At 33.8% G+C, this 144,179-nt stretch overlaps 12 protein-coding genes across 24 annotated transcripts in view; 6 read left to right on the top strand and 6 right to left on the bottom strand.

Moving 5' to 3' along the window:
* Positions 1 to 2,064, top strand: part of LOC106123319 (Bardet-Biedl syndrome 7 protein) — a 4,071-nt gene extending 2,007 nt beyond the window's left edge. Inside the window, exons 8-15 of the mRNA XM_013319572.1 lie at positions 31 to 148; positions 224 to 364; positions 498 to 727; positions 858 to 1,016; positions 1,084 to 1,229; positions 1,319 to 1,421; positions 1,591 to 1,715; positions 1,862 to 2,064. Of these exons, the coding sequence (XP_013175026.1) occupies positions 31 to 148; positions 224 to 364; positions 498 to 727; positions 858 to 1,016; positions 1,084 to 1,229; positions 1,319 to 1,421; positions 1,591 to 1,715; positions 1,862 to 2,025 (1,186 nt within the window). The 3' untranslated portion in view covers positions 2,026 to 2,064. The remainder of the gene's footprint in view (positions 1 to 30; positions 149 to 223; positions 365 to 497; positions 728 to 857; positions 1,017 to 1,083; positions 1,230 to 1,318; positions 1,422 to 1,590; positions 1,716 to 1,861) is intronic.
* Positions 2,056 to 3,061, bottom strand: LOC106123320 (soma ferritin). The gene is made up of 2 exons (XM_013319573.1): positions 2,561 to 3,061; positions 2,056 to 2,397 (listed from the first exon to the last, which is right to left on the bottom strand). Exons 1-2 carry the CDS (start codon positions 2,948 to 2,950, stop codon positions 2,170 to 2,172), a joined length of 618 nt encoding a protein of 205 aa, XP_013175027.1. The 5' UTR covers positions 2,951 to 3,061; the 3' UTR covers positions 2,056 to 2,169.
* Positions 3,062 to 4,733: 1,672 nt separating this feature from the next.
* tho2 (THO complex subunit 2-like protein) lies at positions 4,734 to 16,885 on the top strand. Of its 2 annotated transcripts, none has more exons than XM_013319780.1 (30): positions 4,734 to 5,128; positions 6,024 to 6,189; positions 6,481 to 6,722; positions 6,797 to 6,930; positions 7,000 to 7,256; positions 7,339 to 7,488; positions 7,646 to 7,815; positions 8,019 to 8,184; positions 8,262 to 8,431; positions 8,513 to 8,711; positions 9,002 to 9,252; positions 9,550 to 9,667; positions 9,819 to 9,951; positions 10,095 to 10,258; positions 10,473 to 10,729; positions 10,898 to 11,057; positions 11,345 to 11,593; positions 11,804 to 12,024; positions 12,314 to 12,482; positions 12,653 to 12,766; positions 12,997 to 13,111; positions 13,326 to 13,410; positions 13,534 to 13,603; positions 13,900 to 13,969; positions 14,122 to 14,162; positions 15,645 to 15,743; positions 16,059 to 16,116; positions 16,259 to 16,329; positions 16,400 to 16,449; positions 16,748 to 16,885. In XM_013319780.1, the coding sequence occupies exons 1-30, from the start codon at positions 5,061 to 5,063 to the stop codon at positions 16,779 to 16,781; spliced, it is 4,251 nt and encodes a 1,416-aa protein (XP_013175234.1). In that variant the 5' UTR covers positions 4,734 to 5,060; the 3' UTR covers positions 16,782 to 16,885. The 2 variants fall into 2 exon arrangements, with proteins under 2 accessions (XP_013175234.1, XP_013175235.1); XM_013319781.1 differs by having other exon boundaries at positions 16,751 to 16,885.
* Positions 16,886 to 17,575: 690 nt separating this feature from the next.
* Positions 17,576 to 26,691, top strand: ocm (over compensating males). Of its 3 annotated transcripts, none has more exons than XM_013319804.1 (5): positions 17,576 to 17,658; positions 19,651 to 24,242; positions 24,564 to 24,684; positions 24,806 to 25,162; positions 25,363 to 26,691. In XM_013319804.1, the coding sequence occupies exons 2-5, from the start codon at positions 19,657 to 19,659 to the stop codon at positions 25,390 to 25,392; spliced, it is 5,094 nt and encodes a 1,697-aa protein (XP_013175258.1). In that variant the 5' UTR covers positions 17,576 to 17,658; positions 19,651 to 19,656; the 3' UTR covers positions 25,393 to 26,691. The 3 variants fall into 3 exon arrangements, with proteins under 3 accessions (XP_013175258.1, XP_013175259.1, XP_013175260.1); XM_013319805.1 differs by lacking the exon at positions 17,576 to 17,658 and adding an exon at positions 17,680 to 18,518; XM_013319806.1 differs by lacking the exon at positions 17,576 to 17,658 and adding an exon at positions 18,844 to 19,077.
* Positions 26,692 to 28,294: 1,603 nt separating this feature from the next.
* Rab3-GEF (Rab3 GDP-GTP exchange factor) lies at positions 28,295 to 51,840 on the bottom strand. The gene is made up of 39 exons (XM_013319454.1): positions 51,754 to 51,840; positions 46,769 to 46,975; positions 46,411 to 46,591; positions 45,056 to 45,197; positions 44,776 to 44,923; positions 44,393 to 44,550; positions 44,045 to 44,295; positions 43,456 to 43,708; positions 42,942 to 43,068; positions 42,412 to 42,444; positions 41,459 to 41,550; positions 40,991 to 41,213; positions 40,705 to 40,863; positions 40,393 to 40,603; positions 40,209 to 40,310; positions 40,028 to 40,122; positions 39,706 to 39,888; positions 39,329 to 39,502; positions 38,859 to 38,993; positions 38,537 to 38,590; positions 37,900 to 38,103; positions 37,598 to 37,772; positions 37,243 to 37,481; positions 36,962 to 37,120; positions 36,618 to 36,876; positions 36,363 to 36,487; positions 35,687 to 35,821; positions 35,107 to 35,266; positions 34,686 to 35,023; positions 34,340 to 34,481; positions 34,014 to 34,141; positions 33,811 to 33,936; positions 33,443 to 33,484; positions 31,495 to 31,567; positions 31,302 to 31,348; positions 29,881 to 30,144; positions 29,348 to 29,749; positions 29,149 to 29,246; positions 28,295 to 28,976 (listed from the first exon to the last, which is right to left on the bottom strand). Exons 2-39 carry the CDS (start codon positions 46,868 to 46,870, stop codon positions 28,823 to 28,825), a joined length of 6,093 nt encoding a protein of 2,030 aa, XP_013174908.1. The 5' UTR covers positions 46,871 to 46,975; positions 51,754 to 51,840; the 3' UTR covers positions 28,295 to 28,822.
* Positions 51,841 to 53,034: 1,194 nt separating this feature from the next.
* Positions 53,035 to 58,193, bottom strand: GlnRS (Glutaminyl-tRNA synthetase). Its single transcript, XM_013319939.1, has 12 exons — positions 57,953 to 58,193; positions 57,460 to 57,858; positions 57,257 to 57,371; positions 56,632 to 57,000; positions 56,304 to 56,491; positions 55,815 to 56,041; positions 55,483 to 55,619; positions 54,804 to 54,975; positions 54,342 to 54,579; positions 53,961 to 54,106; positions 53,393 to 53,582; positions 53,035 to 53,123 (listed from the first exon to the last, which is right to left on the bottom strand). Exons 1-12 carry the CDS (start codon positions 58,067 to 58,069, stop codon positions 53,076 to 53,078), a joined length of 2,346 nt encoding a protein of 781 aa, XP_013175393.1. The 5' UTR covers positions 58,070 to 58,193; the 3' UTR covers positions 53,035 to 53,075.
* A 4,734-nt stretch (positions 58,194 to 62,927) lies between these two features.
* On the top strand, positions 62,928 to 77,639 carry LOC106123358 (ras-related and estrogen-regulated growth inhibitor). The gene is made up of 7 exons (XM_013319617.1): positions 62,928 to 63,154; positions 65,819 to 65,987; positions 67,909 to 68,045; positions 68,422 to 68,577; positions 70,958 to 71,110; positions 76,054 to 76,207; positions 77,079 to 77,639. The coding sequence occupies exons 2-7, from the start codon at positions 65,861 to 65,863 to the stop codon at positions 77,318 to 77,320; spliced, it is 969 nt and encodes a 322-aa protein (XP_013175071.1). The 5' UTR covers positions 62,928 to 63,154; positions 65,819 to 65,860; the 3' UTR covers positions 77,321 to 77,639.
* Positions 77,640 to 81,186: 3,547 nt separating this feature from the next.
* Positions 81,187 to 106,942, top strand: LOC106123334 (bombyxin B-9). Of its 6 annotated transcripts, none has more exons than XM_013319584.1 (5): positions 81,187 to 81,373; positions 99,023 to 99,202; positions 103,863 to 103,986; positions 105,130 to 105,283; positions 106,254 to 106,942. In XM_013319584.1, the coding sequence occupies exons 2-5, from the start codon at positions 99,031 to 99,033 to the stop codon at positions 106,389 to 106,391; spliced, it is 588 nt and encodes a 195-aa protein (XP_013175038.1). In that variant the 5' UTR covers positions 81,187 to 81,373; positions 99,023 to 99,030; the 3' UTR covers positions 106,392 to 106,942. The 6 variants fall into 6 exon arrangements, with proteins under 6 accessions (XP_013175038.1, XP_013175040.1, XP_013175041.1 ...); XM_013319586.1 differs by having other exon boundaries at positions 105,130 to 105,250; XM_013319587.1 differs by having other exon boundaries at positions 105,130 to 105,250; positions 106,257 to 106,942.
* Positions 106,943 to 108,279: 1,337 nt separating this feature from the next.
* Positions 108,280 to 109,618, bottom strand: LOC106123318 (mitochondrial translation initiation factor 3). The gene is made up of 3 exons (XM_013319571.1): positions 109,215 to 109,618; positions 108,876 to 109,104; positions 108,280 to 108,600 (listed from the first exon to the last, which is right to left on the bottom strand). Exons 1-3 carry the CDS (start codon positions 109,466 to 109,468, stop codon positions 108,418 to 108,420), a joined length of 666 nt encoding a protein of 221 aa, XP_013175025.1. The 5' UTR covers positions 109,469 to 109,618; the 3' UTR covers positions 108,280 to 108,417.
* A 2,611-nt stretch (positions 109,619 to 112,229) lies between these two features.
* Positions 112,230 to 132,879, bottom strand: LOC106123535 (bestrophin family protein). 3 transcript variants are annotated; one of them, XM_013319929.1, is made up of 13 exons: positions 132,424 to 132,879; positions 122,357 to 122,467; positions 121,763 to 121,934; positions 119,733 to 119,935; positions 119,397 to 119,565; positions 118,079 to 118,327; positions 116,463 to 116,696; positions 114,862 to 115,093; positions 114,111 to 114,267; positions 113,849 to 113,937; positions 112,893 to 113,081; positions 112,637 to 112,770; positions 112,230 to 112,512 (listed from the first exon to the last, which is right to left on the bottom strand). In XM_013319929.1, the coding sequence occupies exons 1-13, from the start codon at positions 132,492 to 132,494 to the stop codon at positions 112,396 to 112,398; spliced, it is 2,127 nt and encodes a 708-aa protein (XP_013175383.1). In that variant the 5' UTR covers positions 132,495 to 132,879; the 3' UTR covers positions 112,230 to 112,395. The 3 variants fall into 3 exon arrangements, with proteins under 3 accessions (XP_013175383.1, XP_013175382.1, XP_013175384.1); XM_013319928.1 differs by having other exon boundaries at positions 116,436 to 116,696; XM_013319930.1 differs by lacking the exon at positions 132,424 to 132,879 and adding an exon at positions 129,548 to 129,670 and having other exon boundaries at positions 116,436 to 116,696.
* A 517-nt stretch (positions 132,880 to 133,396) lies between these two features.
* Positions 133,397 to 138,871, top strand: ADD1 (ADD domain-containing protein 1). The gene is made up of 11 exons (XM_013319879.1): positions 133,397 to 133,503; positions 133,579 to 133,674; positions 134,176 to 134,247; positions 134,827 to 135,077; positions 135,153 to 135,301; positions 135,382 to 135,559; positions 135,646 to 135,810; positions 136,076 to 136,267; positions 136,705 to 136,803; positions 136,876 to 138,251; positions 138,604 to 138,871. Exons 2-11 carry the CDS (start codon positions 133,590 to 133,592, stop codon positions 138,653 to 138,655), a joined length of 2,619 nt encoding a protein of 872 aa, XP_013175333.1. The 5' UTR covers positions 133,397 to 133,503; positions 133,579 to 133,589; the 3' UTR covers positions 138,656 to 138,871.
* Positions 138,872 to 141,263: 2,392 nt separating this feature from the next.
* Positions 141,264 to 144,179, bottom strand: part of LOC106123469 (major facilitator superfamily domain-containing protein SP1173) — a 20,107-nt gene continuing 17,191 nt past the window's right edge. Inside the window, exons 10-14 of one of the 3 annotated variants that reach the window (XM_013319820.1) lie at positions 143,277 to 143,441; positions 143,025 to 143,191; positions 142,544 to 142,711; positions 141,975 to 142,166; positions 141,264 to 141,554 (exon numbers count right to left, since the gene is read on the bottom strand). In XM_013319820.1, coding sequence (XP_013175274.1) covers positions 141,463 to 141,554; positions 141,975 to 142,166; positions 142,544 to 142,711; positions 143,025 to 143,191; positions 143,277 to 143,441 — 784 coding nt within the window. In that variant the 3' untranslated portion in view covers positions 141,264 to 141,462. Of the gene's footprint in view, positions 141,555 to 141,811; positions 141,901 to 141,974; positions 142,167 to 142,543; positions 142,712 to 143,024; positions 143,192 to 143,276; positions 143,442 to 144,179 lie in introns of those variants that run through there. The other 2 variants (XM_013319819.1, XM_013319821.1) reach the window with 2 other exon arrangements.

Here is a 144,179-nt window from a genome sequence, read left to right on the forward strand (position 1 = left end):
TGTATTATGAGTTTCGCTGACTAATTACAGGTTGGAAGTGGCGCGGTTGGAAAAACAAACAGCTGCTGAGCGTGAAAAATACCAACGAAATACGCGTTCTTTGAACGCCGGTATGTCAACACCACCACTCTTGGAAATTCAATATGAGGTAATTAAGATTGAACGACATTGATAGAAGAATTGGGACTGTTACTATTTTTACAATGTATCTTTTTTATTAAAGTTAACAGGTGCGATGCTTAATGGTTGGCAAGAAGTAATAATCACTGCTGGCGTTCCTTTGGACATGCTTTTTATTTACTGCAATAAAAAGGTTGAAGTACAAACTGACAGTGCTGCCGTTTTAAGCGTTTGTCCTCCGCAGGTAATCTAAACCTACACTATTAAAAAAGCGTACGTTATCATAAGTGTCATCAAGGGTAGCGGTGGTATACTATGTTAAAATAGTCATATTCGTCATATAGCCTGTATTCGTATACCAGTACATTTATGTCCAGGGCAAGGCATCAGAAATCCTCGCAACAGTGAGATGTCAAGCAGGTACGAGACGTATCTGGCTACAAATGAGGGCAGTCGTTGATTGTGGGCCTGAGATGACTGAGTGTACACAAGTACTGGTGTACGTGCTGCCCGCCGGCGCTCCAAGGATCGCTAGGCTCATCAAACTGTCATTGCCCGCCTTACCGCAATACTCACAGCACGGTGACCCAGACCGTGATGATGATAGGTAAATGAACAAAATAACGATGCTTACTTCTACTAATTTCTAGAGAAACAACAATCAACGATATCAATAAATGATGCCTATAATACAGGTAAAGATTTAGCGAACAATATGTTCTTGTATGTATGTTTAGAGTCTGGTGTGAATTGCGTTTGTCGGGCGGGTTTTCCGTGGCTGAAATGACTTCATGGCTCAGCGATGCGCTGCCCGGTGAACTGCCAAGGCCTGCCGTCAGCATTTCCTTCGCCAGGGTGCATTGTCTTTTAAAGACAGTTATTATTTGCCGATATCAGTAAGGATAATAAAATTATTTTTATTGAAGTACACGAATAAATGTCGTGCTGGCTTTATTTTATTAGGAGTTTTGATTGGCTAATAAGAAAGAAATCTTTCAGACGAGGTTCAGCTGTATTTAAATCTGACAATGTATCAACTATCGCCACATTAAAAGACCTTTTGTCTATTTGTTCTTTGAAGAGAGCGATTCGAGTCGATATATCGTGCGGTGAGATTTTCTCAAAGTTAATAAAATGAGTTTTACTAAAAGCTTAATTATTACTTACATTCATATCATGTAATATTTTTACTATGCAGATATTCCAGAAATGTGTTGTTTAATGTTATTTAAAAGTATCAAGGATCAGTTTCTATCAGAATATCAGAGAAAGAAAGAATTTATATTGAAAGAAGCTATTGGGTATGTAATTATTTTTTGTCTTGTAGTATATGTATTAATAATTATATCAAATGTTGCCTCAGTATTATAAATTTGATTGCATTTAGGTAAATTAATTATTTTCATCATAACGTAAACTTTACGGCAATTCCGCAGTCTATCTATTAATTCATTTAAGTTATAATTTCAGTGCCCTTGATTTAGACGTAAATATCATTAACAGCGAATCTGAACCAATTCTCTGTGAGGAATACGTACGAGTGTGGAAATCCGTGGATACTACAAAAAATACATTATTCTTCAATGAATTAGCCGGTAAGAAATGTTTATCATGTTTTTTTTCCTTTCTTAGGGTTTTAATGAAACGAATGCATAGATGGCGCTGAACGCTCCCGGTAAACTTGTTTAAATAAGACTTATGTTTGTTTCTAAATGAGTATCTTTCGAGTTTATCTTTACAGCTACAGTGGAACAATGGTATTCTGACTGGTGCAAATTATCTTTATACGGTCGTGATAACAGCAGCCAGAAGACACAACTGAAATTAGCACTGCAAGAATGTCAAGTCAATGATATTGAAGGTATTTTGTCGCTTAAAGATTTACAAATTAATTCTAATATGTAATTACAATTTGTTGTTTATTATTATCGTTTAATTTTAAAATATGTGGAATATGGTGACCACTAATAAAAATTTACAATTCAAGTTTTGTTTCAATTTTATTGCAATATTCGTTACGTCCTTTGAAACTATTCCGAAGCTTTATCTTTATCGCTCTGGCATTTTAAATTTAAAAGGATTCGGATAAGATTTCAATAATTGCAAATCGTATTGATAAACTGCGTGCTCGTCGCCACACAATCTGTCCATATTCGTAACGTGATGTGACAGTTCATTTATAGATGCCATCTGTTCTGCTAAGTAAACCGATGTGATAAAATCCGCGCATTGGTAATCGTCTACCTTTTCAGCCACCGCAACAACGTTTTCCAATAGCTGTAAAATATAACAATTGATATAAAAACATTAAAAACTTCAACTACAAAATCGAGTCTTCAAGGTGTTTTACAATGACTACATGTATTCCCAAAAGGTTCATAATTTGGATATAACATAAATGGGTACATAATGAATACATAGGTATTAAAACTATCTGTACCTCTGTAACAGTTTTCTCCATACTCAGACCTTTTTTGAATGCACTTTGCAGAGTTAATTTATTATCCATTGTTGGTGCTTTAAGTCCACTAATAATGATAGCACCTCCTCTTATCAGCTGGTATTCAATGAGTTTCTGCATATGTTCAAGTTCTTCGTTATACATTTTCATAAAGTACCCACCGGCCCCAGGTCGTGACATGCACGGATGCAAAAACATAGTCGCCATCGCTAAATAATCTTGTGCGGCTTGTTGCTCTGCTTGAATTTGTTTGTTTATAACGTCTTCAACTTTCGGATCGTATTTGTGTTGATAATATACTTTCCATCTGATGTTACACTTAAAAACTGGCCTTCTTAATACAAGAGATTTTAATAAAACTTTGTGCATGTTATGTTTGCATATAAACTATAATTTCACGTCTTAAATATAAATAATATGTTATTCAAAATATTAAAAGTAAATTAAACAAATTACAAAATCACATTATGTTTACTTATGTCAAACACTTTTGACACGTGTTAAAATTTATTTTTAAATTTACAATAAATTTGTGAAGATACAAAAATATTTTTAAATAAAAGTTTACTTTCAAAATGTAAACTTAAGTAAGTCTTCAAAAGTATTAAGCAACAAATGTACATTTAAATTACATTAAACTAGTGGTCATCCTAGACTTCTTTAGTGCAGAATTAAAAAAAAATAGTCCATAATTTGCACCAGCTACCTTAGCATCAACATCAGTCCAGCCATTCTGGAGATTAACCAGTAAAAACACAGCCTTCCAGATGGATACAGAGCAAATTTTTAAAAAAGGGCTTCCCACTGTCAGCAAAGCAATACACCACATACAAAATATGATTTTTTTTTGATATTACATATAAATATTCCAACCTTTTTAGAGAAATTTTATCATTTATCACTTAGGTATTGTGGTTATGCACTACTTTATTTGTTTTTAAAAAAAGTGGGGAAATGGGGTTTTAAATAAAAGATAATTAAATATATTTGTATAAACTATTGTTCTATATTTATAAATCTAAAATAACACTTACATACAGATAAATTTATTTCTGGAAAGGATAATAATCTAAACCAGAATTGTATTTGAATTTATATTTAAAGCGATCTACTTGCGTTTTTCCAATTTCTATCATCTTTTGTACTTCTTCACGGTATGCTGGAGGTAACATCTCCTCTTCTAAAGTGCATGAATGCTCACTATCAGTTTGGGCTTTAAATATTCGTTGACGTACAATATCGACATCTCTACTATATTCTTCTTTCAAATCTGCGACAGCTTTAATTGCTGTGTCTATTTTAAAAACAAAAAAATTAGCTTCTCGGTGCACTAAACCATGGGCACTAGTTTTATATGGCAAAGGCCGAAACCCAAAATTTTCAATGTTTCTAATAATACCACCACGGTTGAATATAGCGTGAGACACCCGCGTAAGAGTCGTTTTTAGATCTTGTTTAGGCATTGCCCGTAGCATTAGTGCTAATTCATAAGTTGGCATTATTTTTTACTTGTAAAATCACGATTGTAAAACGTTAAATCGCCAAAATCAACAAAAAAATATTTTCTTTGCAGGTTATATTATATGTCAATGTCAAGTTATCAGTGGCAAATACAAATGTCAACGGGCTGTCGTTTAATAACTATTTTCTATGATAAATAATTTTTTATTAGATTTTATGACCTGGTAATATAGACCTTTAAGTCATATCATTATAAATAACTTTTTTATTAAAGAGTAAAAGAAGTATTTTGACACGCAAAAAGAAAGGCTTTTTCCTTTAAGTTAAAGTTTCATTCAAAGATAGGCACATTTATTTAATGGGCAATAAACTAATAAACAAAAGCTTTTTTGTAATAAAAATTAGATTTGTGTGTGATTTACTATTGACTTGAGGTAGCCATTTGAAAGTTGAAGCTCAAAACAAAACAACAATTTTAGCTGTTACTACTTTTTGAACTATGGATTTAGTAAACTGACTTTGTCCACAAGTTAATCATGAATTCAAAAAAGGAAGGCCTGAAGACTGGTTGGTGAAAAAAAATGAGTTTAATAACTAATTAAACATACGTTAAATTCAACTAGTTGAATAAAAACACAGAGTTCATTTAATTAGTTGAATGACCTATATTCTTGGACAATAGTTGTTTTATTTACTCTTTGGCTAATAAACTGTCAGAAGTCAATAAAACTGGAATGTATTCATGTATTCTTTAATTATACTGATATATTTGATAATTTATTGATATTGTTAAGGCTAATTGTTCCTCTTTCTCTAAGTTTTGATTAAACAAATATTCTGATACTAGGTAACTTACATCTTAGTTATTTGTAACGGGCACTTTAGCGTTGATATGGCGTTGACATGAGATATGACAGACAAAGTATTATAAAATGATGGTGAACTGCCATGGCTGTAGCGTATGTGTGTATATTATAAACTTGTTATGAAAATAATATAATTGACAATTTTTAAGAATATGACTACCTACCAGAAATTTGTGTCTGACTATTGCAAGACATGGGAGAAATCAGGGAAAGAACTGTTGTAAGTAATTTTATGAAAAATTTTATCATTCCATACCACATGTGTGCATAGTTTATGAATGGGTACTCGTAGTACTCAAATATTTAACGAATCTTTGAGAACTCTACCCCTACGAATCAAAAAACTGTATAAATTGACCTTCACATCTATTTAGAATATAACGATAGGAAACTTTTGATAATAATGTTGTTTGTAATAATTTACGATATTGATTCGATGTATCCTTGTTATAAAAAATAATTATTCACTCAATACAAATTTGTATACTAAAGAATCTTAAAAAAATATACTTTTTTATCAAACAGTTGCACGTCTGAAGTTAATTCTGGTACTGATATGTATCCATAACATCTACAATATTTTACCAGTACATTTATAGAAAAACGGATCGCCGTTTATAAAGAAAAGATAAATTATAAAATGTTAATTAGGAGAAGTCATCTAAGTGATCATTTTGCCTTTTTCTTAAAATAGTATTGACCATGACAAGACAACATTTCCTATTTGATTTATAATAAATGTGTAAATATTAGTGAAAATATGTGCATAGGTGGATTGCACACAAAAAAATGTTTTTAATAAACATAAGAAGGGTGACAATATTTTGTACAGATGTTTTCAACAGCAACTTACAGTAATAAAGCACCTAATCTGTATAAAAAGTCCAAGGCCAACTGAATTGTAATGGTATAGAACCAGCCATGGTTGTCCAGCAGTAGGCTGACAATGATTATGAATTCTTAACCTACTACCTACCTACTAAAATAATCTTTATTTGTAGCAATAAAATAATACAATAACTTACTGAAATGAATTAAAAAACGGATTATTATTGTGTTTTTGTACCGATCACATAGCATACACAACAACTACAATGAATAAATTTTGTTTTCAGCATTAAAACGGTGACACAGTATGTTAAAGATGAAGGAAAAACACCATTGTTTAGTAAATCAGGAAAGCTGTCAGGGTTGTCACAAATCATATATGATTTGTTGCTTTGTGGTCTCCGTGGTAATTTGAAAAAGGATGCCGTTGTATCCATACTTCACGATATCACTGTAAGATTTTTTATATATATTATTTCTTAGTTTTATGGTGTTTATTTAATTGTATCCTGCAAAGGGCACAATGTTTATTGTTTTTTGATGTATAAGTGTGTAAAAGTGTTCATTTTAAAGTAAAATAAAACAATATAAATTTTGTTTCTTAAAATTATATTGATTTTTCATGCTGCGTTATTAAGAACAATAAGTATTTAAAGGTCTGTAAAATTTTGTTATACACTTACATATATTTATATGGGAACTTTTTTAATTTTAGTAAATATTAATCTCATAATATTTTTCTAGACATTTCATGCCGACATACCCTCGATAATCTTAGACGTTACATGCATACTTGATGCAGAAACTTGCACAGATGTGCAGAGTGAAGACAGAACAAACTTTTGTTACATAGTCAGAGAATTAGAATCTTTTATATCTGATAAATTACTTAAGGAGCGACTTGAAATTGACACTTTGCAAGATGTTGGGACATTGAAAAATAAAAACTTTTATACGAAATTCATTAAAATAAAAACCAAGTTATAGTAAGTATTTCAAAATAAATTTTTAAGCTAAGAAATGGTACTTTTAAATTTAATGTTTATGTTTCATTTTCTAGTTATAAACAACGTAAGTTCAATTTGTTTAGAGAAGAAAGTGAAGGATATGCAAAGTTAATTGTAGAATTAAATCAGGAAATCACAGAAGACACAGAATGGAAAACACTACTAGAAATCATACAATCTTTAATAGGTATGTAATTAGTATAATAATAAAAATTATGTTTTGTCTATAGTTATGTTAACACTTTTATTATTGCAGGTTGTTTTAACTTGGATCCAAACAGGGTTCTAGACATAATATTAGAATCTTTTGAGGCTAGACCACATCTAGATGAATTGTTTATATCTCTTATTAAAAATTACATGGTTGATGCACAAGTCATATCAGAAGTTTTGGGTTTTAAACTCGGAAATATGGAGGTACTAGAAAATTATAAGGATCCACCTTCTTTAATGACTATAATAGCTTTACTGTTGCAACATGAGGTCATCTCTTTAGATGATATTTATCCTTGGGTAAGTTACATTTTTTTAATCATAATTTGGTACCAGTCTACTTATAAATAATTTTTAATGTAAACCTTTTTGGTATTTTCAGTTGCGTCCTGATGATACAATAATGGCAAAAGAAGCTGAAAAGGAGATTAAATCGGTACAAGACTACATTCGTAAATTAAGTATTGTTTCAACAAAAGGACCCCAAGCTAATGGACCTACTGATTTCATTGAAGAGAAGGCAGATCCTCAGGTAAACAGTAATATTTAAAACAAAGTAAAATGAAATGATAAAGAATTTATAAGTTTTATTTATTCTATTCATATGTACGCAGTATGGTAGTAAGCACAAGATGTATGTAACTTAAAAACAAAATTACAATACTTCCTCAATTAATATTTGTTATCAGGAATACTGGAGTAATCAGAAGTTAGTGTTATGCGAGGCGTTGCTCAAGGTGACCGCGTGGCGCGAGTTCGCTGCACTATCGGCCCGGCTGCCCACCACGAGCATGGCCCCACGTCCTGCATTAGCTCTATGTGCTATGTTACATGCACTTGTAGAGCCATTATATAGAACGTAAGTCATTACCATAATACCTTCAATATGTTATAACTATCAGATTTATTCAACAGGAACACTCTTAAAGGAAGGAATTAGGGAATAAAAAGCTTTGTAAGAGAAAATTAGTTGTTCAAGCTTACATTTTATTAATAAACTCGGAAATGTTGAATTTTACATTTAATTCTTGTGTTTCTACGTATTTAACTTATTGTTTACAGACATTGTCGTGTAGCCCCGAAAATAATAGGAATACCAGTCCCTCCTTTGAAGTCAAACCTGGCTCCTAGAGCGTGCAAAACTTTTCAAGATATGAAGGAAACTGTCATTCCAGCTCTAATAATATTAGGGCCGTCTTTACATCATGATCCAGTTTTAATGTACAAAGTATGTTAAAAATATTATACATTAATTTGTAATATCTTTTTTCTGATTCAGAAGTTTTATAATCTTTTTAATTTTAGATAATTCGTATATTAAGAACATCTCGTTCGTTAGCGGAAGACCCATTGCATTATGAAGCTATCACAGTACTGGATACGGCAATTCTTCCAGCGCTCACACTTATGGAAGGAAATTGTTGTATGGCTGAAGAAGTATACACTTTATTGAAGCTATATCCATACCAATGCAGGTACATACATACAAACTACATATTTGTTAATTTAAATCTGTTAAAGTATGCAATCCTAATGAAAATTATATAAATTTCAAGGTATTGTTTATACTCTCGTTGGAAAAATGAGTCTGGTGAGAAAATACCAGCACTGATGCGTGTTAGAGGTAACTCCTTGCAGAGAATAAAACATATTATGAAGCGTGTGTCCAAGGAGAATATAAAGCCACAGGGTCGCTTGATCGGCAAACTGTCTCATGCTGCACCGGCTTTCCTCTTTGATTACATGCTTTTGCAGGTAATAATATTTTATTCGAGTTATTATTTAGAAATGAGAAAATTGACTGCGCAATTATATGTGTTAGTTGTGATAATGAAATTTCGGATATTTATAAAAAGTTTGTTTCTCCATCTTGTTTATGTGCGGTTTGGAGATTTTTTTTATTTCATAATATTAAGTAAACAAGGTATTTTTGAATAGCTTATTGTTAGTAGTATGGACTATCTTGCAATCGTGGGTTCAAATTCCGATGTACAATAATTGCTGCGTAAGCATTCTAAATAATCAATGAACTTATATTATTTCAGATTCAAACATACGATAATCTGATTGGTCCAGTAGTGGAATCATTAAAGTACTTGACGTCATTATCGTTGGATGTGTTGGGTTACTGTTTGCTGGAGGCGCTGTGTGCGGGCAAGGGCAACATTGGAGGCGCCGCGCACCCGCCCTGGCTACAAGCATTAGCTGCATTTGCTGGAGCCGCTTTCAAGAAACATAACATTGAACTAACGGCTCTTTTGCAGTTTGTTGCTAACAGGTTAAAAGCTCAACAAAGGTATGACTATGAGTTCTAATTATAATACCTTAAAATCTGTATATATAACATTGTCATCCCTCTCCTCTCCTTGTGTTTAATGGAAGAAATTGGTCTCAGAAACTAACAATAAGTCAAAAAAAAACAAGTTGGGTTAAAAGAAATTGCTATCTCATCCAAATATGTCACAAATAACGATTAAATCCTCTTTGGCTCTTGTTTTGCATAAAATTTATATTTTTAACTTTTTCTTATTTAATGTGATTAATGACTAATTGTAAAATATGTTGTCTATGATTTATATTTCTTTATTCACAGTCAAGACTTATTGATTTTGAAAGAAATTGTACAAAAGATGGCTGGCATTGAAGCAGCTGAAGAGATGACACCTGACCAACTTGACGCCATGGCCGGAGGTGAACTCTTGAAAGGCGAGGTAAGAAAAATGTATAAAACATAATGTAAAAAAAGTATTTTAACTTACCATCGTGCTTCTGTATATAGTTATAGATAATTGATTTTATTACTTTTTTATTTAATCTTTATTTTAAAATGAGAAAAAGTACAAAATTTAGTTTTTTCCTTAGGCTGGCTACTTCTCACAAGTTCGCAACACAAGGAGGTCGTCAGCACGACTCAAGGACGCTGTCGTAGGCAACAATTTGGACATCGCTCTGTGCATACTGTCAGCTCAACAACGCCATTGCTGTGTGTGGAAAGGTTTGTGATTTATGCTTACTAAGTTAACTAACAGTATAACTCATGCCTGAGACCTAGGGATGTAGTCCACAGACTTCTGTTTAGCCCAGACTCACTTTTTAAGTAGTTATAAAAGTATTAAATGTTGTCTACACTGTACACAGAATGCGAGGAAGAGGTATCAAGTGGGGGCGAGCCGGCGGGGTCTCAGCTGAAGGTGGTGGGGCGGCTGGCCGACCAGTGCCAGGACGCGCTGGTGCAGCTGGGCACCTTCCTCGCATCCTCGCACGCGCCCGACGAGTACGCTGCTCGACTACCGCCTTTGCAGGTATTTGTTAATTTGTTTTTTTTACTCCAAAGTTTTACTTATTTAGACTTAAGTATTACTTAATTATAGACACTTAATCATAATGTAAAAATATGTGTCTACTCAAATAGTAATAATAATAGATTTTTTCTGATTCATTTTATAACGTTATTATATTATAGTGGCGATTACTTTTTTTTTAATTTCTTTTAGTAAATGGTTTCTTTGTCCTTAGGAACTTCTTCAAGACTATCACGTGGACGCGGACGTAGCTTTTTTCCTACACCGACCAGTTTTAGCGCAGAAAATAACCGCGAAGACAGAAGCACTGCGTAAAGAATCTGACAGCAAAACGGAGTCACAGGAACAGAGCATAGAAAGATATTGTTCAGCCTCCAAAGAAATTTTAGAACCAGTAATCATATCTATAACTCCTCTTCTACCTTCTAGAGTTTGGGAAGATATATCACCAGAGTTCTATGTATCGTTTTGGTATGTTCTTTTTTGTCTTCTTTAAATAATTCTGGAGCAGTAAGCCTTAATTATATACTAGCATTTTGAAGACCAACATACATATATATATATATATATATATATATATATATATATATATATATGTGCTCTTAGGTCCTATTTATTCCATTCATTTTATTTTTGTAGGTCTCTATCTATGTACGACCTTAAAGTTCCTGAAGAAAGTTACGACCGTGAAATTGAACGTTTAAAATCAGCGGCAGCGACCGCCGCTAAAGATATCTCTCAAGGGGCCAAGGGCAAGAAGGAACAAGAGCGTTTTAAGACATTGATAGAAAAACTGCAGGTGAGTTATATTTCTACGTAATTCCTGCATTAGCTTTATACGGTGGACAAATTACAAGCAAGCGAAAGCGAAAGTAGATGCGTTACCTACATTTAGTTGACGAATCGAGGATATTTTCTATTCCAATGCGACGCCTCCTCCGTTAAATACACTTCCCATCATTTTTTTTAATAAAAAAGGTGGGAAAGGACAGGAATTGCTTCCCCTTGGCGCCAGTGTTCTGTATGTCCGTGTAACAGATTGTTGTCTACCAATGAAATTTTTTTTTAACTGTGTTATGTGTGCAGGAGGAGCGTCGCCGTCAGCGCGAGCACACTGGGCGCGTGTCGGCGCGGCTGCAGCGCGAGTGCGCGGGCTGGTTCCCTGCGCGCGCCGCCAAGTCCGCCAAGAACGAGACGGTGACGCGCCTCATGCAGCTCTGCCTCTTCCCGCGCTGCGTCTTCACCGCCGCTGACGCGCTCTACTGCGCCCAGTTCGTCCACACCGTACATGCCCTCAAGACGCCCAACTTCTCCACCCTGCTCTGCTACGATAGGGTGAGCCTGGCACTAACCGCATTTACTACTGTTAACCAAAAATCCCAACCCAATAATTATTTTTATCTTTAAAAGAATCTCGGAAACTTCATGCCTAGTTGTTGCTCTAAATGTTGTTAGTACCAATTGTTTTGCCGAATTAATGTTTTTTCCTTTGTCAAATAAAATGTGGTAATTTTGATATATATCTTTGAGAATTGTATGTTGCAGCTGTTCTGCGACATAGCGTACTCGGTGATGTCGTGCACGGAGGGCGAGGCGGCGCGCTACGGCACCTTCCTGTGCCAGGTGCTGGCGACGGCCATGCGCTGGCACGCGGACCGCGCCGCCTTCCACCGCGAGTGTGCGCACTATCCCGGCTTCGTCACCAAGTACCGCGTCTCCAACCAGTTCACAGAAGCCAATGATCACGTCGGATACGAAAACTATAGGTGCAAACCTAACCTTTTAAGTTATTTTGCTAGTATCAAGTGTAAAAAGAATGGATTTAAACATAGGAACTTGAAACTCTATACATGGCTATACAAAAGAAGCCTATGTGTTCTTCTACATCTATGCCAAATTTCAGCAAGATCTGTTGAGGGGTTCTGGAGATAACTTCAAACAAACAAACATCAATCCACCCATCCGTCTCATCATTCGCATTTTTATAATATTAGTACTATTTATAAGTTTCTTTGTATTTGATATTAGGAGTAGTTATAATGTTTTTATTTCCAGACATGTTTGTCACAAATGGCACTACAAGATAACAAAGGCGATGGTGGTATGCCTGGACTCAGGGGACTATGTTCAGATACGCAATGCGCTCATCGTACTCATAAGAGTGCTGCCGCACTTCCCCGTTTTGGGGAAACTGGCCCAGATCATTGAGAGAAAAGTTGAAAAGGTAAAGAAAATATAATTGATTGTTTGTCCCACAAAGACTAAAAAATATTAATTAAAAAAAAATTACACTAATAAAGAACTATTCAAATCGCATGTAACATAAGGTTTAAATATCTATCAGAGTGGGTTGTTAGCATAACTTTAATTCTACCAAAAAATATCTTAAAACAGGTAAAAGAAGAAGAAAAGACTCAACGTCAAGATCTGTACGTACTCGCGACAGGCTACAGTGGTCAGCTGCGTAACAAAGTGCCCAACATGATGAGAGAGTGCGATTTCCATCAAGTAAGTAATTCTTTATTATTTTGATGATGAACTGTCCAAGAAGGCGTGTGACAGAGACAACACTATGGAGCCGAAACATGGTCCTTGTCTCTTTCTAAAGACCAACATACAGATATTTACCATCGAGAATTGAATACAATAAATAAACGTAAAACGTAAATTTTTTTTGGGTAAAACATGATACATTAAATATGTTAGTCATTTAGTTGGTAACATCAAAAATATTATAGATCGGAGATCAGCAAAAGGTGTTGGCTGCAGCAGCAGCGCCCGCCGCAGCGGTGAAGGAGGAGACCGCGCCCGTCAAACAAGACGCCGAAGCAAGCACCTCCCCGCAACCCGCCGGTAAGAAATTTCTAGAAGTCTGTTAGATATTCATTCGATTTGTACTGTATTGATTTCGAAATTATTTTAGAAAGGATGTTACAAAAAATTTTCTTTTTGCAAAATATTTTTATTTAGTATGTGAGTTGATTTCTATGACTTTCATTAAAATACAAGATTTCTATAAAATAGTCCAAAAAAACTAGAAAACATTCACCTCAATGTTTTGTTTTAGATTCAGATAAAAGAGAGTCAAGGAACAGCGACAAAAAGCGAGAGGAGTCCGATCGCGATAAAGAAACGAAACGCGAGTCCAGATCGTAAGTTTAATAATTTTATATTATTTTACTTAACCATGGTAATAAAATAAACGTAATTTTTATCAAATAATTTTCTTGGTCTTTATACGTCACTTCATTTAATCCTAAATGTTTTTATTTTAGATCCCTCAAAGAGCGAAGTAAAGAAGAAGCAAGAAGCAAAGATAGATCGCCCAGAGACCGATCACATAGAGTAAGTATACGATTTTATTTTAATATAATTAATAAACAAAAAATTCTCGATAATGTTAAGAAGAAAATCCGACACTGTGCCGATGTACTCGGGCAACACTACCCTTACTAAAATGTCGACGTTTATGTCCCCTCACTAATCATTCTGACACTTGACTTTGTAATAAAAGCGCGCCATTAGCGCCAAATGTGTCTAAAAATAGTAAAAAGTTTGATTTTCACCAAAGATATTTCAAACATTCTTCACATAAAATGACCTAGAATCATAGAGATTTAATATTTAAGATTTTTTTCTAGGAGGAGCGTTATTTGGAAGCCGTGTCACCTCCACATGACCACCGTCATCCACCTGACGATATAGATCGTGGTATGTTGTCATCTCAATCTACTATTTTTACAACGAAAAATCGCGCTTGTTTTATATTATTGCTTAACTCCTATTTTATAATTTCAGTAACCTTTCCTAGGCTGTGTCCTACGACTATGATATATATTTATATATTTTTTTCTATTCAACAGACGTGAAGCGTCGCAAAGTAGAAAGCAGCGGCTCTGGCAAGGTGAGTATTGTTGTGATAAACCGAGGTCGCATCCCGCTCGCGCCGGACTGACGATTGGGCTGGACAACATCCGACTTCGCTAAACTAACACAAAACTAAATGTGCTCCCTCCTCTTCTACAAGTGTGGACTATAGACTGTTCAGTGTGAAAACAATAAGACTTTCAACCAATAGTGTTTAAATTAAAAAAAAAAAATAAAAAAACAAAAAAAATCAACAAATAAATGAAAAATGGTGAGACATCAAAAGAAGAATGGATATCGTTCAATGATTGAAGATTTCTTCACATCATTTATATAAAAAAAAATATCAACTAACAAGTTATATAACACAGAAATAGAAGTTGCTTTACCAAGACAAGACCAACAAGAGCGTAGATCTTGCAGAAGAAAACTGATATGGACCACTTATAATGGAAGTCAAAGTACAAGTATTACCACTTGATTACCAATCAATTATCCAAGAAACATTCAATATATATATTTACTTGACAAATAATTAAAAATTAACAAACAATACATCGTGTCGAAGTTTAAATCATCATATTAAAAATGTACATAAACTAAATTAAATTATTATTGAATGCACATTATAAGAAGCCAACGGAAATCATTTAAAAAGTACAAAATTATGTTATCTCTATGATTATAATAGTTAAAAATCATCAACAATAATTACGAAATAAGTAAAATAATAGAAAATCAATGAAGAATAATTTGGGGCCATAGACATAAAGAAGAAATGCAGAGGAAACTAGTTTGAATATATCATTTCAGAAGAATAAATGAAGATCATTTTCATCATGAATCGTTGAAGAAATTAAAACTATTTAAATCATTAGGACTTTTAATCATAAAAAATCAAAATGTGTGTCGTACGTCTAATCAGCCCAGTCCGTCATGTCGCAAATCGGTAAGGTTGGATAGTTTATTTTGTAATAATAAGTTAAAAGGGACAATGCTTTAAGACAATGTTTTCAAATATAAAGACTCGAAACAAAGTAACAGAATTATGAAGGAAATAAAACTGAAAGAAGTAAATCAATATCTTCTACTACTAAGAAGACCAAAGGAATATCCACCAACACTTTGAATAATGTGGTATATGAAGAAAGTTACATTAAGAAGAAAAACCAAAAAAGAAGAGCCTTGACTTTTAAAATATTGAGTGAACGAAATGAAACACAAAATGGAGCAGAGTATTTGAACTGAATACATGCAGTCTTCTGAGAAAATGTTCTTAACACATTGTGTCTTTTAACTAATTTATTTATTTTTATATATGTTATGAAGCATGATATTTTTTGTAAAAATGCTGCAGGAAACTTTTAAACTACTTTTCTTTCATGTTAAACCGAAAGTCGTAGGTGATAGTGTTTGTTTTACAAAAAATGTCACGCTATCGCGACAGTCTTTGTAGTGGCATTAATGAAATTATTTAGTCCACAATTCACGAAATAATGTAATATTTCTGCATGAGCAGGGTAGCAAAGATATCGAGGAACGTTCGCCAGAAAAGGAAAAGAGAAAGTCTAAAGTAAGAGGAGATGAACGTAAAGAGCGTAAGATGAGTCGCAAGAGGGTAAGCATTGTCTAAATTAATGACATTACATAAATACTATCACTTCACTATAATTATTCTTGGTTATATAAGTTTTATATGTTTTATTTGATCGAAACATTGATAACTATTTTTGTTTATCAGTAAGATTGCTAGTTCGTTGTGGGATTCAAGACAATTTTCTCTCAACTGTCGTACCGACATTGACGACGACTGAACATTATTTAAAAAAAAAAAGTTTCTTAGCAACTTTATTAAAAAAGTACATTATTATTTTCTATTGCTTCAATGAAATGTTCATATTTTCGAATGTAAATTACATGATTTTATGTTTAGGATAGAGCAGAAGAGACAGCTATTTTAGAACAAAAGAGGCGTCGGGACGAACAAAAAGGTTTGAAATACTTGCATATTTATTTGAAACATAGCCAATAGTCTATTGTATTTTTCAAATGGGGTATTTGCACTTTATCAATTGTTCATAACATTGGTATTTTTATATTGACCAAATTAATTCATATTTCTATATCACACAGCTGTGGTGAAAATGGGCAACCATCAAAATGGTTCGCAGGAGGATCACCACTACGAAAAGTATCATAAAAGGGTAAGAACATTTCTATAGTTGTAAACTTGTTGATTTCACTTGGTGTGCTTTATTGTTATTTTTTTTTCAGGATAAATCGCCTTTCCGAGACCGTTCCCACGAAGAACCTAGAGATAAACAATATCCTTTTAAATAACTATTATGATTAGTATAAGTGTAATATCTTTTATATTAACAACACGTTATATTCTAGCCAAGACTTCGTCTTCGGTAATTCATGCTTTAGAATCTATTACTCTAGTTTCGGATTGCACTGCATCAGTATCGTAAACCGACCGTGGATTTTGAAACCCTGCCAAACAGCTGTACTTAAAAAATAAAGTTATCCTCTCGTTTTCTCTAGTTTAAGTATGTCAGCAGTAACTTTCCATTTGATATATTCATGAATCTATTAGTCTAATTCCTTAATAAAAAATACCAGGCGAACAACTGAATCGAAGATAAGAAGATAGAAACAAACAAAGAAACAATGAAGATTGAAGATACAATAACAATCGCATGTTTATGCGAGCATCTGGAATATGACTATTTGTAAGAAATAAATTTGGTGTCTAAACATTGTGTTTATTTGAACCTTTTTAAAGTAAGATAAGATTAAATGATGTCAATCAGATCAAATGTATTCATAATTCAAAAGTGTTTATGTACTAAACGAAGATGCGGTGGTAGTAGTCTGAAGCCGGCGACGTATTGTTCGCTTGTGCTCAAGTATAATTAGCAACAGCGCGAACATATTCCTAAAACTAAGTTTTAGTTCATGTTTGCAGTCATAATCATACGATAAATTCACCGCACGCTAGTTTTACGTGAACAAGACCTTGAAAATATATCATTTTACCAATAACGGCAATGGAATGTAAAACTAATAAAAAGTACGGATAAACTAAAAATTCATCGCTACTACTATTTTGCAGACTTGTAATATCTATCCATCTCTTGTCATCCCTTTCTTTTTTACAAAACAGTGACTACAATATTATGTATTTAATACAAGTAACAACGCCTTTCACGACTTCAATTTTACCAAATTGCCATTATATTTTCGAATGTTTCCATAAACTTGTCACATTTTAATTTTTAAACATTTTCATAGAAACTACAAATAACTCACTAAATTACTACTTCAAAGGTGAATTAGACATTTCTACGTGGATAAGTTTTATCTTTAATTCAGTACAGTTTCAACGAAATAAGCTTAAGTTTTTTATCTTAGTAAAATAGCAGGTTTCGTTTTTTATCTGTGCTGTTACGTCAAACATGTCTTTTTAACGTGTATTGTTTTAAAATATTGTTATTTACTATAAACCTAAAATAACCGGCCGTACCTATGTAAGTAACTCAAAATTTCTTATATTGTTTGATATTTAATTGAATTGTATAACGTTTGAAAAGTTAAACTATGATTTAAAATTTTCTTCCACGACATCTAAAGTCCGCCATTTTGCGCACCTATGATCGTAATCTCTATGGCGCTATAGAAAATGTTTCATCATTTTAACATAAGCTCTTTGGCATTTTTTTAATTATACATTAAATAATTATTAAGACGTTCGGGCTATTGTTATCTTAAAATGTATCGTATTGGAATGGATGAATGACACATGGTAAAAATGTCTTCCTTCAGAAGGTAGTGTATCCTTTGAACATTTCCCGCCGATACAAAGCCGATAGCGAAAAAATTGTAAAGGTTTAGACCTGCTTATACCAAAATTTCGTTCTAATGGAATGGTTCCAAAATGTTATTTCTTAATACTAAAAATAATTTTGTCGTCAAAAAAACAACTTACGCTTTAATTAAGTAAACAGAGGAACGTCAATTGCCATTCAAGGCGGCCATTGCGTCGTTCACCTTTTCGATTATTCTGTGAAAACTGTGATAAAGGAATTGATTTTACAACTGAAGCGCAGTTTTTGTTACATATTTATGTGAAAAAAGTGTATCAGGTACATCTATTTTAGAATTTACGAATTTTAAATAAATGTGTAGTTTGTCTATGGTAAAGGGTTTGGATTGTAACACTGATTAGTTGCGACACGGAAAATAAAAAAAATTACAGCATGCGTGTTTTTTATACATTATCTGTACTGAAAAATGACATTGGATTGTTTTGTCTTTTAACATGTTTGTTAAGGAGTGCGATTTAAAAAAGATTTATTAAAAAGTGTGCAAAATATTCTGCATTTTGCATGTAAGTTTTCTTAAAATTACGATAATTTCAATCAAAACCATTGAATGATGCAGTGTTTGATAGGATGAACAACGATTTCAAATATCTACCCGTCGTACCAAATATCCGCCATTTTGAATATGTCCATAGTGTGGTGTCCATGTTTTTTTTATGTAACAAGTAGAAAAATTTTCCCTTCCAAGATTTTAATCAATCTTTTATATTTATGCCCAGACGGAATAAACTGTCTGAGTAATGATTATTATAATTATCTTTTTTATTTTCGAAAATTCGCGTCACGATTAAGTCTGGGATAACATCTGCAAGTACTAAAATGATCTTTATGTAATCTGAAATCATAATTATGTTCCGATTTCTTGAACGTCAAATACCGTAATGGCGTAATGGCCGCCATGTTGTATACATGTCATTTTACTATTTAATATTTTTTTTTGTTATTTTGTGTATTTAAATTAAGTGAAATAAATAAATATGATACAAAATTATATGTGAGAAACTGTTATATCAAAAAATTATCTAAATTTACGCGGTTTAGCGTAGAATCTGAACTTTTTCTAAGGTGAAATTATTTAGGCTCTGGGTTGAAATCTTACTTAATTTAATATAATGCGAATGTTTGGATGTATGCATGGATGGAGAGATGTTTATTAAAAGTTATATCCAGAACGATGGCATAAATCTCACTGAAGTTTGGCATAGATTTAGAACATAGCCTGGAATACCACATATGTCAATAAAGTTTTTACTTTAATCTATTGCGGGCGGAGAAGCGATCGACAGCTTGTATGATATAAGTGTAATTTAGACCAAATAAAATAAAGAATATGTATGTGTTTGTCTTGGTGATTCGAGTAATTTAGCACCATATCTCGAATAAATTTTACTGCATTGTCATTTTTATCCTTTATTCTCCAAACCAGTATTTAAAGATTCGTAAGTTTCTTGAAACGATTACTTTACGTTGTCAAAATAAATGTTAACAATTGTGGTTCTTAAACATTCGTATCGTACAGTTTGTGTGGAGTATAAATAAACAATACTTAACACGCTGATTTTGCATTCAATACAAACTGACGTTGTAAGATTTCTGTTCAAATTAATAGTTCTGTATTAATTATTTCTCCATTTTCAGCTTGACATGGACGATGACAATAAAAATGTCTTTGTATCAGGCGTCAAGAGAAACTCGTTAATCTTGGAAAATAATCTTTATGAGATTATCCAGAGAGACGTTGCTAAACCCATTCTTTCAAAAATAAGAGATGACGTTGAAGACAACAACACCTTCAATTTCATTCCTTCAGGTGGCAAATTTTATATACCAAAGAAGAAAAGTAAGCTTAAAGTATTAACTATTAGGGATGTACGTGTTATGTATGAAGAAGATATTTTACAAACATTACCTAATGAATTGGAAAAACAACAGAAGCTCCTGCTTAGAAAAATAAAACACGGATTTGCCAAAGATGAAAACACTAAAAGCATTGCTATTAATTTGTTAAAATCGAATAATCCAATTTCTAGACTATCGTGGCAAATGTTAACGAATCTTAATCCAGAAGACAAAATACATTCGTCGCAATATATTTTATGGGACGGAAAATGTATTCGGGTAAATGGAAGCAAAGGTGGAAGAAATAAATTTATATGTAATTATGATGTTTATAGAGGCATGAATAAAGATATTTGTAAAAGAACAACTTCAACAAGAAGTAAACTGTTAAATAAAAAGAGATGTTTGTTGCGTGCCTCATTGGATGTACGGTTTAAGCCTGGGCCACTAAGTAAAAAGAAACGTTTAGATTATTCTTACCAAAAACATAATGTGGGCGAAGTTAAATTAGTAAACTTACCAAAACCGATCTTACATATTCAGCCAATGTACGGTACACCAATAGAACCGACAGTAAAAACATTTTTGCAAACTTTGCGCGAAGATGATGGTACTATATCCGCGAAGTGGGCAGAGTTTGCAGTTTCGATGCTAGGAAAGGTAACAAATCAAGCTGTACATACTGAAAATGAAAATTTTGTCACATTTAACTTAAATTACAAATACAATCAAAATCAAATTTTAATGCGGCAGGACCGTGATAGTTTTCAAGATAAATTAAAAGATAATTTAATCAGTCAAGATCTTTCGTCATGCACAATATATGATGAGTCGACATTGACTTCAGAAGTTAGAACTGTAGTTGACAAAATAGTTGATGCGGTTGAAATAAGTTTAAATAAAGATCTAACTTACCCAGCTTTTGATGAACCCAGAGATATTTTAACTACAAATAAAAGTGAGATTCCTTCTCAAGGCAAAGAAAAAGTTAAACGAAGATATGGAGAGTTAGATAGACTCGACGTAACGGTGATAAGATTATCTGAAAGCCATAAAAAAAATGTTACTGAATCATGTCAACAAACATTTTGTAACTTAGGATGCATTTGCGATTCCTTAGAATGCAATTATAACTTAAAAGATCATTGTGGGAACGTAGATTGCATGTTCAACTGTAAATGTGACTTTTCAAATTATAAATTTACGGATTCCTTAGACGGCGATTGTTCTCATCTCTACCCTGGTTTATATTACTTAGATCAAAAAATTAACGGTAAATTAGCTAAAGAAGAACAAAAATTTCATCAAACTGTTATATTAAAAGACGATAAAAGTATCTTATTAAAGTCCAATAGAAGAAATTGGAAAGCAACAAAAAAATATGCAGATTTTTATAACAGCATGCCATTACGTTCTAAAATAAAAAATAAAAAAATATTGTCTGTTGTGGTGACTAAATTAAATTGTCGTAACATTGAACCTTGGTGTATGGTTCATAACTTATATAAGTGCTTTTGCAAAGGTAAATTTACAGAGAGTTTAACACATGACCCTAGTAAAAACGAGCAGAAACTTTTAATTAATGAAGTCGCTAAAGATAAGGAAGTACTTCCTGTGCCAGATGTTACTGAAAAAGAATCTACTGATTTAAATACCACTGAAATCTCTTATGCAAATACTGTACGTGATAATGCCTATCTAACACCTAACCCTTGTTCAAGAGTGCTACCTTATAAAGGTAGAAATCACGGCATTAAATATTATAAAACAACAAATAAAAAAATTATGGAAATGGAAAAAAATGATATCAGGCTTCAAGCGAAAATGATCAACATTTTAAACCAATCTTATGTATCAGAAAACACGGAGGACGTTAGTGAAAACACGACAGAAGTTAGTGAAAACACGACAGAAGTTAGCGAAAACACGACAGAAGTTAGTGAAAATACGACAGAAGTTAGTGAAAACACGACAGAAGTTAGCGAAAACACGACAGAAGTTAGTGAAAATACGACAGAAGTTATTGAAAACACCACAGAAGATAATGAAAACAAGACGGAAGTTAGTGAAAACCCAACAGAAGTTAGTGAAAACACGACAAAAGTTATTGAAAACACCACAGAAGATAATGAAAATATAAAGGAAGTTGCCGAAAACACAGAGGAAGTTCGCCAAAAACCAGTGGAAGTTACTGAAAATTTGGTTGAAGGTAATGAAAAATCGTCGGAAATTAATACAAAAGCAGAGAAAGTTAATGAAATAACAGAGGAAGATGGAGTTAATGATCGCGTAGATGTCGCTAATGTTCCCTTCAAATTAGATGAGTTGTTGTTCACCATATTACAAGAACAACAAAAATTGATGGATAGCATGAATACGGAGAACAAAGAGGTTGACTTGAGTGATGACGTGACCATAAGACGGACGAAACGATTACCAAATAAAACTAAATTGGTACAATGGCTTGAGACCAGTTATAAAAAATATAAGGAGAAACTAGATAAAGGCTTTTGGAAAACATCGTTAAGTCCTCCGAAGTCTGGAAAAGTTGCCTTGTATCCATGGAATTTTATATTAAGTAGGTATCGTGAAAGAAAAAACCTGTTCCTTATTTCAAAACAGAAACCCTTTCGTATTTTTATGGCTGTCGATACAAGAAATCCTTTCTTTAGTAAATGTATTAATGTCAACCTCATTCCACGATCTCATCTTGATAACTATCCAGTAATGATTCGCAACTTATTAAAAGACGTAAAAGATCAAAATGAGACTTTCTGTATACTCTGTGGTTTATCTCTTTGTTGGGAATTAGTCGGCTCTGTTACTAAGGTAAATGAAAATAAAAACGACGAACTGGCTCCTAATGTTCTTGAAAAGTTGGTGAATCATTCTCAAGTTTTGGTTGAAGCTACAAAAAATGAAACAAATTTGGACAATACTACAACGACCTTAGCTAATAAAGAAATTGCTCAAATTTCAAAATGGTTCGTGATGACGATAGAAGACGATTTTATCGAAATTCAATTTTTTAAAAAAGGTTTCTTTATAAAGTATGATAGTATAGTAAGGGCTATCGTTGTATCAAGACAATTTGGTAAAACTGTTAGATTGTCGTCGCAAAAATGTAACGAAGGAAGTAATGATCCACAATTTGGTTTATATGCGATACCCAATATGCAAGATAACTGTGTATTTATAGGACCATATGAAAAAGATGAACCACTAGGGATAGAAGCTTTAAGAAAATCTGTAATAGTTCCAAGTAAAAACAAAACAAGAGGTATGTGGATAACAGTAAATAAAGTTGATAATGCTGAAGTGATCAATAATCCTCTATCTTTTATGCCATCATTTAATAACGACCGTGACCAGGTAATAACATTTGGAAATGACGGTAACTCGGACTCAAATCACGATATAACACCGTCAACTTCTAAGGACGATGAACAATTTGCAAGTGAAAATTCTGAAAAAAGTCTAATTAAAACCCCGAAATTGGTCAAACCGGTAAAAATAAATAAAGCCGATTGTTTTAAGTTGCCTTTTAAAATTTTGACTAAACCATTACCTGGATGTATTAAAAAGGGAAGTAAAATTATTCTACAAAGCAAGTCACCTTCGGGTACCTCTTTGGAAGATGCAATGATTAGTTTGCAAAAAGAAACTGAGAAGAAATCGAATATAACAAATAATTCTGATTTTAATGAAGCTCTAGCCAATATCGAACCTCAAATTAAAATAAGTAACATTGCATCTCTGTGTGACATAAAATCGCCCGTTGGCAAATTGACGAATAGCAAGAGGCCTGAAAAGGGTATGTTTGTCTTAAAACCTGAAGAAATTAATGAAAGATTAGCGTTTAATTATTTTCGTCTCTTGCAACCCGATAAAGTAAATGAAAGCAGCATCGTGTTACCTACAGAAGAACCTCGCACAGTCCGCGAAGATTCTCTTGATACTGTTGCAAACAGTTCTATGGATGAAAACTCTCTTGAATCTGCTACAATCTGGTCAGTCGTTGAAGACTCTTTTGGATGTCCTGCAAGTAGTTCATCAGTTGTAGACTCATTTGATACCACACCAATTTGTTTAGCCGATGAGAACTCTCTCGAATCCCCTGCTAACTATTCCGTCGGTAAAAACTCTTTCGACTCCTCATCAAAATGTTCTCCACCGGCGACTGACGTTTACGTTATTTCGGACGATGAAGATTCTAATAATTTGTCACATACTAGCTCATGGGAAGAAATATGGATTTCTTGCACAAATATAAAAAACTTAGGATGGATACCGGGTAGAAGAAGCAAGGAAAACAAACTAAGTTTTAAATTTCCAGGTTTTGCATGTACTGATTTTTATGAAGAAGAAGTAGCGTTTAAAAAAATAAATCAGTAAGTACTCCCCATAAAATTATTCCCTTAAAAATCAATTAAAAAGTCCAAAAATAAAATTTTGAAATAAATTTTTTTATACTATGAAATGTTGTAAAGTGACCGCAGCCTTAAACCCTTCAATTTAATGTATAATAGAGAGGGTATTTCTCTTTTCTGCATGTTCCCTTTCTCCATTATTGTAACTTATCCTCATACATCAGTCGAAACATTACTATTACTATAAGTCTGGTTTCTGATATCGTGGTATTTCATTCACACCTATTCGGCAATAAAAGTTAATTTGTTTGCTAAACCACTATTATTTTTCTTTAATTTCAGAGTATTCACGAGAAAAGTGTACGTTCTAAAAACTATAAAAATGGAATGGCGAGTTGTTAATAACGTAGCGGATATAAATGTGGAAGATGAATTGACTTCAGATTACTTAAACGCAGATTATGTAAGTATACAAAACATTGTTATTGTATTTAACATTAAATGCACTGCTTTTGTTCAAATCATGAACTTCTTACAATAAAGCAATAGAATCATTTTCTTAGTTAGTAATATTGTAATTTTAGGTGTTAACAAAATACGGCTTAGTACATAAAAACAGTTTGGTATTAAGAGGAAAGAAGAGAGTTCAGAAGGATAACAAATTATTAAGCAGTAAAAAATTAAGAGTTGAAGATGAAACTGAAAGCGATAATGATAAAATTGAAGCTGAGTATATTAACCTACCAGAGGATAAAGATAATTCAGATGTCGACGTATCAGGTGATGATACAAAAAGTGACGATAATGATAAAGATTTTAGTGATGATTTATTCGAAGATAAAGACAAAATGGACGAATACCGTAAAGTATTTGGTTGTGCTCCTACCATGGCGTCAATTGCCAAGAGAATGAAACAATTCTCTACAATATTAAGTAAAAAGGTGGGTTAATGGCTTACAATAGTTAAATTAATACGCTAAATTGACTTAGGTAAACAAATCTTTAAGATTTAAAATGATGGATTCCTTCTGAAGTACATACCAAGATTCTCTTTTACCAATACTTTTTAATTAATCACCAAATTCTATAAATGACTGCATATACTCAAAGCTAAAAGTTAAATGTACGTTTTGATTTGCAGGAAGTTTCAAAACTTGACTCAGCTGATTGAAATCTATATCACTGCATAATAAGAGGATAAGTTTATATAAAATATACAGATTTCTTTTTAATTTTTACACATATCTCTCAGAAAATGATAAGCAAACTTTGTGTAACATATAAGTGATGTTTCTGGGGCGTGTATATAAATTGGCTAATCGTCAAGTTTGATTTTTTTTCTGTTCTAACGAGCAGTTGACAATTGGATGTTATTTGTTACGTTAGTTAAATATATCAGAGGTAATAAGGACCTTTGGAGTTGCTTAAATTTTTCAGACTGCGGTTTGTTCCAGTGATTTTGATTAGTTTTAAGAATTTGTTGAAGACTGTTGTTTTTTTTGTAATTAAAATATCATATATAACTTTCGTAAATAGTATATCCACACGGTCGTTCTTATTATCCGGACAAAGTTTGGTTATATTTTTTTTCTTGAAGGCGTTAAATGATGTAGATTTTTTAATTTCAGTTTTACTCTTTGATGTCTTTTAGGGTCTGTAATTAGAAGACTATTAAAAATGTTACCTTTTCTATAATTTTGTTATACCTAAACGTATGGATCTCTCCCTCTAACATCTGGCCTCTCCCTTTAACATACATTGTCATCGCCTTGCCAAATATAATTAATTAGTACTAAACATTGTAAATATGTAAATTTAAGTTTTAAAAAGTTTGAATCGGATTCGATAATTACTTTGGTTCAAACATAGTACTAGATTGATACATAAAAATGTATGTTAGTATTTGTGTATGGTGAGGTTTGTTCGTCATACGTATATTGTACTGAGAAATTTAATTGATTATTGTTTATTTCAAATTATCTCTAAGACTAAAATTTTTAACAAGTCGGACTGTATTGAAATAAGAAACGAGGATTTTTTTATTTTACCTTTTGGACATCCTCACAACAAAATTCCACTCCACCGACACTGATTTAAAACTTAATATGTACAATATTATTATAATTACTTATGTCTGGTTTACATTATACCAGTACAGTAGGACATGAGCACTTAAAATGGACTGTACTGGAATAATGTAAATAGGGCAATAAAGACTATGTCACTAATTCTTAATTACAGTTTACATCCAAACAAATTTTTATCGAATTTCGGTTTTAGACATAAGTTTAAAAAGTGTAAAAATGTTAATATCGTCGTGTAGTCGCAACTAGTTATTTTTGTTTCTCTCAATGAAAGAAAACATAAATTTTAACCTTTTTTGTGTTTGAATTCGTCCACGAGAATTTGTATGAAATTTCTGTGATATTATTTTTACTTAAGTTTATAATTAATGTAAGTTTTTATTTTTAAGATACGGAACATGTTAATCCTTATATTTTTAACATTTAAACTGGGTTTATTCAATTATAAAATTTATTTTCTTTTTCACAATACATTTTTTTAATATATGTATGTAATTTGTGATTATAAAAAAGTCAGTGAGGAGTAATTTCGAAGGCTTGATTCTTTTTAATCTAACCACATTTAAAACGTTAAAGCACTTGGTTTATGAAGAATACAATTCCCATATAAATAGTATAGCCGAATATATAATATATTTCCGAATAAATAACCCATCGTAAATTCATAATACAGCAATAAACTGTACAAAAAAATAATATCATTGTATTTGAATAAAAGATGACGTTTTATGTAACATCGTACGAAAACCACAAAAAACATACGGATCTCAGCATCTGGAGGTATATAATATAATAAAGTATGTGTTAGGTCTTATGTACATATATATGTAATCTATTCAATGTTCCTTGTCAACCAGTTAGTTTTTATATTAGATATTGTCCAGTGCTTTACGGCCTTATAGTTTTACTTTAATTTCGTTATGACGTTATTCTTCAATTTATTATTTTTACTTCATGTTTTATTCTTAAGCCATTCTATTACAGGATGTGTAATGGTTTCAATAAATACTTCAGTTAATATGTACTGCTTTTATTTTAATATTTAATCAAGAGGCGTTTCGATCGGCCCAATGTGATAGAAATTCCCAGTGATTATTAGGTCTGGTACCCCAACGGGATACGCCCTTATTAGGGAGAAAGGAAGACAACTGTTGTAGGCTAACTCTTAGATTAACCAAATCTGTTAATCTATATATAACATAGTGGAGTTATCAATATCGAATAAGTTTTGGTCCTTCGAGCCGGATTTTATACATTTACTCCAAGTCGAATTTATCATTAGTAGAATACGCAGAAAAACAACATTAAGATTTTTATATCTTATTTAATTCAAACGAAATATATTTTAGTTCTTACAGTAGGTTAGAACAAAATATAACTATACAATTTTGTTAACCCTGGTCTTTGCTATAAACATGCTAAGTAATCTGAAAGCCTAGTTTTGTAAACAATTAAAAATACAAAATGGAACATGACCACTAAAACAGGAAATAAGTCGACTAATATAATTCAAATGACATTGTCTATAAATTATTTTTTCATATTTTTAATCTGTTTACATTATCATAAAGACAATAACTTTGTAATTAAACTTCGTCTAATAAATATTAACAAGGTTAATCTGTAGCAATTGTAAAATATTTAATTTAATACATTTTGTTCACGTAAAAATAAAATAATTAATTGGTATTATTTAAAAGTATATTTCGAGATGCTGCAAAATGAAATAAGTAAAAGAAAATATTTAAAATACAAACTCTTACTATAATATACATTTTATCATCTAAACTAGTGTCAAAATTCTATAGTTAATCTAAATATGAGGCGTTAGTTCTGTAAAATATATTCCTATGGTTAATATAACGTAGCAGAGTTTGCATTTATCTAATATATTTATATATCTTTTGTTACAAGGGCGGGATTACAATATGCAATAAATATTTCTTTTAACTGCAATATATTTTTTTAAACCAGGAGATATCGATTTTTTATTAACAAAAAATAGTTTCGTAATGATTAATGCTTGAAAATTGTTAAAAAAAAATACTAAAATGGTGATGATTTTTTGAACGATTTAAGCATATCACTTTTCTATAAAAATAGCCAGCTACATGGTTAGAAATATAATTTTTTGTATCTGACAGTTATTTCATTTTTAAGATGTCTGCAAAATTGTTGTACGTGGTTGATTGAACGCGCTAATTATAAATTATATTATACTAACGTTAAACTTATTATCAGGACGACTGATCGGAAAAATGTAACAAATATATATCTGTTGAGTTGAGAGGCATTACTGTAGGAATGTAGAGGTTGATTGTTGAGAGGCAGAGTGATGATTTTTTTATCAATTTTTTTAATTGTTTTGCAAACCATGATCCAATAGTCCTGTATTATAAAATAGTTATTGCTTTTATAATTTTAATACATTTAAATTTTAAACAATAGCGTTTTTTGTCATAGAAATGAACTTTATACACAGTTATACTGATATATTAAATGATTATTTTTTATGAGTTAATTATGTTCAGTGGAGGGTCGCCTGGAGTTGTTCCTTTGCGGGATAACGAACTCAGCATGTCGCGGCGCGCTGAAGGGGTTGGTGGCGGAGAAGGGCGCGCTCACTGAAGCCTGGCGCTGCGCCGGCGCACGACGCACTGGACTCGATGATCTACCGATAAAACAATTGAATCTACTTATGTTATATTAGACTTAGTGTGTATTTAATATGAGAAATCTCATACTAAACACACACTAAGGATGTTGATTAGTGACCAATTAATGTGTCTGAGTGCGGCGGGAAAGTTGTGTTGCAAGTAGCTTAAGTAGCGTAAGCTTAGTACTTAGGAACTGTGTTGAGGTCTGCGGCGGCGGAGAGCTGTCGCGGAGGCAGCGCGGGCGGCGGGCCGGTTGGCCGCGTGCCGCTCACACGGGGAGGCACCTGCAGTTCAACAACATCATAATCCTACATATTCAAAAACTGAACGTATTGATGAAATTAGCTTGAGGGTACGTAGTTCAATATTAGAAGCGTATACTTACTACAGGTGGGTCGTGGGGGCGGAGCGGCGCGGCCTGCGAGTGCGCGCGCGTCAGTCTCTGCTGCAGAGGCGCGGGAGGAGTAGGGGGCGGAGGGCGACGCGGAGGCAGGCTCTCGGTGCGCGCGGCCATCGCCTTCTCCTGCAAGTCTCGCCTCTCCACACTGCCTCGCCTATCCGCCTCCGCTCTACTCGGGCTGCCGGACTCCCCCCGACTAGGAGTAGAACGTAGCTCTTCCTGTCTCTCCGGACTACTTCGAGGCTGCTCCGTATACTGCTTGGAAAGGTTCCGGTGCTGTCTGTCCGGCGGTGTTCGTTGTTTTTCAGGTGTGATTCTAAAGTCGCCATCGCCGCTGTTGTTTTTATACGTCGATCTTGATTCTATCCGACTGTCTGATTTTTCAATCTGAAAAGAAATAAGTTGCTTGGAATTTTATGCCTTCATTCATTCCTTGGCTGCACCCTGAGGACGACGGAGGATAGTTTACTATTGAGTTCAATTGTTAAATTATGCAGCTAACGTCATGAAAAGCTTACTTGTGAGGTAGCTCGTATGGTGGGCGACGCAGGCTCAGGCATGTCTGAGGTAGAACTTCTTCTGGACCCGGATTGCGGTGAAGCTGTAGGCTTGGCTTGCGGGATCCCTGGGGGCTTGGCTTGGGGGGTCCCTGGGGGTTTGGCTTGGGGTTCCGGCGTAGTTGGCGGCAGACGCGCCGCCTGCTCCAGTATCGCCTTGCGTTGTTCCTGTCCCGCCGCAAAGTACGAGAACACGCACAACACCGCGTAGCAAATCTGATCCGCCTATACATACTAAATGGTTACTGACTGACTGACTAGCGTTTGAATTAATATAAATTAGTTAAGTCGATTGACTCAAAATATTCGCACAATAAACAACACAATATTAATAAACCAATGCAATATTGTAGTAGTATTATTTTAAAGTGCAGATAAATAATAATTTAGACATAATTAAAAATATTTAAGATAATAGAATAATGTATAAAATTGTTTTAGAAAAACTCATGCTTATTTTTGCCTAGAATTTTCGTACCAAATACACAAATGTATATTAATAGTAAATCTCTCTTAAAAATATTAAATTATACTAGCATTAGAAATATAGCATTTAATGTAAATATAAAAAATCCATACAATTAATTTATTATGTAGTATTATAATTTCTTAAAAATATTTAATTTAAAAGCGACACTAGCAAAGACGATTGAAGAATTTATTCTTTACCTTTACTTTACTACAATTACATTTAGCTATTACTAAAGTAAAATACCACTAAAGTGTGATTTTTAAAAAGTTCTAAAGCAGCTCCAAAACACAGTGATTTCATCTTTAGTCTTAAAGGCAATTGTAGTTTGTAATATTTATTGTTAACTTTAAAAAAACATCATTTATACTTATTTGTAATTGTGAACAATGATTATGACAATTTAATGACGATGAACAAAACCCAGCCACGTAACAAGTATATAGCCACACTGAGGGTCATTTAATGATCATTAAGAGAACCGCTTAGTGTAAATTTAATGAAAGAAATCTACACTAAGGATTGCTTGACGAAACTGCAGTAAAGAACAAGTATAAGTAAATACAATAATATGCGGAAGAATTGTAAGAAGGTAAGACGATACATAAAGAATAAAATAAAGTAAAATAGATCGATGAGAAAGATCCATAGCAAAAATAATAAAAAGACGTGCAAAAATAAAATAGGTAGTGAAAGTACATACATCGGAGTGTGTTATGAGACACAAGGTGCATAATTTGCGTCGGTGCCTTCTGTCTCGATAACTATATAGTACCGAGAAAGCCATATGGAGAAGAAACGATGAAGATCAAGCACTACTTTCTCTGCCTATAACATAAGACATGGGATCGTGAAAAAAAAAACAAAAACAACATTAAACACTGGATGCAGAGAACTGTAGTTGTGTACTTGCCATTATCGATTTGTATCTCCTTTGAATTATCTGCCTTGTTTTAGGATCTGTAACAATTATAAGGAATAATTTGAATATATTCTTAGCAGTTATTTTATAACAGTGGTTGAATCCGCAGCAGCAATTTGAAATATCACGACCACACAGAAGACAGGCATCAAGTAAAAACACATAAATAAAAAATGCAACTTACTAAATTCTTCTAAAACGAAGATACCGCCGTTTTGTGTGAAGCACTTCCGAATGTGGTCGAGCCGCACAAAGAACTGCAACATAAAATACAAGTCAGTTCGTACACACCTAGTGTTTTTGATTTTATAATAATTACAAGAATTATATACATCGCAAATGTGAACAATGCCGATGATGCCAATTTGTTGTTTATGTCCAGAACATAGTTAATGCTGTTATAATAATAATAATAATAAGAACAATTTCTTAATCTGATATAATTTATATTTTAAAATAACTTGCAACATTTTGGCATTATTCACAATAGTTTCCGTATACTACTTTTTAGCAAAACTATATTTACAAAATACACAATACATGCAGACATGCGATAGGTTCGCGAGCCACGATGCGACGGTCTGGACTACGGTGCACTAACGTGTTCTATGTTAGCGAATCGTAGTCTCCTAGCATGTTCTACAACTATTTTCTGGCACGAAACAAGTAAAGCAGGCTAAGTCAATTACAGAATAAAATAAATTTAAGGGTAAAAGTGCTGGACGGTGGTTCTAAGGAAGTTCCTGTAGAGTGCGGGGTGAAGTGGGATCGACTGCGGGAGCAGAGGCAGGGGGTGTTGGTGGGCGGTGCGGGGTGCAGGATGCGGGAGGAGGCTGGGGCTGGGGCGAGTGCGGGGCACCGCGCGGCAGGGCCCGGAGCCGCGCCAGAACTTGTGAGATGGCGAATGCTCTACGACTGACCTCGTGACGCACGGGCGGGACGACGTACTAACGTGTCGAGACGCGGTGCGAGAGCGACAGGGGGGACCGCTCGCCGGCTCCGTGGCGCGTATGCAAGCTGTCGGGTGCGGTGATGAACAAATAATAACGAAGGGCGTCTAAGTGCATGCACGACGCGCATCGGCGCTCGCCGCACTGGGGAGTACTAAAACAACGCTAACAACGGCTAAAAACAATCGGTAAGCCTCAAAACTACAAGTAAAGCCCTACGAGCTCGAACGATCATCGCCCGGCGCGCTACGGTGATCGTGATCACGGGGTCGCTAAGGTCGTGTCGATCATCGTAAGAGCCAGCCATTACTAGGTTATGAACCACTGAGTACCTCGAAATCCTTCAGCGCAGCGGCGCGAGTTCGGCGTGTCCGGAAAGGGTAGAACAGACAAAAAGAAGATAATTAGTCGAGGGCGGCCGAGCGCGCGTCAAGGACCATCTCAAAAGTTCCTAGGGCGGCGGCGGCGGCGGCAGACAAATAGCACATGCACGACTCACATCATAGAGTAGACTTAAAATAAATGACCACGGATAACCTTAAAATGTAAAAACTAACTATTACATCAAATTAGTAGTAGAGGAACGAAGGGCAAAATACGATTTCGATTCGACATAAGCAAATAGATTAAAAAAAATCGCGCATAATAAATATATAAATATATATATGATTATAGAATTGAAGGAGAAATAGGTACGTTATAAATATGTTAAAACATAAAGAGGTTTTAGATATCGAAATAGGAAAGTTTGAGTGGTCCTTGCGTCGGGATAAATACTTGATCCAGATAATGATACTGGGGGTTTACGACACTAATTCTTAAATTATACTAATTTCTTTAACATAGTTAAAACATTTCCCCATAACTATATTTATTATTGTCAATAACACATTGTAATTTATTTAAAGTAGGGGGACTGACAGTTATGTAGTATAATTGGCACAATATTTTGGAAGCGTTGGCCGGCGCTGCCTGCGGCCATCTTCCTTTCTATACGATGTTATCCAAATACGAAGCAAACACCAACACAGACCTTACCTGGTATTATTTATTATGATAATACCAAAACTGATGTCTCACGTCACACTCTCGATCGAATCGATCTGTGATCGTTTTGGTATATCACTGCAAATACATATAGAAAGCTGATAAAAATATTCATTATCAAAATGGCGAACCTACCTTGCTGTGGTGGAACAGTAGACCGACGCCCTCCATGCACACCTTAAATATTATTTTTTATAGATTAAAAATTTGTTTAAAAACGTTGAGAATGATTATCTATGAAATTATCTTTATAGAAATATACTAACAGTTTGTGAAAATAATGTGCTTTGTTCTTTTAAAGAATTATGTTACAGTAAGATTTTGCTTTAAGACCGGAAGCAACAGTATATTTGTGTGTAATTACAAAAAAAGAATCATTAAGTGACCTTAAAGACTAATTTTACTACAAACTTGATTAAGTGAGGGATAAGTATAATACTATTACTATCGTAAAAAGTTTATTTTCTTTAGTATTTTAGTTTATTTCTGTTCCCTGACCAGACCTGTATGAGTCCGCCCTCGCCCGAGGCGCAGTCCTGCACGGGGAACTCTCCGCCAAGCTCGGCCGCGTCCCGCCGCCGCCCGCTGCGCTCCATCGCCTCCTTGATGCAGTAGTACAGCGCTTTGCACTGCGCACACAAAACAACGTTATTGGATTTGCTTCACTCTGAAATTTTCTTTGAAAATAATGCAGATAACGGCTTACTTTCTTCGTATAATATTTATGTAACTGCGTCTGTCCGCCGTTCTTCTTCCAAAGGCAGAGAACTCGTATTTTTGGACTGTACGTCATGTTGACCAGCCTCTCGTACCACCACCGCTCTACGATGGTACCTGAAAAAACCGACCTTTATTATCGGTAGCACCATAACTTATTTCTTAGAACAAGCTTTGAAACGTGCAACGCAATTTTTCTGCCTACTGCGAACGAAGGTGAATGCCAATTTTTTGGCGGCTGCTAAATCTAAATTTGTGTTCTGCATAGAGACTTTTAATTTTCAGAGCCGCCTGCATGTTTGAGTACCATGATACCTTGCGTGGTACGCAGCACGAGGCCGTCGTCGCGCACCTCGAGGAAGCGCAAGTCTCCAGTGGCATCGCGCTCGTGTACCGTGAAGCACGCGCGCCGCAGCTGACGGGACCCCAGCGGCTTCAGCTCCACCTCGTTGCCGTGCTACATACGACACTCCAGTCAGGCACTTTGTCTTTGCAAGAGGGAATCTTGAACTATGTCTATCACCAAGGCTTTAATTTAACACTGGATTAACTATTTACGTGCTGCATGTTTCGTAATAGCTACTTACAATTCCTTACTATGTTGTGTTACACGTGATGATTACACGCTTATCTAAAGATAAATATAAACTTTAAAGCATACCAAATTATGAACGACGTCGAGAAGATGATTGACTTCCTGACTGTAGACCAGACCGATGTGGCTCTTGGCGAGCAGGCGGCGCACTTTGTTGCGCACTATGTCCGGCTCGACTCCGAAGAGCACCATGGCCGCGGTGAGGTTGTAGAGCGCGGTGGACAGCAGTCTGTCCTCCTCGTGCTCGAGTCGTTTGCGTTCCGTCTCGCTCAGACACTTGTAACGTTCCATCATCTCGTTGGCGCCCTGGTCCATGCCGATCATGTCCCGCTCCTGACTCACCGCGTCTAGGAACGCATCCTCCCAGAACTGCATTTGGTCCCACAAGTTTGATCGTTCTTTGCCTAATAATTAATTTGCAATGATTTTACCGTGTACCGAGTTGTTTATGCATATAAGAGCATTGAGAACTTTAGGAGTAGTTTACCAATTAATCCCTGGTAGAGGTAAGTCCTGGCGGTGTCAGGCGAGGTGATGGGCGATGTGGTGGGCACGCCAACGGAAGGCCGGTAGCCACTTACCGAGGACTTGGAGGAGAAAACGCTTGCAGCTCGAGGCTTGTTTCCGGGTAAACCCTTTCCTACCTGCTGTGAGAACAAGGTCTTCGTTAGTTCCGTAGCAATTAGAAATTGTGTTATGTACGAATTTGTATTTATTTTTTATAACGATAATAATGGTAGTTTATTTTATTGCTTGTTTTTACATAATACAGTGGTGGCTTTATACAATTATTACAATAAATAAAATTAATATATCACACCTATTTAACACTTATTTAAAAACCTTTAAAAAGTTATAAACAGCAATCGAATACGCTGAAATGAACTTGATTAAAACGGAGCAGTTTTTGACTGACACAGAGGAGATGTGAAAGCATTCTTGCAGGCGTTAGATGAGAAAAAGTAAAATACTTCTCATAGAAAAGGTGCATTCTTAAAGAAAAACAAAGCAGGATCAATGCCATCGGATGATAACTATGCGACAACATGTAGGCGAGGACAACTTACGTTGACGAACATGACGTCAGTGTCAGAGAGGTTGGACCTAAGGGAGGCGCGGGGGTCGCGCGGGTCGCGGAGAGCGGCTCGGTTAGTGGTGATGGAGCCGCTCTCGTCGGCCGAGCAGTCGGAGGACTGCGCCGCCTGCACACCGCGCCACACGCATTAACAACTATGCCTGACTGTACCAAGGTCTTGCTGCGCCCGGTACGTCACATTATCAACTATGCCTGACTGTACCAAGGTCTTGCTGCGCCCGGTACGTCACATTATCAACAATGCCTGACTGTACCAGGGTCTAGTTGCGCCCGGTACATCTCATTATCAACTATGCCTGACTACCAGGGGTCGTGATGCGCCTGGTACATACATTTTCGACAATGCCTGACTGTACTAGGCCTGTGTTGCGCACGACATGGACTTCTGTGCGCACGTTAGTTTTCAGTAAACCATTTATCAAAAGAATCAGTTAAATATACAACCATTGCAAGTAATTAACGTGCAAAAGCTTTTACTTTTAGATAGATATGTACAGATAATACGAAGCCTTGAAGTATGCTAAGATGAGCAGCAAAGATTATTTTACAATAAAATTTGTATACGTATATTTCTTAAGGGGCAACATGCGACAATTTTACAACATTAATTCATTTACATCTGGATATTTTAATGATTTTTTACTTACATCAGAATCAAACGAGGTTAGTTTGCTGAAGAGAAGATTTCTCTTTTGGTTCAACATGTCTTTGAACATTTCCGTGGTGCTCTGCGTCTCTGTGTCCATTTCCGGATAATTTAAAACCGGTATATCTAAAACAATTTAAATATCTTTTAATTTCTGTAACATATTTAGCTTTTTTAAGGTGTTCAATACTAAAAATTTCCAACTAATACGTAAATTTATTTAAAGTAGTTTAAGAATATTATTATATTTACTAACCAGTCTGCGAGCTTTTCCTAGAAGAGGGCGTGGAGGGCGTGTCGTCGTGGCGGGCGTAGTCTGCAAGCGCGGAGCCCCCCATCCCGCTGTGCTCCAGCCCCGCCACTTCCTTGCTCCAGTAGTGCGTGTGCGCCATCTCTGTCAGTTGGAACACGGATGCCATGCCGCCGAGCCCGAAGTTGGAATACGTGTGCTCTAGCCCGTGGATAACGGCCTGGAGCACTTTGAGTATGCCCTTCCAGACGGCCTTGCTTACGAACTGTCAATGGAATACAGTTTAAAGACACTAAAGTTAGAATTAATAGGTCTCGGACACTGAGTTATAACTTAGCGGTACCACTCACCACATCATCAACTTTATCATTGGGCGTTGTTTTCCTGTTGAAGTTCTTGTTCAGTTTGCTGAGCACCATGTTTCTGTAGGACTCGTCTTCCATCAACTTCTTGAGTCGGTTTAGCTTGAGCCAACCCACGCCTTCGCCTTCCAGGACGTGTTGCACCAGCTGTCAATATAAGCAGAGTCTTTGTGGTAATTACTCACAGTAAACTTACACTTAGCGGTGGTGGGTGACCAATTAACGGCTCTGAAATGTTCGTGTGTCACATGAATGGTATGTATACTAACATCATTGAGGAAGGCCTGGTTCTCAGTGTTTGCGGAGGTGCGCGTGTGGGGCGGGGAGTGCGGCGCGGGCGCGGCGTGCCGGATGAGCGGGGAGCGCTGCACCAGGCCGCGCGTGCCTCCAGAGAACGGTCCGAACGTTGCCAGCGGCGCCCCGCCCCCCGCCGCGCTCGCCCCGCCCCCGCTGCTCGCCCCGCCCACGCTGCTCGGACTGCGGCCCGCGTCCGGCTTCGCTTGCTTTCCTAAATAAACAAGTAATATTTAAACCTAAGCCATTATTAATCATATACATATTTGTGCTCATAGAATCTAACACATTCACTGCGGTCATATGGTTCAACCAGTAGATTGTAGATACCTTTTGATCCAAAGAAGTCGCTGAACATGCTGGAGGTGGAGGCGGCGAGGCCGTTTAGGTCCGAGCTGATGTTGGAGAAGAAGTCGCGGTGCGTGCTGGCCAGCAGGCTGGTCGTCTGCAGCGCCGTCGACTCCCGCCGTGTGCTCGCCGGCGCTGGCGCTTCCTGGCTTTCATTCTGTTACATATTATTTGTAATTAATTACTATAAATACTATTGCAGACGCAATAAACCGCGTATCTTGATCTATATTAACTATATTTTTAAACCTTTACATATGTATTTAAATTCAAATTGATGTTACCTTGATTAGTAAACCTTTTTTCGCTGCAGCCTCTTTTGCACTTTTAGTAAGGTCTCCAATAGTGGACTTGCCGACGTAAGTCAGGTCCTCAAAAGTATTCTTACTGACGGCAGTTGCAGTTTTGCTCGCTTCCAGTGCGGTTTTGGACGCCTCTTGAACACTCTTGGAAGCCTCTTCCGCGGCTTTCTTGGCGTGATGTGTTAGCTAAAATGTTTATAACATTTGTTACGACATGTAGACTAAAGTTTTATTTAGAAATAAGCCGGAATCGTATGAACAACGTTCGGCGATCGCGCGCTAATTTACGTCTATTTTTGAGCACTAGTTTTAAATGATGTTCCTACCATCAGCTATTAGGACCTAAACTATCCTACGTCTACCAATATGGATCTATGACGCCTAAGTCTACTTTTTTAATCAAACATTTCGCAATGTTTCAAAAAATGTGCGTACCATTTCCAATGATGGTCTACGTCTAAGCGATTATTATTTGAGGATAATAAAATATGCGAAAAGGTTTAGTGGGTGAGTCATTAGAAATAATTGGCGTTTAATAATGTGTATATATATAAAAATTATGTGTTGTTGTGAAACAATTCTACTCTGCACTCTCAAACAATATTTATTTCTGAAATACCTGTTGGAAAGGAGCAAATATTTTCATATCGTCTCCTTCAGCCGCTTTTCCTGTCTTCGATTTTATGTTAAAATAAAATACAATTTTACAACCATAAAATAATCTGTAGTGTTTGTATTCTTTGAAAAACTTAAAATAACTAAAAAAGTGTAATTTGCTGTTTTAAAACAATAATTCATTTAAAACTTTTTAAAATAAAATTTATTTTGATTTTTAGTAAAAATGTAGTGTGGCCTAATTTTTAAATATTGTTATTTATTTATTTTTGTTGTGATTAGAGCTTTTAAATTCTAAAAGTATATTATAAAATGAAGTAAAATACCTTATCCATATGCGCCAACAGGCCTTCCTGGCTGCTCTGGCGCGTAGTTTCGCGAACTAATTCCTTAGCCTGTGCCGCGAACTGCTCCAAAAGAGACGTTTGTGACGCTTGACGTGAAACTCCGCTGCTCTTGTTCTGTATAACATATCAAATCATCACAAACCTTATCGAAATCAGTTGACCGGAATAATTTTAATGTTTGACTTTTTCTATTTTTTTAATATTTTTAGGTGGCAAACTAGAAAGCGGCCACCTCAATTCGCTGAAATAGAGGAGCGACGAGGAGAAGATGCAAAGAATATTTCCCCTTCGTATGTGTTCTATCATGTGTCAAGTAAACTTTCCATAACCATCCTTTTCTTGTAATAAGGGGGTGGGAACGTAGAAGGGAAAATCAGGCCTCTGCACGCATAATCATCAGACTGTGCGCGGATTTGCTTCTACTTGTGCCCTGTTCCTGTTTCGTTTACCTTGGCGTATTGCTGGTGGTGGTGTGCTTGATGCGCTTGATGCGCAGGCGTCATTGCGCGGTCCGTATCACTGGCGCTGCCGCTATCGGGTGCGCGCTGCCGGCTCACCACCGTCTTCGGTGTGGTCGTTGAGTTCGAGTCCGACTCGCGACCGAAGCTACCGCTGTCGGTATCCTTTGTAACATAACATCGAATATAGTTATCATTAGTTTGTCTTAATTTTGCCTTTCTTAATAGCACTATAGATACATTTACGCAACTATTAAAAATGTAACAAAAGAGTCGCCAAACTTTTCTAGAGACGATAGAGAAAGACTTCTGCATTAATGAAGATTTTAAGTAAAGAAAACGAGTCTTTATTAAAGTAGTATATTTACGCTTTTTTTGACAGGTACTGGATGGGAGTCAAGTGCTTTTTGGTTGTCCAGCGGCGCCTCATCATCGGAGGCATCGCTGTGGTCTGAGCTGGATGCGGAGGGCGACGGGGAGGTGGAGGCGCGGCCCTCCTCCTTGCCTTCCTCCTCGTCACCGAACATTAGAGACGATGGAGGACTGTACACCTAGACGAAATATATTTCAAACTAGTAGTACAACATGTATTTCAACAAATCTCAAGTGATTTCTTATTGGAATAAGACGGTTATCGAACTGGACAGTTGAAAATTTATAAGTAGTAATCGTTAAACATTTTCAACTCACTGTTTTGGGGTCTAAAGAAGATGACAGCGTCATTGGCACTTGAACGACTGCGTTATACGTCTCTCCAATGACATGTTGCTGATGCGGATTACCACCTAGAAAATAAATGACAAACATACTAGATAGAACCGCTACAACTCGTTGAAATAAATACTAAATCATTAATTTATAAAAAAAATACCTGGAGATAAATCCGACGACGCTATCTCTGAGACAAAATCGCTAAGAGAAGAGTAAGATGAACTGGTACTTTCCGCTGCCTCGGAATCTGAACCACTTTCGTCTATAAAAATGTTTATATTTTTTAAACGATAAATATTAAGTGTACTTACAAGTATTATGTGTATCTATGAAGATGTACTGACCAGTGGGTTGGTTCTCATGTCGCTGCAGCTGTCTCAAGGCACCATTCAATGAGCTGCCGTCGTCCCAGACTGCGAAGCGCACCGGCTGGAGTTGATCCGCGAACCACTTGGCCTTGTCGCCGATCTGCCGCGGGTCGAACACGCCCGTCTGCACGCGCAGGAACGCCACGTTGCAAGGCGTCAGAGACCACTCCGCTAGAAATTCTACCGCCTGTATAGAATTGTAATTGGTTTTTAATGATGCAAAAATTATTGAAAAAATGTCAAAATAAATATCTTCAATTTACTCTTTTGTTGCTTTTTTCCACATACCTGAGTTCTAGCAAATTTATTAAGAAAGGAGCTGGTCCTAGGGCGGGACCTGAGGAAGCTGTTGATCTGGAAGGCGACGACGGGCCGCGGGTACAGGCGCAATGTCCGCGTGTGCTCCATAAAATTCGCCAGGACGTTTTGCGAATTAAAAAATCGCACCTGAAATATTAAAACTTGAACTCGAGATATTGTTTTATTCCATTTACTAGGAAAAGATAATGAAATAGACAATACAATGACACACAAAAATAAACATAGAGAGTTAATGAAGTCTTCGAATACTTACCATAGCGACTCTGGTGGCGATATCGACGGAATCGACGTCGTTGCCGTATATGAGGGGGTTGAAGGGTTGTTGTGGGGAATGCGGGGAGGTGGTGTGGGGGGAGGCGAGCGAGTGTCGCGGCGCGTGGCCCGCACTGCCCACAGACACGCGCCGGCTCTCCGGCGTGCTGTGTGCCGCGCTCTGCGGCGCGCTGTGCGACTCGCGGTACGCCGCTTGCTGCACTCTACAGAAACGCACAATACATCATTGTACAACTAACAAGAAACTACTAACATATGCTACCAAATTTTTATTCTTTTAGTAATTTATTTACTATTACGAATTTGGTCCTTCGAGTCGGATTGTTTTTTGGACTGTCGAACATTGTTTTATTCAATCAGACGTAGCGATTTAAACATAAATAACTATAATAAGTATAACTTACAACTAACTTACTAATAAAAGAGGCTAATTAAAGTTTTTACTCACTTTAAGGTAGCCCCGCCAACGCTGTCCCTACGAGAGGGCATCAGAGGCGCTGTAGCCTGTTCTACAGAACTGTTCGTCAAACTGTTCAGTGCCTGGTAAGAAAAAAAAATCAATGTAAATGTATAAACAAATAGAACTATTAAATACTCAAAAATCATTAATCTAGATACTCAAACTTATCGAAAAAAAAAATATTATTAATCTAATTTTACGTCAGTCACAATCCATTTCTATATACAGCATAAATAAATTTACATTCACCTGTATATCATTTAATACTTGATTAACTATAATGCACAATATCTAGAATTATGCTTCAAAACTTAGAATAATATCCTATATGCAGCATTTTTAAAGTCAGGCAAAAGACGTAGACCCAAAAACTTGACTGAAAATTTAATGTTAATTGATGTAAATATAAAAGTATAGCGTTTATTATAGCAAATACATTTAATAATAATTACAATATAAAAAAGAGTTTGAAAGAATTTCATCACGAATTCGAATTCATGGCCCAGTCGTAAAAAGGTTTGCAACAGCTGACTAGCGTTTAGAATAAGCTTTAATTCACACGGCACAAGCAAATAAAGACTGACATGCTTCATTTTGACTGAAATAGTGTTAGAAGAATGATTATAAACAGAACAATGAAAAAACGAAAAGTAATTGTATGTAATATATAACACTGATTTCAGTCGTGGCTTTAATCCTGGGTTTTCACTGACGAAACACTATTATAAAAACATATTGCCATGTTTTTTCAGATCATGAGCGGTATAATTATATGTTTCTGTAAAGGTGTTGTCAGTAAAAATTTACGGTTAAATTGTGTTGGCAATTAAATGTGTTTTTCATATATTTTGTTAAGTTCACATTAGTACTAGGGTTACGTAAATAATGAGTGATAAAATAACAATAAAAGTGTGCAATGTAATAATAGAAATAATATTTACACCAGTTCCGGTTATGTCCATGAGATGCATTGCCTATTGCGGGAAAAGTGAGCTACAGGTTAGTAGATTGAAAGGTGTCATTTATACCAGAATCAATAAAAAATATTCACGAAATAATACACAAGGAACAATCATAAACATTGAGATATTAAATACAAGATTTCAATAATAATAGTGTCTAATCAGAGTTTATAGTGAACAGAAATAGGGGATAATTTTGTGTCTAGAATAAATATGAATTTCATCAAGTGTTACATTTTAAATGTTTGATATTTTAATGCCAAATTAAAACATGAAGGCATCTGTGAAATTCCATTGTCGAAACATCTTGTATACTTATCTTTACCTCTGTTTAAGCATAAAGAATGATAAGTATAACAACATGTTTTATACAATGCAGTGGAAACTCACAGGGTAACAGCGTAGCAACATCGACAACTCGCTAATAGATGCGTGAGATAGAAAACAAATCGTGGTCATAGAGAATACGAAAGACACGAGAAAAGTCAAGGATATAATTTAAAACTAACCTGTTTGAGATGGCTCTTTAGTACTGAGCTTTCAGGCTCGGGAAGCGCCGGCAGGTCTTGGTCGCTGCCTGTCGGACAGATCAGCTTCGTAGCGTCCAAGTCCACGAGCCAGATGTCATCTGGTAATCTAAAGATAAACAAATGTTTTATCAACTGTAGTTGAGTTTTTACCTTCCACTGCCAAAACTGTCCTAAACCCAAATGTTTTCAACAGTCCAGGTTGAAGTAAACTATTTCTAAAACGTTTTTATAATTTTCTGTCACAAATATTACTAATAATATAAATGCGATAGTTTGGATGGATGGATGGATGTTTGTTAGAAGATATCTCCAGAACGGCTGCATAGATCTATCTGAAATTTGGCATAGATGATGAAAATAGCAAAGAAGACACATAGACTACTAATTAGGTTTTTGTAAGTCCGCACGAATGTAGTTGCGAGCCGTAGCTTGTCAGCAATAAATTACAGAAAAGAGTGAGTATGCAATAAGGATAGTTTACATAAAGGCATACCTGAAATTTTTCTTATAAGTAAAGAAAGTAGCCGGTATGCCTATAAGGAATGGCGTGGGTGCGAGCAGCAACTGCTCTGCGCAACTCATGCAGCTGGGCAGCAGCGGGATGGCGGGGAACATGTACTCGAGCGGGTACAGCATTGCCACCAGGGCCATCACTGACATCGACAGCGCATTGTAGTCCCGCGACTGCACCACCACTTTGTTCTCCATTAGAATTAACGTGAGCACTTTCAGGCATGTGTCCACACCTACATTATTACAAATGGTAAGATTATCAGAAGTCTATAATACATTTATTAAATTTGATATGACAATTATATTACTTAGCTAACTTAATGTATTCTGCTCTTTTCTATCAGCTTCTAAACTAAACAGGTGTTCGAGGTCCTATTCGTGATTCCGGTGCGTTTCCTGAAGATTTCGGAAACCCTCTTATTGTACTTGAGTTTGGCCACCTAGGGAGATCAAATCCCACATAACCCTGTCATCTCCCTTAAGGTATTTTATACCCTTACTTCACCATACTCAACTTTTCTAATTATTCCGAAACATCAAACGGCAACCTTTTGCTTTGCTTTACTTGCCTAACAGTTCCAAGGGTAGATGCAATGGGAAGTCCACCAGGGTGAACCTGGTGTGATCTGGCAGTGCAAAGAGCAGCGGCGCGTGCGCAGTTGGCGAGAGCACTTCAAGCTCTAGTCGTGTGCGGCCCGGCACCGGTACGGGAGCAGACAGTAGACGCAGAATCCACGTCTCTATCTCCTTCACGTCGTGCACCACAATAGTCGGTGTGTTGTCGTATGCTTGACCCGTTAGCACCGACCATACTGTATCTCTGCCGAAGGTAAAATATTTAGTAGTACGAGGCTCCTGATTTGCCAAGAAAAGGAGATGATTTCATTAGGGCTTACCAAGTCAAACTTTCGACTTACCTAAATATTTGTCTGGAGGCACCAACACGCCGCGGACTGGAAGACTCGTTGCAGGCATCTATTAACTTTTTAAGGATAAAGAGGCACTCTCGGAATGTGGAAAAGAAAGGATGATGTGATAAAAGGCATAGTGAGGTGAGGGAGTGATTGCGGATTCGCTGCAAACAAACACTGATTGTCAATCAATCAAATTCAAACAATTTCACTGTAATCGTTAACGTTATTCATAGATTATTTTAATAAAACAAAACTAACTGGTCCCAGTGCGCTGGAACAGCCCAGGCCAGCGTTACTGCCTTCCTGCTCTGGCATAATGTAAGCCAGGCATAAAGCACGACACCAAAGTTGTAACAGAAGGTTTGAATTAGAAGAAGGCAGTATACCTGTCGCTTGCGAGTGGCGCGGGGGCTGGGTGAGTGGGAGCCGCCGCTCTCGGAGTCAGCAGGTGGAGCGGGGGGCGCGCGCGGACCCAGCGTTGAGCTGCAGTCGCGCTCCGAGTCACTCGGCGCGACGTTGCTGCTCCTATAGTCACTGGAACATTCGCCACATCTTACTCAATGCACAACTTGTTATTACGTGTACAATATAAGGCGATAAAAACATAACGAACAGGATTGATTAAAACCTAGTTAAACATATAATTGAGAAATTAGTTGGTTTCACCTGGAGAAGGCGGAGTCGGAGCTTTTCTCCATTGACTTGCGCCAGGAGTCGCGGCGCAGCACGGAGCGCTCGCGCGGTCCCGGCGCCGGCGCGCGCTCCACAGCCCGGTAGAAGTTCACGCATACACCGTACCGCGTCTTGCCTACACGACATATCATTTGAAATATAATATAGCACTGCTGAAACCCATGATGACCCTTTAATTCTGTTTGAAAACCAATGAAATTACGCAACAGGACTGTTGCTAACATATCTGTACTTATCCGTTATTACCGAGTTATTCATTAGTCTTTACGCAAAGGTAAATATGGAGATTATTATATTACCAAATGTTACGATTTGCGGATTTTGTGGCGCACCTTAATACACGGTCTTGACCTATATTGTACATATTTTAACCTAGTTTAACTACAACGAAGGAGCCCGCGATTATTATTTATAGTTCAAAGTAGGTACAACAAAATAAACACGGCGGTAGGAAACCACCCACACATCCTGTCTTCACAATAATATTGACTTACACACGTCACTAATCGATATTCAACAACTACGTAATAACTTAGATTTAAAAGTTATTATTAGTAAACAACTTAGTACTTAATTTATAATTAGAAAGCTGAAAATGCAGAATTAAACATAATTTAACCAATATAAAATTACACTTCTGTCACTCAGGCAATTAACACAGTGTTGGTAGAGATAAAATCTTATATATTATATTTTTTTACATTCATAAAATTTCTTTCAAGTTTGTCCCAAGTTTAACCTAGTTTTTTCTTTATATTGACGAAAATATTATATATAATACAATCAAACAAAAACGACAAGCCTATGATGGATGTGTAATACCATTACGCCGTTGTGTCGCGTGGAAATGACAGAAGGCGGGTAATTGAAAAACCCCGATCAATAACTTCGATCCCTGCGAGCGACACAATTTGAAAATGCTATATTATAAAGAAATGTTAAATATTTAAATACATTTAATTTTTTTCCTGTGTTATACTTTTACAGACTAGTCACAAAACATATCCAACAATATCCGATGAAAACGCGGTCATTAATATTATATCACTAATGTTATTAAGAGGAAAGATTTGTTTATTTGTTTGTATTGAAAAGGCTTCGAAACTGCTAAAGCTTACTTCTTTCGCCGTTGAGAAGCTACACTATCCCCTTGGTGACATAAGCGTTATTTATTATTAGTTAATATTTTGTTTAAATCGACGCTGACGAAATATCGGGCAACTGCTTGTATCTCAATTTTTTCCCTAGGTAAATGTTTTTTTTTATATGTATGACTGTTTCATGCTCACGTGCAAGCTTAGACATTTTGACTTGACGATTGTTCTTACCAGAATCCTTATCAGTGAGCGTAAAGACGAAGGAGGTGGTATCACGAGTGGCGAGGTGCGCGAGCTGACGGCGTGGCCCCACAGACACGCAGCCCTCCGGCTGGCAGAAGTACACCATGTCCAAAGGCAAGGGGAAGTCATCGTGATTGGTCAACGGATATCGACGCAGTAGTTCCGGAGCCTAAACATAACGTTGAGAAATAATCTTAATTTAAGTAACAAACGCATTTTATTTTGCGTTATTGTAGCAGGTATTGTCTTACTAGTAACAACATTCAACTACACAAAACATATAGGTACAAAAGTATCTAGAATATTTGGATTAAAATGTAGGGACAAAAGTATAACTGTCACGTACCTGAACAGGAGCTAAACCCTTGCCGGACGTGTATGGCCTGGCGCCTACAATGGTTAGATAATCCACCAACCGGGGACACAGTTGCTGCTTTTGGACGTCCATATTCTCAATGTACCCTCAGTTCTGCAGCCACTGATACTGAGACCGCTTCTACCCATTATAATTTAAATTATTATGGCTTTTCATAATTATCATCTTTTAATGTACCTGAAAAGATTTAAAGATAAAATAAAACACGTTAATCACATAAGATGCCGCATATAAACAGAGCCTAGGGACTTGTGGACACGAATCAATTTAATCAACTAAATGAAATTTACCCATACCAAGAATTTACCCCTCGTCGACCTTCTAAACAATTTTCCCGAGGTTTAATTGTATTAAAGCGGTGAGGAGCAACCGTTTCGTGTTAGTACGATATACTAACACCCCTGGGTCCTTGACCTATTTCGCCTTGACCTAATTAATATGTGTACTAGTATCCCGAACAAACCGCCATGGAACTGGGAGCCTTAATACTTTTATTGTCCATAAAACGATGTATGGCTTAGGTTCCACATAAAACTGGAAGTGATATCGTTAAAAGGTAGAAACCGAAATGGCTTTTCTAGCTTTATGCTTTGCTAGCTTAAATAAAGACATTTATTGCTCGATTTATTAGTGGCAGCATCGTAAATGCTTTAATATAAGGTTTTTTTCCTTTAATAATAGTATAAAAAGCAGTGTTATTGCTCTTTCTTTAACTTCTACTTTTAAACACCTTAATATTTGTTAGAATATTATATATGGGGCTGCATTAAGCTTAGTTATCACAGAGATATTTTTATATTATGATATATCCTACTGCTGCTGGGTACACCCATCACTCATGTACTTAAAGATACTAGTTTATTCCTTCCTTTATATTAACATTCAATGTAAAGTAAAGTACTAATATGATAAAAAAAATGCAGAACAATAAATATAACTTTTAAAATAGTTATATTTGTGTTTAAAGTTATAATACGATACAATGGGTTTTATAATATGTTTTAGAATGATGCAATCAAAATGTAATTGACATTCAAAGCTTCCCTGAATATCTCTGACTGCGGACGTCATGCTACGTTATCTGCAGTATCGTCGTGAGCGTGGGCGAAAAAAAAATCTAAATAAAATCCGCTAACAACTTAAAAGTATTTACTTATTTTAAAATACGAAATATTCTGTGGGAGTAGTTTTCTTCGATAGACTTTAGGTAGCTTGTATCGAAGATTTATTAAAAAAAAATCGTCGTAGGTGGCGCTACGAAAAGCCTACGAGAACACCAAGACCAGTGGAAAGTAGAGATTTTCTTGTCAAAGAACAACACTATGTTGTTACGTCATTACACAGTTTAATGGCATAACTAGAAATAAAAATGTAACGGAAAAAATACCACCCATCTAAGACATGCGTTCTCAATAAAGTGGACGCCCACATGGGTTTAAGATAATTAAATTATATAAATTCCAGAAAAATATCGTGAATGGCCCGATAATTGGAGTATGGGTTAAGGACGTCTTACTTATGACAATAAAAACTCAAACGTACTTATACAAGTGTTATACAAATAACTTATGTATTTTCATTGAAGGATATTTGTATCGCGAGCAATATACAGTGTCTAACACAAGCAGTTTGTCTCATGGGAAATAATCTACCGCAATACAATCAGCCTTTTGCGTTGCTATTACTGCGTTGTTTACATATATAGTAATCCAAACGTGTATTATAAAAATTGGTATAAGAAATAATTAGATCTTATTGATTTTCATTCTAGCGAATATCTTTCTTTGCCTGTACCTAGTCAGCCTCCAAGTGAAACTATAATTAATTAACTCGAACTAAGAACAAGTAACTCGCCCACGCAAGATAATAAAATTGACTTTGTGTGCAAAGAACCCTAATCAAGTAGAAACATAAAAGCAATGTTTCAGCAGATCCCTTGAGCGACGTCTGAGCAAATTACTAATGAACATAAAACTAATGATTGTTGCGTTAGGTGGTTAATTTGCTGCGCTTAGTCATCGTACAAATGTTAAGGCAATGATTCGACAATAAATAACAGGAATAACTCCCATATCATTTGCAAAAATAGCAAAGTAATTCGCTACGTTATTCTGAGGGCAACTTAATGAACTTGGTTTCATGTGAAAATATAAATATTTATTGTTGGCCTTTCATCGAAACTGTTTAATATTCATTGGTTACTAATTGAAATAATTTCTAGAAACATGGTCTAGACTTCGTTGGAAATCCATTTTTGTTTTAATTGCTAGATGACTACGATGGATAAAATATCAAAAATCTGAAGCAATTAAAAAGGGACAAAACGAAATCCACATGCAACAAAATGTATATGTATATATCTCGAAAATACAATTTTCCTGTCCGTAGGATAACAAAAGGAAAATGTCTACAATAAGAAATGTCGAGTCCTTATATACCAAGGATTCTATGTGCCCTCTGTAGTTTTTCTATTGTTACGTTTGCGAAATATTAGACGGCAAGACCTACTCGTAAGTCGTAACAGATTGCGTTATACTATGGAAACTGGTAAAAAAAATTATTCACCAATCTTTTAATTAAAAACGATATCTCATTTTGTACTTTCCTTTCTATAAAAAAGACTGTTCAATATTACTTTGAAGAGATTAACCAGGATATTAAACGAATAACGGGACCAAATTGTCTCTCAAAAGGTTTTGAAGGCCTCTTTACTAAAAGTAATTTCCATTTATCTTTTGATCATGTCAAAATCGTTTCCGAAGCGCTCCTTTCAATTGGGATTTATGACAAAATTGTATAAATTATTGCTACTACAGTTTCGTAAAAGGATTAAATTTATAGCCTAGGTACAAAATGAAAAATCTAGGTATTAAATTTATAATGTTAGAGATCCCTGGAGGATGGGAATAAAAATTTGTACCTTTGCAAATTCGATTTGTTTCATTTGCACACAAATATTTGAACGACTCAAAATTCTTTGTATAAGGAAAACATCGATTCCGAATTACCATTGAGTATCAATTTACAAATAACGGGTTACTTTCAAGTGTATTAAGTCATAAATCATTTGAATGACCTGCGCTGTATTATTAAGCATTCTGTAGGCGTTGTAAATTAGCCGCACTCTCATAACATTTATTATACGAGTACGAATAATATTATAATACAAAGTATAAAAAATTCTTGTACCTACGTACATATACATGAATTTAATTAACGTAAAGTTTCTCGCCTAGACAAATTTCATTTTGTCATCTTCGTAAAATCTATTCTTTTTATCGTTTCGGTATTATTTTAATAAAACAGTATTGAAGAATAGCAACTTTAATATATTTTAATCTTACTATGATATTATAAATGCGAAAGTTTAAATGGATGGAATGCTTGTTAGAAGGGATCTCCGCAACGACTAAACGGATCTTGATGAAATTTGGTGTAGAATAGTTTGGAAGAACATATAAGAATCTTATTAAGTTTTTTTTTTAAACCTACGAGGACCGAGTCGCGGGTGATAGCTAGTTTAGACATAATCCAATGCAGTGACATTTCCTTTTTTCTATTTATACAAAAATGTCAGTGTTATTTATGGCTACATTGGGGTCGGCAAAAGGCCTCCGTTAGCACGATATGCAAATCGTGTTCCAGTTAGTTAATCAGCAACATGGTGCGGGAGCCCACACCGGCACCGTCACACTCAGATAACATAAGATAACATTGAAATGAAAGTGCGCTTTGCGAATATAAGTCAACTTCGATTATAGACAGACAAGATGCATTTCTAATATTTTAACTGTTACATCCTCAGGAAGAGAATAAAAAATCAATTGACGAATTTAGCCATGGATTTCTCAGTCCAAAATCATTCATAGTTCAAAGCACTTAACCGAGTATTTTTGGAATTTTGGGTAACGGCACAAAAAACCCTGAACTCGAGAACAAAAGTACAGAAAGTAAGGTTTGTAAAAATTAAAATTTTGTTAATGTCTTCAAAGACTTAAGTAGATTATAGTGAAGCAATTTTCTTGTTTAACGTCCTTACTTATATAATCATAATAAATTCGAATTAAGTTATAAAAGTTGATGAATAAAGTTTCGAGAATTTTTAAAGAAGTAATAAAACTTCGGCTTACGCAATCTATTAATTGCCGTTAGTATGGACGTCATAGAAAAAGTATAAATAGAATATAAGGCGTTTTTAAGTGTTCCATACATCATTCTATTCGCCCGCCCACTGGACGTAGGCCTCCCTTATTAATCGCCACAATGATCGGTCTCCCGCTGCCCTCATCCAATGAACTCCAGTAAACTTTATCCAGATTATTATCTCAAATATTAAATATTCAGTCAAATAGAATAATCAACATTGTGAAGTCGTAAATATTTTACGATGTTTCTTTTAGCTTAAATTTATTGAACAATCAACAAACTTAAAACCAATATAAAAGTACAAAATGTTCCATCTATATAATAAGCAGATTATATTTGACATTATTACTAATGTTAAAAAAGTTTAGTACACTTTTAGTATCAATAACTGATTTATGAATTTGTAAATTTATGCGACATGAAATATTATAAAATATTATGTGACATTGATAAATGATAAGAATATGAAAATCAAAAGCTATTCATGATTTAAAAAAAACGTACCCATTGAATGAATGGCCTTATGAAACAATACCGGTCAAGGTTAATGGATATTCAGGTTGTGGCTGCCACGTTAGCCCTCGGGGTGCTTATGTAAGTCATAAAGCATATAATGTCGCACATCATTATATACATAAAACTAAAACTACCAAAACTACATATAACATAAGAAAAATAATATTTTTAAAATGTATAATTTTTTTAATACATTTGGCAACTATAAAAAAATTGCGTCGCAATAATAATATGACGTAATTTTAAAATTAAAACAATTGAACAAACAAATTACAATAAAAGGCAATACTCACTTTTATATTGACATAGCTGGTTTCATTGTAGATTCAAAGCAAGTTGCACTACACACGGTTGCGGGCTGTATAACGTGAGCGCGTTCGTCGGAGTGACAGTGTGACAAGTTAGAAGACCTTCAATGGACATGCGCGCCCGCCCACGCTCGATAATACGCGCCGACGCTTTACCCAACCCTACATAACTCGTAGTACTACGCTGCGATAGTATCAGACTCGATTCTAATACATAATTAGGTTGCACTAAGGAATTGATTAACATATATTAATACGTTCAGTTCATTAAAATATCATACATGATTTTACGGTGTTGTTGTCCCGCGTAACTTAATGAAAACTATAAAGTTTAAGATTCTTTCAGATATTCATTTATTTCGTAACAAATATTTTTGCATAACACATGAATATGTAAAGCTTTTTTTACGTGGGAGTTAGCTATTGAAATAATGTTAAAACTATTTTTATAAAACTAATTTAAACTTTATATTTGTTCTTTCATTCAATACTTTTATTAACATCGACTACGAGCTAAATATTCATTAACTCGGAAAACTACGAGATTGATCAGAAAGTTTTTAATGAGTCTTGTCGATGAGGGACAAATAAATGAAACTTTAAGGCCGTGGCGTATATGATCGTTATGCACCAACACCTCTTTATCAAACTGTTCACTTAACAACAAACTGACGCTTTTACCACATAAGATGTTTGATAAATATATATATAATAGAAAGTCGTGTTAGTTACACTATTTATAACTCAAGAACGGCTTTACCGATATGGTTGAAAATTGGTGCGGAGGTTGCTTAGAGTCAGGAGACGGACATAGGATACTATTTTTTTTCGAATTTATGCCTTGAAAAGCTTTTTATTTACCTTACTAATATTATAAATGCGAATGTTTAGATGGATGTGATGTGGATGGATGGGTGTTTGAAGATATCTCTAGAACGGTTGAACGGATCTCGATTAAATTTGGCATACGTATAGAAAATAGTCTGAAAGAACACATAGGCTACCCTAATTAAGTATTTATATATATCCACGCTGACGAAGTCGCGGGCGACAGCTAATAGACAATAAAATTGATGGTTCCAATAGAAAAATATTTATCAACGTAGTATTAAGGTATATCTGGCAACTCCACGCATGAGTATATCTTTATAGGATACGGGAATATGGAACTGGCTGGAAGTTAAACCAATAACAAAAATGAACAAGAAAATTAATAATATTACAAAAAGATTTATTTATATTATATTTCATAAATATATATCCAAAATGTGTACAAACAATTTAAAAAATGGTAACTAAATATTCTTTTATTTTCCAGTATCTTCTTTAAGTGATACAGTTCTGTTGAAAACCATCTGAAAGTAAAAATATAGTGTTAATTCGATCAAATGATTAAATTTGTTTTTAATAGAAAATGAGACACGTCGGCGTTTTTGTGTCGCTATTTCATTTCTGAACATTCAAGGTCACTCATAATACAGTCGAACCAGGATAACAAAAATTCCAAGGGACTGCGATATTTTTTTCGCTTATTTTCTTTTCTTCTTTTTAACCCGGGTTTTTCATTTATCCAGGTTCGACTATATACTGTTTTTATAGTCGATTTTATTCTAAAAAAACATACCTTATCCTTGGTGGTGTCAGGATCGACAGAAAAAAAGCCGATCCTTTCAAACTGAAACTTGTCATACATCTTAGCGCTGGTGAGAGACTGGTCAGCAAACGCGGTCACCAATTTCAAAGTATCTTCGCGGCAATCTGATAGAAAACCAGCCGGCACTTCGTTCGCGTCTTCAGGATTTTTATGTTTAAATCTTAAAATAAATAATTTTGAAGTTCAATTTATTGTTTCTATTCTATTTTCTCTCTTTGTCTTACTTATAAACGCGAAAGTATAGATGGATGGATGTATGTTTGTTGGAAGATATCTCCAGAATGACTTAATGTATGGAAGAACACATGGCTACTTTTTTTTAATTCCGTGCGGACGGAGTTTCGAACGACGGCTAATAATAATAAATAATTGAATAACAGTATAACCAGAGAATCACAACAGTCAATTCGCCTTCATTTTTGTCTATGGCTTTTGCTAAAACTCTGGTGAACAAATTCTCAAGCTATACTAAATATTTGCTTAAACAAATTCAATTTGTTTCAATTATTAATCCATACAAAGTTGGTATAATACATACAAAGGTTCATAAAGTCTCGCTTCAATTGCTACAGGATCTGCTACCCAATGTATGAAAGCTTTTGGTTTCTCCGCAGATGTTACATTTTCTGCCTCACATTCCACCTCGGTAACTTTACCACTTCCATCTTTTATAACTTTGGATACCTAAACAACAAAATATATAATTAGTATTATTGTAGTTATATAATAAATAAATCAGTAGAACCATTGAATGTATTTCCGGGATGGCTCAATGGATCTTAATGAAATTTGACACAGATCTAGAACACATAGGTTACTTATTAAGTTTTTTTAAATTCCATTCGGACGGAGTCAGGGGCGACCGATAGTATTAAAAAAATTGTATGTTAAAAATAATTTTACCGTAACCATAACATACCTTAATAACAAATTCTGAGTGTCTCAAGCCTACACACTGTGTGGGCGTCAGTCGCCTGTAGCCCTTTTCAGGTTCCTCCTTGAAGTCAGAGTTCTCTATATATAGAACTTTATTGAACACCACTTTGTGAGATCCTCTCTCCGGCTCCGTTGGGAAGTCTGGGACTGTGTACACTATTGGTCCAGTCTCAGTATAATTCGTTATTGTGATTTTCAAAGGTTCTAGTACAACCATCGTTCTAAAAATATACAGAATCCTTTATTAAAACTTATAGGAAAACACATTTTTTTTTGTCAAAAAGTATGAAGAAATGTTTCTATTCAAATGTTTGAACAGCAGACTCACAAGCACAAAATTATGTTTTATTTTTTTAATAAAATGTGTTTCGTTAAGAAATTATGGAATTACAAAGATAATAGATATTTATACTTTACTTTTAATAAAAAAAAATGTCAACATTACCTAGGTGCAGTAACATTAAGGACATCTCTGACAGCAGCATCCAACATGACGGGATCGACAGCTCCGACCGCGCCCGTCACTCCCAACCCCGCACAGAACGAGTTCACAGCCGCAGCGGGCACGCCGCGACGACGCAGCGCCGTCAGAGTGTATAACCTTGGGTCATCCCAATCTGTACATAACTTATACTTCATATCAAATTATAATTTAAAAATCAATTAACCTATCTTACTTATATCTAATTATAGCTGTTTCCCGCGACTCCGTCCGCGCGGGATTAAAAATTGATAGTAGCCGATTCCCAGATATAAAGAATATGAATAAAAAATTTCATAAAAATCCGTCAAGCCGATTGGGAGGAGTATGGCAACTAACATTTAGTCACGAGAATTTTATATATAAGATTATAAATACAAATGTATGGTCTGATGTTTGTTAGAAGGTAGGTGCAGACTAGCTCATCGGATCTCGATTTAATTTAGCATAGAAGTAAAACATAGTCTGGAATAACACATAGTCTACTAATTAAGTTATTTTTAACACTGCATGGACGGTGTCGGAGGGGTTAACTAGCTTATAATATTAGTAAGATGTTAAAATTAATTACTTCTATTGTTTATTACATTTCAAATTAGATGATTCCATACTCATTTGATATTATAGAAAGATATAAACATACCATTAACAACTCCTTCATCAATAAGCTTGGCTATCTTCCTTTTTGATACCACGGTGTAGTTGACATTAAGTCTACCATATTCCCACTGCACGGGGCAGTATATATCCAGAGCATTACACAACCAGTAATAAGACGACCTGAAAATGTTACAAAATAAATTACTATATTCAACTGAATATTATCTTAAATTCATAGATTCCATGAGATTCAAATTACAGATAAAATTAAAAAATATATTTTAAAAAACCACTGATTTAGACAATATTATTATGTCTTTGTAAATTACTTGATGTTTCTTATATTAATATTTTTTGTAGATATATCATAATTACCTTCTAGACTGGAACTCCTTAGTGCAGAGTGAATGAGTTATATGTTCAATGCTGTCACAAAGACAATGAGTATAATCATAAGTGGGGTAAATGCACCACTTATTGCCCGTGCGGTGGTGAGGTATAAACTTTATTCTGTATGCAACCGGATCCTGTTTTCCTTCCTCTAGGGTTATTTTCATTCTTAATGTTGCATCACCTTCATCTATTTTACCATTTTTCATATCCTGAATAAAAATAATTGATAAGAGTATGTTAAGAAATGTAATAAATATGGCACTATTAATTTATTTATTAACAACTAGCTGTCGCCCGCGATTCCGTCTGCGAAGAATTAAAAAAAAACTTAATTAGTAGCTCACATCCAGACTATGTTCTAGATCTAAGCCAAATTATAGCAAGATCCAAGCATCCATTCCGGCGATACATTCTAACAAACATGCATCCATCCAAAAGGCTCAAATTCCAGCTATATAAACATCTAAATACCTCAAAAAGCTGCAGGCTCTCTTCAATAGGTCTATTTCTCCATGGTGAGGGGGGTGGGTTAAACCCTTTAATTTCCTCAGATTTTTGATGACACACATATGCATGATCTTTCTTAATCAACTGCACTGCCCATTCATATAACTGATCAAAATAGTCAGATGAATGAGTTATTTTGTAAGGTTTATATCCTAAAAAAATTAAATTAATAATACTATTATTTCACAAAAGAATATTATGGGAGAGAGTCACTTCATTATTATAGCAATACTATTAAAATAGCTGGTTGAAATTCCCAATAACAACAAACATAATATTGGAAAATAATTACCTAACCATTCCACCATATCTTTGATGCCAACAAAGAATTTCTCTTCTTCTTTTTCCGGGTTGGTATCATCATATCTTAAGAAACACACACCATCATGAGCAGCAGCATAACCAAAGTTTATATTTATAGCCTTAGCATGGCCAATATGTAAGATTCCATTCGGTTCTGGTGGAAATCTTGTACGTACCTTTCCACCAGTTATTTTTAAATGTTCTTCAAGCAACTTTTTTGTGTTAGGAGTAACAACATAACCATCCGATTTATAATTCTCTCCAGGTGCATGGAAAGGCAGTTTTTTCATTAAATCCATCATTGATATTGCTCCTCCAGTAGAATCTGATGACTCAGTTTTTTCAGATACTTTATTATCTGCAAAAAAGGGTTGTATTATTATTATATGATTTAGAGATGCCAACAGTGTTATAGTTAGCAAAACAGACATCCAACTTATTAGTTGTGGATACAAGCAATATTATTACTATTAAATTTCCAATAACCTGCCAATATTTTCAATAAAAAAATTATTAGTATTGTGCCATAATGTGGGGAATAAAATTTCAATTAAGTTTTATTTTTAAGCAGAACAAGAGAGAGAGAGTAATATTTATATTTTATTTGGAATAACCTTGTTGATTCTCTTTTTTGGATTTCTTAGCTCCTTCACCGCCTTTTGTTTTCTTATCAGTTTTTGGTACAGGTGCTAAGTCAGCCTCAGTTTTAGGGCCCAATAAATCCAAAATCTGGAATAATTTCAAATGTCTTAAGTTTGTTACAAAGATTACAAATAAAAATAGAGTTTAGTTTAATTAGCAGAAGAAACTTTTATACCTGTATTTCGACTTCACTTTTAATAGCTTTACCATCAGCCCATTTCAATTCGGCTCTTACTGCTTGCATTATAATACCTGAATTAAATCTGTACCTTTTATCAAGTAATTCTTGTTTATATTGAGCCATATGTTTTTCAACAGCTTGCTCAATTTGCTCTGGTGTTATTGAGACACCCACACCGCATGCATCTTCAAACTTGCCAATATCAACAGTTGACTCATTTACAGTATTAAGAAGGTACTCTAGAGCGGCATCAACACGTAAAGTCGAATCTAATTTTCCATCAGCTACGTACTTGCACAGAAATGATAAATTTTCCGTTATTTGTGGCTTTATTTTAGTCGCCAGATGGTACAGTAACATTCCCGCACCGGTTGGTGCCTTTTGAACATCAACCTGGATCAAATTAAAGCGATCAAAATATTTCCTCGATGTACTCAAGTAATTTTACATATATGCACTTAAATATTTTGCTTTCTTTTTTACTAACCTCGTTCAACGCGGCAAGTAAGATCTTGGTAACGTTAACATTTTTTAAAGTCTCCTTCGCTTTTTGCTCACTTAATCCTAATAATTTTAACTTTTCTACGGTCTCTTCAGGAGTCATTTTGATTTATTTATACTCCTATAGTAATCCCAAATAAAGCGGTCTATTATCTTTAGCTTTATATATTACTTTCACACATTTCTGGTTCTAATTTGGCGGATTGACATTTGATTTTGAACCTTTGACATTTTGGAACTGTCAGTTGTCAGCTATGACAGTGACGTGTTACACGAATCAAGCTTGACTTATCTTCGGTGTTACTCGTTATCAAGACTTCCTACTGGAAACTATTGTGTTAAATATTTTCACTAAAAAATTCAGTGATGCAGTATTAAAACAAAACCGGACAGCAACTGACTTCGCGCACAAGTGTGAACACGGTGAGTGTAGTTTGTCGACAGCAAAAAGTAACAACTACTACTAGTTTAACATGTAGTGAGAACGCGTATTAATGGTCGCCGAATCAGAGAGAAGGTAGACCGATCTGGTATACAACTCTCTTTAATATTTTTCACACTACCGCACAACATCAAACAACCCATGATCAAAAGTGGTAAGAATCCTGTTTCTTAGTTCTAAAACTGTAAAAACCAGTTTTTAATAGGTTTGTATTTTGTTTAATTAAAATATAGGTATTGTATAGTGGAAAAATAGTTTGGTAAATTATAGAGTTCATTTTTTTCATACTTGTCATAAAAAACATAACAGTGAAACATATAGCTTTTTATTTAGAATTCCTGAAAGCAGAAACCAAAAAGTTTCAGAAACAAGACGAGACGAGAATTCAATTTCATTAACTATTATTATTATTTAACAACATCAATTATACTTACTTTAAAGAATTTTCTTAGTAGTTTATTGATTTCAAGTTGACTTCGCTCTCACTCCGTTGTTCTAAATTAAGAAATTGACAATAAATTATGTAAATCGCGTTAAGTTCAGCAACAAGGCATATGGAACTGACGGCTCGGTGACCTGTGCTTAATTTTATTGGTGTTTATAATGGCAACGCTTCCTCTTCCGTTTTATATACTAACTCATAGTCCATAATATTAACGATATTATTTTTATATTTTACTAACGATTGACTACGAGTTTGTCAACGAAAGAAAATTCCAATAAAAGTCTCGTCAAAATCGATTCAGGTTTCGGAGTTTACACGGAAAAACCTCGGGTTGCAGACTGATAGAAAAAATGTTTTTTCTTTAAAAATAAGGCTAATACGTCAGTTGTACAATTTAAGATTTTTTTTTCCATATAACACGTTCCATTTGATTAATTTTATAAATCGGTTACCCCTTACGCTCGTTTACGGTAATTTAAGAAACAAAATCGAGTATTTTATAGTAACTAACTAAGCGTCTACTACAAAGCTTGGTATAAGTTTACCGGTTTATGTTTTAATCAAACTGTTGATAACAATATTGTAAAACATGAAAGCCTTTCAAAGCTGGAGTTTGAATCTCATTAACTCGAAGTAAAGTTTGAAATAACAGCGCAATATAGCGTTTGATACTGAAATACTATAAGACAAAATAGTTTTTAAATTATATCTAAGTTCGTGCCAAGTGTCTTGAGCTCGAACTTTGGCTTTTCGTACATTTCAAGTGCTTTATATCCCAGAACGGCAGAATTATCCTGTTATAGAAATACAGTATGGTCACTTTTAATATAAAAGTGAGCATACGTCTTAGTCATTAGTATTTGATATCTTGGGTGAGAATCGTTATGTTACCTATATTGATTGGTTTCTTGGTTAAGGAAGTACGGAACTTGATATTTTAGTGGTTATTATACGCATGGACGTAACAAAGGTGTGTTTTTAAGCTATAGCAATTTATATCCCATTCAAGGTTAACCTTATTACTTATTAAAATCAAATATTTATTATAATTGAATTATATAAATAGGTTAGCTAAGAATTTATACAGACGTATGTAGTTGTTATAGCTATAAAATTATATATTTGAATGTAAAATTTTCCAAAAGTTTATCATATAAAACTTCAACACCTAACTAACAATAACCATTTGTCGGTTATTGCTTGGCCGGCGTTTTGATATCACGTGAACCAAATAACAGCAATCTAACAAATGATGAGTGCTATTATAATATCTATTTCCATACAACGGCCACGTGTCGGCCTACGCAAAACGCAGACCCTATTAAAGTCAAGACAGCTTTGTGATGTGACCGTACTTGTTTATTTTAATCCGGTTCATTTTTATAAATTTGTTGTGAGATGAGAAATAAGAAAAATGAAAAAAATATGTCGATTATTATTCGAAAAGTTAAGCACGAGAAATATAAGTACAGGCCGTTTAAAATTTTCACCCGTGGCACCGTCTGCATAATGAAGCATACAGCTTATTTGCACTATGTCATTGATATGCAGAAGAAACAAGGTAGGCAGTAGTACTCAGCCTTGTGGAACAACAGCATTTGGTTTGGGATCATGGCCCGTTGGTAACGGCCTTAATGCTCCGACCCTGCAAATAGCTGGCAATCCAGGCGCATAATTTTGGGGCTTTTGGGAGTTACCTTAATATTCCAAAGACCGAGAACTGTCCTGATGGGTTACAGATTAAAAAGTTCCCCTTCGCCAACGTCTTGCTCCACCTCTGAAACTGAGAGTTGTCGTGTATACTTATAATATACTTTAAGATTCTTTTTTGTTCGTATTTGTCACATACATAAAAAAAATTGTAGTGCGCCCTTGCCTTTATGCCCACCGCGTTCCACGATCACTGTTCATTATATTGTCATTAGCTAATGTTGGCTTTTGAGCCCAATTAACGAAGGCGGAATCAGAATAACAAAATGTATTTTTTGCAATAAAAATAAGTACATCTTCATACTCACGTACTTAAGAATTCTAAGCTTTAATTGTTTTTACCCCATAATATGTAGCAATCTCTGTGAGCCGCACAATACGCAAATAACACAAAACGTTATCAAAATTGAATATAGCGTGGGACACACACCTGATGACTCCGATATGTACAGGTAAGTAGACATGTTTAATGTAAAAACATAGTCTGCCGCAACTCCGTCGATAACATCCTATTTGGCGGAGTTTATGACATGTACGCGATCATCACAAGCATTATCTGTTATATCACAAATTATTTTTATAACTAAACTAGCTGTCGCCCGTGACTCCGTCCGTCCGATTTAAAAATAACATAATGAGTAGGACATATAGTCCTTCCAGACTATGTTCTAAATCTGTTCAAAATTTCATAAAGATCCGTTAAGCCGTTCCGGAGATACTCGTACCATCAAACAAACATCCTTCCATCCATCCAAACATTTGCATTTATAATATTATTAAGATATATTTAAACTAAAATTGTAAAATTTGTATTATTAAAGAGGTAAACTACACACATTTAACCTTCCAAAGATCGTTTGTAATCATGTAAATAATAAGATGCTATTGGTTAAAACTTTGAAATTTTATATTGATACTCTCGAATAAAAGTTATCGATTTATCATATCGTGAAATATCAGGTCAGTGAATCGATAATTTCAAATTGGCCAAGTGACCGATTTTCAATTAAACCGTAACTGTCGGTTCGGGACTAAACCTTAGAGTTGATAAATTATTACTATTAAACTATACGCGAGCCTATACCACAAAACTGTCAACACGTTATTGACAGGTTCTATTTATTGATGTGGAGTTGTAATGATTAATTGATAAACGATTAAATATTAAATTCTATACTATAAGTCGCCCGCGACTCCGTCCGCGAGGAATTAAAAAAAATAATTATAATAGTAGCCTACGTGTTCTCCCAGACTTTATTCTATATGTATGCCAAATTTCATCCAGGTCCATACAGCTGTTCTGGAGATACCTTTAAACAAACATCCATCCATCCATCTAAACATTAGCATTCATAATATTAGTAAGATACATACCTAGAATAAGTTACCGTTTTATTAAAATTATTTAGCTAACAACTTTTCTGAAAAGTTCATGTACGGTTTAGAATTTAGACGAACATTTCAAATAGTTTGGAAATTTCTGTAACGTGGCATATTTACTTTGGTCGCTCGCTGGCTACACCGCTACGCTTAATCCGTTTACAGTTTAACGAAGCATCCGCGCTCGTAGCTCGTAGACTATTTACCTAGCTACGATTTTGTAACGCTACGTTCAAATTTTAGTAAAACTTTTTAATTAATTAGATGAAAAGTGAACATGATTAGAACTCTGTTCGAGCTTTTGATATTTTTAAGAGTTAATACATAATAGTTTACGTTGTTTAAATATTATTATATAATAAACACATAGAAGAGAAATGAGAATGAATTACATTTAGTATGCTCTTTCTTTCATTATCTTTTATTAACATTAATATTATATGATAACTTACAGTATAATTTGTAACTTCACGATAACACTTCCCGCTAGTAACAATGCCAAACAGTGGTAATATCGTAATTATCAAAATCGATGAGTACAAGGCGAGGTTAAGAGATATTCAACGAAGTATTAAAGCAATTGACAGTATTATTATTATTATTCATCTCATTTTGTTTGCTATTTTAGTAACATGTTAAAATGACATGAAAAGAAACTATAAAGATTTTTTGTTGACGTTAAAATTAGCTGTTATGGAATCTTTCCCTTTTAGTCATCACAAAAGTGACACAATGATTCAAATCTATTTTCATATCGTAAAATTCTTACTACGAAATGACGTAAAGCAAGTCTGGTGTATAAAACTTAATTAGAACTTTCCTTTGTGCGGCACCTTTTAACAAGCTAGACTTAAAATTAATTATCGAGTGCCAATTAAATACAGAAGTAGGAAACAGGATCATAAAGTAATTCGTTTATAATGTCATCGCAACGTTACGGCAGCGGCGGAGAGGAACTATGCCCGGCATTCGGGGACGGAGCCCACTCTGACGTGGTTGTGTCGACGAATTTTCGTAGTATTTTTTTTTATTTATTATATGCGATAACTAAAAGTCCAGTGTGGAGTTATTCGAAATAATATTTAGTTTTTGTGAATAATATGTTATTTGTAAAAAAGGGTACATTGAGTTTTTATAATTTGAATAATATTCTAAAGAAAGGTGTAAGGGATGTTCGAAAATCTTGGACGAAAAGCTACCTTAAAAATGTTGTAAGTACACTTTACTTTATCTGTTTTGTGGATAATATTAAAGTAAGATTTAGTACAGAATTTGCTATATATTAGTTTTTAACCTTAAAGATACAACTATTTGTATTTTGTATTAATTGAATAAAATGTTATGATAGTTCCATATGTTAAAAAAAAAACAATTTATTTCCATACTAATATAACAATGAAAAGGTTTTTTTTTATTATTTATGAGTATGCATTGAATAGGCTCAGAAATTACTGAACCTATTTGATAAATTCTTTCACTGTTGAAGCTACACTATCCCCGGGTAATATAAACTTACTACTAGATAGTTTTTATATGCGCGGATTCGCGGGAAACTGCTAGTAAATTATACAAACAAAACATTTGTAACAAGTTTTAAGTTCTATTCTATTTTTTAATATAAAAATTCTTTCAAAATTTCTCAGATTTAATTATGATGCCTTTCATGATACCAGACAATTTTGTTTGGTTGAATATTTTAATTAGTGGATTTAAGCATCACTTTAATTGAAGTGTGAGGGAGGAAAACTAATTTGCTATCAGGAAAACCCTTCACCTCTCTTTGAATTACAATGTTGAACAACATATACGAGTATCGTTTTGTTAAGATTTTTTAAAACAAATGTAGTATGTTAATTAAGTATATAGATTTTAATTTTTAATTCCAATGATTACTTGTATTATGTCATGACATGTTTTGAATAAAGTAAATTGTATCATCATGGAGTTTCCTACAATTTTTATTTTTTAAAACTATTAAAACAAAGTTATGCCTAAACTCTAAAAATTAAATCGTGTTTATTCGTTATTATGCTAAAATAAACAAAAACAATTAAAGAAAAAAAGTCATGTATACCTACCCGAAGTAAATCGATAATGAGGGTGACAACATAAAATGCTATGACAGACGTAGACAACGTTAAATAGTTTATTGCGGTTCGTAATTAGTTAGAACACAAATCAGAGATTCTCACATTTTTTCCCCGTGTACCGGTTTCGAAATGTTTCGTTCCGACATAGTACACGGCTGCTACATTTCGTGGACCTTTGGGGTCCATCTAGGCCTGTCCCGGTACGTTACTTTGGAGATCCCGGGACCCTCGCAGTCGCACTTGAGGTTGGCCACCGAGGGGGTTTTATCTTACGGGGGTATCTTACGAAGATTTCTCCCACGACAGCAATTTGAGTCCCCTATATAACATCAAATATTTTTAATCTCTATTCATTTTGCATTGTCAAAGTAATAAATCAACTAAATCAACTTCGTGTGATCTTCACACTCTTCAGCAGTGTCACCGCGTGTGTGACAGATGTGCTTTATTATCAAAATTATGTGAACGTCGAAATTACGTTTATTTGATTTTATTAAATCTGATTTGCAATTAGGCGAGCACAACGTTTGCGGTCGTAATTGTCAGCTCGCTTGTATTGTTAGCATTGTATGGATATCGGTAACTCGTTAGTGAAACGTTTCGACACAATACACGACCAAATTAATCTGAAACCTCATCGCCTGTAAAGATCAAATTTAATTTGCTAACGAAATATAATTAAATTGCAGTTATTGGTACAATTAATAAAAAATGTTATTGTAATACGGATGACAAATACGAATACAATGGATATATATATTAGTAATTAGAACTAGTTATTTTCCTATTCTTTTATCTTTAATTTATCCCACTTTATGTATGGTCGGTACAGCAGATTTAAGTCTTCCATTCAACATTCTACTTCTTCCTTATATTATAAATTTTCTATGTATGAATGGATGGATGTTTTTTATTAGGTATCTATAGAACTACCTAGCGGATTTCGATGACATTTGCTATACTTGTAGGTCTCAGTCTGGTAGTTAGGCTACCTGTAATCTGAGAAACGTATACGGTTCCCATGAGATACGATTGATTAACATATTTACTCGATAAGTCTGCAACAGTCCGAATAACATATATTGGCACAGATATAGAACATAGCAGTAACATAATCGCGTAGCTTTCTTTCTCCAACAAAAATACGTCACTATCCAAATCTAAATTTATTTAATAAAGTTTACATGACAAACTTAATAACTATTTGATAAGGATGTGGATATTTAAAGTCTCTAACAGATATTGTAAGTTGTTGAGAAACTGGAAGTTGCTGAAGTCTCGTTAGTTCGTCCTAGCTTCGAGTTGTCGCAGTCAATAAATCTTGATGAAGCGCATAGCGTGTACGTTCGTTGAAAAATTGAATTCCACGTCATATCTTATTTCTCTCATATTTAAAATTTTTTTTTATTCAGTCAAGAACTTTTTAATATACTTTACAATTAAATAATTAATTAAACTTTAATAAGACTAATCTTTTATGTATTTCGTAATTTAATGTTTGTATTCGATTTCTCTGAAAGTCTCCGATAAAGCAATTTTAGTTATGACTCTTAGACGTAGTCAATAGCTACTAGCTATTTCGTTTCATCTTTAGTAAGCATTTCTTGTTACCTATTTACTTTGCTATAAGAATTTTGTTACATAATATAACGCCCATTAAAAGCATTTCAAAAGAAATAACATATTTCATTATAAATTATTTATTTATTTCAAAAAATAAAAATAAAAACAGACAGATGTCTTCAGTCGCAGTAGTGTTATTAAAATGTTAATTATTTATTACAGATGGATGCATTGCATTAAATTAACCATAAGATAAGTTATAAAATGGCAACATTGGTTACAATGAGCAGCACTACTTCACCAAAGTCCTCTCTTGCCAAACTTGTACTGTATCCGAAACAGAAACCTTTCAAAGTCATGGTACTGGGTCAGTCCGGTGTTGGGAAATCAGGTTAGTAAACGCATTTCTAATTATTAATTACTTTATAATTTAAAAAGGGAAAATGAGACATACAGTTCCATTACCCACGATATTAAAATAATAATGACTATAGAAAACTTTTCTAGGGTACTCGTAGTAGTGAATAATATTAATAGAGATTTAAAAAAACGAGAAAAACTTTTGAACTTTATCAGTGAATCAATTTTTGTTTTATCTTTAGTGTGATTCTACAAAACACAATAGACAAAGTAGGTCAGAATAAAGTTTGTCGTCATTTGAAATCAGGCTAATTTCGAACTGATACTGCAGACTTGCAAACAGTTTTCTATCTGATGCGCTATTGAAAAGTTTTGATGCGAAATTCTGCGAGTATTGATCGGCGTCGAATAGGAAATACATGAATATAAAACATTTTATTACAGGATAAAATGGGTTACCGTAAAAATATCGATTGCCAAAAATCAAACTGGTGGGTACATAACCGAAATATTTACTGTAATGGTTACCATGTAAACTGTGTCAGGTCACTTCATAAATTTTTACTAAATCCTCCCAACCCACTGCGTCGACGATTTTACAAATTGATTTTAGACATGCCGATGACGCGAGTTCGTAAAAAGAAATAGTCGAACCTCAACTTTCTATTACATTACAGCCTATTTGTAATTGATTTTATTTTCTTTCCTTTCAATGCGTTTACTCGTACAAGTTTCTATTAAAATATATATCGCATATTTGTAACCTATTTGACATTTCTCAAGGTAGAGTTTGCAAATACTTAATTTGACCTTTGCTTTACAATTCAAGCAGAGCAATTGAATGAATTCTCTGTTTGCTATATGCTATTTAAATTATACCTTTCGGACGTAGCTAAAATGCTACGCAGTATACGCTATAATAAAATGCACGAATAATATGGAATTTTCACGTTTTCTTTTTTTGTACACACTGTTTAACACACTTTCATTTTCTCGCGCAACCAAAAGTTAAGTATTATTTATGGCTAAATCGTTCACTGTCGAGCCACACACTCTACAAGTTTGTAACAACCCTGTCATTTAGTAAATTCGTAATGAATGTAAATATTGAAACAAACCCTTATGTCCGTGTTGCGCTGATGAACTGTCCGTATATAATACATATGTACTACCTGTGTGTACGTATATAAGTTAAGTTGATCAATGTAACAATCAGTTAGTCCTTCATTTGTTTTAGTGGTTGTCAATGCTATAGTTCTAAATTAGTACAGAGAAATTAAACTCTGTGACTATTCGATTGTTAAACATACATAGTAATACGTATATTATATAGTCGACATTGCATTTTTATTTGCGTATTGATTTACCTCTGCATTCGTGTCCGTGCGAAAAAAACTACCTTACCATTTCACTATTTTATGAAGCAACGAAAATTCACACACCAATGAAAATCGTTTTCATTTCAATGAAATGAATTCACACGAACAGAAATTTATTTTACACAAGCAAGCAAATAAACCAATATTTTCTTTTTTATAATTTCGTGGATAAAGGTGATTTTAGTAATGTAAAAGGTTTATAAAGTGACGAGACATCTAACTCACTTTCTAAGTCACATTAGTTTGGTTTAATGTCAATTACTTTTAATAGCCAATCTAATTTACCTGGCCAAGAGAATTTACGATAGAGATATTGATAAGAAAAAAATCCAAAGTTTTTTGTTCCAGTTTTTTTGTTTGTTTTTGTGATTCCGTTTCTGTAGTTATTGAGTACAAATAACATTTTGGAAAGCAAGTTTTAGTATAGAATTTATAAGAATATTATGGTACATTCTCATAAATCCTGTTAAGCTTCAGTTGAACGAAGTTCACAAGTCGATTTTTTAAAACAAATTTAATAGTAAATGACGAAAAATAGTTAGGTTAAATATAAACAAATAAAAAATGTTACAGCGCTCGTGGTGCGGTTCATTACGAGGCGTTTTATTGGAGAATACGATCCCAATTTAGAAAAGATCTACGCCTTTCAAACTGTTATCGACAACGAAATGGTTTATTTCGAAATACTGGACTCAGCTGGTGATCCTCATGTGAGTTTAGCAAATAAGAATATCATCATCATCGTCATTATCAGCTTTGTTCTGCCCACTACTGGACATAGGCCTTTTACAGTGGCCGCGGACGAGAGTGAAAGCGTGCCCGTGGTCCCGTCCCGATGCGTTGGAGGAACAGAGGGGTTTAGTGGGTATGCTTCCGCTATGGAGGAGAATCCCACATAACTACCGCGTCCCCCCGGGGCGCGGAGTATGCATAAAGCATTCCCCTCTGAAAAAAAAGGCCTTTTACAGTACCGAACGACTTCTCATCGTCCGCAACAAGTCCATAATAATAATTTGTATTATTTTTTAATTGTAAAGGATGTATACTGTATAGAGTTAAACGTTTTAATGAAATAATGCATTGCAGGAAAGCGAATACGCGAACTTGGAGAGCAACATTCGTTGGGCGGAGGCTTTCATTTTGATGTACTCAGTAACGGACAAATGCTCCTTCGACGAATGTCATCGCCTCAAATTCCTCATTAATTATAACAAGAGACGACGCAGACTATCAGCTACGAAGGTACGTATTTAAAACTATCAACAGTAGGTTGCTACTGTCGAATAACTTGTATAGAAAAATGTTGCCATCAGCCTTATTCTATTTTAAGAAACAAACGACGTGTGTCTTATGGTAACACGTATTCTTATAAATATTATTTTGGTATTATTTCATACTAGGTGTCGCCCAGGACTCCTCCGTCTTCTTCCAGACTATGTTCTATTTTTAAATTAATTATTAATATGTTCTATTTTTAAAAGAAAATTTCATCGAAATCCGTTCTCGAGATACCTTAAAATACACATCCATCCATCATATTTATAATATTAGTATGATCATTTAGATAAATACTAATTGACTTTTCGTATTAATCGCGTACTGTTCTGTCTGTCTGTGTACCAATCATTTTGTCACTTGGCTGAATTATTCTTGTGATGGTCTTAAACTTAGCTGATAGTATTTATCTCGTTAAGGTTATGTTAATTGACCATGTCAAAGGACATCGTAAGACACAAAGTTTGTGTGACTATAAAGGATGTAGTGCTAGCAAATTCTGTAAACTGTCTGTTATGTAAATTGACGATGTTATGACGATTGTTACAGAAGAGTGACTTATTTTTCTATACATATTCCGTCATAATTTCGTACCTCTAACAGTTTGTGTATATTTTATACTCTGCTATGAACGCAAAGACGCGTTAGGTTTGTTATTACAATGACCAGATATTTTTTATACAATCCATACTTAAAACTTTAGTTATAGTACGAACGTTAACGAACTAAATATTCACATGATTTGATGAGATGAGAGTTAAGTAAAAGTTTTGAACTCCGTTGGGTGAATTTGGCTCTGGAATTTAATTACGTAACCGGATGAAACAAAACGTTTTAATAGTATTAACTTGAAAATAAAAATTTTAGGTTTATTCATTCGGATCCTTCAGGATCATTTAAACTAAGTTGTTGAATCCAATCAGTTAAAAAGAAAAAAAAACTCCTTCGCTTTAAAATATGGCTAATTAGATTTATATCTAAAATTTGTAGTATCAGGGTAAAAGATTTTTCCAAGCTAGGTTATTGACTATCAAGATGTTAGACTTTGTGATAAACAGCGAATAGTGATTACTATCCTAATGGAATCGTATCGTAATAGAGTATGTGTCAAGAACCGCTCTTAGCTTCGCTAGAGCTATCAAAGTGCTGATTTTTGTATTTAAATTTAATTATAACAATCTACAAACATTCTGTATATGACTGTATAACAGATGAGAGGGGTAACCTACAGGTCATTTCCTATCGCTTTGTACACAATTAATTAATAAAATTTTCTTTGAAGAGAAACCAGAGTATCGTTAATGAAAACATCTTATGTAAAATTAATTAATTTCTCTTTCTCATTGTCTCCCACGGCGACCGCGACGTTCACACAGGTCCCAGTTCCCGCTCCACTTCTCTTTGTGAAACGATGTAATAACAAACAATAAATATTGCAATCTTACCAATGCCGTTATCAAAGGAAAACGGAGTACTACGTAATAAAACACTTCAGTCTTCTATGATTCAAAACCAACAACTATGTTTAGGAATTTAATGTGAACTGACTTTTGTCTTTTTGATTCGAAAACTACACTAGACATTAGCAAATAATCGTCGATTTTAGAATTCAAAACTTTTAGTATCGAACTACATACGCGGTAATGTTATTCATTCCAGAAATACAAAAAAGCGAGTCAATTCACTTAAGAGGTTTTTGTATGTATATTTAAATTCTTTTATATATTTTTTTTTGTTTTTGTTTCCCATTATGAAAAGTTCTTCACCAAAAATATGAATTTTACTTTCTCTTTAATCGTAAAATGTTTTCCTATTAAATTACGAAAAATAAAGTCTCTCAACTTTTCCTCCCGTTTAAATATATCGGATTACAGAGTTTGAAGCTCAAACATTTCTTACGCCCTCCCGATTCCGCCCACATACCGGCTCCGGACCTCCTATTAACATTGTTTGAAAAACACAATTGCCCTTATTTTGAAAGTAATAGAAAGAAATTTGTAATGTTTCTTTATATTGTGTTTTCTTTATAAGTACTTAAATGTTTTGTTTTAACTTTTTTTATTGAAAAAGGATCTTAGATAAATATTGCTTAAGAACATACAACTGACACTGTATTAGAGAAGAGCTACGAACGCGTAAGTAACTTGGTCTTTAAAGACGAACATCAAGATGTCCTTAAGGGAGAACGCACAACACTCTTATCTTGAAGGATACTTTATCATGACATCACTATACGTCACCACTGAGGCGCTCAGAGCCTACCCTAAGTCTGGGGTGATTAAGCCATAGTCAACAACGCAGGCCCAGTGCTTTACGACTGTTACTCAGTAAGGCATTTATATTTCAGGATAGTGTGTTGGAGACACCAGTAGTTCTGGTGGGGAATAAGACGGACCAGATCGGAGACCGCATGGTGACCACCGAGGAGGGCCAGAGACGCAGCAAGGAGATAGGCTGTGTATGTTTTCACGAGATCTCAGTCAGAGAGAGCATCGACCAGGTGAGTAAAAATAACCCAAACACTTCAAAACCGCGTCTCGAGTTCATCGCATTTAGTTTATTCACACATAAATCGGTCAAAGTCAACGTATTTATAACCTAACCGCCGGTTTCTATAATGTCCTACTGACATTAAACTAACATAGAAAGTAGCCAATTTTGTAAGAGTTTTCTAGGCTAGATACATATGTACATAAGTTTTATTTGGAAGTTAAATATTTGCTTATCGTTTATTATGGTTGTTCTTCCTAAAATTTGTTTCATAAACGCTGACAGACCAAAATATTCCCATATAAGACATTGGAAGTTTTTGCACCAACTAAACTTATAACACAACGCTATTTTCTCTTGTGAAAACTTGACAAAACAACTTGTTATTACATCTGACCACAATATAGCGATACTACGGCTATAGTAGCCTGCCTTCGCAAAAGTTATTCTAAAAACTACGACGTTTTAATATTATTATATTTTTTGTAGATATTATGTTAAACTAATAAGGGATATAATGTTATGACTGTTCGCTTATTATGTTTCTATTTTCTTTTAGTGAAGTGCACTTACGTTTATGAAACGAATTCGCGCGATGAAAACATGTTACATGATTGCGAGAGAGCTTTAAAATATGTACAAACTCAGACGAGTCTGTGCATTTTTATGTTGTATTATTTTAATATTCCATTTTCATTAACGTTGTTTTGTTTCTTCAAATTTATTCAGTATATTATTAAGGAATAGTTTTTAATGGTATAGCAAAACTTTATTTAAATTGTATGCTCGTAAAACGGATAACGTACGAGCGATAATTAAAGTGTTTACTTCTAATTTGGGTTTTTTAAGAATGTCGATGTCATAGAGAGTGGAACGTGAACGCTTTTAAGTCATTGATGATCCATCAAAACGGTCGGGTTTTCGTAACGTTTGGTACGAATCGTTTTGCGATCAAAGCGCCACCGCGACACGTCCGCCGCGCTCGAGAGCATTAACAAAATTAATGGTTATTGTCACGAACGTGGAAATAGTATAAAAGATAGTATTGAAACGGCACATAGGTGTTACGCTTTTAGAATGTACATAACATATAGACACGCATATTCTACTGTTACTTTTAGCATAACTTCTGTTATTACATACATCGCTATTTAGTACATTTCGTGTGAGAAATCCACACTAAAAACTCATTAGTGACCAATTTAGAACTCTACATGCTCCAATTGGGTATTTATTTCATTGTTATAATGGTCATTATCATGAGCCTGTGTCAATGTTCTTTTGAAAATAGGCATTCTCTTATGCCTAAAGACACATCTTTGCATTACAAGTTTTCTAACATATTTTTTAATTCATATAATTTGGTACCTTCACGTGGACTTCGAATTAATTAACCAACATAAATAAAACTACTGGATTTTGCTTTGATTATTATTTGTAACAAAAACAATGTTCTAAAAGTGGATTTCGAATAATTGCAAAATTTAAAGCTCTAAATATGTCATTAGAGACGTAAATAAGATTGAAGGTGACAGCGAGGAAGTTTCAGTTCACGTAAATCAATGATTACGACCGAGCTCTATTTGTGATATACAGTGGCAATGCAGCTATCTACTTAACTCTGTTTGCTTTATAGAAATTTTAAAGTAGTTTTAAATATTGTTTATTATACATTTGGAAAAAATAACAAAACTTTTTTTTTTATATTTTGACTTTTCTACTAGCTATTGTAATCTATTTTACATTGTCTATGGAATGTCTAAGATATCTTTCAAATATCATAGCGATTTTTCTGCATAACTTATTGCAACATGCTTGAACTAGGCCATAGATTGTGTCCGTTCTCCCAATACTTGCGGCATATTCTGTGTAGCTCGGAACGTTAGAACATTCCGCCTACGTAGAGGTCACTAACAACTCTATAATCTTATAATATTAAAATCTATTATTAGATTGATGGCATTTGTTTTTTTTTATAAATACATACGTATTATTTCAGCGGTCACGAGTTCAATTAAAGCCTTTCGAATTTTAATCATCATCATCAGGTCACGATACGTCCCCACCGAGGGGCTCGATGCCTACCCTAAGTTAACACAAGCGTACTATGAAAACATACTAACTGCCCCACTAACAGCCGACCACCAATAAGGAAACATTTTACTAAGCTTTACATTTATGCTTTGATATCGTAGAACCAATTTCCGTTCTAACGAAGCTTACGGCTCTTTAACATCCCGTGAAAAAATAACTATTCTGATACGTGAAGTGCAAGTTTTAAGCCACCATTACTTGATACTTTTATTAAGTCTTTGAGCAGATATTTTAAAGCGAGAAATTCTACTACAGTATTTAATAGATATTAAATAAAACGTTGAACATATTATAATATATTATTATACTATACTATATATTATAATGTATTATAATATATATTATAATATAATATTATAATGTATTTTTGCATAGCAAATATGTATATCGCGTCGTAATTTTTTTTAACATAAGTTTTAATTTGTAGAAATTAAATGGTCGTGTTCTTCAAATGATTACATTTACGAAATAATTTTCTATGACTTCCTGAGATATGATAACTGAGTAATTCTTGTTTGTTTGAAAGTCTAACCTTTGTTTGAGATTTCAAACTTATATTTACGTTATTACTGGACTTGCAGACGTCTCTTTAGGTTTATTTAAAGAGTTTATTACAGTCCAATAAAGCTGCGCTTTATTGCAATTAAATTGCGACTCGCTTTTACTTTACGAAAAATTGTTGAACCTATTGTTCCTTTAACTTCTTTCACTGTTGTTTTTTATGATATTGTAGTTAATCGTCTTATACAATTTAACTCGGCTCAAAGAAATAAAATAATTTTAAACATTATTGCGAATAAAATTTTATATATTTATCTAAAACACAAAAATTTTTTTAGAACAAAAAAAGTAGCCTTATAATATGCCTGCATGGATCACTTCCGTCAAAGTACCGTCAAAATAGGTCTAGCCGTTTCGGAAATTACCCGGAACAAACGCGGATTTGACTAGACAAACAAACAGAGAGTCAAAATTTATAAGAAATGTTTTTTCGTTATCGGCTACACAAATAAATCATGTATACGAAATATGTTTTTTTTCGATATTATTATACGTACATACAAACTAATTATATTAATATATATAGATAGATGTATTTTCATCACAATATGTATCCATCAGTTTTCACTCTTTTTACGCAATATGTTTTTACACAAGTGTTGTGCTAGTGAAAACTCATATGATAAATGTTTTATAACTTTCCAGTATAAAATAAAACAATTACCAAACTTTAAGGATGAAGCCCGTCAAAAATATAATGTAAATCAAATCTATTTTTATGCCTCGTACGTCCCGGGATGAAATGTCAAGCGATTATACCATTCGCAACGTAATCCGTAAAACTCGGAGGCGTATGAGAAATCCGGAATAATTTAACTTTGTGTTACGCCCAATTTGATTCTCTGAATACTTGGAAATTTATCTCATAACGCGAAGTTTAAGAAAATACAAAAATCAGTGACATTTTATTGTATGAGTTTGAAATTGTAACAATAAATATTAGTACTAAATTTGTTGTTTTTGAGCTATATCTGTATATGAAAACCGAATATATAAACACTACACGTATACAAAATTTCATTAAACCTAATTTTCCATTTCGAACCATTGCGATTTTTAATTTCCATCATTAAATAAAAGTGAGTTAACACGGACGAAAAGAGATGTAATTAATCACATTTTCTTTAAAAGATAAACAGAGAATAATTTGTTTTTGTCCATGTGTTTGAACAGTGGAAACTCATAGTAACGTACATTTAGTAAACAGTTGGGCATGCGTCATCGATCAAAAGCTTTGTCCCGTAGACGGGCAATCATTTATGGAAATATAATTGAAATTTAATCCGGCCTCTTTCAAACTTAATGAACTCTGAAAAATGCTGTATAATACGATCGTAATTTCATTACATAGGCCCGTATCAATAAATACTCTACAAAATATATATATTTCTGTGAATAATTAATAGCAGTTCGTACGTAAATATCGATTCTATATGAACATGTTATTGTTGATGAAAAAAAATGCCGAAATCATAAAGATTGCTCTGTAGCAGTTAAAAATATATTTTTTTTTATAAAACTATAAAAGAAATATCATTTTAACAAATCGATTTGTAATTTATTACAAACATATCATCCTGTATAAATAAATATGTCTATATAATCCAAACAATTTATATTTAAGATGACTTTATTTATTATATTTTTTCATATTCCAAGGTCTTACTCGTTCAAATAGGAAAACCTTATTCAATTATGAAATATTTAAAATGTCTTTCAACAATTCGAAAAAAAAAATATTAGGTGAATGGTTCACGTGGTAATTTAACATCGTAATAAAAGCCAATTCGTTTTGAGAAATGTTGAGAAATGTTTGTGACACGTTCAATTTATTTCAAAGAAGAAGTTCCGCAGTTTGATGTCATCCACAAAATGTCTTGTTAAACTTTGCAGTGCGTCGATTTTTCATTTGCGGGCCACACATCACATATTATAATATACTTAATAATGTAGAGGATGTATATAAGGGCCAGGTATACGGTAGCTTTTTTTGTCCTATATGATTAATCCAGATTTTGACCATTACAAATACAGTCGAACTTGGTTAAGCGAGAGTCTAAGGGAACGCGATATTTTTGCCTCCATTATGGAGGTCGTCCGTGAGGACCGGACCATAACTTTCGCTTATAGAGGTTTCTCGCCTGTCTAGGTTCGCCTGTATACACAAAATCTTTAAAGACGTATATTATCATTTTATTTGACAATACGTATGTGAATAACAAAAAAAATCGTATATCAAGCGTTTTATTAATGACAATGTTTTAAATAATTTCTGAGTACAATGTTTTGTGACGCTAGGTGTGGGGTGTGTTCCGGGACGCGCGTCGCTTCTGGCGCGTAGGCAGCAAGTGGACGCGCGGCCGCGGGGATGCACGCGTTTCAGCAGCGCTTGCACGCCCGCTGGCGCGCGCTGCATCCGACTCGGCCCCTGAACCACCAACTGCACCATTCTGTAAGTTCTTTCAATCGAAGTCACTTCACTCAATTCACACAACACAGTCATGAAAGACGGTTAAACAGAACTATAGAAGGCGAATGAAAAGTCAAGAACTTTTCTTTGATTCATTTGTAAACAAATATGAAAAATCAAACTAATTTTGTCAGTACAAATAAACTGTGTTGACGTAAAAATAAATACCTTTCAACTTCTCTGTATAAACAAATTAAAGAATTCAGTAAACAAATATTTAACTAAAGTGCAAATGTAAAACAAAATAAACGAGAAAACAACGCTTAGTGAATAGAAGGGGAAGAGGATATAAACGTGAAAAGATGTAGAGTTGTCGACTTTACATCACGCACCGCGCTTTCCTGATGAATACAGTGAAGTAGAGTCGAGGTTACAATTTATTTACCTCTGTCACGTGCGGTGTAATTAAATTCTACAAACAAGTAGATTCAGTTTAATTACTTTAAGTCGCGACCTACATTTGGGATCGGATTTAAATGAGATAATATTAGATAGATGTCACCGCCGTCCGAAAGCTTCAATGGAGTTTTTTAATTTAGATATATCTACTACTCTATTTCAGACTAAATTTTACTTTACAAGTTTTACAAAACATGATATTTTATTGCGTGATAAAAATAAATATTATAATAATCTCATTCTTCAGTAAGTTTTTTGGAGTCTCAAAACATATACATATATCTTCTAGAATCCATACCATAAATAGAGTATGTAAAACAATGCATTGCGTAAATATTGCACTAATAAAGGTAAAAGAAAGACGGGAGATACTAATGAACGATGTTCTTACCAAACAATTGTTAGTGTATTTTATGGCACCCTCAATGCAAAATATTATTCTTCAACGTTCTAGGCCGTCGTTGGACCGAAGTAGAATTAGAAGAAGAGGACGAGATGGGCGTGGTGCGAAGTGACTCCACATCATCATCAGGTTTGTCAGAGTGTGCGGAGGAATTCCGTGCTCGGGCTAGCACCGACTCGCGGCTGCCCCCACGACCAGCGCGACCTCGACACCCCGTACCCACCAGACCCATGCCGCCGTCGGTACGACGAATGAGCGTGTCCATGAAGGGAAACAATGCTAGTACATATTAAGACTACTTAGATTATGAAAGTGGAAATTGTGTTACGAGTAGAAAGACATGAGTTTTAGGTTCGCGCCAAGATTTGATTACCGGCAATAGCTACCGGCAACTACCTTTTAATTGTTTTGTGTAATATAAAAAAAATCGGTCTACTATCGGATACTAATATATTAATGTGCGTTGAATTCAAGATTCAAAATGTATGTGTACGTATAACATCAGAAAAACTTAGGTATTCAAATTTACACATATTCCATACATCTTATATAATGTAGCTTCTACCTCTTGTTAATACTTCTATACTATAAGCTATAGTTTATCTTTTGTTGTGAGGAATATCCGAGTGTGCTTATTGTGTCATCAAATGGTTCTCTCTAGTAATGTGGATCAGTACGAAATATCCTTATGTACGTGTAAATAAATATATGAAATAATGTACAATATAAAATGAAATTAATATACAATATATTTATGATTATATGTCATCATCATCAGCTCACTACACGTCCCCACCGAGGGGCTCGGAGCCTACCCTAAGTTAAGGGTGATTAGACCATAGTCAACCACGCTGGAAAAGTGCGTGTTGGTTGACTTCACACATATCTGAATTTCTTCACAGATATATGCAGGCTGCATCACAATATTTTCCGTCACCGTAAGAAGGTCGGATAAATGTACATATGTAAATCGGAAATTGATACGTGGCGGGATTCGAACCCAGGACCTGCAGATCGCAAGTCAAGTGCTTGACCCCTAAACCACCGACGCTCGATTATATGAAGTATCGATAAATTATTTACCTAAATATGAAGTATGAGGGTTATGAAAATATATTAGATACGTACATATAAGGTAGATAATATGCACGCATTTGTCCAAGGAGAGATTTTAACTTTGTTGATTAAATATTAGAGATATATGTATATAAGTATATAAATATGAACTTATGGTTTACTACCATACGGTGTTTTTGCATTTATTAAATGTTGTATTACTTACGATTATAAACTGTAAATGTTAGTTTTAATATTTATTTTTTACTGTTCTTAAGAATTGTTAAATTTTATTTTTGTTATATACAAGAGTTAATAGTATAATCAATTGGAAAATGAAATTAACCAAATATTAATATAGTACATAGTAAAAAAATATGACTCGTGTGGTTATAAGTAGAAAATGGTTTCTGTTTTGTTGAACCTAACAATCCTATTATTATATAATAATTTATTAAAGCTCTAATTCCAATGCGTTAATTCCCTTGACTTAATATGTTTTTTTTTAGAAATTGTTTGTATGATGTTATATTTATATTTACTTAGTATAAAGCTTTAAGGTTATAGCTACGATTTGGCCTTGAATAAGTAAATATATGTAAACTGTTTAAACGACTTAAAGCTAATTATCTAGATCTGTCTTGGAAGCTATGGCTTAGCCTATCAAATACGTAATGAAAACCATTTTAATCAGAATTTTACTCAAAAAATGAAATATAGATTATCAATCTAGTCATTGCTTACAACAGTATAAAATATAAGAGTAAGATTACGTATATTTAATTATATTGATAATATAATCAACGATTGTAAGGCTGATTACACACGGAATCGAAAATATTATTTGTTTATTACCTTATTTGATATATGTAATGGGTCTTCTATTCCAATTGTATATTATATATCTTATTAATATTATAAATGCAAAAGTGTAGATGGATTGATGTTTGTTCGAAGGTATCTCCAAAGTTGCATAGAATTTGCTGAAATTTGACATAGATGTAGAACAATGCCTGGAAAACACATAGGCTATTAATCAAGTTACTTTTAATTCCGCACGAACAGAGTCGAGGGAGACAGTAGTATTATAGAGAGACTATGTTATATAAAGATTTTAATAGTACAACAAAAGTACACGTTTTATGTTTTGAGTTGCTGTGCCCAGAGTTTATTTTACTTTGATGATCGTCAATCTTACTAGGAGATGCTGTAAATGTGTGGCTTATATAATTTTTATTATATAATATTAAAAAATATATAATGGAAACTAAATATTATCATACGATATGTATGTAAATCAAAAACGCTTTGAATGTATTTAATAAAAGTATAAATTTTGTGCACATATGTGTTATTATGTAATTACGCGTATTCCAAAGCAACCTTTTACCATGAACCTTGGAAATTCGAAAAATAATGTCACGTTTCAAATATATTATTTTTTGTTACCCTTTTTCCCTGTCAATATTAGCTTAAAAAAAAACAAAAGAAATAGTCGAAACTTATATTAAAAATTTCATAATTTACTCTCTATTGATTTCGCAAGAAAGTTACTACACAAATAAACACAGATATTATCGCGTACTACTTTTAAGTTCATTTAAATTTAGATTTTTTTTTATCTCAAATTCGTGTTTATTACATTTCTATAATAGAACAGACTGATAAAATTTTATGGCCAGTGATTATTTTATTTGTTGTTGAAAGTAAAATATTAAAAGCATTCGTAATATCTAGTTACTATATAAGATACCAATATATCTTTTATAATATCACAGTTCATTATAAACGAGAAAAGGAGGTTATATGGTTTTACATACTACTTTTATAATCAAAGTAGTCAAAAGTACGACTTTAATAGTACAAATGCGTATTAAAAGAGCGGTAGAACAATAAAAAAATGTGATATATATCCGTCTACCCTCATTTCCAAAAACGTGATATATTTTATGCTTAGTATAAGTAGTAAGTATGAAATGTAACTGCCATCTTGATTGCAGTATAAATGCTGTAGTGATTGTATAACAACATTCTGCAATGAATTCACCTATCAACTACATTCATAGGTAACTAAGCGACACAACGTCGATGGAAAATTACTGATGTCTTGAGGTCAAACGGAACGTCGCGTGTACAGATTAGATTTATCACAATTATGGCGTTTGTTTACGCGAAAGTCAAACTCTTTCTGACCCCGGGTAAACAAGAATGATTAAAACGCGCTTTTCTATACGAGAACGCTCTTTACGTACTGTTACAAGTTAACAAATTATAAATTCCTTTTTAATTACAGCTAAATAATCCTGTTGAGACTACTTCATTCCTGTCGCTGTATGCAAACAAGAAAAGGCAAATCCATTGATAGACCAATAAGTAAATCGCAACGACTTCTTCGTATATATTAGCGAAAGTATAATACCAAATAGAAAATTGCCAAATTTACTTCAGTAACTAGTGAAAAACGTATTTTAAGTTAGTATTTTAAGAAGGCTAAAAATCTAAGAACCTCACCGTTAAAAAAGATTAGCTCTTATGTAACCTAACCTAACTGAAGAATTATTTAAAACGTTGTAAAAACTTTGAAGAGTGCTTGTGTAATCCTTCAATATGTAGGTTAGTAAAGCAGTGCAACGCGCACTGCCGACCCAGTCGGTACCAATTCATCACGGCTACGGTCACCATATATAACAACCAAAAATAGTCTAAATAAACTGGAATTTAATTTATAAAACTGTTTCTGTTATTGCGGGAAAGAATTAAGAATTTTTCATATTTCAAAATCAGTTAATCGACAGCCTAACGAACTGCCATACATACATTTCATATGTAAAACCCCACACACTTATAAACGTATACAATCCCGCAAAAATATTATACTTCTATCAATGGAACAAAAATCGATTACTATACTTACGATAATATAACTATTCCTGAGTTTGTACTCTACATTCTCATCTACTTAAGGCTTTGTAATTTAAAAAAATTAAATCAAACAATACACAAAAACTGAAACATCATTAAATCTCAGACTGCATTCTGCGTAGATTGAAAAAAAAAATAATTAAAAAAGGAGGGTACTTGACTCCAAACTTTGCTATCGGGATGTCAAACACGTTAACGTTGTCGTGTTAAACGCGATTAAGTTCGTTAAATTAGTTTTTATAGTTTCATTAATATGGAAGATAAAATTTATAAAAACTATCGCAGTGAAAAAAAAAGGGGCACTAGTACATCTACAAAAATGTATTATAAGTCCGCTGACTGAACGCTCGGAGGAAGATTTTGCGCAGGTAAGTACAACAATAGTATTATTAAATATATTTACATTTATTATGCTACTTACTAGCTGTTGCCCGCGACTCCGTCCGCACGGTATTAAAAAAACAAAACTTGAGTAGTAGCCTATGTGTTCTTCTAGACTATGTTCTATATTTATGCCAAATTTCATAGAGATCCATGCAGCCAATATTCAACTATCCATCTAAACATGTGCATTTATAATATTAGTAAGATTGTTCTCAAATGTTCAGTAAAAATAATACCAAACCAATTTCCACACGTTTGGCGCAATCCATGGCTACCCTGTTGGCAATAGGCTCCCGTTCTCAGCATTCGCCCTACGTGTCGACTCGCGTGATAATGCCAATTGACCACATATATGGGAGCCTGCAGATACATGCTATGTACATGATACAGTAGTTCACATGCATATAAATTTGAAATGCATTTGTACAATGCATTACACTTAACTAAATATTCATTCAAAATAAATCTATGATATGTCTTTAAAAACACATGTTGATTGAATGGTTCAACTGCTGATGAAGTGCCAGCTTTAAATCGAAACTTTCATTTAACATAATATGTTAATAATCTTACTTCTACCCTTTACTTAATTAGAACTCCCAGACCAGGGGTAGCAAACTAATGGCACTGGTACCATTGATGGCACGCAGCACAATATTTTGATTAATAATTCACTTATCACTTAATTCATTATGCACTACGAAATAGGTATAATAAGTGAAGTAGGTATTATATGAGAAGCTAACACGGGTTATTTATACGCTAAGAAAAGTCACCATATACACAAAGATAAAGTTAATGGCACGTCTATGACCTCATTAAACAATTTGTTAGAAAAAAGGCACGTAACATAAAGGTTTACCACCCCTGCCCTAGAAGTAGTTTTATGCCAGTGGCTTTCCACTGCCGTAATTTAATACTTGTATTTTTTGTATATATTTTGTCATTCTATATGAAAAATAGGCGTTGACTTTACCAGCAGCGGAGTTTCATGGTGATACTGAAAGTATCATTCGATTGACAACCATAATGAAAGATAAACAATCTTCTTTAAATAATCATTTTATATTATCACAAGAGAAAACATAAAATAACAGTTAAAAACAAAAGAGCATACAACCGAAGGGTTATTGCGGGAAGGGGACACGTAACTGTCGTGAATTGTACTGTCGATTATGTTCAATTCCTATAAAGTGGCTATAAGTGTGTTGTTTGTTTACTAGGAGGATAGTTGGAGCATGCGAGTGCATTGTGACCGCGGGATTTATAGGCCGCGGCGATGCATTGGAGCGGGGTCGGTGCGTCTAACCCACCACGCTTGCCTCTATTATGATATAAATAGTCCTGCACTCGGCTTACGGCTAGGGTTGCCAACTCTCCGCATTCTAATTATTTAACTTAGATGTCTTGAATGTTTGTAATGGATGATTTGAAAACAGTCTAACTAGCGTTCTCAGAGTTGTTAAGTTGTATAGTATGCAACTAACGATTCGATAGACAGTTCGCAAACTGTTGTTATAAACTAAAGATCGAGAGATCACGTACATCAAAGTCACTTGTCGGTTGGTAGTCGTCGCTTTTTTTTCATCGCCGTTATTTCGATTTACGCTCATGGTGGCAACCCTACGACTTAAGGCGCATTGGTGCAATTGCACCGTTGACAATGCTGCACTGAGGCTACGCCCGTACTACGTACTCGTATCATTCAGTTAGGTAATAATAGTAACGATTGATGACTTCTCGGTACTAGGATGTGAGAAGAAAGCGAGTGGTTTGTTGTTGTCGTGGTGTTCGCCACGTGCAACTTAAATTGTAACCAAGAAGTTCCTATAATTCATAATTTTATTTTATACGATACTTACTATCGAAAGTACAGGCAGTAATTGCAACCATGAGAAATCATAAGTTTTTTCTTGCAATTAGGTATATGCCAAAATCTTCAGGCATCCCTCATCCCTGATATTCCTTTCGCAAGTTGCATTCTACGTCGGAAATTTATGCATTTCTTGTTCTCTATTTCTTTTCTCAATAAGTATTGTTGAGTCCGTCCCATTTGAGACCATCTGAGTTTATCCCAACAAAAAACAATCGTATAGGTACTAATTTTAATTAAAAACAATAAGCAAAGTAACGTGAGAACTTATTAATATAAAGACTAGCATAATCTAAACAGTGTCGGCATTTGCCCATAACAAGTTATCTATATCAATAAACGTTCGTAATATAAATTAATTTGAGAAGTTTACATCTCCCAGACGAAACGACACCAAGACAATGCTATTTGTTCTTTTGAGTTTTAAATATCTTAATATTTGTGTAGTGTCTATAAAATATGTTATTTAAATCGAGAGCAGACGACACTGAGCCATTTACTGTCGCACTCTAATAGAAATTGGTACAGATTGGGCCTACCAATCTTAGTCAATAAACTAAAGATTAAACTAATTGATTCGTGATTGACAATTTTTTTTCTTTTTTTTAATATAAGCCTACGGTTAGGTAACACAGAATGTAACAAGGACTACAATACGCAACTAAACAATAGTTTAGTCACAATTAACTGCACGTCGCTCGTAATGCTAAGGATGCTCGCTAACTCGTGATTAATGAATGTTTTATTGTACGAACCACCCACGGGCGAGCATTCGTCGCAGCACATACTTACAACCAATGCTCTGTCTTATTGTTATTGCAAGACTTGCTTAAATCCTCAACCACAGTTGAGAAGATTAAGGATTTACACAGAACTTTTTGATTCCTTACAAAGAGTGAAGTGTCAGGCCACATGAACTTCTAATCTTGGATTTCTGACCTGATCTGACCACAATCTCTGTATAAAACATATTGTCAACCCTGTCATTATCTTTGACAAGACAAAGGTAACAACATATTTTAGATAGGGTTTTAATTTTTAGAAGTCCGCGTTGAATCGCAACGTAAGTTGTTCAATTATTTAAATATCAGTCCTGCATCTGTAGCATTTTAACATTTTGGCATCAATGAATAATTCCTTGTATTAGGAGTATAAAAACTTCGAGTAACATTTATTTCATATCTACCTCAATTGAATGAAAAGACGCAGAAGCTTCAATAAACTTCATATTACGAAACAGTAATAGGAGTATCTGAAACACTAACTGATAGACCTCACTCTAGAACAAGGAAGTTGGTCGCAATAAATTACTAGCGTGCAGTCGACTCCATAAATAAACAATGATAACGCTTTATACCCGGCGCAGGATCAGATCTCGAGATTGAAGATAAGCTCTTTTGATGTTTCGCACTCATCAATAAATTTACATGAGAACCTTTCTACTCACAACTTTGTTTATAACATACTTGTATGAATACGTTTTCGTACTGTATCTAAAAATGAATACTGAATCAGGATCCTTGTGCCGCTTGGAACACATAAATACGTGTATTTTGCAAGAGAGCACCGGTTTCATGCTATTTGCAGAATTCTTGTTTGAATAGAACGTAAATAAAGTGCGTACGGCGGCTGCGTGCACGTCGTAAAATCAACTTCTTGGAGGTTTAAACACATCGATAGGTCATCCTGCAAAGTTTACACACGAATACCGGGAAGATTGGTGCAAGGGTGGTCCCACTTTACTTACTATTGTAAAAACATAGCGTTAAAATGTATTATAACATAAGAAATGACAGCAAAGGCTAAGAGTTACGAATGTATAGATTTACGATTTTAATAGGGTAACCTCATGTTACGATGTATTCCTTCCGTTTGCAAAAATACAAAAAAGATACAAGTAGTTTTTATTACTATATTCTTATATTTATTATACTTGCAAATATACACATTCTATTATTCTATTCTATATACATTCTATGTATGTAATATGTTAATAATGCGAATTGAAATGTAACATTTCATTATTATATTTTAATTAAAAATGTTCTGGCTATCGAGTTGATGAATTTAACAAAACGTAATAGTCTACTTAGCAGGAACACGTTCATTCGTGCCTTGTTTAGAAACACAAAAATACTTGACGAAAATAATGTTAAATATGTCCGTACAATAAAGAGAAACTTGTTACCTATATGGTACAATGCAACATGAAATTAAATTTGATTATACTAAATTGTTCTGATATTGAAGGGAAGAGTCGGTAACACAACAGGACGTCCCAATGTTTTTTCTTGATGCACAAGGCTGTAGATTTTGTCTTTATTGCATTGTAAGTGCCACAAGAGTGGGAGGTGATGCGAGACAAGAAATATATATATTGATTTTCAAATTCATACCTAGATTTTTTCCAGTTTTGAAAATCCAACTATCAAACTGTTCCTAGACAGAAAGTTATCTAAAGAAGACGGCTGTGACGTAATCAGTGATATAAATGAAATTGAAGAGACAGTCTGCGGGAACGCTCGCTAAAATTTACTGACACCAAGTAAATGATACGTCGGGTGTCAGAGGGCGGCCACTAATAGATATTTCTATCACTTAGTTGCATTTAATTAGCCGTTGTTTATTGCATGTTACTAGCGAAACAAAACAATCGCCGATATCTGGCCTTGTCATGTTCTAGATTGTTAACATAAATCAAATTAATTTTAGTTTCATTCTGTAAATAGAATATCGCCGTACCCATTAGTAACAACAAAATTAGGGCAATAGTTTATTAAGATAACAGTTATATTGTCGCGAAGGTTTGGCCAAACGCTTTAAGAATTTAGCCGACAAATTATACCTTAATTTAACAGATCATATCTCAGTGGTACAGCGAAAATATGGTCACTTTTCCTTGAAACTAATGTAACTGAAAAAATCCGTGTACAACCCACGATATTTTTGAAAATTATGAATGTTTAAAAGCTATTTAAAATTTGTCAACTAAATAATCAAAATAGCTAATAAGTTTATAAATTTTTTAAGGTTATATTGTTAACTCAACATGCATCTACTCGTATGCATTATTCTTTCTCGGGTCGTTCCTCATTCTACACTTCAACATGGCCACAGCTTACAAGAAAGCCTATAATACATTGTGGGTACAACGTTATTTATTTAGCACTAAGTCTAACAATATTATTATTATGAATTTTAAAATTAAACCTCCTAAGAAATCGGTGTTGCGTGCAACAAAGTAGCTTTAAACATAAACTGGCAACATTCAGTTGCTTAATGTCGGCTCGTAAACTTAAACATAATCGTTAGTACCAAAAAGTTTCACAACGTTGATTGTATGAACACTATTTCATTTGAGCTTTCACTGTCATAAGCTTCTTGCTAATTTAAGCTTTCTATTCTTAACATTTCAAAAACTATACAATTTATTTATTTAATGTACTTTGTTTACTAGATTATGTTCTATAATTATGCTAAATTACAGCAAGATGTGTTTACCACTTTTGGAGATACCTTCAAACAAAAATCTCACCATCCATCCACCTAAACATTTGCATAAATAATATTACTAAAATTTTAGAAATTGGTAAAATTACTATCTGTAATAGAGAATCTATTTTGTCACCAAAAACTTTATAAGTAAAGGTCTGAGATACAATATATGGCCATTATATAGATATTACCGAAGTCTTTAAAGATTTACATTAATTGTATTATACAAAATTTAACTAGCTATAACTAACCTAACTATTTAATTTTGTGTTGTATGTTACCTACATTTAATCCATCAAACAAGTCTGGTGGCGCCAGACGCGGCGCTGACAGCTTTCAAACCCATCATTCTAATTCGAGTGAATTATAGACACGCGCGATAAGAACTTTGTGACTTCATGTTGCGGTTATGATGTAAATGGGTAGATATTATCTGCTCATCTCAGTGCAGTGTTCAAATACAGTGGGTTTTCATTGTCAAAACATGTACAAAAACATATTGCCTCCGTCAGAGTACAATATAAATGGTGCTTTCAGCTATACTTCGTATACTGACAAATATTTGTTTATTTTAAACTCATAACCTAAAAGTTTGAAGAATATAAGTCTGAATACAGAAAATGTGTTGTATTTTCTGTATTCAGCCTCAGCCTCACCAAATTTATTTTGTGCGTAAAAGATGGCGGCGTCAAATTGTCATTAAAGTTATTGTGATAAAGTTAATTTCAATTTACTTATAACAAATTTTAATTGAACTACATATCTTCCAACATATATTTTCCAATTGCGACATATTGGACTATCTCCGCGGCTGACCCTCAACCGAAGAAAGCTGCATATTAATATAATGTACACGTAGACATGCGCCGCGCCGCCGACACAATTACAACGCAATTAATTCTCATTAACGTGTACAGATTCATCCGTCAAATTGTCACATCGTAAATAGAAAGGTTATTTTAAGAGCTACAATTCGCAAAGAATTACTATGAACATAACTATTGAGAAGGGTGTCAGTGACTCGCCGCAAACGGCAAGTAGCGTCGTCTGGCACACGTCCAGTCACTGAACTTGATCTCTCGGGATATTCCATCCCCTAATGTTTACGAGACGAGTCTCAGATAATGACCGCCTATTACACGACTACTTTCAATTGCACCTCATGATAATTTCGAGTAAATATAGCGTAGTGAAATAACACTAGGCGCCAATGATAAACTTGTTTTGGTAACAATGTAAGGTGCGTTTAGTGAAACATTGTTATTCTTGGAGACCGTCCGCGCCTCCTTGTCCGCTTTTTTATTTTGATACAAATATGTAATTATTAATATATGTGAAAAAATAATTTATACAGACCAATGTCACCATGACAGTGGAACCAGTTCTTTCAGGGTGTTATGGACAAAGAGAGTCAAAATCCTAAATATCGTGGCGACAAACCATTTGATTGGCGAATCGATGAGTGATATCCTCATAGTTGTAAATTACATTGAAATAAGTTTCTTTAATTAAATTCAATCAGTTAATGTGAAAATTACGAAACATAAGTAAAACGATAACGCTTGCTGATTCGTGTGACAATATGAAAAGGCGTGCGACTTTAGTATTACGGAGATAAACACGGTCAATAGCAAATGGATTTATGTACATTCGGCTCCATTATATCTAATATAAACACAGGTAACGATGAATTTTATATTTTTCGATATACCGTACAATATGGATTAAGTTAAGATATTAAATTAAGGAAATTAATTTATGTAAATTGTTATTTTACAATCACGGACGCTAACAAGAACCCAGAATTATGTTTTTTGTGATTTGTTAAAAATAAACTTTTTCTGACTGAAAATTCGCTCGATTTAGATTACTCCAGAAAGATATTTACAGAAAAGAATAAATATTGCCGTGCTAATTTCCACGAAAAGGTATAAAAGTTACTAAGGACTTAATGTAAGGCCATTAAGGACTTCCCACGGAAGTAAGCTAAAGCGTTCCCGTGGTGCCCGCCGTAATGCGTCAGAGGGCAGTCAGGTTTTAGTGGGTATTCTGGACACCTTCTGTGGCTGGCGAGTCCCACACTCCCTACGCCATTGCACCGCCCGGCGTAGGCGTGCGTAAATGCATTTCCTGACTATAAAAAAAAAGCCATTAAGGACTTACTTCATAATTTCTATAAAAGATATTAGATTGATATATTTCCATATAAAGATATATAGTTAACAAATCAGGTTAATACTTCAAAAGTGGTAAACTGAGTTACTGATAAAATGTGAATACAACATAAACTATTGCAAAAGCACCTAATGTTTTTATTGTGTAGACGTTTGTCCGTTAAGGAGAGTTTCATTCGCAGGCGTCAAATTAGATTTCGTCGAAGACAATCAACATGACACGAGACCTCTTAACATGCGTGATTCATCTTAATCAAATAAATAAGATGAATCTAAATAGATAACAGCGGTAATACTTTGCCAGACAGCGCGCTTCGTGCCTTCAAATTGATACCAATCAAAGCAAAGCTGTCCTGTCCTAATCTTCCGTATTAGAATTGAGGAAAATGTTAAATCTTTTTAATATGATTCAAATAATCCTCAGTACATTTCAGCCTAACCAGTAAACAAATGCTGTTAGATATCGAGCCTTGGATTCGAATTACAATCAGAATCACAGTTTTCGATTGAATTTTTCATAACAAATAATAACCCAACAACCCGTACAGTCAAGATCAGTGGCAGTATTCCATGTTAAAAGCAGCGATCTTTTCCACTTGTATGCCTATGTATGCCTTGTTATCATAATGGTCAAAGGTAGAGGGAATGGAAACCAAAGTTGTTTTTATTGTGTTGAAGATAACCAAAATATTGATAGCATTGTTAATTATAATAAGGGGTAGAGGGTTCGAATTGCAGGGCAAATTTTCTGTAACTGTAACACCGCGATTGAAGGCGACTGTACATCTTGAATTTCATGTAAGTGTAGAAGTAACTTGAGACCGATCCCCCGCGTCGGGATTAATAAAAGTGTTCATTGCTATCGTAAGTGTTAGCCTCATATCTAACAATTAAGTTAAGATAATACTTAACATCCAACTTACGGTTATGATTTTTACGAATATATTACTTAGTAAGGAAAGACCTTATAAACTTTATATTTTATGTTTGATTTAATAACAACCTATAGGCTTTTAAAACAAAAGAACTGTTACTATGTTCCACAATATTGATTCCATTGAATCAACGTCAATGAGTCGAATGATTAGAAATTGAATATGTAAAAACTGTCATGGCAACAATCACAAAAGGTAAGCAATCACCAACAGAATATGAGCACGATAATGCGTTGTTTTAAGACGAAACGTGGATCATATTCGAACATACGAGCCTGCTGTGGTCTTTGAACGAAATAATTATTAACATTACCCTCTATAATCACGACATTGTGTTCTTCGTGATTTCAACATTTTTTTGTAACACAATTTTAATTAGAAAATTTAGCATACGTCAAAAGATCACATTCCTCAAATTTTACATGTGTGTCATATTATATGATGGTTTACTGCTTTGTTTCACAGTTTGGTCCATTTTTGTCAATTTTGTTTGATCAAACACATTTGCACGTTTATCACATGATAGAAAACGCATACTAAAAATTCAGTAATTAAATGAAATATTAAATCATATTATTAATTTAATTCCCTGTTCTCTTTTCAGTTATATCTCCTTGTATATTTGGGACAGCAATGAAAAATGTAAACCCCTGTTCCTTCAGTTTAAGTCACATAGACGTTTCAGAGGTAATTTTCTTACTGTAAAAGGAAAAGGCGCACGAAAACCATCATCACTTAAATGATTCCGTCACTAGTGTATTTCGAGTTTCGGAACTCTTCTTCTCTTCGGAACTCCTTCCAACTACGCCTCGTCTTGATGATTGGCATTTCTCAACGACGAGGATTTCGCGTAGCTTCCCACCTCACACAGTCGCGTTGAATATTGTGTTATGGTCCATCATGAAAATAACGTACTCCCTCCCACCTTAAAGACCGGAAACGCATCTGCGGTTTCTTTGGTATTGCAGATGTCTAAGGACAATAATACTCTCTCCGTCGAACCTCCATCAACTGAAACGCTACTGATACTAACGTTGAAGCACACTTAAAGCGATAATGATAAAACTCCAGGGGAGTCACACCGAAGACTAACCAAGTGATAAGGATAATGAGAAGGTCGCTCAGAGTAGAACGTCGCAGGCCAGAGGAGGCAGCAGATGCGGGGCGAGCGGGCCCAGGCGCGGGCGGTGCGCGGTGAGGCGTGCCGGTGCGCGCGCGCCGCCCACCACGTTATAAGCGTGCGCGGCGTGCTCGGCCGCACAGCGTGACCGGCGCCCGAGAACGACGCTAGAGCGTGCGGTGCGACAGCGACACGTCTGCGGCCCGCTCAACTCCCGCGCCGATACCGCACTGCTACAGCGTGTAGACCGTCTCGCGCGAACTCTGTGCTACTCATTATATCGTGATACGAATCCCGAAGATCGCTCCGGTGCTACCGTATTGCCGTTCTGAAGATTACTCAGCTGGCGACGACCGCGACCACAACCGCGCTACACGCCCATTACTGGCTGCATGCAAAGGTAAGCGACCTCTACTAACAATTACTACATTTTTCCTAATTAAATTAATGGTTAGATGATTTAAAAATCTACGAATTAAATATTGTAAAAAATGTTAACATTAAAACTTACCAATTTTATAGGTCGCTAAACTTGTCTTTCTATGGGCGTTGAAACTCTACAGAAAATTCGCAGAAACGCTTTCCACAATACATACTCGTATTTTCCTTCGTAGTAAAACTTACTCATTTACTTTCTTTTTATAATTTCTTTAACCATTTGAAATAACTATCTATCATACTGGTATATTTATGAAAACACTAGAAAGCACCTAGTGACACTTTAACCTTTGCGCAATTCGAATAGCACCTTTCATGGCTCGATATACAAGTAATAGATTTCTTACATAAATCTAAACAAAACGGTTGAATACATTGCTTATCAAAATTTGATCCTAATTAACCCTTGATTGATAATCTGTTCTGTATTTTTAATTCTTATCTATTGAAGATACTAAAATAGTGTTTAATTATGCAAATTTGTTTTTAAACTATTAACAATGTTGTATTCAACTGAAAATATGTATCCGAACATTACGTCTTATTTTTAAAAAAAAAAGAAGAAATAAACAATTTTTCTACATTTCGATCAAAATCTAGCTTTCGACTTCGGCTTCTTTTATGATGTTATCTGTATGCGGAAAATTCGCAACGCGTTAGATTCCTAGTTCTTATTATAATTTTTACAAATACGACCGTCGCGAATTTATATTTTGCGTGGGGGTCAACGTTTAAAGTGGGGTCGAAAACATACGCTCGGCCACCGCGCCCGCCGGCCACTGGCTTCACCTGTGACCTTGTCTCGCGCCAAGAGGACCGCCTCCTCTTCGGTTACGACCCGAATTACTACGGGGGCATCAGTGTCGGCTCATCATTCGGGTTAGAGTGTGTAGAACCTGGGCTTACTTTTTCTTCGTCTTCCGTTAAGGATTGTAGATGAACGTCCTCAAAAAAGTCAATTTTGATAAGTCTGTTCTCGGTTTTTTAGTGCCGCAAATTTTTGATTATACGTTTATTGATAGTTGCCAGCCCTATTGTCATCCGTCTCTTTATAATTAACTGACCGATACACTGTATTTTTAGACCCTCTTTATCAGTAAACAATGAATGGAACCAGAGATTATATGATAATCTGGTATAATATAGATATATTGATTTATTTTTTTAATACTTGTAAGAATTGAAAGAGTACGCTAGAAAAAAACTTCGAAAAAACCGAACTTCTGCTTTGTACTGCTATGATATTTGTTTTGCTTTTATTAAATTATGTACTTAATATTGACTGGTGTCCGAAAAATGTTTTGTCTCTTTAAGCAATTATTGACTACTCTTTTAAATAAATAATTGCTAATAATCTGATCTACTCTCATGATGTCTGTAAAAAATTATCTTGTAATTTTTTAAATGTTAACTAGCTAACCCATTTGTACTTTGTATAAATGTATGGGCAAAGGCGACAGGTTTTTCCAGACAGCTTTCCTAAAGCGTTAGAATATGTGATAATGGCTAACTTGCAACATGTTAAGAGATAGTAGTTACTTAGTATTCAAAGTAAAACATATAAGTAACCAGAAAGTAACAAGCACTAGTATTCCCTGTTACAAACCTCTGGAACATTCTATAGACTGTTATGTGAGCGAAAAAATACAGACAGTCAAGATTGACCTCTTGACATACAACTTTATTGTTATTGATACGGTTAAAAACATATTACGAGTTCGAAGAACACGTGGAGAGAATACTATTCAAGTCTCTCGTAATAACAGATGTGTTGACGACCGACAGTCTAGCTAAGTGCTTCTCAAACTTATACATTTTTGTAACTAAACCGATAAGAAGAATTTCGTTTACTCGCTTGGCAACTGTATAACAATTAGAATAGTAATAATTATTACAAATGCCTGATTAAAGTATATCAAAGTAAGTGCAAAAATATTTTGTCATTAAATAAGAATTGCTAATATAAGAGTCGATGCTAGGCACAGGTCACGGTCCTCAGAAAGGGTATCAAAACGTAGTCACTATGTCGCTCTACTGTAAGTACGCGGAACATACTGTAACATTTTAAAATTTATTCAGACTTCGTTTGCGCAGAATTAATAAATCTAGTAATTACCTATGTTACCCGGGGATAATATAGCTTACAACGGTGAACCATTTTTTCAAATAGTTTCAGTAGTTTTGGAGCCTATACATTGCAAACAAATAATCAAATCTTTTCTCTTTATAATATTAGTATACATTAATAGTAACTAAGAACTCGATAGACAGTCAAATCAATTTCGAATTGAGTTTAATTGACCAAATTTACTCTCAGCCAGAATTTCAGAGTTATCATCTCTCATCTTTCATTTCTCATCGAATAATATTAACCTTTATGTCAATCGGGTAATAAGATATGTACTTGCGCTATTTATTCGTTGAGTAATTACGTTAACTAGTGATTGCCCTGTAGTTAAAATTCGAATATAGGTAGTTCAGAATGAAAAGATTTTTTTATAATATTTTTTCGTATCAATTAAATCGATTAAATTTTACAAAATAAAAAAGGAAAAGATTGAGCGGCACTGGTCTGATATACGACTTTATAAATGTTTCGGACTCTGTACCAAGTTGTAGGAGGCACTGACCGCCCGCCAAACGTCAATTGTGTCTGCCGATTACACACGCTTGACCCATCAAACTTTCAACTAACCCTAGGTCTCCACTCTCGAAACACCTGTACAAAACCATAGTGTCATCTCTTTCAAACTCTTTAAATATATGTTTTGTACAGGTGTTTTAGCAGTGGACACTCACGCTAACTCACACCTTAGTCGACATCGTAATCTATCCGATACTTTAAATTAACGTTAAATTTAAACTTTTATAATCATTCTCCACTTGACTTTATCATTTAATTTTAAGCATCTAAAATAATCTAAACTGTAATTAAAGTTTTTATTAATTTTTAAACTCAAAGCACATATTTAGTTTAATTTAAAATATTTTCTAAGATAAATCAGGTTCACGAAAACATAAAATAATTTTTAGAAATTACTAAATTCTAAGTACTACTTTAATTAATTAAAGAATGCTAAAATAGAGTGTATTACAAAAATTGTAAAATTTAAAAAAGTAGAAAAAAGCTGTGAAACAAAATTGTGGTCAAATATCGTATTATTTATGAACCGAATAAATACACAAATTAAATGCAGTTTCCAGTTAGTCGTCAAATGCAATAACATCGTAAGAATTTTAATTTATCTTGCACATAAATAATTGAGAGGTCGCGGCGTAGCAACAAGGCAGGCATACATAAATTTAATGACCAGCACATCGGATAGTGCCTAGATAAAACGAGTCGCGCAACTCTAGTTGCTACGCGCGGACTTGATTACTAAATTGCCAAAGGCATTCGAACGTAATGACGGTTCTCGGCAAAAATATGATCGCTTCCTTAACTGTGGATTAAAGGTGCGTTCAAATTTAGCATTACTACATGCTATAATTCGTACAGCTAGTATGTAGCAAGGCTGCAAGTCTAGCGAGCTATAGATGTATGTCATTATTCAATCGAGTGCAGTCGTACCGAGGTGCGGGAGTCTTCCGCCACGCACGCGGCCCGCACGTGACCCGACAGCCGGACCTGTGGCGCTGGCAACGCACTGACTTCATGTAATGCGTGCGGTGTCTGCTCTTTTACATCCTACAACGCACACGGCAACAATAAACTTTAACTTATTTTAACTCAACTTTTTTTTAACTGAAACTTATAATTTTAGCCATCTAAATTGCAATCTAGGACAATCAAATTGAAAATGGAATTTTAAAATTAATTTCGCCTTACAATTTTTGTTTGTAATTAAGTTAGTGTAATATTAACAGGAATCGTCCTTAATTAATTCAGGCGAGACTCAATAAATATGACACCCTGGTAATTCTTATACTGTTTCATAAAGACTAATAAATTTAGTTCTGTGTAAAAGTAAAACGTGTGGAGTCCACACATAAAAAACAACGGTGTTCTTATAAATTGTAGTTGCTACAAGAACACCTTCTTACTAATATTATAAATGCGAATGTTTGGAAGGATGGATGGATGTTTGTTTGAAGGTATCTCCGGAACGGCTTAATGGATCTTTATGAAATTTGGCACTGATGTAGAACATAGTCTGGTAGAACACATTGGCTACATGTTAAGTTTTTTTTAATTCCGCGCGGACGGAGTCGCATGTGACAAGTAGTTGAGAAATAATTATTATAGACTACTACAATCAATCATGTATCTAATACATTTTTCATTAAATCAGTAATAATTGCTTATTAACTTGGACAAGCAGAGCGGCATAATGTAATTGTTATAATATTTTAAATGCTAGGTACTCGTATATAATTGCATTATTAAAACTTTGTCTCCACGATATATAATTACTAACCACACAATGAATTCAATAATCCTGTAACCACTTAATACATATGTATAAAATAAAACAATATAAAAAGTAAATCACTATCTAAATAATCGCTGGCCAGTGTGTCTTGTAAATTAATTAACATTTTTTGTCATTATTAATTTAAAAACTGTGTTGTTTAAAAATTTGTGGTTACTAAGAAGGGCTTCTTAGTAACCACAAATTTGCTGCAATCATTTAAATTACAAATACAGAAGTGATAAACATTTCCCTCTTGTCAATCGGAAAATCAGTTCCCATATTTTAAAGGCCCAGTTTGAGTTGCCGCGACTTTTATATTTTTTAGCTTAAAAAAACTAAAAAAAACTATTTATATATGTCAAGAGAAGTACTTTTATATTCATTTCATTTTAATATTTTAGATTTTTTTTAATCTTGTTTGAAAACGTCGTAGTAGTGGTTAATCCTTCATAATCTGTTCCGGTTTTACACTTAGAGTGGTATAAAACGTTTTAAAGACTCAAAAGAAGTTTTTCCGCTACTTCATCTTTCGAACATTAACTGGAGAGATTACTAATCTACCATAATCGTTTCCTTTCCAGTAATCTTTTACCGTTATACCTATAAATAATCGGATTAAAACTTGCGAAGTATCTGACTATACTTATGTATGAAAATATAACGTACATAGCAAAAAGATGGCGTCGACTTAACCGACAAGATCTCGAGGTGATGGGTCGGGGACATGTTACAAAAAACAATTTACAATAATAATATAACATAATGAAATTATGAAACAAAACAAATCTATAATTAAAAATACATATCATCTTTTTAAAATTATTTGTTTGTAATATGAAAATGTAAACTAATTTTGACTATCAAGTGAAAAATTATTTAAACTCTCGTGAGACATTTTATTATTTTAATTAAATAACAGCTGATATTGAAATATTCGGTACCTACACAGACGAAACATGTGTTAAGTCTTTAATTACTTTTAATATAAACTCACATTTTAATCGTTTCTGATAGAGAATTTTAGGTATTTTTATATTTTAATAAGCTATATTTGATGTTGTTAATTCGGTATCTTTTATATGTTACACCAATTTTTACTTATAAAATCCTGTACATGGTCGTCAAAACCCAATGCCATTTGGCCAATAGTTTTTCCCGCGTAGGTCCTTTAGGTTTTATGCAAACCTATTTTAGTTAAATTAAAACTTAAAGAAGGTCTGGAACAACATCCAAACTTTCGCATTTATAATATTAGTAACATGTTAAGGTGGTAAGGTATTAGTAATATTAAAATCTGCAATAAAGACTTGTATGAAACATTGTGTGGTCGTTAACTGCATTGCGTCTCGTTAATGTTTCGTAATGTATTTTCGCCTCCCTCGACGAATGCGGCGTCGCCCTAGCAATCAACTCAAGTGCGACCTTCCGCTTACTATCCTTGCATCGCGTCTTCCCGCACTGCCTACAATCCTGATACATTATCATTCAATTGCCTTTGTTTAACCTCACGCATGAATATCCCAGGTCACACTTTATTTGTTACACATTCGCCTTTCAAATTTAGAAAGTCTCTTACTAAAAATATTGAGTACAATTGCAAAATAACACCAGACCAATTCTTACTTCTTCTACTTGCCTGGTTGATGTTCGAAAACGTGGGCTCTCGCGTTAATATGACGTAAATTGCGACTGCCATGCAATCCATGCGACGGTTAGGTACTTAGCACGTGTACTAGACATTCGATAATTAAAGCTACGGCAACTATTACGGAAAAATAAATTCTATTTTTATGATACGTCCAAACAAAAATTTAGCGCCCATGCCTGCTATTCTTGGAATGACACTTAAGGAAAGGAAGGAGCTGATTTGCATTTTTATGAATGAGGAGATGTAGGTGAAGTCATCTTGCCCCGAGTTGCTGTAATGCCTCGCTTTAATTTATTCAACGACAAAGTCATTTATACATTTAGTATTAAAGAAGCAGTTACGTATACTCACCGAATTCTATTGAACTCAGGAGATGTGTAAAATAATGTTTTTTTTATTAACAAAACAAATGTGAATAGGCAAAATTGAAAAGAATGGTATTACAATTATTTCTATTCATGTTCAAATTGTAGTAATGACAAGTAAGTAAATATTTTTTATCTACTTAAAGAAAATGCATTTCACCGTATAAAATGGCTGTACTTAGGAAATGAAAAGTATCAGTATTGGGTTTCAAAGGGCGCCAGTGGTATCGCATTTCACCCTTCACTATAAAAGCATAAGCTTCTCGAATTACTTGCATTCAGTGGTTTGTTGGCGTCAAAGCAACTTAAAAATGACCTCCAGTAACATTTAGTCTTTGCCGCAAACTCGTTTAAAGTAGGTCTTATTTTTATATCAGTCTTCGATAATAACTTGAGCGTAAAGTTGACCTTTAAAAGATATAAATAGATATTGAAGTTCCAACACTTTGAATTAAACTTATTTTTAATCTATCAAGTGTCAAGTTTTTTAGTGTGATATTTCTAGAACATATAAAGCTGATAATGGATTGTGATCGTCACAATTATAATCAACATCGCTTTTTGCAACTCTCTTCATAGTTATTTATTATCGTACGTAACAATGTGTTTTACACCTTAACATTAGCACAAAAACATAATGTGCCTCCATGAACAAACTGACATTACATTACAATATGTTTTGTGTAGATATTTCTAAGCTGGAAACTTAGCTTAGCTTTTATTACTCGAATATTGTGCAAGATTTTAATTAACATTTTCAGATTTCCAGCCCATGGTAGCCAACTTTATTTCTTGTATTGTCCCTTATTTGATAACTCTTCTGACCATTGTAAATATGATTCTAACCTGATTGTAGCAATAATCATATTTAAAGCGGTGATTAAAACTACTAGAAATATGATATAGGCAAGTTCTATTATAAGGGACGGGGAGCGGGGATTTTTGGATTTACTCGAACGTGGTAGAGGTTCATAAGGTCCCCACCTTATACCTAGCCAAGTAATCCTACCACAAATGAAAAGCTCCGTAAAGAGCCGCACTTTTAGGATAACCGGTCAAAGTACTGGGTAAAAAAATGGTTGTCATAGATGAAACGCGTCAGATTGAGACACGATGAGTTAATTATATATTATTGTGTTGTGTGCTTTGTAAAGACGTTGTTTGTTGCAGATATAAAGATGTTGTTGCGGCGGGTTGTGACAGCGCTGCTGGCGGTGGCGGCGGGCGCGGCGCTTTGCGGGCGTGCGGACGCGGCCAGTGTCGCCATGAAGTTGTGCGGACGCAAGCTCGGAGAAATCCTCAGCCGGGTGTGCAGCGCTTACAACAGCCCAGCCTGGGATGTACCTACAGGTGATATTCGTACTCAGTCTTCTATTAATCCATCTCGTCATTTTTCTTCGACTTTCCCTTGTTTTATCTTCTTTTTTTTAACTGTAACTCATATTTAGATTTAGAGCATTCATTTTAAATATATGAAAAAATTAAATGCTAAATATTATATATATATATATATCAATATATACTTATTTGATAAGTAACGTAATGCGTTAACGCAATACACACACTGAGACAATACACGTGTCTCACACAAAAACGACACATTCGTTGGCGATAAGTGACCTACGACGGTCATTCACATATACTTTTCACCCAAAACTATTTATATACCAAAACAAATAACATCACATTACCTTAGTTATCGTAAAAAAAACTCGAAATACTAAACTAGTCTCCAAAGTAAATAAAGCTTACAATTTAAAAAAAAATTGCTTTGCACAATAAAATAGCGGTTATAATAATTTAAGCCTTTATAAAAAAAGTTTAAGCTTGAAATATAACATAAGTATATTTTTTCTAGTTGCAGATACTAATAAAAAAAAATATATTTAGAGATTGAATTAGTTTGAGCAGTAATCCTGTAGTCCAATCAAATGGAAAATCAACGGATTCCATCTTGTGCCTTGAGCTCCCGTAGGTCTTCATTATATTATGTCTTCCCATAATATACTGTCGTACTTTTCTGCCTGAATTATTTGTCTAAAGCGAACGTATTCCATGAAGATGGGAACCGGGAACTAAAATGATTTGCGTTTACTTTCACTGGCAACATAAATTACTTCCTTGTTTTTAAAGTGAAAGCCGGGTCGTTTCAGAGAGGTAAACTATAATTATAGCTCTACAAATTACAAGTAACTGATACTCTGTAAATTATATGTATGGAGACTATAATTTAAATAACTCAAAGTATACTCACGAATTCGTACAAACAATATCATCTCTTATCCCACTCAAGTAGGGTTTGCGCAAGGTTTTCTTCATCCATCTCTTTTTAATCATGTCACCTTTCACGCAATCCATCCATCTTACTAGAATAATCTGGAAGTAAATCTGTTATGGTGTAGTATTTTGTTAATGAATAAATAAAATAAATAACAATGTCTTCTTAAGCATAACCCTACCGAGGTATCTTGTTCTACTTATATATAAGTTATTTTAGTTGAACAAAGGAATACTTAATATAAAAACACACTAGAATAATGCCAAAAACTAGTCAATCATTATCTTTAATCGTAGTTAAATTTGTTCTGAGATAACCTTTTGAAAATAAATGCTATAATCAAGGTTTAATCTATCTAGACGTAATTATAATCGCATCAGTGCCATCAAAGTTAATTTAATATTCCACTTTAATTAACTTAGTAATTACTCAACAGTCTTATGTTTATCATGTATCACAAAGAAATATAATAGTCTCCAGCATCCGCCTGTCAACATGACGTGCGTGACAATATCAACGATGTGTAGAAATCCATATCTCCATTGTTTAGTACAACATATAAAAAGTATGCTATCTCTTATCCAAGCTGGATAATAATGTTAAATGTTAATATAAATAGGTAAATATTTATTTTATTTTCTAGCAAAGTTGAATATAATTTAAAGATAATAGAACATGTAACGTGGACATGATTTTCCCTTAGTTCGCTTACAATTTTTATGTTATTATACAATTTAAAATTGTTAATTTGATAGAATTAGTATTTAAAAAACAAAACATAAATCTAGAAACCTTACTTTATGGTAGGTTCCTAAGCAATAATCGTGCTAAAAGTATAAGCATCATCAAAACTACAGACAAAATTAAGCGTCGTCTTTAAACTTTTAATAACGATTTTTGTCCACCCATATGTAAATTTCCAACATTGACAAAGCTTACGGTATTTAGATCTGATATCTATGATCAATTAAACATAGCATTACTCAGCTGAACAAACACACCTGCAGTGCAAGCTTTCTACAAAATTGTTACAATAAAACTAATGAAGAATTTCTCTCTGGTTATTTAGTAAATAATATCATTTTGTGCGTTTGAATAGAAAGCCACGGTATTTAATAAGTATATAAAACATGAGGAAGTAGATCGTGATTTGCTTGTTGTAAATATTTATCGGAGGCTATAAAAAAACAATCGCGACACCTTAGATGTCTGATCAAAACATAATGCAAACTTTGTACCTATTATATATAGCCAAAACAATGAGCCCTCAGCTTTATTTGTTTTGGCTATGTACGTCCTTTAAAGCTTAAGTGCTGATTTATTAAGTTTCTATCTAAATATTATTCGAAAAACAAATTATCAAATCCAAATAAATAAAAAATAATGCAGTTTAGGTTACATTATGTAATTGAAATTTTTAATTATAAATCTCGATATGTTCTTTACTTTTTTCGTCGATAAAATACGCGAAGTCTAAAGACCTTGCTCAATGTCACTTGCTTACTCATTCATGTTTTGTTTGAATAATTTAAAGTCATTAAAATATGGCACTAAATTATATGCTGTTCTGTTACAAATTACAACTCATACATACGTACAAATGTAGTTCGTTTTTATCGCAACATTCAGCGACCTCTTGAGTGTTTACATCTAATATAATCACAGGAAAACAGACGACTACTTAGGTGCACGTCCTCTTATTTAATATGACCCCTTCATTCTGTACTTATCGCTTCATCACGAAACTATTCCGTGGCCTGTACTAATGCTTGAAGGTCGTATTTAAAGGAAATATAAGCAAAATTTAATGAACACAAATAATAATAGTTTTTAGTCCTTTGCGGGAACTCTTGAATTACATATTCCGGAATTTAAAGATGACGTTTGTTAAAATCAAACTTGTTTATTTGTATCCTTGTAGATAAGATAAGAATTATACAACAAAATGATATAACTGGCATATTATAAGCCTATAGAATAAAGACGACATTTTATAAAATGAGTCCGTAATTCATAAATATTATTACGTGATTTTGGTCACTCGTCAAACTGCATGAAAATACACTTAACGACTGATCCATATCTTTCATATTCCGTAGTGTACTAAAGAGGTCAAGAGTGATCCTTCTTAATGTTTAGATGCGACATGAGTCAAGCGATGTACTCGTATCATGACGATCTAAGGTCAGGTACTGTCGGCTCTCTCGAGCTGCGGTAATAAAGTAATAAGATTATCTATTCTTAGACCCTTTGCTATTACATTGACCGACATATGTTTTGTCCGATACATTTTTACATGTTACTCAATGAGTTGTAATTTCATTGCCCTCAGTATAACAAAGTTTTATAAAACACATGTTATAGGACACCATGGAACTTGTGCCCTTATTATTTGAATTATTTAAATTTAAAGATTGCTTTTTGTTCTACAATCAACAATATATTAAATGTTGTTGATCAAAGTTTTGCTCCATATTCTTCAATACTCGACGTCGACGTATATAAATCTGTAACCTTGTTATTGTAAATTGTAAACAGTGTAATCTTTCTCGTGACTTTGTCGGTTACACCTATTTGCGTTTTAACGTATATCATATACGTTACAAAAGCTTCTACACCGTACTAGAAACACGAAGAACTTTTACAACTTCGGTGAGAGATTTTCATATCATCAGCACGTATTCTTTTAAAATATTTAGCACTTTATTATCATATTTACAATTATTATCTATGTGTGTACAAAGTTTTAAAAAATAAATATAATGTAAAGTGTACTAGCTATCCCGCGACATGGTCCACGTGAAAAGTTGTATTCTGGTAGGATTTTTAATTATTTAGGTTAATAACAACAAAAACAAAAAAATATTCACTTAAACCTTACATATACCTATTGTTCTTTTACACCATTGAAGATAAAACTTTTACAAAGTTTAAATATATATAATATAAGAAATAAGAGCCTAAAAAAAGGTTTCGTAATTTTTACAGTTTAGGAGACTAGCTGTAAAAATAATACTTCCATACAACATTTTTCCACACAAAAAATTGTGATATTATGTGTTAATATAACTGTTAGAGGGTAACTTATACAAACACATTTTACCTACAACATTGCATTATTAAATTGCTAGTAACTATTCTGTTATCTTGCAATTTCAACTTGCTCACTTCTAGTATCTTGACTCCAAAGCGATACAATTAGCTTCTCATAAGCAAATTGATAAGCTGACAAGCTTCTATAATGATAACATTGTCGCAGACAAATGCTAAGGGCCTCTTAATTATTTGTACATACTACGAAATATACTATTAACTAGTTGAATTCTATCTGTTATAATATTATAACATAAATACCAACTCTAAAATTAAAATATATAGCTGACAACATTGTGCGAATTATGACATAAAATAATATAAAAATCTTACTAATATTTCGAATTGGAATTTTTATTACTAACAACTAAAATGATCTTAATCAAATTTGGAACGTACATTCTAGTCTATATAGCGTATTTGTTTTTTTTATAATATATTTGCGAAATATCCAACTTATTATTTTTAATATTTGTTTGTTTTATTTTATTTAAAAAAATCAGCAAAAAAAACTTTTGAATACATAAATCGTTGTAGTGTATCAACTCGTAGAGGTCAAAGTACATCTACGAGTTGATCAAGAAGTCATAGAGGTGTGATTTAAGGACAGATTAAAAATAAAAGAATTGACATTTGCAGTGGTCGAGCAGACGGCGGGTGTGGTGAGGCGACGGCGGGAAACCGGTATCGTATACGAATGCTGCACGCAGGGCTGTACTTTGGAACATCTCACGGAATACTGCGCTACTACCATTAAAGCCACGTAAGTATTCTACATACAAACTCGCTAATATTGAGTGGCTAAGTGGTAAAGTCAACATTAAATTGCTACTCAATTCGTTTAAAAACGACCAAAAAATATTTTCGAGCTACGAGATAAAATATTTCGAGATTTTTTTTAGATAGGTCGCATATTTTATAATATTTCACATTCTCCCAGTTGTTTGTTTTTTTTTTTAATTACTCCAATCTTAAATCCGTTTGCTAATAAAAAATTGACGAAAACAGAGAAGTGTTGATAAGTGGTTGACACGAGCGGGATAGCGGCCAAAGGTTGACCTTACAGAAGTTGTGTCCCATAAAGATTAAAAGCAATTATAAACACTGGCTGAGAATAAAAGTATTTTTTAATTGTTTGATAATAACAGCCAATTATTGATAGACCACTATAAATATCAAATACAAATAATTTTTCCTTGCTTTGTTTTCGACCGACTGACTAAACTGTAATGTTTTAATAGGTACTCCTACCTATTGCTTTGTAACCGTAGGTGGCTTAAACTACTACTACGAGGTAGATTTTATAATGTAATACTACTCAATTCGTTTAAAAACGACCAAAAAATATTTTCGAGCTACGAGATAAAATATTTCGAGATTTTTTTTAGATAGGTCGCATATTTTATAATATTTCACATTCTCCCAGTTGTTTGTTTTTTTTTTTTAATTACTCCAATCTTAAATCCGTTTGCTAATAAAAAATTGACGAAAACAGAGAAGTGTTGATAAGTGGTTGACACGAGCGGGATAGCGGCCAAAGGTTGACCTTACAGAAGTTGTGTCCCATAAAGATTAAAAGCAATTATAAACACTGGCTGAGAATAAAAGTATTTTTTAATTGTTTGATAATAACAGCCAATTATTGATAGACCACTATAAATATCAAATACAAATAATTTTTCCTTGCTTTGTTTTCGACCGACTGACTAAACTGTAATGTTTTAATAGGTACTCCTACCTATTGCTTTGTAACCGTAGGTGGCTTAAACTACTACTACGAGGTAGATTTTATAATGTAATCCGTGTTCCGCAATTAGAAGCCTATCTATTTGTTTGTATTATTTTCCTATATTCATCGAAGAATGCAACTGAGGCGGTGATTAATATTTTTTTATTTTATCTTCAGTTCAGAAACCTCGGTGGACTCGCATATGATTGAGGACCGTTCCGCGGAGTCGACAGGCTCGGGGTCGACCGGGGCTGCGGGGGCTGCAGGGATGGCGACAGCGGCGCGCGCGCCGGCGGCGGTAGGCAGCGATGTGTACGCGGGTCCGCGCGAGGTGGGGCGCGCTGCGAGCGGGTACGGGCGCGCGGGCTGGCGCCGCCGATGTCGGTGCCGCGGCCGACGCTCACGCCGGCGGCGCCCAACCCTCATGGGTAACATGGTGTGTCTCACGTACGCCACCATCTTGTTCTCTACCAGCTCACTAGCTGCTGCTCAATATTAAAGCCAACTTGAAAAACAATGACACACAGCAGCATTGAATAAAGGGGTATAACCGATGTATTTAGATGATCTCTTACTATCTTATCTTTTTAAACGAGAAGAAAAAAATAATTTTAAAAATAATTTCTGTCAAGCATGCAAACTTTGTTACCTTATTTTAGTAGGTTGCATTAACATTGGGTAAAATATTTATCTGCCAAAATTCAATAATGCATGATTTACATTATTATATCGACATCATTACTTAAGTTGGCTTTTTTAGCGAGAATAAAAATATTGACATTATGGAATACAAATATTTTCAGATAGAGCAATTAGTAGAGATTCGAGACTTAAGTATGAAAAATTAGAATTTTCAATTGAAGATAAAAAATTGGTATAAAGAGAACAAGAGAGTGGTAACTAACCCTCATACTAATGCTTTTCGCATGCGTACTAAATTGTTTCATGTAACACTCTTCACTCACTTGCATGCATAAGATATACTGCAATTGAAAAATTATTATATGTATTCTATTTCTACGTTACAATTATTACGTGACAATCAAACAAGGGACACGCTTATGGTAACCTCTATTGATTTATGTATTATTTTTAAGAAACTTAGCTTCAACCCGTCACTTAAATTTATTTAAACATATTTTACGACTTTGCTTTGTAACAAAAAACTTTTCCCACTGATACATCTGCCATGTTAATTATACTTACTAATGACTGATTACGTGTCCGTTACAATTGCTATACTGAAAACTATAACTCTTCTGGAGCAACTAAATTTATAGAAAATGTTTTTCTTTTCTCAGCAGCACATCATAAAAAGTGCAGCGCGCGCTGCGCCCGTGGTGGGCACCGTATCACCCCTGCTGACTTGGGGCAGAACCCTAAACACTGACTTGCCAACGGTCGACAATGACCGCTACGCGTATGTTATATATGCGTAAATAAGATAATATTCGGACAAGATAAATATCCACAGAACGTATGCAAATTGAAGTGGGTACTTTGAAGAAGTTTGTGACGTCTCGAACAAGAGAATATAAAAAGATAAAGTGATGAGATTCAGTTATCGTCCAAGCGTTTAATATTTAAGTGTGCATTTATGTTGATGTTGTAATCTGTTTGTGAGTATATTTGTTAGAATTAACTTCATGATAATCTCATGTACCTACAACTAATGATGTTTTGGAAATGCTTCTAACTGCTGTATGATTGCCTTTGGAATTTTAAACTTTTTGTGAATCTGTATCATGATACTGCAGCTAGTCAGAGAGCGGAGCAGAAACAAATTATAGTAAAATAACCTCGATTTAATTTAATACAAAAATTAAGGCCCTTATTTAATATTTTATCAAGATGCACCTGTATAAAGGTTTTTGTTCAAGTTTGTTTTCAGTGAAAACACAAGGTCTAAAGACTACTTTGATCTAATGGATATTTTGATATCCCCTCATAAAATGTATTAAATTCGAATATACGAAAGTAACTATTTCTTAGCTATGTCATAACAAGCTTTTACATATCTTGTATCATAATTTAATCATTTATATTTATTTATTTATCTGATATGTCGTTTAAGACATTTGCTATGTCATAATATATTCTCTATAATGAACTCCAACATATTAACGAAATAACTTTAGTTCATTTATATTATTTTATATCAAACATCGTTATAGAAATGTTTATTATATTTAGTACAAATTGTATTGTTCTGAAAAATTTCAAAGATTATAGGAAATAATTTGGTACAATCAGTCGAGCAACTTATAAACCGTAAGTTTCTGACACCAAAATCTCTATAAAAATGTATCATCATCTCTGCTTTTCATATTTGATAAAACAGAGATAACAATATACGTAAGTAAGATATATTTCATTTCAATCGAGCGCTTAAATTAAGTACAGGAATTCCAAATTGCGCTGATTGTTTTTTTTAATAATTTTTGAAATCACGTGTAATAATTTTAAATCGAGAATTTGAACAAAAAAATGTGCAGTTTGATCAAGTATAGAGTATATCGTCGTTGGGTTGAAATGAAATATAATTAAATTTTAACCGTAAGATATGGCCTACATGTAACGCTTTACACTATAATAGTAAGGTATTTACATAAGTAATAAGTTTTTTTGTGTTAATGTAACATCTACCATATAAGATTTAAAGATCTCTTAAGCATCTGTGATAAATCCAATTGATTAAAACATTAACTTATAAACTATTTTAGTAATACCACAATTAGAATAAAGTATTTCCTTGCCATGTTAAAAACTTTCTTATAAATAAGTTAAACTAGGAAAAAGTGACTGAATTAATGGATGCTGTATTAAATCTTTCATTTCTTTCTTTTTTTGTTTTATTTAGGTTTACCTCGGTACGCGGACAAAGGAGGAAATAAAAATGAGGTTGTCTTCCTAGAAAATTTCACCTTTGAAGTTCAACAACGCTCTTGACTTAAAAAAAAGAACTAAGTTTAATTCGTTTTGGTATTGGAAAACTGGATAGCTGCTATTACGACGTAACCTAATCTTTACAATTAGTAAAAAAAATAAAAAATCCGACTCTCTTGGTAGCGCCATCTATTGCCTGTTTTTTGTAACAGAGATTCCGATTTTTTTTAAACAGATATGGGACTTTATTACTCTCTATAAATTCTCAAAACTTGAGGAATTCACATAAAACTTATTTTTATAGTTGCGAAAACATTACTCTTTTATCAGTTAAGTAAATTATGATGGGATTTCTTCTTGATAATGCTTTAATGACCATTGCAATATGTTTCAGTGTTAAAATAATTTATTTACATAATTACAAATAAGTACACAATTAACATTTCAACTTAAAATAAATTAACATTCCTCACATGATTTAAGTTCATTTTTTACACTGTCTTGTTTAGATGATTTAAAAAAATATTTGTTGTATAAAAAATATTTAACTAATAAAATGCTTATAATGACAACGGCTAGTCACAGTGGGCCTTTTTCATCACCTTTATTTTCAGAGTTCTGGTTGGAGTCATCATTCCCAACTTGGGATGATTTATCTCTCACTGGTATCAACTGAAATCTCAAAGTATTCCCTTTGTTCCTTTTTTGAACAATTTTGCCCGATGATTTTGTGTTCTTTTCAATGACAGAACATATTTTATCCTGAAAAAATAATTTAAATTTAAAAAAAAAATCAGTGACATTGTATTATTTACTAAAAATCCAATATGATGTTAAAATAAACATCAGCTTTAATTTTACTTAAATATTCAAATATAATATGTGCTGTTGATTTCAATTTATCTTTTTGTTTTTAAATGAAGTGATTTGAGTACTGCTTTATAATGTGCACTTCTAAGGATCAGAACAGATATTTTTTCAATAGATTTTTATGAATGATTGAATTAGCTATATTTTGTAAAAGTGTCATTGCATACCAGACTTTCCAAAGCTTCACTGTCAGGCCCAGTCACAACAACCTTTACTTCAAATTGCTTGTCTAAGAGTTTTATCATTTTCTTCACACTTGTCATGAGGTCATTTTCTGCAATTCTATTTGTTAATGTGATTAATTTTTGCCCCTTTATAAGTTGACTTTCTTTTGAAATCTTCTTTTCTTTTCTCTTTGCAATTTCTTCTTCTAGATATTGAGCACTTGTTAACAGCCTGTAAATAGAGTAAATTCTGATTTGAAAATCAAATTATCATCAGCGAGACTGATAGAAAAAAAAATATTGAGATAAGCTAGTTATATAGTGAATTTATTAGGTACATACTTATAAACAGGACGCCTAGTTTTTGTGTCGATATCTTGTATTTTAACTAGTTTTAAATCTCGCCTAACAGATAAACTCTGTGCGCTCTTTAGATCTGTGATACTAACAGAGTTATCAGATCCGATTAAAGTTATCCTACTCTCAAAGTTCTTCTTCTTTGGTACATCTTTTCCTTCTGCTGTTATTTTCATGGATACAAATCTATTGTGATCCACTAAACGTCGGAAATTGCTTAAAGCAAAAATTCTATTCATTTTGTAAAAATATCTTTAACTATTAATAGCAATAACACAAATTAAACAATACGTATAGTTTGAAGAGAATTCTACACCGAACACCAACTAGATTTTTAAAAACATATCAAATAATACTTGAGGTATATATGAATACGATTTTCTTATACTGTTATGTATTGATTTGAAGTATTATATTGATAAGTTGTCAAAGTCAAATCAAAATTTAATTGATAATTTAACTGTCACTGTCAAAGAAACGTTCTTTTTTTTTAATTTTACGACCTGGTAACATGAACCTTTAGGTCAATAAGAACATTCAACGACGTTGGACCAAAGAGTAGCTCCCAATAATAAGTCCCATTCGCGGTGAATTTTCCGTAAGTTATTATCTAACCACTAACTTGCCTATCAAACAAGAAACACAACGAATGATTCTTGTGATATCTGTATGGCGATCTTGGAAAACTATTTTTGCTGAACATTGAATTTTTTAAACATCTACCACACTGCCTCTACCAGTATTTTCGTTTTGATTTTCTGTCTCAAGCATAGACAGAGATTATCTACTCTTTGAGAATTCACCACCATAGCCAATAGCTCGAAACTTCACTTCTCTTTTTGTTTTGACACTCAGAGACGGCGCAATGGTAAATTTAATTTTAACTAAATCTTTAGTTATTTAATGAATCGTTTACAATTTATAGTTATAGATATAAAATATTGGTTTTATTTTTTTTCAGTCCGCTCACAAAACATTTATTATTAAGCGCAAGCTTGCTAAAAAACTCAAACAGAACAGACCAATTCCGCAATGGGTTAGAATGCGCACTGGAAATACAATCCGGTAAGTAGTAATTTAATAACGTGTTGGAAAAGTGTAATTATAGATGTAGATTTAGTACAATCAAAATTATTGCATTGCATTGGATCCAGCTTTGTTTCTTTCAATCAATCTAAATGTCATGACTTGTTTTGAAACATGACTGTAGGGTTCTGTTTGTATAAGTAAGTGGTTTAAATATAGTTCTATAATAGCATTCTGAGTTTATAAACAAGTAAGAAAGTGCTATTCAAAGTTTGTTTCGATTAATTAGGAATGTCAACAGAAACTTTAGCATCCAAATTGTTCCCAAATCACTGCTATTAATCAAGATTTCTAAAAGGATATTTAAAGAATGTGGTAAAATCTTACTAATTATTCTTTTAGTCTGTTTTAACTCTGAACAGTGTAAAGAAAAGACATCTATGTCCAATAGTATTTTCCATGAATCATTTATTATCATTTCTCTGTAACTATGAAAGTTAAAGCCTATAGTAACATATTAAATCACACTGGAAGAAACTGAACCAGTCCAGAGTTATACTTTAAGAGAAGAAATTTGAGCTTAAAAAATAATAACTTATGCAAATATTCAGTTTGTAGTTTGACATTAATTCCTTTTTACTTTGCAATGTCGGAGACACCCAATCTATTTCCTTTGAGTTGTAGAAGGAAAATATACATTATGTTTTAGTATTTTGCATTAAAATTATTAATTTAATATTTATGGTATCAAGCAATTTTCTATTGGCTTACAATTACAGCTGCCGAGAGTTTCACAAGAAATTTGTAGCAGCTTTGGATATGTTGAGGCTGAAGCTATCGTTATCATTAACCAGCACTTGTCTAAAAAAATTTTTGGAATCTAAAAATGTAGCCTTATGTGTTTCATCCAGGGACAGTGCAGCTTTTCAACAGTGAAATAATTTTTCAAATGAGTTCAGTAGTTTTGGTACCTATTCAATGCTAATAATCAAATCTGTCCTCTGTAAAATACTAGTATAGATTAGTTCCAGTAACCAAGCAAAAAGAAATACTAATTGTGTTTTGAGAACAAAAATATTTTAAATAGACAATTAAAACACATATTTGTTAAGTGTGCGATGGGTGACATTCATGAAATTATACCAATCCCACTCCCCCTGATGAAGAGCTCCTGGTGGGCTCTAGTTGGTGTGACACAAGACAAAATGTATGCGAGTGTTTTAGCTGTTAAATATTAGCGTATGATAATGTTTTAGAAAGGTTTGCATAATATTTTAGATGTTTACAATAGCAGATACAATGAATATTTTCTTCAATTTCAGGTACAACGCTAAGAGGCGTCACTGGAGAAGGACTAAGTTGAAGCTGTAAGCTGTTACCTTGTACATGTTAAGCTTAATAAAGTCCTAAAAATCTCTCAACATTTCTTTTATTGTACTTCTTAACTCAAACTAGTTATATTTTAGGTATAGTTAAATTAATAAGGTAGATTATAAGAATTTGATTTCATATTTGACAAATTAAATTTAGAATCTCATTCTGTTTCAGTTCATTATTTTTGTTTTTTATCTATTTATATAAAAAAGTGTTACACTATTTATAACTCAAGAATGGCTTTACCGATATGGCTAAAAATTGGTGAGGAGGTAGCTTAGAGCTAGGAGATGGACATAGGATATTGTTTATTCATTTTTTTATTTTTTTTTTTAGAATTTATGCCTTGGAGAGCTGCTTTTTATTTAACTTACTAATATTATATAAACGATGTTTAGATGGATGTGACGTGGATGGATGGATGGGTGTTTGAAGATATCTCTAGAACGGATCTCGATTAAATTTGGCATACATATAGGCTACACTAATTACGTTTTTTTGTAAATCCGCGCGGGCGACAGCTAGTTTTTTAATATACATATGTCATAGGATAAATTGCAAAAACAGCAGAATTTATCAAAAAAAATGAAACAACACACAAACAGTACAATTCTTTATTACCCAGGTTTCATTATCTATGTACACAATACTCTTATAAATTAATAACACATGGTTCGTCGATGTTAGCTTAAAGCAATACATACAATAGTAAAGTATCACATTTTATAATACTGACTCAAAACTCATTCCAATCAAATATATACTGTCAAGATGTCTCTTCTTTGGAATCCTGTTCCGATTTTTCTTTTTTCAATGCTTCAGACTGCATCAGTAATTCTTCTAATAAAAGCACATTGTCTATTAATTCTTGACTGCCTGTTGGCTGGAAAATAAACACATAATATTTGATATTACATATGTAATTTTCTACAATTTTTTTTAAAAATGTTATTACGAACTAATGTCGAAAACACACCGGTAAATGAATAGGAAATTAATGCAAATACCTGTTGTGCGCTAACAGACCGAGCCATCAATTTCTGTCGGTACTTCTCTTTCCTCTCTTGTTCACGTACGCTGCGCAGCCGGTCGAAATCGTCGATGTCATCGTCGTCTCCATCCACACCGTCTACGTCATCCACTGGAATAAACACTGGCTTTAACATGTTCAATGCCGACTGAAGCCCTACGTGTTTACTTTAATGAGTAACAATCATAGTCGCCCTGAACGTTTTAATAATATGATGTGTGAAAGTGTCTTACTTATGGTCTGGCTGCCGGCTGCGCTTAGCGAGGGCCCGACATCGCTGTCGAGGCGAGGCCGCTCGAGCCCTGGGAATGAGTCCTGTGCACGCAGGGACTTTGCAGCCGGACTCGTGTCTCCTCTTCCTTCTAGCACGGCGCTCGCCGCGCGCGCCCATTGCGACGGTGCGGACGACGATAGACGAGTCGCTGTTTTAATGGGAAACATAATAATCGATAAACCATCCATCTTAACGGTCAATAAAGCATATACAACGTCTCATGTGACTTCATGTATTGAAGCGGTTTTGCGGTGGCCATTTAATTTATCCCGCAACATAAAAAAAAAGTCGTTAATTTATTTTAATTGTGAATATACAAAATCATTCAGCTAACGTTTTAAATAAAAGTCGTATTGTAATTGCATAAAATACAAAATAATATTTTTATCTTCATCGCAGTTATACGCGGTGATCGATCTGAGGATCAAGAACAAATGATATCGCTCAAATTTAGATTAGATCCCGGAAATACCTACTTTAGATAAACAAATATATTTGAAGTTTAGAGGTTTTTTGCTATAAAAGAAACCGGACACCGAAAATTACATTGTTTACGGTAACATACTGGTTTAAGCGTCATTGACCATATTGTTGTTCTTACATAAATGAAAAGACAGTTCAGATCTTAAGACAATGCAGATTGTGATAAAAAGTACGATTGAGGGGCGATATAACGTCAAATGTAATCTTATCATGTTGTTCTCGTTGATTAACAATTCAAACAGTTTCCACTTGATATATTATAATGTAAAAGAAATAAATATAATTGCAAAAATACCTCATATAGAAGGGAAAATCGTAGAGCACTACCTCAAATTACCAGATTTTAAAGTATATGGAACGAACCAAGCCCAAACCCCAGTTTACTTACATCAACGTGCCTTAATAATACTTAATATTAAAAATAAAACTTACTAGAATTATGATTGGAGTTTCTCGTCGGAACATTAACTGGATCGCTCGCGTTCGGTGGCCCTTGCGCGAACAAACTCATCGCAGTCGGCCTGAAAATACGATATTATTACATTTAGTTTCAATTTTAAATTAGGTGAATAATTGTTCTGGACATCATGCAGTAACGATGCCGGTCTTTTAAAAAAGGATAGAAGACAGATCTTCTATTTTATAATTGAAAATGAAGTCTATTCTCTGCCCTAAGTATTTCTTGGTAACTGACCTGTTCTCCTGCCGCTTGCCCATGCTGGTAATGGTAGCCTGCTCATCCACCTCCTCGATGACCTCGTTTGCGATCTTCATACTGCCTGCTGCGGTCGCCGCCGGTTTGTTCAATGTCGGATTACTCGCTGATATAACGAAACGAGTGCCTCCTGAAGCTATTGTAGAAACATTTATGGTACATATTAAATATTTTTATTTCTGTGCATAGATGAGACCATCCATTAAAAGACCTCTCGACTTTTTTGATTTTGGTTCCTAGTATGCACTATGCTATCAAAAGAACGTAGATTATAAATATTGTAACGCAAGTAAAAAATCAAAGCTACGAAATATTTACAAAGCACGGCAGTCATAAACCTGAACACCATAAATGTAATGAGTTCGATGAACTCACGCTATGCTTTAGTCGCCATTGCAAAGTTAATAAAAATAGCAAATTCCTTATTAATATGGCGTTCATGGGCGCCATTTCTGTCTTACGTTCGTCGTAAAATGCCGTTAGATCGTATTGTTTAAAAATGAGCGAGTATATTTTAGAAATCATATAAAATAAGTCCCTTGAAACGCGGCTGTAACAGACAGTAAATTGAAAGAGACATCTACATCATAAAATCTTCGTTATAGTGTGCTAGGTGCGTATAATGCTATACTAGTTGAGGTTGTGATATTGTAGATTATTAGTAGTCTTATAAACATCTTTAAAGTTTAATTGTTACTTCAAAAATAATTACCGTAAAACAGTTGCTTACCTCCATCAGTTTGAGTATTAACGGGCGCAGAGGGTTGTCTCTGATCTTCCTTCGAGAACAATCTCTTCAACATGGAGGTGACAGAATTAGCGCGCGTCATTGGAGTTTGTTGTAGCGACGCCATCGAATTACTCGACCCCATGGAGTTCCTGTCCTCTTTTTTCCCGCGCTTACTGCCTCTTGACACGATGAAATGAATGCCCGATACCGCGTCGTCGTTCATTTGTAATTGCTGCGATGGGAAAAACAATATTTTCATAAACTAGAATAAGATATTTTGTTTTACTTTCACAAATATTTACATTACAATATAATCTAGAAACGCCAGTGAGAAAAGATAACGTTAACGAATCGTTATTGAGAGATGTTTTTAATTAAAGTTTTTCTCTTGCAAGCAAATATTACTGTCCACTTTTCACTTCTCTTTTGTTTACACAAAAAAACTTCATGATTGTTTATAAAATCGGGAATAATTATACGTTTTTCGATGATGATTTTTAAATAAAAAGTTGTAAGTAGTAGTAAAGATTAACTAATAGACGGTTACCAAAGTATTCAACAATCACAAAAACGAAGAGCGTTATTTACAGCACGAAAACCATTTTAACAATCAAATACAACAAATACTTATTTAGTCACATACAAATATTAGTATAATTTTAACGTTTAGAACAAACAAATAAGATTTTTAAAATAAATGAAATTTTTATAGAGAAAGATATAGAAAAGTATTTATGAAGCTAAAAAAAATGTCGAGTTAGTTCGTTGTTATAATAAATAATTATAAATTTTGTTAAAACATGCGTCAGCCAGTTAGTATATTCTACTAGAAAACTTTTTTATAAGAATATTTTATATATGCAGCAGAATTAAATAAAAAGTAGGTAAATATTTAGTAAATGAAACGTAAAAGATATTTGTAGTTCCGATAAATATAGCCGCAATAGTTTATTGTATGATCCTTTTGTCCTTAATATCAAATATCTATATCTTCAAATGCTATGTCTGGATTTACAAAAGTAAATAAGGGACGATTTCATACTTTTATTTTGTTTTGAACTTGATGAAAGAATTAGGGCTAAAATAAAAATAATCTCCCAAGGTAAGATTAAAAACGATAAACCTACTTCCTGTAACGATAAGCACAGATTATCTATAATCCAGATATTATTAGATAAACTGCATTTGATATTTGTAATTTATAATTATACTTTGAACTGATAAGGTGTATAGAGTCGGCGAATCATAAGAATTCTTTATTATTATAATTATTTGTTTGAGACCGGCATCGACAACTAAAACATATCCTAGTACGCGTAAATGTAGAGTGATGCAAGATATTTCAAACTTGTTTTGAGACACCTGAAAGGTAATTTAGAGCTGAAGATATAGGATAGATGAACGAATATTGAATACATTACAATACAAAAATTCCTTAACCGTAGTCACCCGATCACCAGGCGTGGTAGTCACGTGAGGTAGTGACAGATGACGTCATTGGCAACCCTGCACACCGCAACACTGCGAAGCTCCATACAGCCGTGCAGCATGCTTTAAATATGGTCAAATCTAACCTCGGCCGGGGCGAACTTGTAACTCACGGTGTTGGAGGGGACCATTTCCTCGATCTTGACGGAAGATGGGGCGACAGTGACCATGCTACGTTGGCGCGCTGGGACTGCGACGCGCGCTGTCGAAGGTTCGGGATGCTCCTCCCTCTGGTTCTCAGTGGCGATGGTGTACGGCAGCTCGGCGGGGAACACCTCGTCCCAGTACTGATCCTTGATCAGCTCCGGATGCTCGTGATGCATTTCGTCGACTATCATGTATGAAACCTAAAAATAATCAAAGAAGTCCAGTTAGTGGACGTTACGTCTTTTTTAATCGATTGTTACATGTTCATTCTTACTATAAGGAAATATATTTGTACCCTTTAAAAGACGATCCTTGTATCTTTAATAAGTAACGGTATGAAATGGGACAATTATCTTTCTAAAAATATTTAGCGTACTTTAGCTATCTCAAATTTTATAATTAGAAAGTACCAGGAATACGTATTCCGTTTAAAACGATACATCAAAGGGGACATTCGTAGAATGTGTGCATAGCATGCTGCTCAGTCATTAATGCCATTGGTTAAAGACATGCTAAGGTCAGTGCTGAAAGAGAATTATTGTAATTTGCAGGAAACGTCACCTCATTTGGTAACAGACTTAATTCCAGATAGAGAGCTAATCAATGATTACTAAGCGGAAATTGACTTTGAAAATACAACGGTTTAAGGCCATTCAAAGCTGGGAAACTAACTTGATACATCATGGTGTGAAAAAAAAGGCTAACCTAGCCCTGATAATAAAAGCAATTTGTAGATACCAATTCAAGATATAAAATTGAAATGAACTGAAAATTTCAGCCATAAAGAGCAAATTCACATTTCATATTTTTATTATACTGCAAAGGTAGCGTTTTATAATTGTTTTGGATAGTATCCAATTGCAATTATTTTATGCTAAAACATATTTTGCACAGTCAAATTACAAACTGAGAATGATGAATCCAATTGTTCTGTATTCGTTATTTTATTACGTTACCAATTACTATTGCAAATTTTCGTATGAACGTATATTCCATTATTTTTAATAAAACATTAATCTTTGCATATCAAACATCAAATATAGTCAATAAATTTTGTAGGATAAGAAAGATAAGAAATTAAAATAAAAAGTTGAAACCTGACTAACAATCAAACGCTTAAACAATTCTATGATATTGTTTTAACAGATAATGTTAACGTGTTCAATTAAAAGTGAATTAAATTTTCTGTATCACTTAAATGCTATATTTAAAAAGTAATTTGAGAGAATATCAACTAGTTACAACTCGTTAATCAACTGCTTTCTGTGCATACTTTGCCAAGCTATTATTAGTAATCGAAATCTATTTTTCTAGGAAAATACCATAGGAACTGTTCCTATCGCTACGTACGCATTAAGTTAAAAATGTAATGATTTATTGCGGCATAATATGTTTACATACCTGAGAAAAGACTAAACAAATTACGTCTTAACAACAAATGCTACTGTGAAATCCCAAAAACCTCTATTTATTTTCTCTGTTATATTGTAATCTTTTTTTTTCTAGGACATTTTTTAAAGAAACATCTCATCTTCAATGTTTTTTTACATGTTTCGACAGTGAATATTTAAGTATCACAAACCTGCAAGTCTCTGTCAATCAGCCAGTTAACTTCGAAGTCGTCATCATCTTCCCCAAAAGGATTGATCAATGACTCTGCCACTTTCAGCCAGCCCATGTAGAAGAAGAACTCTAGTGTCGTAAATATTGGGAAGTAAAGATCTATATTGCTGATGTAGACATCGCTGTGAGCTGATTGCAATTTGTTGTCCACCCATTGGCTGCCGAGCGCAGACGTTATGAAGTACGAGTACACGGCTATCGTTACCACCTGAAATAAACTTTTGCTTTAGTATTTTAACGCGAGATATACTGAAGTCAAAACTCTACAGACACCTATAACACTGAATAATAATAAAATAGATTGTATTCCACTACTAAGGAGTCTTGAGGTTGAATGAAGTTAGTAGAAGCTTTACAATGTATGTCACAATTCCGACAATTCGGTGCCATGTCGACGACCGTCTGGCGCTCCCGACAAATATACTTTGTACTACACGAGTGATTTAATTTCAAGTTATTTTTTATTAACATTTATTAATTTTTACTTTTAAAGTAGTAAGCTTCGTAACCAACCTTCGACGGACCTGCACATATTTCACCGGGCAACAATAATAAACACGTTAAAATGTCATTGACCCGTTCTATATTGGCGTTTTCAGAAACTAACAAGCACTAACTTCGTTTGTGTAAATTATGTATATTTGCCATTACCATGTCTATACGATTTGTAATATATTTTCTCTAATTGACGAACATATCAAGAAGAACTGTTTCACCTAACAGGACAACGACTCTCGCTTATAGAAGTCTCACTTGTCCAGATTCGACTTTAATCATCTCCCTCACTCTCTTTAATTAAACAGAGATCACAATACAGTATTTCGCCTGTGAAAACTCACGGATATTGCGTGACATTCGGGTTATCAAAATAAGAACTATGGATGAATAAAATTAATACTATAAATACTCGTATTCAATGTTAGACGATATTTCACAAGAAGGAAATTAAACCACAACTAATTTTATAACAGCAGAAACCTACAAAGTTCCAAATTGTATTATACGAAAACAAGAAATATTTACAGTTAACGAATGAGAAATAAATATACCTACGTATTCATACCACAAACTTGAAATAATAACTTCTAAATAGTTATTAATCCATGCTTTAATTCGGCACTTTAAATTATAGATAAGATATATTGCTATTGATTACCATAGATCGTCTCAGTTTTAAGCAAGTTCGTTTGCCCCTATTCTTATAAAAAAATAAGCAAAAACAATTCAAGGTCGATCATTGGGTTCGGCTGTTAATTGATACTATATTAGTACATTACCTGAGTGTACACTAAAGGCACACTGATGGTGTCATAGCTGAGCAACAGCCCTGCCTGTCCTCGGAACTTGTTCAGCTCGTCAATTATTGTCTTCACAGCAAAGTCGTCTCTTATTCGGCCCTCCTTGCGGGCTCTCGTCACTATACTTGTAGCCCATACAATGGGTAACCTAATAATATGTAATTTAATTTAATTCTACCTACTACTACCTAGTAGTGTAATTCACTATAAAATAATTAAGCAACTTTATTTTAATAGAAGTTTATCTAATGATTTAAGTAATCAGTACATTATAACGAAATCAATAAATATTTAAATCGGTAATAAGAAACATACCAATGTTTTGAAGGCTTTGGAAATTTGCTATTTAGGTTGTCGAGTATCGTCTTTTCGTTGTCCAGTAAGAGACCAGCTTCGACCAAGTTGTTTAACGTTGGGAAACGTTTCTTGACGCGAGGTGAGATCATAGTTAGTACCATAGTTAGACAGAGGCACACGTAGCGTACAATTGTACGTCGCATCAGACGCCCACGTTCATCCTGACAATAAAACGTTACTTTTTTACATGCTATAAGTATTCCTTACGTTATACCACACACAAGATATATATCAACGTAAGAAGTTATGTCATGCTGAACGGCCTACAACAAGACCAGATACCCCATTCTATTATTTAATTTATATTGATTATTTCTCCACCGCTTAACTTCGGCAAAGTATCCTCAAAAACTATACCTCAAGAAAAGGTAACAGTGGTCATACAGAATGATTAATAATTTTAAATTGCTTTAAACTATAAATATTCAACATACAGCCAACGCATCGATAAAGAAAAGTCAGCCTTCATAAAGACGAGTGAAATTTAACAGTAATATTCGCAACGGGCATATTAAATAATGATATTGGTAAAATATTCATGGTTACCGCTTTATTCGATACTAATATAGATTTCAAATATATACTTATTTAGAATATGTTATTTATATGCAAACTTACATTTTCAAGCTATCACAATTATTACCTTAATTATTTGACTAAAACCTACTTTACATCAACGGTCATTTTTTTAATTATTCTTTCATAGCAATAGCATGCATTTCTACATTATTTACTTCGATGGGTGACGCTATTAGGATATCCGATAACCCCGAAAAATGGGGCATTCCGTCTTAGTCAGCACTTCGGCATGTTCTTACATTACACAAGAACACTGTTTTTATTTCAACATACCAATATTTAACTTCAAATCTGTAAGCGGAACTGTGTGCTAATTCTGACCAATAAAATAACAACTATATATAACTAATCACGCTGTACATTTTCAAACAAGCATCATGTAATAAACTTTTTCAATAGATTATATTGAGTACGTAATCTATGTCTCTTCCTGATGTTAAAAAGAAGTTGACAAAACTGTTTATGCTTATGTGTATCTACACTAATATTTAAAGGAAGATTTGTATTTTTGTATATAACGATTAATCTCGAAAATCAGTGGAACCATTTCAAAAATTCTTTCGCTATATTATTACTGAGTAGCATAGGCTATATTTGTTTTAAAACAATATACAAAAACTAGTAAAATACCAGACATATGTGTTCAGTGTCTATATGTGACCAATAGATAAGACAACATAGTATAGCCAAAAGAAACTGATTCACTCGTTTCAAACGGAAAATGTGTACAGCTGATTCAGTGCAAACTGTCCATCTCACATCTGTTATCTGCCCGTGGCAGTGTTTGTTCTAATCGTCGGAACAAACAAACTTACGTAACACGGATATCGTAGACATTATCTTAGCAGGCGTAGATTATTTTTTTTTTCTGAATTACGTAAAAAGAACGATGTCTTATCGCAAAACAAATACCGCCTTTTATTAAGCGCATTATAAAAATATATAATGAGTATAAAAATATCTAAATAGCTAATCTTACTAATATTATAAATACGAATGTTTAGATGGATGCTTGTTTGAAGTTATCTCCAGAAGGGCTGCATAGATCTCGCAGCAATTTGGCATACATGTAGAATATAGCCGGGAAGAACGCATGGGCTACTAATTAACTTTTTTTTAAATACCTAGCGTACGGAGTCGCGAGCGACAGCTAGTATTATGTTTATTGCTCTTGACATAAATACATTCAGTATTTGAATTATTAGTAAACCATGTTAAGGACATTTAAAATTGGTTTAAATTATTTAAACACACATGGTGATAAGCATAGAAGTATTAGTTAAAGAAAAAAAATATTTTTAAACTTTTTACTTCTTATGTGACTCTGATTTGCCTGTATGTATTCAAAAGACAAATAAAACGGATCTTATTTCAGTCACAAACTTATGTAAAGAACCAAAAGTCCTTACCTGTCCGTGAATAGTTGCAGATACGAAGACAGCGATGGAATCGGGCCAAGGTATTGTGGTGTACTGGTTCCACCAGCGGTTCATCACCACAGTCACGTAGAAGCCCAGGACGAAAGACAGGGGTATCACGTTACCATGAAAACTGCAGTAGTTGACCACGCCTTCGAACATCCTGTAGATATACAGTCGAGTCTACAATTGAAATAAATGAAGGCAAGTGACTATGTTAATAGTTGCAATATAAACCTATTGTGTATTAGTCAAGTTGTGTTATGCATTTTGTCTCGTGATCAAATGACCGAATGAAAAGAGAAGCTAAATGTGACATAAAGTAAACGTATCTTCAGAAAGTAAATACCTATAGGAAAAATTCCATCAAGTTTTACGAACCAGATTCTTGTATTAACAATGTAGAGTTTGAATAAAGAATTCTAATATCAAAATTTAAAAACAAAAGAGATATTATTTATTTATTCAAGTCAATCATAAATATGTAATAAATAATACATAATGTTAAATACATTTGTAGAGGCGATCGACTCTACTTCATGCTAACTAAAACTATAACAATAACAAATTATTTTAAATACATACCTTTTAGCATTTTCATCTAACAGGAGTCGATATGTTAAATTGAGTGTATAATACGAAAGTAGAAACACTAGTAGATCCAGCCATACAAGTTTGTATATACTGCCCCGCCATCTGCAAACGATATCATCATTTTAGACTAAAGTTTTTCCCTCCACTGTTATGTGAAAAACGGTTATGACTAGAGTAAATAATGTGCGATAAACACCATCTAAAATTTGGAATGTATAAAATTGTCTGGAGGAACCTATAGGCATAATTATTTATTTTTTAATTGCGCGCGGACGGAAAGCGCGCGCGACAGTTTGCAAAAAAATCTATTTGATTGAATAATACTTAAATAAGTTTTTAATTGGTTTATTTTTTAATTTACTCGTTACTTGAACGCTCTAGTATTTGATGGTTACACATGCAATGTATTGTGTTCGTCATTAGCTGGCAAAAAGTTTGCAGCTTGCGTGTTTGCCCTTTATTATTTTATAGGGTAAAAGAGCAGATGGTTATTCAAGTCAAGGAACGTACCTTTTGAACGAAAATTAAGTCGCCTACATAGCTCATTCTTTTTATCTTTTCTAACAATCACATTTCTAGTTAAGATACTTCTTATACTAGCTGTCGCCCGTTACACCATTCGGGCGGAATTAAAAAAAAACTTAATAAGTAGCCCATGTGTTCTTCCAGATAATATTCTACATCTATGCTAAATTTCAGCGAGATCTGTTGACCCGTTCCGGTCATACCTTCGAACAAACATCCATCTATCCATTCATCCATCTAAACATTCGCATTTATAATATTAGTAAGAAGTAAGATAATTCCATAGTAATAATTTTAATTGCTTGTATACGTTAATCGTAATGTATTTGTTAGACTGGAAGGAACTAACTATACATTTGCCTCAGTTTAATTGCTGTCATTAAAGAAGCCCAACATCTGATTACTTCGCGATCAAGTGTTGATTGCGTCATGATACATACGAGTGTGCGACACAAACGATATTAATGATTTAATATGTCTGAAGTCTCCGTTTGCAAGTATGTTTGTTTTTTATTGCAATAGTTAATAAGACGAAGACAACATTCATGGAATTTATGACGTGTGAAATGTCACTTTGGACTAACCGTGGGTTTCTAAGACATCTCTTTGTATCTTTGGCCCAACAGAGATAACAATATGTTTTATACGGGATATTTGGTGTCAGAAACCCACAATAGAGTAGGGGTCTTGTTATATTGCTGTTTATAACGCAAATAAAATTAATCGATTTGTTTCCTAAAAGACGTTAAAGTGGAAGTTATAGTTAACGTTACCTCATAGGAATAGCAAAGATTTTTTATAGAGTTTCCTATCTTAAAAAATGTATGCTATACATTGCAAAATTTCGTTATTCAAACTATAATAATAGCTATCCGACTGAACGCAAAATAAACCGCGATGAAATAATTGTCCCACGATCAACTGGTACTCTACAACTGTTTGTTATACTTTTTTATATTTAAATATTGATATCAAACAAACACATGATTTTTCTTGGTTTCATATTATTGGACATGACGCGCGCAATTGGAATGCCTTCCCATCAATAACTCTCTTGAATCTCTTCAAATGCGTTATACTTTCACGAAAAGAAGAAAAGTTAATGTTTGGTATGTAATTTTCTACATATAAAATTGTCGCTTTTCTCTTATAATATACAGCGCACGTACTTGATTGCCTTTGATATTTATGACGAACTAATCGCTCTAGCTTTTACTAGACTAATAGAAAACATTAGTTCGTGTTGTTCTCAGTTAAATAAAAAAAAACGTCACTAATAGTCGTATGCTTGTAATATATCTTATATAAAAAATCTCTTGTTTTACTTTTAAACCGACTTCAAAAAGGAGGTTTTCAATTCGTCTGTATGTTTTTTTAAGTATAGGCTAGAATTTTGTCTCAATGTATGTCAACAGTAGTAGATTTAAACGGGTTCTGTTTCTATGTTATATTGTTTACTGTAACCACAAATATCAGCATAAATATTTATTAGATTTGCGCTTACCCTTGTTAACAGACTCATCACGTGGCGTTGAAAATTACAATTGCTCTTGTATTGTGTAACAATATAACAGTAACACAATTGTCATTTTAATTTAAACCCCACGTTGGTTAACAATATAGTCGGTGTTAGTAAGTCTACATATTATGCGACTACAAAGTTGCCATACCACGCGGCGTCACTTTGTCTGAGCGCGAAGAATTCATAATATCAAAGGTTAGCAAAACTAAAGATTTTTGTTGAAGAAGAGTTAGAGATAATAACAATCCTTTTTTTTTCTTCTTCGTTAGCTCTACAAGCCGAATGGTGTTTTCAACTAAACCAAAGCTAGACCTTGGTTTGGTTGGATAAAACGACTACCTTATAGAAAGAAAAGATTAACTTCAAGCGCCCACGCTGGCAATGCACCTTACACTCGGAGAAGTGATAAAAACAAATGCGAAATGGTTGATTTCACAGATTATTCAATAACATTAAAATCAACTATTTACTGTCGTATATAGACAAAGGCCGAGTCTATTGACATGTGCACGTCACAATATGTCATGAGCAAACTTTTAGTACAAATTAATATTATATTCTTTGGATTATACAACCTTGCACTACATCAAGACGTTCATATATCAAGCATTGTGCGCCAGGAATGGTTAGCTTTGTCGTACGTCCGTTGATAACAATCAGTTTTATTGCTGCGAGGAAATCTATCTATACTCATAAGTTAGATAATAAGTATGCGTAAGGAATACGTTTGTGTTTTTACATCGAACGGTGTCAAGTACTCCGTGTAGAACTGGCACGTATCTAGAATAGAATTAATGTCTAAGGTCAAATGCAAACAGACTAAGGCTTTGATTACAATTGTCTTACAACAAATTGAATGTATGGAAAGAATCTTTATTTTATTTTCTAACTGGTAGTTTAGACTCTATTGAGTAGTTTAGTGTTAAGATTAGCTATCTAGCTGTTTTTGTACAATTAACCCTTAATTAGCCTGATTTACATACGAAAGTGATTTATTTTTAATATTACTGTGTTTGCTTGATAAAATAAGACTATAATGAAATTTGTTCTTTTTTTAATTTCGTTGGAAAGAATATAATACAACAGTAAAAAAGGTACAGCCAACCTATAAAAAAACTAATAGTAATGTGAACATTCGGTTTAAAAGATTGGTATCAAAATTGAAACTCTAGGCTAATTAGGGTTAAAGTATGAGGTGGAATACTCGAAAAATCAACAAAGTTATTTTCTTATCATTCGTCTCTATAATCTTATCAAATTGCGGTATCATTATAAAAGCCGCTAACATTAAAATATAATAACAACTGTACCAAAAAAATCTGCAATAATTATTACGTTATTGTGGTGTTTGGTTACTGACGTTACTTCTACAACAACGATATTATACAATTCCTAAAGACTTGAAGATAACGTACATGACAACAACGCTACATATCTTATTGTTGATGTTTACTTCTTCTTACTATACTACTTTATACTCTTCATTAAGTACAACTCTGAATTTGAATCGAACGTGCAGGGCGATTACAAAACAAATTGTTTGTTGGTTTTAGTGCACTAGGCGGTGTGAATATGGAAATCACAGAGAAGGATATTACGTCATGAAATGACGCATCACGCCACCAGGCCATGTCAAGGCGTGGACTGAATGAATAGCTTAATTTTATAGTTTATCACAGTAATCATGTGTCAGGAAGTGGTACATATTTGTACGAGCTCATATATGTGGTGTACACAATTACTAACACAACGAAAATATCAAAATGTACAGTCACCTAATTTTGCGGTATTGCAGTTACAGAAAAACATATCTTGTTCCTTGCAACAAACGTTAAAACCGATATAATAATCAACCTTATTTATTGAAGCAAGATTACTGAGAAACAATAAAACAATGATATCTACAAATAATTATAATATTGAATGAAAATGATCTTTATCACGCGACGGCCAATGTTCGAAGGCCGCAACTCACAACCTTGCAATCATTCATTACAAATGATGAACTGATAGGTAACCAATTTTGAATTTCTTTTCCATTGTGAAAAATTTCAAATTCATCAAGTAGCCAAACGTTCAAGTTTAACATAAATATGCTATCTAATCAGCATTTGTTAAAATGAACATAAAAGAAAAAGCAACCGAAATAGATGTATTCTTGTTCCCAACTTAAAGGCCGGGTACTATACATATTTTCAGTTATATTTTTTTTTAAATAATGCGAATAATTAATCTTATATTGCGACAACAGCGGTAAAAATGTCGGAAGATTCTAAGCCTAGGTAATCATTTGTACCTAACCATATAATTAAAATTGAACAATTGCAAATATATTTGAAAAACGAAAAGTTTAATTTAATACTTACATACACTCAGACTCGTAATTTTAACCTCTAAGCGTGTTTGAATACAAATGATCTTTATTAAAAAAAGGAATTTTAACATACATAAATTTGCAATGCTCGGAGTAATTGATTTGAATTGGATTTGGCTACAGCAGCTGTTTCTCAGACAAGAACAACAAGCAAACGAATTATAGTGATGAGTAATAGAAAAATACACAGAGCATATCGGCGGCCGGATTCAATTCGGCTAAGTACTTACCTCAGTCTGCTTTTAACATAACATTAACGTTAATGAGTTAGTAATGCAAGAACTGCGTGAGTCAGAATGACGTCGAATAGACCAGAAATACTGGGAATCTCAATTTCGAGTTATATACATACTAGTTGTCGCCCGAGACTCCGTCCCCGCGTAATTAAAGAAAAGAAAACTGAATAAGTAGCCTATACATGTTTCTAGACTATGTTCTATATCTATAGCATCTTTTAACAAATTGCATGCAGCCATTCTGGTGATACCTTCAAACAAACATTCATCCATCTATCCAAACTATCGCATTAGTAAGATATTATTTTTTTATTATTTTATCGTAGCCATGACCGTCTTGTAACACTATGAGCTGTACTTACTAGCGATAACAAAATTACCATTCATTAATAATTTATGCATCATGAGGAACTGTTCTGATAATGAAGGAAACTAAGCAGAGTATTAGGAAAAAATGTATGGAATGTAATACGAAGTATTAAAGCCTACGTCTCTCTACTCTATGTTTGCAGTTTATATAGCAATATGCTTTTTTCCGACCATAACGATTTATTTACAGTTCATTAATATTTTACATGTAACTCTGCAACTATCGGGCGCTTATAGATTCCGCTATTGACTTGTGCGAAGTGATTAGCTTGATCTTATTAACAAAATAAATAAACGTAACGTAAGACAATAAAATGTCATCCATTGTGTTAGATCAAAAGGCCCGCAGTAACAAAATAAAAAAGCATCGAGTATTCAGTTAAAGAACTAAAAACTACGGGATTTAAAAAAATCTAATAAGTATCCTATGTGTTCTTCCAGACTATGTTCTACATATTTACAAAATTTCATCAAGATTCGTTGAGGCAAACAAACATCCATCCAAACATTTTCATTTATAAAATTAGTAAGATTTAGTTGAGGGTGAGAAACAATTCGGACACATCAATATAAAGATTACACTTGCTATGCGTGTAATCGTAACATTTTCAGGTTACTGCGAACTAGTTCAAGTCCACTTGTATCGACCTTCAACGGCTTACGAACACTATGTGAAAATTAAAATGTAGCAACGAGGACAGAATACAGGAAAAAACAATAAATTAAGTTTGCTAAAACGCAAATATTATCCTCATTTACATTCTCTAATGTTAAATAAGTTAAGAAAAATTAAAAAAACTATTTTTTTAAATATCTTATCATCATATTAACTAATTAAAAAATATATGAAGCGTACATTGTTAATATCAATATTATCGAAATTTAATTTCATTAAACTATCGACCGTCACACATAAAGACAAATGAGTCAACCCCACTCATCGCATTCAAAGTATTAGAACAATATATTAAATAAAAAAATAAAAACACTCACATGCGCCACCCAAAGGGGTAGGCAGAGATTATGATTTTCCATTTCGGTCGATCCTTGGGTACATCTTTTGTTTGAAGTATAAACGTGTAATTTGTGTGAAACGATATAGACATAGTTAATAAAAACGCACACATGTGTAACAGAAATTATATAAGATACAGAACATAACGCTATGTGCCAATTTAACGTTTTATTGGTTATAATATCTGCACTAGAATGACAATGGATATAACAGATCGCATAAAAGAAACTCAAATATTATGACTGAACAGCTTAAGTTATGTTTAATTAAAAAATATTGATGTTTCGTATTTAAACAATGACTTTTTCCTTCAGGGAATCACAACTACTTGTCGATTACTTATTAAAAACAAAAATACGTAGATACCCACAAGTACAAAACAAACATCAAATCCGAAAAACATTTGATTCGCTTAATAATGATTTTCCTCAGTTTATTTCATTAATGATGACAATTGTTAGTGGTTAATTTTTTTACTAACCGTAACAAAGAAGAGAATATTTAAAGATTTGTACGATATCGGAGGACATTCACCCTTTATTTAGATCAATAAACAAACCAGACTGCGGCTCTTTGATGTCTCCGCAAATATTTCTGATCATGCCCTAAATTTACACTATATATTTTTTTAAATATCTAGATAAATAAATCCTACAGGGGAAATCATTAGTGATTTTTTTTTATGTTCGCAATGATTTTGATGTGGTACATGCTTAAAATAATCGAATAAATCCATCAGAAACTGTGGTATCTAATAAACAAAACTCGAAAAGTAAAAGTTTTCAAAGTTATTTTAAGTAATCAGACATTAAATACTTATAAGTTAAATTGATATAAAAAGTATTTACATCTCGTTATAAAAAGGGGAACAGATATATTTTATTTTAAGGCATTGTTACATCGGTTATTATCGCGTAAGTAAAAAACTCTTTGCAGAGCCCAATTGAATTATTCGCACGGTTTAAGGTCAATAACACGGCATTACGTCAACTTACCGGTCCACTTCTCTAATTTTATATTGTAATTTAGTGTGTTAATTGAATGAATAAGCAAACTATGACGATAAAAAGTGCGACAAAAATGACAATCGCACCTTATCAATCAATGTCAATATTCTCGAAAAAAGCGTGGATTAACGCACCTGTTTATGTACCCTAGAAGTCTTGTTGACATGAAGTATGGAAAAATTCGTAATAACCTACACTATCACACATTTATACAATTTGTTTACAATATTTTTATTCCACCACAGTAAAGAAAAGTGTGTGACTATTATGTTACAATTCAATGTAACTATCTGGGAATTTCATAGTTTATTTTTTTCTTATAAGAACCATCTTATCTACCGATATGTTATCAACATGATCAATCAGTTGTTAAACAATCTCCAACTAAATATTGACATAAACTTGGAAAATTATATATGGGTAAAACTTGCCATATTGTAAAGAGAAGGCGATCTAATTATCCAAAATGCGAATCAGTTTTACAATGATCGAAACATTCAAGAATTCGATTAGATCATTCTATCTTTTTTTGCAGGCGACATCAAGATCTTGTTCGCACTTATTTTATTCATACGATACATTTCTTATTGCCATTTATTTTTTTAATGTTCACCTGCGTCGTATTACAAAAACATATTAGTAAAAACCATTCCTATACATAGACATAGCGCTAGAAGAGAACTCTAGTTTTTAAATACTGTCTATATAACCAACTTTAAAACTATCATATATCAAAAGCTATAGACAATAAACAATTATTTAAAATTAAAATTGTATAATAATATCTGTCTGAATCCCGCGAAATATTAACGATTGTATTGACATTTCAGTGGCCAAAATAAATTCAGCTATGTAGGCTACAATTAAATTTCCATACATACGATATCTGATAAATTACCAGTAAACTTTTATCAAGTTTACTGGTAATTTATCGGGAATAAATAACTTCGCAATCATTTAACAACTAACATTAATTGCGATCGTAAATGAATTAGCTACGCACCCTGTAGTGTTACGATACATTTCCTATTGTAAAAGGATACGTTCATTGTTTGCTTTGTCTACCCCTTCGATTAATTCCAATTGGATATAACCCTTATTCAGATTGTACTTTTGATTACAACTACTGTTTACAATTGTGCACTATAGATGTGCGCTGTCTTACTTCTTACTAATATGATCTTATTAATTCTTACTATCTCATTAATATTATGAAGCAAATGTTTGGTATAAATAATACGTAGTTTCGAATAATACATAGTATTGTATTCATCCATTTTATATCAAATTCAGCGCGGACAGTCAGTCGTGAGCAAAAGCTCGTTCTTCCATAAAAGTGTAGTTTTGAAATTTTACGCTGCAGTCCCAGGATCGGATTAAAAAAAATATAACTAAAAGATAATTTTAAACGATAATTTTCACGCTTTATTAAACTTATAACTATCATTTTTAGTAACCACTTGCACGTAATTAGTAGAATTAAGCTCTTAAGTTATACAGATGTTCTTAAGAAAAAGGATTCCTAACAAGTTTCTATGATATTTATAAATAGACCAAAAAGTTCAATATTTTTTTGAAGGACAAAACATCTGTCTGGTCGGTTAAAGTTTCGAAATAACAAACAAAAAAGGTTTTGCTACTGTGCTCTATGGACAAAAAAAACATCCTAGTCCTACAAATAACAGACTATATATTTATCGATTTAAAATTGAAGAGTGAATGTAGGGCTTTGGAAAGTGCACTGGGTTGACTGAATAATGAATGTCCCCTCGGCCCTCGCCTAGTAACTAAGAATATCGTATGGATTTCTGATTTTGTTGACCCGTTTCTTAACAGCGTGTACTGTATTGAAGTAGAGTAAAATCAGTTTCTTCATAAAATTGCAGACGTAATGTAATTAAACACTTTTAATACTATTTTCGATGGTATTGAAACCTAGCGAATATGAGATATTTTGAAATTAGTATAGTATTATAGTATATATATTATAATTATATATATATATATACATATATATATATATATATATATATGTGTTTGTGAAAAAACGACAACCTTTTATCGTATCTGACTTTTGTTATTTTTACCCCACACAAATATAACAAAGTATTGTGAGTGAAAAACAATAGCTACCTTCTCTTGTTTCAGCATTCAGCACTAAATGACGCTTTTTTTATTTTTAGTTCATCACGAAGTGTCAGACTCAAATAAACGTCGTAATTCGTCTGATTTTGTCATGTCACATTACAATGTAGGTGTGACAGGATGAAGGATAAATGGACATTGACATCAACGGCTCATACTGCCATACTCCTTCAATGGAAATCTACACTAAGGGACTGCTTAAGTAATAAGCTTTAAATAACCGAGTATGAAATAATTTCATCTCTATTTAATAGTGAAAGGACGAAACAAAGGATGGCTTTCAAGAAACATATCCACCATAAATAGCTTTCGTATTAAAATACTCTGATTACTGAGATACGATATTTGTAACCACGCCTTCAAAAAAGACATGTGATTTCCGAATTCGAACGATCAATGTTCGAAAAAACACATTGGTTTCAGATAAAAAGTAAGCACCGGGTAATAGTAACTATATGTATATTTTAAAAAACAACATGTTTTTCGAGTTCCGATTCTTGAATTACTTACAACTTCAACTAAGGTTTTTTATTGTCGTTAAGTAAACAAAACATAAACTTTGTGAAGTTTATGTTTTGTTACAATACAAAACTTACTTGTAGAGGTATATGTATATTGAAAATACTTAATAAAAAAATCACTTTATGTAGAATAAAATCAAGACGTAAGAGGCAAAGAATATTTAATATTTTACAAGTGAAATAAGCCTAATAAATGTTACACAAATTGAAATTCAAATCAAGTGTTAACATTGTTATCGATACAAAATTGGTAAAATTATTTAGCGTATACCATTATTTAATTCAATTTTTCGTAATAAAACAGAATAAACCTAAAATCTGTAAAAACAAAAATCGAAACTTACTTGTATAAAACTTTTAAAAATGTTCCAAAACCGCGACAAGTAGCTACTTCACCAGTGTATGTAACAGTCATTTTGATTTGATTTTAGCTATAATATCACAGTAAGGTACCAATTAAATTTTTTTATATTACTCATAACGCAAAGCAACACTTTTCGGAATAGATGTGTCGAAAAGACAGAAATATCTTGTCTTACTTAAACTAGTCACCGTATTTTACACTTAATGTAGAAGCTAAGTGTTGACTTAAAACAGTTATAAATTTATTTCATGTTTATCAAAATAAGTTAACCACATTATTAGCTATACGTAATCACATAAACACTGCAACACACACCGCAATACCGAAAACACGCAACATTAAACTGAATTGAAATGAAGACAATCACAAAAACATAACATCGTCAGACTGGACTACACACCACTAGACTATGTATAAGTTGGCTTATGCAGAGTGGAGTGAAGTAAGCAACTTGTAAGCAATATTAAGTTTTGACGGATGACCGGTGACAGATCATGGAACTTAAGCAGTGTTGCCAGCATGACATTTTACTTATCCCATCCCACCATCCCATTTCTAATTCTCCCATCTCCAGTTAATTGTCAAACTAATCTTCCTTAAATACACAAACTATAAAGCACCATTAATGAAGTGCCACATAAAATTGTATTTTACATAAGATTAAAAAATATTTAAACTCCCTTCCTATGGAGTTTGATTACCTCTGTATATGATATATCCATATATATATTACAGTTTAATTAAGTAGCACCTAAGCATGAAACGGAATTTTATATTTAATGTAACTAGTTTGGTAACTAGTGAACACATAGGTACGTTCCAATAAATTTTAATCTGAACGCCAACGAAATGTGCACTTTTATGAAATCTAGCTTTAATTTTTAATAAATAATTTGGACAAATCAAAACGTCTATTTTTCATCTGTGCAACTCTTCAGCGGCAAAATATTACCTGTTTCTGTGTCTCTGTCTTTTTCGTAATGTCAAAATGGCCGAATATCTTTCTTATTTCTAGTTTAATATAGACAAAGTTTTTCTTACAGGGTTTCCATTAATTACTGTACGTGATAATTTAGTTTTAAAAACCTATTATAGATTTTGTTAGTATTGATTTATGTTTTTGTTTACTAAACAGCTACGTCTACCATGAGTGAAAATGCTAGTGATGATTGTCCTGAAGAAAAGCCGGTTGTTGTACATAGTGAAGATGTTTTATTCCCGCCTTTCCCAGGTATGTTTTAATCGTGTATTTATATGAATAAGATATATACAAATATACGTTTCACAACATAAATACTGTTGTATACAAGTACGAAAGCTAAGATACGCTCTTAAAATATATTATATGGTATTATATCTTACAGTGGATTTAATTATTAGTGTCCATTATTATAATAATAATTACAGATTTAGGCATAAAGTTTTTTTAGTATTATGTTTACTAATAAGTTGTTAGGGATGAAATAAATTTTGGCTGTACTTTGCATGGCTTCTATTTAACATGTTTACTACTAATTTTTCTAGTTGAAAAAATAATGTTTGATATATTCATTTATTATTATTTACAAAAAGTATTTGTTCGGGAGCTCATAATTATTCTACAGCTCTATTTCATAGAATATTTTGGATTTTTTTGTAATTAAACTGAGCAATGCTATATTAAAATTTATACAATCAACTGTAGTTAAACATATTGTTTGCAATAGCAGCAATAATAATACAATTTTTTCAGATCCAACTGAAAATGATTTTGATGATGACATTGCTGAAGAAGAAAGGAATTATTATAAAGAAAAGTACAAAGGTAAGCAAAAGTTGTTTTTTACACTATGGCAGTTATTTTTACATGCTGCATGACAATCTTTCAGTGATATACCTCACATTATAAATGTGGATAATGTCAACATTTAAAAAATATAAAGACAGGACTTAGCAAACAACATGTATCATACATTGACAAGCCACATATTGGGAGGATTATCAATGTTGTAGATATCTGTATTTCATGCTGTATTCTATACAAATAATATATTTCAAATCATATAATATTTTAAAGTAAAAGACGTCTTGTGGAACTTTTATTGAAACTAAATATGTTGACTATTTTTTAACAAATAACATTACTTTCGTAAGTACAAAATTAATGCAAATAAATTGCTGTCAATGTCTCCTCTGTAACTTAATATTATATTGGAATCTATTTGGTTTTTAACTATATTGTCGTAGCAAAGAGGCAATAAAATTTCAAATTTCTCACTATGATATTGTAACATAAAGTCATCATAAAACCTGTCTTAAAGCCTACCATATTGCCTTCTTAAAGCTTAACCTCTAAATTTAGGTTTTTATTTATGGACACTCCTCAGTGTTGTTTGTTTTCCAGATTTAAACATCATTAAATCTCAAAGATTGCATTGCACCGCGTGTGATCGACATCTAGGATGTGCGCCACGCAATGAAAGTCGCATGCGTCCACATCCTTTGCTCAGAACTCTTGTATGCCATACATGTCATAACTTTTACAACAGCGGAGAGTTTGAAAAGGGTGATGATGGATCGGAACTCTATTGTCGTTGGTGCGGTCAAGGTGGACAAGTGTACTGCTGTTCTGATTGCCCTCACGTGTTTTGTGCGGTAAATGTTCATTCACAGTCAAACTTTATATTTGTTATAAATAACATAGATGAGACATATTTTGTGGTTTTACAGAGATGTATAAGAAGAAATTTAGGGACACCTAAAATAAAAGAAATTGAACAAATGGATGATTGGAAATGTTTCAAATGCAACCCAAAGTGTCTGTGGGATACACGTGCTATGTGTTGGGCAGTTTTGCGCTATTGTGACCAGAAAAATAAGTAAGTATCTATCTATACGCCTTTTTGAAATCGTTGTAATATTATTGTATTTTTTTTTTGTTTTAAATTTTTTTTTTCAGAATTGCTTACAACACCGAAGATCCTGAAAAAAAGGACTTATATCAAAAAGATTGTGCAGTTGACTATACAGAATGTTGTAAAAGTAAAATTAAAAAAAAAGAAAAAAAGAAGGAAAATGAGAATACCCAGAAAAAATCGACTGCATCTATTATATCTAAAATATCCCCGGCTATTCAGGTTATATTTTGTGTAAAATAATAATAAAATCAATGGCAATTAAAGGCTTACTTTGAAAAAGTATAACAGTATTAATATTATTTTAGGTTAAAAAGTTTGCTTCTATTGTACCTGACGAGAAACCTGATAAAAAGCCACTGAAACGACCTGCAAGTCCTAAACAGAAAGCAATATTTATAAAAAATGCTATTCCAGTGTCTGTGCCAAGTACGGCTGCAATTATACCTAATCAGCATATTAAAAAAATACGGGTAAGTGTTTAATTCCACTTTGATTCAAAACATGGTAGACTATAAGTAAAATCTTACTTCTTACTAATATTATAAATGCAAATTTAGATGGATGGATGGATGGATGGTTTTAACAGGTATTTCCAGAATGGCTCAAAGAATCTCGATGAAATTTGGGATGGATATAGAACATAATCTGGAAGAACACATAGGCTATTAAGTGTTTTTTTAATTCAGACAGCTACTGAACATATAATTATTGAGATGAACAATTTTTTTGTTATAGATGACACCTCCGGGCATGATAAATACTCCAAGATTTCCTAATGATAAAAAAATGAATTCAATTTATATACCCCGTTTCAAATGTCAAAGACCACCAATACCAATTCGTACACACTATAATGGCAGCTTCAATATTCCCTACAATACAATGCCAAATGATAACATCAACTTGTCATTGGAAAATTTGACACAGGTAATTAATTCAATATTTTGTTTTTAATTTTTTTTTACACCAATTATTTATTTTTAGATGTTATCTCACTTTCATAAAGTATTGTCTTATTAAAAAAATTACCTTTTTTTGTTTTACCAAAACAATTGCAAAGCTGTTTTCTACTATGTTTATTTATTTTTATAATTTTCACTTTAATTGCTAAATGCTGTTGCTGTTGCTAAAATTTTGCAATTTGTTGGTTGTTTGGCAAAGCGAAGAACATTTGAAATTTATAAAATATTTATTTTTGATTGAAAACCACAATGTTTTTATTTATATCACAACCACATTGCACAATTGAAAAAACTGCCTTACATATATTTTGACCTTACCTTTTATTTAACGAGTTATTGCGTAGCTGTGCACAGCTAAGCTAATTTTTTTGTGATTTATCGAAATTGTAACTAATTCAATAGGGGGTGGACATATCAGGTGTGTCAACAATGTCCAGCAGTTCTAACCAAGACGACGACGTAGTCTGCACTCCAGATTTGCCATTAGAATCCATGTGCGAGGTAATTTCTTGACAGATGTATCAGTAGTAAACTTTAAACAGTAATTACATTTTCTATGCTTTGTTTTAACAGGTTACAGAAGATAATGCGGATGATGATGTTCAGTGTATAACCCCTGGACCAATCACAGCGCCCAAGCTTACGTCTGTGCCGCCACTCGTAGCTCGCGCGGGAAACAATTTGCCAGAATTAATTCCAGAAAATATCGTTCAGATGACGGAATCCGACGTCACTGTAAACACAGCTACTGGTGGATTGAAATTCCGAGTCGATCCGCAGACTTTATCATCAAACAAGATGTATCGGTTACCTGACGGCCGCGTTTTTGCGATCAACGCGAACCCCGGGTTGCCCGGAGGATACTCTGCTACCATCGTAGCGGTTACTGAAAAAGCAAACCAAGGGAAAGCTTCCACAAAAGGAGCGACTTTCGCGGCCAAACTTAGTGCAGTGACCACAGCGCTGGTCACCACGCCGCCCTCTTCCGTCAAATCGTACAGTGCGAGAACCACACGATCTGGTAAAAAACGCAAACCAGAGATAATGCACACAAGAGTTAGTAGTGGCAAAACAAACAGAAGATCAGAAACATCAGTCAGAGAATGCGATCTGAATGTACCGATCGAATGGTACAGGTACAATCTGATTGACGCTGTTGATGCTTTGGAATACTCTTTGTCCCGGCTTCATAAATTAAAAAGAGAGGCGACGACCGTGTACTTAAGAACACGGTCAGTTAATGAAATGCGAAATCTTCATAGAACCTTGGATCGATTATTATCCACTTCGGTGAATAGATTTAATGAAGTTCGAGTTAATGTCAATAAAGAAATGAAACAGTACGTCGCAAAGAAAAAGTTCGCCGCCAACAGTACGGCAACCAACGATACGAGCGAGGAGGATGACGATGTAGAAATATTACCAGATTTAGAAGACAACGAGGAGGATCCCATTTTCATTGATGAAAATTCGTCAGATTCCAATGGTAATCAAGAAGTTGATCTAACGGGGGCTAACAGTGAAAACAGCCCTGATAAAGGGGCTGGTAGGAAGGATTCCAGCACAGTAGATCAATGTAATGATAATAATGATGATTTAAACGACGTCCCTACTAACAATGACGTAAATAACTTTAACGATGACTTAAGAAACCATGGCGATAAAGATGGTGAAGAAGAGGAAGTTAGGAATGAAGAGGCCAGTGATGTCGACCACTCGAATCAAACGAAGGAGAAAGATGTCAATGGTGACATGGAGTCTGACTGTAATGCTAAAGATAAAGAAGATGATCATAAAACAGATGAAGGTGTAAAGGAAGGAAACAAAAATACAACAAACAATTCAGAAATTAGTGGTGGTGATGAAGATTTAGAAAAAAATAGTAGTAACGAGGGAGCGGGATTAGATAATACTGAAGCAGCTAGTGCTTCGGAACAACTTGATGAATCGTAAGTACTTTAAATATAAAGTGTAGTATAAATGGATTTGATATGTAAGTAATTATGCAACACATAGCTAATTATTTCTAAGTTTAATAATACAAATTCTTGATTGATTGATGTGAAGGCTTGTATATGAAATGAGCCTTGCAAAATTATCAATATTAAGTCTGTTGTATAGCTGCTTTTCTTGATTGTAATTAAAATTAAAAAATGGTACTGAAAATCTTGATAGTACAGTTTGATTTATGTTTCAAATGCACCCCGAATTTTTATTTTGCTATCATGAATAAGAAATGTTTGAATATTGAAAATGTATGTATTTATTTACCAGTTATTTTGTCAATTTGTTTTCAACTAGCGGTCGCCCGCGACTTCTTCGGCGCAGAATTAAAAAAAAAAGTAGCGTATAATATGCCCGCATGCATCAGAATCGGTCCAGATTACCCGGAACTACTCGGCCTTGCGGACAGACACAAACATTTTAAAAATTGGTTTTTCGTTATCGCAAATTCATCGCGTTTACGAAATACGATTTTTTCTCAATGATACATCCAGACACTCCAATTTTATTAATATGTATAGATTATACTGAGTATATTTTTATTTCGTGTTCTTTTCCATTGTTGCCAGGATTAAATATTAAAACGATAACAATATGTATTGCCAGTAATTATTTTCTATTTGTATCTTTGTAGTTTTTTTTTTTTATGTTTACATTTTCATTACTTTTTTGTTCTATTTATTACTAGTACAGAAAATGCTATAATACTTTGTTGGATTTTTCTCCCATTTGAAACAAACATTTTTTTAGGAACTCATCATATCATTGAAATATTTACGCAGAATTTAATTGTTGATTATTTTTCTTTCTGAAACTACCAAGTAAATAATACTTAATATTGTTAGAAACGAAATACAGTGGACACGCGGTAATCCGGCACAATTTGTAATCCATTTTCATACTTCATAAATTGATTTATTCATACACTTTTTATGCATAGTTTTTGTTTATTATTTGTACATTTATTTGTCGTTTCCTAAGGTAAAGTTACTATTTTATGTAAGTAATTTTGTTATGTAAGAATTAATAACATTTTTAGTTGAAGCTTTGTACTTTTTAGAGAAGAACATATAGAATCAGTAATTTATCAGAAGTATTTTGTAAAAAATACCCGGACTAAAGGTTTCTTTTTTAGTATTATAACCCAACAAAGTCGATAGTTCGACAATGCCCTGCCGTTTGTCGGATTACCTCGGGACTACGGTCACTTTTGTATGTTGAAAGACAGACGGTCAGTTTAGTCGTCTAGTTGTATATTACACAGCATGTATAAAGTAATGATTTCTATTGTGTGTTTTACAATTGTAGGGATTTTTACAAGAATATTGAACTCGATACATGTCTAAAACAAATGTTTAGCTTCAAAAAGGAAAATCTATTTTTTACCAATTTTATTTTGTTAATCGACTGTGATGTTTTTTTTTGCTACATGTCACCAATGGGCTTGTCTTTTTGTTTATCACTATGTATATACATATCACTCATCTAGCTTTTTTTACTAAAAAAAATTACAAGTAGGTAATGCATCTAATGTGTCATTTTGAGTAACCGTGGGTTTCTAAAAACAAAATCTCCGTTTAAAATATATTGTTATCTCTGTTTTGTCAAAGATGAAAGATAGGGATGACAATATGTTTTTAAAAGAGATTGATTTGTGTCTGGTCCTTATGGTATTGGTGAAATGCATTATGTTTTGAAATTTGTATTTTATTTTCTTTATTACAAATATTGTGATATCTCCACTGAAATGATGTAGTAATTGAGGTTCTTGTATACTAAATTTCAGATTTGTGATTTTTGGTTTATCTACATATATCGATTGATTCGATAAACGATTATTAGCTTAAGTTTATGATATGCTTCCGTTGTACAATCTAATAGTTATTATTTTCTTAGGTATAAAAATGAGCAAAAAATGTCTAGCGATTAACCCCAAGATTGTATAAAGTCCTTTGATACAATGTGCTTGTATGACAAACGAGATTTTTCTGTATACATTCTGTCTTTGGAATCCCTGAAGAATGGCTAAAAGTGATCTTTTAAGACATAATTAAATTGTATGATAATTTTGCTAAAATCTAATCGAAATATTACTAAGTGTTTGTGTCAAATAGTAAAAAGTGTTTATTAAAACTTTTGAATTCAATAGTACTGTCGTAGAATGAAAAACTGGCACAAACCAGTCACCAGACGGCGCTAGTCCTGATGACATGAAAGTCGAGACGATGACAAACTGTATAATAATGAATTAAGTAGTATGTTTAGGGATTTAAATTGCCATTTTTGACTTCAAGGACTGAGGATCGTCATCGGAATCGGTTTCAATGAGATGTATATTAATAATATTCGTCAGTTAATTGTTGAATAGCTAATTTGTAATAAAATTAGCAGTGATTAGTAATTACAATTGTTTCATGATTCGATATTTAATAACACTTTCCATTAGTTTACAACAATGTGAATGTGACATGTAAAATGCGTGCATTTAAAATGTTTTTGTTTTAAATAGATGCAAGATGATTGGAAACAAGTAAGAATATAAAATAATATATTGTCGTAATACATATTAGTATCTGTCATATAATTTTTTTTAAAGAGAAATACACAGTGGTACAATTGATTGCCGTTTTATTTGAATTCTATCCAATTGGAATTCTATCAAGTGTTGCGCACTGTTGACATTAAAGGAAAAAATAAAATACACATATGTAGAGTTCATGTAATGACTATGGTCTAAGAGTCAATTATTGAGTTTTCTAATCCAGGAAGTGATTTGGGAAATTCACCACCACAATATTATTTGATTGTAAATCTGCAGTAATAAAAAATTAAGATATTGGAATTGGTTTATAAAGTTAAATTTTTTATTTTCATATTGCTTGTAAGATTTGTGGATTTCGGACAGATGTGGAAATTAAAAACAACAACGATGTATTTTTATTGCGACATAATTATGTTTAATTCAAATATTCCTTAAAAATTATTATTATTTTAAATTAAAGAAATGCAGAAAAGGCATTTTTAAAATAGCTCAAAGCAAAACCTGATTAAATCAGAAAAATTAGTAAAGTAGATTATATCACAATGATGTACTTATTGAAGTTGTCATGGATCACTGAAACATCAAAAGTAGAAGAAATGCAGAATGAAGTGAACTCAGTAACGGAAATGTCCCTTCCTCGAGCGCTCCTCGTGGTACACGCGCATCGGAGAGTACGTTCCGTTAGACGCACCGTTGGCGTTCAAACCTGGAATAGAAACAATATAGATAAAAAAAAGAAATTTTATGTTTCATTGCCGAAAATGTTATTTTTAACGTCTTTTCTGTAATTTTTTCTGCAATAGAATATCATTTTCGTGCGTGCATCTAAATTCGGGTTCCAAAGCTGTGAGATTTTCGGACCACTGACGACCTTGTTTCATCAACGCGCATTGACGACACCTGATTTATTGCGAGTTTTTGCTTGCGAGGATCAGTTTACGATCGTTCCCAGAACCATGTACCGTGGACACGTATGTTTCATGTGACTAAATGTGCTGGTGTGTTTACTACGCACATACCTTTACCGTTCAGTTCTCCGTCGACGGTGCTGGCTTTAAAACAGATCGCATTTTTATATATTATCATTTCACCGAATTGTTTAATAACTAAGCATCCTTAAGTGTACCTTGTAGGAGGTTGTGTGGTGGCGGAGCGGGTTGCGCAGCGCAGCGCGGGGCCAGCAGCAGGTGGTAGAGCGCGAGGTATATCGCGGCGGCGGCCAGCGCGGCCACGCCCAGCGCACGGTACACGCCGCGCTGCGCCTCCAGCGGCGCCTGCAGCGACACCAGACCACCAACTATCGCGCCGATGCACCGACCTTCACACGACAACATAAAATATTTTAAAATCAATTCCTACTCTTTGTAATTAATTTACAAGGTTTTAGTTAATGTTTTGAATTAAATTTTACCATTAAAATAAAGGCCTCACATATTTTTGTTCAACCACTCCAACATGAGTTTCAAATCAACATGGCCACCACTACAATTTTAATTTAATCTTTAAGTTTAACTAAACTTGAATGTTTCTTCGGAAGCTTTAGCTTGGGTTGTTACTCCATTAAACTACCAGGAAAGGTGAGAGACCTTAAGAATGTAAATCACCGCTCGTCTTGAAGTTTTGTAGTTTTGAGATTTCTTCAAGTGTCATTCATAGCGTTTGATAAAAACAAGCCCGTTAGCATGTATGACATACCGATGCAGAAGTGCGCGATGACGGGCAGCGCCTGTCCTGTGGTGGTGTACTTCTTGGGTACGAGATGGCGGAAGTAGAGCACGGCGGTCACCCACACCAGGCTCAGTGTGAACACCTGCAGCACCGCGCATACCGCCACCCAACCGTACGAGGTGCTGAACGCCAGACCTGACAATTTTACATTATTTCAGCGATTGATTCCAGCGCTGGATTAAAACTGGAAAAATGTAAACTTACATCCGAGATTGAGTTTAGTTTTATATCAAAAGACATATTCATATAAAAGTAATATTAATGAAATATTTATCAAAAATACGCTCGGAGCCTACCCAGATTAGGACCTAGTCACCCCCAACTTAGTGTAGGCTCCGAGCCCCTCGATGGGGACGTATAGTGATCTGATGATGATGAATTATCAAAAACAGTGGGTATATTGATTAAAATATATAAGAATAAGAAGGTTGATGTTTGTGTGTCATACCGGTGTACCGCAGACAGTAGAATGTGAAGGCACTGATGAACACGTTGGAGTGCCCGATGTAGTCTACGAGCGCCTCCGCCCACCAGAGCGCGGGCACGGCCGGCAGCGCGCCCTCAGTCATTATCAGGCCCACCTGGGTCAGTGTGCCGTTCAGCTCCATTATAGTCCTGGAAAGAAACATTACGCATTTACAGATAAAATATTGATTTCGGCAGCTGAAATAGATGACATGCGAGCGTGTGGTGCACTAACCACGGTACGTAAGAGTCAATGGTGGTGCAGAGCGCGCCGAGCAGGGCGACGACTGCGGCGACGGCGGCAGTCTCCGCGCCGTATCGCCGCACCGCGCTCAGCGGCACCGCCAGCGCGCCCGTCGCCGTGTGCCACCACCACTCCGGCGCGGACAGCGGCATGTGACTGCATCCCAACACACATGTACATATCATGATTTAACGGCTACACTAACACCGAGTGATTTTAACTGTGGCATTGACATTGTTACATAGATTTTAAAATTATACAATACTGTTACGATTTTATTGAAAAGTAAACACGCGAATGTAGTTTAGACATTAGTCTTGATCCTCTATATAATTATGAGTAAAACCTTTTAGCAAAATGGATAAGTACTATCGAGGAAACTAACGATGTGGAATAAACCAATAAGGAACAGTTTTGAAATTTATTTGTACAAAGAAGGTCGAACAGCTGCGTATACGATTAATCGCTTTGCACTATTATGACCTCATTTGCACAAGTCACTGCTACCTGATTAGATATTTGTAAAAATGGGCGAGATTTGTCACAATGCAAGGCCAAGCAAATTTTATTACAAGTGGGACATCGCGAAAAGCCCTGATTATACCTAATCTATTGCATGCTAAAATATTGAAAATTCTTTTATGTATTTACCACCTAAACTATAATATTATTTAATTAACAAGAAATCCAATTCAATGCTAAAATGTACATTTGATACTAACCTATCAAGAAGAAGTATAAGAGCACCGATAAGCATGAAGACGGCGTGCAGTATGAAGGGCACGAGGTAGGGGGTGTCGGGCATGTTGTCCGCGGCGAGTCCGGCCAGCGGGGGGAAGATCACGAGTCCGAGCGTGCCCACAGCCAGCTGCCGGCCCACGTCCCCCCGCCCCA

The sequence above is a fragment of the Papilio xuthus genome, unplaced genomic scaffold (assembly GCF_000836235.2).
Source record: "Papilio xuthus unplaced genomic scaffold, Pxut_1.1 DF826115.1, whole genome shotgun sequence".
NCBI lineage: Eukaryota > Metazoa > Arthropoda > Insecta > Lepidoptera > Papilionidae > Papilio > Papilio xuthus.

Bases quoted from the DNA above. Each gene is read 5' to 3' on its own strand.
- LOC106123320 (XM_013319573.1), bottom strand. From the start codon at position 2,950: ATGCACAAAGTTTTATTAAAATCTCTTGTATTAAGAAGGCCAGTTTTT. The intron at 2,398-2,560 runs GTACAGATAGTT...TATATTTTACAG, and splicing joins TGGAGAAAACTGTTACAGAG to CTATTGGAAAACGTTGTTGC.
- tho2 (XM_013319780.1), top strand. From the start codon at position 5,061: ATGACTACCTACCAGAAATTTGTGTCTGACTATTGCAAGACATGGGAG. The intron at 11,594-11,803 runs GTGAGCCTGGCA...TGTATGTTGCAG, and splicing joins CCCTGCTCTGCTACGATAGG to CTGTTCTGCGACATAGCGTA. The intron at 16,330-16,399 runs GTAAGAACATTT...TTTTTTTTTCAG, and splicing joins ACGAAAAGTATCATAAAAGG to GATAAATCGCCTTTCCGAGA.
- ocm (XM_013319804.1), top strand. From the start codon at position 19,657: ATGGACGATGACAATAAAAATGTCTTTGTATCAGGCGTCAAGAGAAAC. The intron at 24,243-24,563 runs GTAAGTACTCCC...CTTTAATTTCAG, and splicing joins GCGTTTAAAAAAATAAATCA to AGTATTCACGAGAAAAGTGT. The intron at 25,163-25,362 runs GTGGGTTAATGG...TTTGATTTGCAG, and splicing joins CTACAATATTAAGTAAAAAG to GAAGTTTCAAAACTTGACTC.
- Rab3-GEF (XM_013319454.1), bottom strand. From the start codon at position 46,870: ATGGACGTCCAAAAGCAGCAACTGTGTCCCCGGTTGGTGGATTATCTA. The intron at 31,568-33,442 runs GTAGGTTCGCCA...TTTATGTTGCAG, and splicing joins TACTGTTCCACCACAGCAAG to TTCTTTGTGCGGCTCGACCA. The intron at 28,977-29,148 runs GTACTAAGCTTA...TTTTATCGGTAG, and splicing joins GACCTCAACACAGTTCCTAA to ATCATCGAGTCCAGTGCGTC.
- GlnRS (XM_013319939.1), bottom strand. From the start codon at position 58,069: ATGACTCCTGAAGAGACCGTAGAAAAGTTAAAATTATTAGGATTAAGT. The intron at 57,859-57,952 runs GTTAGTAAAAAA...AATTTGATCCAG, and splicing joins TACTTGCCGCGTTGAACGAG to GTTGATGTTCAAAAGGCACC. The intron at 54,976-55,482 runs GTATGTTTATAT...AGTTATGTACAG, and splicing joins TGATGAAGGAGTTGTTAATG to ATTGGGATGACCCAAGGTTA.
- LOC106123358 (XM_013319617.1), top strand. From the start codon at position 65,861: ATGGCAACATTGGTTACAATGAGCAGCACTACTTCACCAAAGTCCTCT. The intron at 68,578-70,957 runs GTACGTATTTAA...TTTATATTTCAG, and splicing joins GCAGACTATCAGCTACGAAG to GATAGTGTGTTGGAGACACC. The intron at 71,111-76,053 runs GTGAGTAAAAAT...TTGTGACGCTAG, and splicing joins TCAGAGAGAGCATCGACCAG to GTGTGGGGTGTGTTCCGGGA.
- LOC106123334 (XM_013319584.1), top strand. From the start codon at position 99,031: ATGTTGTTGCGGCGGGTTGTGACAGCGCTGCTGGCGGTGGCGGCGGGC. The intron at 103,987-105,129 runs GTAAGTATTCTA...TTTTATCTTCAG, and splicing joins GCTACTACCATTAAAGCCAC to TTCAGAAACCTCGGTGGACT. The intron at 105,284-106,253 runs GTGGGGCGCGCT...TTCTTTTCTCAG, and splicing joins TGTACGCGGGTCCGCGCGAG to CAGCACATCATAAAAAGTGC.
- LOC106123318 (XM_013319571.1), bottom strand. From the start codon at position 109,468: ATGAATAGAATTTTTGCTTTAAGCAATTTCCGACGTTTAGTGGATCAC. The intron at 109,105-109,214 runs GTATGTACCTAA...CTCTATTTACAG, and splicing joins ACTAGGCGTCCTGTTTATAA to GCTGTTAACAAGTGCTCAAT. The intron at 108,601-108,875 runs GTATGCAATGAC...TTATTTTTTCAG, and splicing joins GTGAAGCTTTGGAAAGTCTG to GATAAAATATGTTCTGTCAT.
- LOC106123535 (XM_013319928.1), bottom strand. From the start codon at position 132,494: ATGACTGTTACATACACTGGTGAAGTAGCTACTTGTCGCGGTTTTGGA. The intron at 119,566-119,732 runs GTATGTTTCTTA...ACATATTATTAG, and splicing joins CCAAAGCCTTCAAAACATTG to GTTACCCATTGTATGGGCTA. The intron at 112,771-112,892 runs GTAAGACACTTT...TGTTTATTCCAG, and splicing joins AGCCGGCAGCCAGACCATAA to TGGATGACGTAGACGGTGTG.
- ADD1 (XM_013319879.1), top strand. From the start codon at position 133,590: ATGAGTGAAAATGCTAGTGATGATTGTCCTGAAGAAAAGCCGGTTGTT. The intron at 135,560-135,645 runs GTTATATTTTGT...ATATTATTTTAG, and splicing joins AAATATCCCCGGCTATTCAG to GTTAAAAAGTTTGCTTCTAT. The intron at 138,252-138,603 runs GTAAGTACTTTA...GTTTTCAACTAG, and splicing joins TCGGAACAACTTGATGAATC to CGGTCGCCCGCGACTTCTTC.